The sequence below is a fragment of the Ascaphus truei genome, chromosome 4 (assembly GCF_040206685.1).
Source record: "Ascaphus truei isolate aAscTru1 chromosome 4, aAscTru1.hap1, whole genome shotgun sequence".
Classification (NCBI taxonomy): Eukaryota; Metazoa; Chordata; class Amphibia; order Anura; family Ascaphidae; genus Ascaphus; species Ascaphus truei.
In genome coordinates, this window is record NC_134486.1 from 153493149 (window position 1) to 153637327 (window position 144179).

Below are 144179 nucleotides of genomic sequence, written 5' to 3' on the forward strand. Positions count from 1 at the left end.
CCGGTACTTGTGGTTCGGACTGTCTCCAACCAGCCATAATGTTGTGAGAGTGAAATTATGTCTATGTCCAGCGTCGGTACATTAGAAGCAACTCTGAAACTTAACCTAAGCGTTTTTCGAAGCTACTTTTTGGCTAACTTCTTATAGGAAGGTCTAGGAGTTCTGAAAATGAACGTGCGCGTCTTTCACTCTTCCCGAGGGACTTAGAAGAATTTTGTGATATTTTTTATTAAAATGGTGTATAAGGGTATATATATAAATATATTTTATGCACTGTATATGAGCTGGCGATTTCTAAGTCTGTTGTTCCGAGAGGGGGTAACCAGGCTCACTAATAAAGGTCAAGCCACTTGGATGCCAGAATGCCCTGCTTCAGCACAGACCAGAAAGGCATTGTGATAAGCGTATCCCCGGTATAGTCAGGGGTTAATGGGAGTCGTCCCCGTCCCCCCAGTATACGCCCAGAACCATGGACCCGGTACTTGTGGTTCGGACTGTCTCCAACCAGCCATAATGTTGTGAGAGTGAAATTATGTCTAAGTCCAGCTTTGGTACATTAGAAGCAACTCTGAAACTTCACCTAAGCGTTTTTCGAAGCTACTTTTTGGCTAACTTCTTATTAGAAGGTCTAGGAGCTCTGAAAATGAACGTGCGCGTCTTTCACTCTTCCCGAGGTACTTAGAAGAATTTTGTGATATTTTTTATTAAAATGGTGTATAAGGGTATATATATAAATATATTTTATGCACTGTATATGAGCTGGCGATTTCTAAGTCTGTGGTTCCGAGAGGGGGTAATCAGGCTCACTAATAAAGGTCAAGCCACTTGGCTGCCAGAATGCCCTGCTTCAGCACAGACCAGAAATGCATTGTGATAAGCGTATCCCCGGTATAGTCAGGGGTTAATGGGAGTCGTCCCCGTCCCCCCAGTATACGCCCAGAACCATGGACCCGGTACTTGTGGTTCGGACTGTCTCCAACCAGCCATAATGTTGTGAGAGTGAAATTATGTCTAAGTCCAGCTTCGGTACATTAGAAGCAACTCTGAAACTTAACCTAAGCGTTTTTCGAAGCTACTTTTTGGCTAACTTCTTATAGGAAGGTCTAGGAGCTCTGAAAATGAACGTGCGCGTCTTTCACTCTTCGCGAGGGACTTAGAAGAATTTTGTGATATTTTTTATTAAAATGGTGTATAAGGGTATATATATAAATATATTTTATGCACTGTATATGAGCTGGCGATTTCTAAGTCTGTTGTTCCGAGAGGGGGTAACCAGGCTCACTAATAAAGGTCAAGCCACTTGGCTGCCAGAATGCCCTGCTTCAGCACAGACCAGAAAGGCATTGTGATAAGCGTATCCCCGGTATAGTCAGGGGTTAATGGGAGTCGTCCCCGTCCCCCCAGTATACGCCCAGAACCATGGACCCGGTACTTGTGGTTCGGACTGTCTCCAACCAGCCATAATGTTGTGAGAGTGAAATTATGTCTAAGTCCAGCTTCGGTACATTAGAAGCAACTCTGAAACTTCACCTAAGCGTTTTTCGAAGCTACTTTTTGGCTAACTTCTTATAGGAAGGTCTAGGAGCTCTGAAAATGAACGTGCGCGTCTTTCACTCTTCCGAGGGACTTAGAAGAATTTTGTGATATTTTTTATTAAAATGGTGTATAAGGGTATATATATAAATATATTTTATGCACTGTATATGAGCTGGCGATTTCTAAGTCTGTGGTTCCGAGAGGGGGTAACCAGGCTCACTAATTAAGGTCAAGCCACTTGGCTGCCAGAATGCCCTGCTTCAGCACAGACCAGAAAGGCATTGTGATAAGCGTATCCCCGGTATAGTCAGGGGTTAAGGGGAGTCGTCCCCGTCCCCCCAGTATACGCCCAGAACCATGGACCCGGTACTTGTGGTTCGGACTGTCTCCAACCAGCCATAATGTTGTGAGAGTGAAATTATGTCAAAGTCCAGCTTCGGTACATTAGAAGCAACTCTGAAACTTAACCTAAGCGTTTTTCGAAGCTACTTTTTGGCTAACTTCTTATAGGAAGGTCTAGGAGCTCTGAAAATGAACGTGCGCGTCTTTCACTCTTCCCGAGGGACTTAGAAGAATTTTGTGATATTTTTTATTAAAATGGTGTATAAGGGTATATATATAAATATATTTTATGCACTGTATATGAGCTGGCGATTTCTAAGTCTTTGGTTCCGAGAGGGGGTAACCAGGCTCACTAATTAAGGTCAAGCCACTTGGCTTCCAGAATGCCCTGCTTCAGCACAGACCAGAAAGGCATTGTGATAAGCGTATCCCCGGTATAGTCAGGGGTTAATGGGAGTCCCCCCCGTCCCCCCAGTATACGCCCAGAACCATGGACCCGGTACTTGTGGTTCGGACTGTCTCCAACCAGCCATAATGTTGTGAGAGTGAAATTATGTCTAAGTCCAGCGTCGGTACATTAGAAGCAACTCTGAAACTTAACCTAAGCGTTTTTCGAAGCTACTTTTTGGCTAACTTCTTATAGGAAGGTCTAGGAGCTCTGAAAATGAACGTGCGCGTCTTTCACTCTTCCCGAGGGACTTAGAAGAATTTTGTGATATTTTTTATTAAAATGGTGTATAAGGGTATATATATAAATATATTTTATGCACTGTATATGAGCTGGCGATTTCTAAGTCTGTGGTTCCGAGAGGGGGTAACCAGGCTCACTAATTAAGGTCAAGCCACTTGGCTGCCAGAATGCCCTGCTTCAGCACAGACCAGAAAGGCATTGTGATAAGCGTATCCCCGGTATAGTCAGGGGTTAATGGGAGTCCCCCCCGTCCCCCCAGTATACGCCCAGAACCATGGACCCGGTACTTGTGGTTCGGACTGTCTCCAACCAGCCATAATGTTGTGAGAGTGAAATTATGTCTAAGTCCAGCGTCGGTACATTAGAAGCAACTCTGAAACTTAACCTAAGCGTTTTTCGAAGCTACTTTTTGGCTAACTTCTTATAGGAAGGTCTAGGAGCTCTGAAAATGAACGTGCGCGTCTTTCACTCTTCCCGAGGGACTTAGAAGAATTTTGTGATATTTTTTATTAAAATGGTGTATAAGGGTATATATATAAATATATTTTATGCACTGTATATGAGCTGGCGATTTCTAAGTCTGTGGTTCCGAGAGGGGGTAACCAGGCTCACTAATTAAGGTCAAGCCACTTGGCTGCAAGAATGCCCTGCTTCAGCACAGACCAGAAAGGCATTGTGATAAGCGTATCCCCGGTATAGTCAGGGGTTAATGGGAGTCCCCCCCGTCCCCCCAGTATACGCCCAGAACCATGGACCCGGTACTTGTGGTTCGGACTGTCTCCAACCAGCCATAATGTTGTGAGAGTGAAATTATGTCTAAGTCCAGCTTTGGTACATTAGAAGCAACTCTGAAACTTCACCTAAGCGTTTTTCGAAGCTACTTTTTGGCTAACTTCTTATGGGAAGGTCTAGGAGCTCTGAAAATGAACGTGCGCGTCTTTCACTCTTCCCGAGGGACTTAGAAGAATGTTGTGATATTTTTTATTAAAATGGTGTATAAGGGTATATATATAAATATATTTTATGCACTGTATATGAGCTGGCGATTTCTAAGTCTGTGGTTCCGAGAGGGGGTAACCAGGCTCACTAATTAAGGTCAAGCCACTTGGCTTCCAGAATGCCCTACTTCAGCACAGACCAGAAAGGCATTGTGATAAGCGTATCCCCGGTATAGTCAGGGGTTAATGGGAGTCCCCCCCGTCCCCCCAGTATACGCCCAGAACCATGGACCCGGTACTTGTGGTTCGGACTGTCTCCAACCAGCCATAATGTTGTGAGAGTGAAATTATGTCTAAGTCCAGCGTCGGTACATTAGAAGCAACTCTGAAACTTAACCTAAGCGTTTTTCGAAGCTGCTTTTTGGCTAACTTCTTATAGGAAGGTCTAGGAGCTCTGAAAATGAACGTGCGCGTTTTTCACTCTTCCCGAGGGACTTAGAAGAATTTTGTGATATTTTTTATTAAAATGGTGTATAAGGGTATATATATAAATATATTTTATGCACTGTATATGAGCTGGCGATTTCTAAGTCTGTTGTTCCGAGAGGGGGTAACCAGGCTCACTAATTAAGGTCAAGCCACTTGGCTTCCAGAATGCCCTGCTTCAGCACAGACCAGAAAGGCATTGTGATAAGCGTATCCCCGGTATAGTCAGGGGTTAATGGGAGTCCCCCCCGTCCCCCCAGTATACGCCCAGAACCATGGACCCGGTACTTGTGGTTCGGACTGTCTCCAACCAGCCATAATGTTGTGAGAGTGAAATTATGTCTAAGTCCAGCGTCGGTACATTAGAAGCAACTCTGAAACTTAACCTAAGCGTTTTTCGAAGCTACTTTTTGGCTAACTTCTTATAGGAAGGTCTAGGAGCTCTGAAAATGAACGTGCGCGTCTTTCACTCTTCCCGAGGGACTTAGAAGAATTTTGTGATATTTTTTATTAAAATGGTGTATAAGGGTATATATATAAATATATTTTATGCACTGTATATGAGCTGGCGATTTCTAAGTCTGTTGTTCCGAGAGGGGGTAACCAGGCTCACTAATAAAGGTCAAGCCACTTGGATGCCAGAATGCCCTGCTTCAGCACAGACCAGAAAGGCATTGTGATAAGCGTATCCCCGGTATAGTCAGGGGTTAATGGGAGTCCCCCCCGTCCCCCCAGTATACGCCCAGAACCATGGACCCGGTACTTGTGGTTCGGACTGTCTCCAACCAGCCATAATGTTGTGAGAGTGAAATTATGTCTAAGTCCAGCTTTGGTACATTAGAAGCAACTCTGAAACTTCACCTAAGCGTTTTTCGAAGCTACTTTTTGGCTAACTTCTTATTAGAAGGTCTAGGAGCTCTGAAAATGAACGTGCGCGTCTTTCACTCTTCCCGAGGTACTTAGAAGAATTTTGTGATATTTTTTATTAAAATGGTGTATAAGGGTATATATATAAATATATTTTATGCACTGTATATGAGCTGGCGATTTCTAAGTCTGTGGTTCCGAGAGGGGGTAATCAGGCTCACTAATAAAGGTCAAGCCACTTGGCTGCCAGAATGCCCTGCTTCAGCACAGACCAGAAATGCATTGTGATAAGCGTATCCCCGGTATAGTCAGGGGTTAATGGTAGTCGTCCCCGTCCCCCCAGTATACGCCCAGAACCATGGACCCGGTACTTGTGGTTCGGACTGTCTCCAACCAGCCATAATGTTGTGAGAGTGAAATTATGTCTAAGTCCAGCTTCGGTACATTAGAAGCAACTCTGAAACTTAACCTAAGCGTTTTTCGAAGCTACTTTTTGGCTAACTTCTTATAGGAAGGTCTAGGAGCTCTGAAAATGAACGTGCGCGTCTTTCACTCTTCGCGAGGGACTTAGAAGAATTTTGTGATATTTTTTATTAAAATGGTGTATAAGGGTATATATATAAATATATTTTATGCACTGTATATGAGCTGGCGATTTCTAAGTCTGTTGTTCCGAGAGGGGGTAACCAGGCTCACTAATAAAGGTCAAGCCACTTGGCTGCCAGAATGCCCTGCTTCAGCACAGACCAGAAAGGCATTGTGATAAGCGTATCCCCGGTATAGTCAGGGGTTAATGGGAGTCGTCCCCGTCCCCCCAGTATACGCCCAGAACCATGGACCCGGTACTTGTGGTTCGGACTGTCTCCAACCAGCCATAATGTTGTGAGAGTGAAATTATGTCTAAGTCCAGCTTTGGTACATTAGAAGCAACTCTGAAACTTCACCTAAGCGTTTTTCGAAGCTACTTTTTGGCTAACTTCTTATAGGAAGGTCTAGGAGCTCTGAAAATGAACGTGCGCGTCTTTCACTCTTCCGAGGGACTTAGAAGAATTTTGTGATATTTTTTATTAAAATGGTGTATAAGGGTATATATATAAATATATTTTATGCACTGTATATGAGCTTGCGATTTCTAAGTCTGTGGTTCCGAGAGGGGGTAACCAGGCTCACTAATTAAGGTCAAGCCACTTGGCTGCCAGAATGCCCTGCTTCAGCACAGACCAGAAAGGCATTGTGATAAGCGTATCCCCGGTATAGTCAGGGGTTAAGGGGAGTCGTCCCCGTCCCCCCAGTATACGCCCAGAACCATGGACCCGGTACTTGTGGTTCGGACTGTCTCCAACCAGCCATAATGTTGTGAGAGTGAAATTATGTCTAAGTCCAGCTTCGGTACATTAGAAGCAACTCTGAAACTTAACCTAAGCGTTTTTCGAAGCTACTTTTTGGCTAACTTCTTATAGGAAGGTCTAGGAGCTCTGAAAATGAACGTGCGCGTCTTTCACTCTTCCCGAGGGACTTAGAAGAATTTTGTGATATTTTTTATTAAAATGGTGTATAAGGGTATATATATAAATATATTTTATGCACTGTATATGAGCTGGCGATTTCTAAGTCTGTGGTTCCGAGAGGGGGTAACCAGGCTCACTAATAAAGGTCAAGCCACTTGGCTGCCAGAATGCCCTGCTTCAGCACAGACAGGAAAGGCATTGTGATAAGCGTATCCCCGGTATAGTCAGGGGTTAATGGGAGTCGTCCCCGTCCCCCCAGTATACGCCCAGAACCATGGACCCGGTACTTGTGGTTCGGACTGTCTCCAACCAGCCATAATGTTGTGAGAGTGAAATTATGTCTAAGTCCAGCTTCGGTACATTAGAAGCAACTCTGAAACTTAACCTAAGCGTTTTTCGAAGCTACTTTTTGGCTAACTTCTTATAGGAAGGTCTAGGAGCTCTGAAAATGAACGTGCGCGTCTTTCACTCTTCCCGAGGGACTTAGAAGAATTTTGTAATATTTTTTATTAAAATGGTGTATAAGGGTATATATATAAATATATTTTATGCACTGTATATGAGCTGGCGATTTCTAAGTCTGTGGTTCCGAGAGGGGGTAACCAGGCTCACTAATTAAGGTCAAGCCACTTGGCTGCCAGAATGCCCTGCTTCAGCACAGACCAGAAAGGCATTGTGATAAGCGTATCCCCGGTATAGTCAGGGGTTAATGGGAGTCCCCCCCGTCCCCCCAGTATACGCCCAGAACCATGGATCCGGTACTTGTGGTTCGGACTGTCTCCAACCAGCCATAATGTTGTGAGAGTGAAATTATGTCTAAGTCCAGCGTCGGTACATTAGAAGCAACTCTGAAACTTAACCTAAGCGTTTTTCGAAGCTACTTTTTGGCTAACTTCTTATAGGAAGGTCTAGGAGCTCTGAAAATGAACGTGCGCGTCTTTCACTCTTCCCGAGGGACTTAGAAGAATTTTGTGATATTTTTTATTAAAATGGTGTATAAGGGTATATATATAAATATATTTTATGCACTGTATATGAGCTGGCGATTTCTAAGTCTGTTGTTCCGAGAGGGGGTAACCAGGCTCACTAATAAAGGTCAAGCCACTTGGATGACAGAATGCCCTGCTTCAGCACAGACCAGAAAGGCATTGTGATAAGCGTATCCCCGGTATAGTCAGGGGTTAATGGGAGTCGTCCCCGTCCCCCCAGTATACGCCCAGAACCATGGACCCGGTACTTGTGGTTCGGACTGTCTCCAACCAGCCATAATGTTGTGAGAGTGAAATTATGTCTAAGTCCAGCTTTGGTACATTAGAAGCAACTCTGAAACTTCACCTAAGCGTTTTTCGAAGCTACTTTTTGCCTAACTTCTTATTAGAAGGTCTAGGAGCTCTGAAAATGAACGTGCGCGTCTTTCACTCTTCCCGAGGTACTTAGAAGAATTTTGTGATATTTTTTATTAAAATGGTGTATAAGGGTATATATATAAATATATTTTATGCACTGTATATGAGCTGGCGATTTCTAAGTCTGTGGTTCCGAGAGGGGGTAATCAGGCTCACTAATAAAGGTCAAGCCACTTGGCTGCCAGAATGCCCTGCTTCAGCACAGACCAGAAATGCATTGTGATAAGCGTATCCCCGGTATAGTCAGGGGTTAATGGGAGTCGTCCCCGTCCCCCCAGTATACGCCCAGAACCATGGACCCGGTACTTGTGGTTCGGACTGTCTCCAACCAGCCATAATGTTGTGAGAGTGAAATTATGTCTAAGTCCAGCTTCGGTACATTAGAAGCAACTCTGAAACTTAACCTAAGCGTTTTTCGAAGCTACTTTTTGGCTAACTTCTTATAGGAAGGTCTAGGAGCTCTGAAAATGAACGTGCGCGTCTTTCACTCTTCCCGAGGGACTTAGAAGAATTTTGTGATATTTTTTATTAAAATGGTGTATAAGGGTATATATATAAATATATTTTATGCACTGTATATGAGCTGGCGATTTCTAAGTCTGTTGTTCCGAGAGGGGGTAACCAGGCTCACTAATAAAGGTCAAGCCACTTGGCTGCCAGAATGCCCTGCTTCAGCACAGACCAGAAAGGCATTGTGATAAGCGTATCCCCGGTATAGTCAGGGGTTAATGGGAGTCGTCCCCGTCCCCCCAGTATATGCCCAGAACCATGGACCCGGTACTTGTGGTTCGGACTGTCTCCAACCAGCCATAATGTTGTGAGAGTGAAATTATGTCTAAGTCCAGCTTTGGTACATTAGAAGCAACTCTGAAACTTCACCTACAGTAAGCGTTTTTCGAAGCTACTTTTTGGCAAACTTCTTATAGGAAGGTCTAGGAGCTCTGAAAATGAACGTGCGCGTCTTTCACTCTTCCGAGGGACTTAGAAGAATTTTGTGATATTTTTTATTAAAATGGTGTATAAGGGTATATATATAAATATATTTTATGCACTGTATATGAGCTGGCGATTTCTAAGTCTGTGGTTCCGAGAGGGGGTAACCAGGCTCACTAATTAAGGTCAAGCCACTTGGCTGCCAGAATGCCCTGCTTCAGCACAGACCAGAAAGGCATTGTGATAAGCGTATCCCCGGTATAGTCAGGGGTTAATGGGAGTCGTCCCCGTCCCCCCAGTATACGCCCAGAACCATGGACCCGGTACTTGTGGTTCGGACTGTCTCCAACCAGCCATAATGTTGTGAGAGTGAAATTATGTCTAAGTCCAGCTTCGGTACATTAGAAGCAACTCTGAAACTTAACCTAAGCGTTTTTCGAAGCTACTTTTTGGCTAACTTCTTATAGGAAGGTCTAGGAGCTCTGAAAATGAACGTGCGCGTCTTTCACTCTTCCCGAGGGACTTAGAAGAATTTTGTGATATTTTTTATTAAAATGGTGTATAAGGGTATATATATAAATATATTTTATGCACTGTATATGAGCTGGCGATTTCTAAGTCTGTGGTTCCGAGAGGGGGTAACCAGGCTCACTAATAAAGGTCAAGCCACTTGGCTGCCAGAATGCCCTGCTTCAGCACAGACAGGAAAGGCATTGTGATAAGCGTATCCCCGGTATAGTCAGGGGTTAATGGGAGTCGTCCCCGTCCCCCCAGTATACGCCCAGAACCATGGACCCGGTACTTGTGGTTCGGACTGTCTCCAACCAGCCATAATGTTGTGAGAGTGAAATTATGTCTAAGTCCAGCTTCGGTACATTAGAAGCAACTCTGAAACTTAACCTAAGCGTTTTTCGAAGCTACTTTTTGGCTAACTTCTTATAGGAAGGTCTAGGAGCTCTGAAAATGAACGTGCGCGTCTTTCACTCTTCCCGAGGGACTTAGAAGAATTTTGTGATATTTTTTATTAAAATGGTGTATAAGGGTATATATATAAATATATTTTATGCACTGTATATGAGCTGGCGATTTCTAAGTCTGTGGTTCCGAGAGGGGGTAACCAGGCTCACTAATAAAGGTCAAGCCACTTGGCTGCCAGAATGCCCTGCTTCAGCACAGACAGGAAAGGCATTGTGATAAGCGTATCCCCGGTATAGTCAGGGGTTAATGGGAGTCGTCCCCGTCCCCCCAGTATACGCCCAGAACCATGGACCCGGTACTTGTGGTTCGGACTGTCTCCAACCAGCCATAATGTTGTGAGAGTGAAATTATGTCTAAGTCCAGCTTCGGTACATTAGAAGCAACTCTGAAACTTAACCTAAGCGTTTTTCGAAGCTACTTTTTGGCTAACTTCTTATAGGAAGGTCTAGGAGCTCTGAAAATGAACGTGCGCGTCTTTCACTCTTCCCGAGGGACTTAGAAGAATTTTGTAATATTTTTTATTAAAATGGTGTATAAGGGTATATATATAAATATATTTTATGCACTGTATATGAGCTGGCGATTTCTAAGTCTGTGGTTCCGAGAGGGGGTAACCAGGCTCACTAATTAAGGTCAAGCCACTTGGCTGCCAGAATGCCCTGCTTCAGCACAGACCAGAAAGGCATTGTGATAAGCGTATCCCCGGTATAGTCAGGGGTTAATGGGAGTCCCCCCCGTCCCCCCAGTATACGCCCAGAACCATGGATCCGGTACTTGTGGTTCGGACTGTCTCCAACCAGCCATAATGTTGTGAGAGTGAAATTATGTCTAAGTCCAGCGTCGGTACATTAGAAGCAACTCTGAAACTTAACCTAAGCGTTTTTCGAAGCTACTTTTTGGCTAACTTCTTATAGGAAGGTCTAGGAGCTCTGAAAATGAACGTGCGCGTCTTTCACTCTTCCCGAGGGACTTAGAAGAATTTTGTGATATTTTTTATTAAAATGGTGTATAAGGGTATATATATAAATATATTTTATGCACTGTATATGAGCTGGCGATTTCTAAGTCTGTTGTTCCGAGAGGGGGTAACCAGGCTCACTAATAAAGGTCAAGCCACTTGGATGACAGAATGCCCTGCTTCAGCACAGACCAGAAAGGCATTGTGATAAGCGTATCCCCGGTATAGTCAGGGGTTAATGGGAGTCGTCCCCGTCCCCCCAGTATACGCCCAGAACCATGGACCCGGTACTTGTGGTTCGGACTGTCTCCAACCAGCCATAATGTTGTGAGAGTGAAATTATGTCTAAGTCCAGCTTTGGTACATTAGAAGCAACTCTGAAACTTCACCTAAGCGTTTTTCGAAGCTACTTTTTGCCTAACTTCTTATTAGAAGGTCTAGGAGCTCTGAAAATGAACGTGCGCGTCTTTCACTCTTCCCGAGGTACTTAGAAGAATTTTGTGATATTTTTTATTAAAATGGTGTATAAGGGTATATATATAAATATATTTTATGCACTGTATATGAGCTGGCGATTTCTAAGTCTGTGGTTCCGAGAGGGGGTAATCAGGCTCACTAATAAAGGTCAAGCCACTTGGCTGCCAGAATGCCCTGCTTCAGCACAGACCAGAAATGCATTGTGATAAGCGTATCCCCGGTATAGTCAGGGGTTAATGGGAGTCGTCCCCGTCCCCCCAGTATACGCCCAGAACCATGGACCCGGTACTTGTGGTTCGGACTGTCTCCAACCAGCCATAATGTTGTGAGAGTGAAATTATGTCTAAGTCCAGCTTCGGTACATTAGAAGCAACTCTGAAACTTAACCTAAGCGTTTTTCGAAGCTACTTTTTGGCTAACTTCTTATAGGAAGGTCTAGGAGCTCTGAAAATGAACGTGCGCGTCTTTCACTCTTCCCGAGGGACTTAGAAGAATTTTGTGATATTTTTTATTAAAATGGTGTATAAGGGTATATATATAAATATATTTTATGCACTGTATATGAGCTGGCGATTTCTAAGTCTGTTGTTCCGAGAGGGGGTAACCAGGCTCACTAATAAAGGTCAAGCCACTTGGCTGCCAGAATGCCCTGCTTCAGCACAGACCAGAAAGGCATTGTGATAAGCGTATCCCCGGTATAGTCAGGGGTTAATGGGAGTCGTCCCCGTCCCCCCAGTATATGCCCAGAACCATGGACCCGGTACTTGTGGTTCGGACTGTCTCCAACCAGCCATAATGTTGTGAGAGTGAAATTATGTCTAAGTCCAGCTTTGGTACATTAGAAGCAACTCTGAAACTTCACCTACAGTAAGCGTTTTTCGAAGCTACTTTTTGGCAAACTTCTTATAGGAAGGTCTAGGAGCTCTGAAAATGAACGTGCGCGTCTTTCACTCTTCCGAGGGACTTAGAAGAATTTTGTGATATTTTTTATTAAAATGGTGTATAAGGGTATATATATAAATATATTTTATGCACTGTATATGAGCTGGCGATTTCTAAGTCTGTGGTTCCGAGAGGGGGTAACCAGGCTCACTAATTAAGGTCAAGCCACTTGGCTGCCAGAATGCCCTGCTTCAGCACAGACCAGAAAGGCATTGTGATAAGCGTATCCCCGGTATAGTCAGGGGTTAATGGGAGTCGTCCCCGTCCCCCCAGTATACGCCCAGAACCATGGACCCGGTACTTGTGGTTCGGACTGTCTCCAACCAGCCATAATGTTGTGAGAGTGAAATTATGTCTAAGTCCAGCTTCGGTACATTAGAAGCAACTCTGAAACTTAACCTAAGCGTTTTTCGAAGCTACTTTTTGGCTAACTTCTTATAGGAAGGTCTAGGAGCTCTGAAAATGAACGTGCGCGTCTTTCACTCTTCCCGAGGGACTTAGAAGAATTTTGTGATATTTTTTATTAAAATGGTGTATAAGGGTATATATATAAATATATTTTATGCACTGTATATGAGCTGGCGATTTCTAAGTCTGTGGTTCCGAGAGGGGGTAACCAGGCTCACTAATAAAGGTCAAGCCACTTGGCTGCCAGAATGCCCTGCTTCAGCACAGACAGGAAAGGCATTGTAATAAGCGTATCCCCGGTATAGTCAGGGGTTAATGGGAGTCGTCCCCGTCCCCCCAGTATACGCCCAGAACCATGGACCCGGTACTTGTGGTTCGGACTGTCTCCAACCAGCCATAATGTTGAGAGTGAAATTATGTCTAAGTCCAGCTTTGGTACATTAGAAGCAACTCTGAAACTTCACCTAAGCGTTTTTCGAATCTACTTTTTGGCTAACTTCTTATAGGAAGGTCTAGGAGCTCTGAAAATGAACGTGCGCGTCTTTCACTCTTCCGAGGGACTTAGAAGAATTTTGTGATATTTTTTATTAAAATGGTGTATAAGGGTATATATATAAATATATTTTATGCACTGTATATGAACTGGCGATTTCTAAGTCTGTGGTTCCGAGAGTGGGTAACCAGGCTCACTAATTAAGGTCAAGCCACTTGGCTGCCAGAATGCCCTGCTTCAGCACAGACCAGAAAGGCATTGTGATAAGCGTATCCCCGGTATAGTCAGGGGTTAATGGGAGTCGTCCCCGTCCCCCCAGTATACGCCCAGAACCATGGACCCGGTACTTGTGGTTCGGACTGTCTCCAACCAGCCATAATGTTGTGAGAGTGAAATTATGTCTAAGTCCAGCTTCGGTACATTAGAAGCAACTCTGAAACTTAACCTAAGCGTTTTTCGAAGCTACTTTTTGGCTAACTTCTTATAGGAAGGTCTAGGAGCTCTGAAAATTAACGTGCGCGTCTTTCACTCTTCCCGAGGGACTTAGAAGAATTTTGTGATATTTTTTATTAAAATGGTGTATAAGGGTATATATATAAATATATTTTATGCACTGTATATGAGCTGGCGATTTCTAAGTCTGTGGTTCCGAGAGGGGGTAACCAGGCTCACTAATAAAGGTCAAGCCACTTGGCTGCCAGAATGCCCTGCTTCAGCACAGACAGGAAAGGCATTGTGATAAGCGTATCCCCGGTATAGTCAGGGGTTAATGGGAGTCGTCCCCGTCCCCCCAGTATACGCCCAGAACCATGGACCCGGTACTTGTGGTTCGGACTGTCTCCAACCAGCCATAATGTTGTGAGAGTGAAATTATGTCTAAGTCCAGCTTCGGTACATTAGAAGCAACTCTGAAACTTAACCTAAGCGTTTTTCGAAGCTACTTTTTGGCTAACTTCTTATAGGAAGGTCTAGGAGCTCTGAAAATGAACGTGCGCGTCTTTCACTCTTCCCGAGGGACTTAGAAGAATTTTGTAATATTTTTTATTAAAATGGTGTATAAGGGTATATATATAAATATATTTTATGCACTGTATATGAGCTGGCGATTTCTAAGTCTGTGGTTCCGAGAGGGGGTAACCAGGCTCACTAATTAAGGTCAAGCCACTTGGCTGCCAGAATGCCCTGCTTCAGCACAGACCAGAAAGGCATTGTGATAAGCGTATCCCCGGTATAGTCAGGGGTTAATGGGAGTCGTCCCCGTCCCCCCAGTATACGCCCAGAACCATGGATCCGGTACTTGTGGTTCGGACTGTCTCCAACCAGCCATAATGTTGTGAGAGTGAAATTATGTCTAAGTCCAGCGTCGGTACATTAGAAGCAACTCTGAAACTTAACCTAAGCGTTTTTCGAAGCTACTTTTTGGCTAACTTCTTATAGGAAGGTCTAGGAGCTCTGAAAATGAACGTGCGCGTCTTTCACTCTTCCCGAGGGACTTAGAAGAATTTTGTGATATTTTTTATTAAAATGGTGTATAAGGGTATATATATAAATATATTTTATGCACTGTATATGAGCTGGCGATTTCTAAGTCTGTTGTTCCGAGAGGGGGTAACCAGGCTCACTAATAAAGGTCAAGCCACTTGGATGACAGAATGCCCTGCTTCAGCACAGACCAGAAAGGCATTGTGATAAGCGTATCCCCGGTATAGTCAGGGGTTAATGGGAGTCGTCCCCGTCCCCCCAGTATACGCCCAGAACCATGGACCCGGTACTTGTGGTTCGGACTGTCTCCAACCAGCCATAATGTTGTGAGAGTGAAATTATGTCTAAGTCCAGCTTTGGTACATTAGAAGCAACTCTGAAACTTCACCTAAGCGTTTTTCGAAGCTACTTTTTGCCTAACTTCTTATTAGAAGGTCTAGGAGCTCTGAAAATGAACGTGCGCGTCTTTCACTCTTCCCGAGGTACTTAGAAGAATTTTGTGATATTTTTTATTAAAATGGTGTATAAGGGTATATATATAAATATATTTTATGCACTGTATATGAGCTGGCGATTTCTAAGTCTGTGGTTCCGAGAGGGGGTAATCAGGCTCACTAATAAAGGTCAAGCCACTTGGCTGCCAGAATGCCCTGCTTCAGCACAGACCAGAAATGCATTGTGATAAGCGTATCCCCGGTATAGTCAGGGGTTAATGGGAGTCGTCCCCGTCCCCCCAGTATACGCCCAGAACCATGGACCCGGTACTTGTGGTTCGGACTGTCTCCAACCAGCCATAATGTTGTGAGAGTGAAATTATGTCTAAGTCCAGCTTCGGTACATTAGAAGCAACTCTGAAACTTAACCTAAGCGTTTTTCGAAGCTACTTTTTGGCTAACTTCTTATAGGAAGGTCTAGGAGCTCTGAAAATGAACGTGCGCGTCTTTCACTCTTCCCGAGGGACTTAGAAGAATTTTGTGATATTTTTTATTAAAATGGTGTATAAGGGTATATATATAAATATATTTTATGCACTGTATATGAGCTGGCGATTTCTAAGTCTGTTGTTCCGAGAGGGGGTAACCAGGCTCACTAATAAAGGTCAAGCCACTTGGCTGCCAGAATGCCCTGCTTCAGCACAGACCAGAAAGGCATTGTGATAAGCGTATCCCCGGTATAGTCAGGGGTTAATGGGAGTCGTCCCCGTCCCCCCAGTATATGCCCAGAACCATGGACCCGGTACTTGTGGTTCGGACTGTCTCCAACCAGCCATAATGTTGTGAGAGTGAAATTATGTCTAAGTCCAGCTTTGGTACATTAGAAGCAACTCTGAAACTTCACCTACAGTAAGCGTTTTTCGAAGCTACTTTTTGGCAAACTTCTTATAGGAAGGTCTAGGAGCTCTGAAAATGAACGTGCGCGTCTTTCACTCTTCCGAGGGACTTAGAAGAATTTTGTGATATTTTTTATTAAAATGGTGTATAAGGGTATATATATAAATATATTTTATGCACTGTATATGAGCTGGCGATTTCTAAGTCTGTGGTTCCGAGAGGGGGTAACCAGGCTCACTAATTAAGGTCAAGCCACTTGGCTGCCAGAATGCCCTGCTTCAGCACAGACCAGAAAGGCATTGTGATAAGCGTATCCCCGGTATAGTCAGGGGTTAATGGGAGTCGTCCCCGTCCCCCCAGTATACGCCCAGAACCATGGACCCGGTACTTGTGGTTCGGACTGTCTCCAACCAGCCATAATGTTGTGAGAGTGAAATTATGTCTAAGTCCAGCTTCGGTACATTAGAAGCAACTCTGAAACTTAACCTAAGCGTTTTTCGAAGCTACTTTTTGGCTAACTTCTTATAGGAAGGTCTAGGAGCTCTGAAAATGAACGTGCGCGTCTTTCACTCTTCCCGAGGGACTTAGAAGAATTTTGTGATATTTTTTATTAAAATGGTGTATAAGGGTATATATATAAATATATTTTATGCACTGTATATGAGCTGGCGATTTCTAAGTCTGTGGTTCCGAGAGGGGGTAACCAGGCTCACTAATAAAGGTCAAGCCACTTGGCTGCCAGAATGCCCTGCTTCAGCACAGACAGGAAAGGCATTGTAATAAGCGTATCCCCGGTATAGTCAGGGGTTAATGGGAGTCGTCCCCGTCCCCCCAGTATACGCCCAGAACCATGGACCCGGTACTTGTGGTTCGGACTGTCTCCAACCAGCCATAATGTTGAGAGTGAAATTATGTCTAAGTCCAGCTTTGGTACATTAGAAGCAACTCTGAAACTTCACCTAAGCGTTTTTCGAATCTACTTTTTGGCTAACTTCTTATAGGAAGGTCTAGGAGCTCTGAAAATGAACGTGCGCGTCTTTCACTCTTCCGAGGGACTTAGAAGAATTTTGTGATATTTTTTATTAAAATGGTGTATAAGGGTATATATATAAATATATTTTATGCACTGTATATGAACTGGCGATTTCTAAGTCTGTGGTTCCGAGAGTGGGTAACCAGGCTCACTAATTAAGGTCAAGCCACTTGGCTGCCAGAATGCCCTGCTTCAGCACAGACCAGAAAGGCATTGTGATAAGCGTATCCCCGGTATAGTCAGGGGTTAATGGGAGTCGTCCCCGTCCCCCCAGTATACGCCCAGAACCATGGACCCGGTACTTGTGGTTCGGACTGTCTCCAACCAGCCATAATGTTGTGAGAGTGAAATTATGTCTAAGTCCAGCTTCGGTACATTAGAAGCAACTCTGAAACTTAACCTAAGCGTTTTTCGAAGCTACTTTTTGGCTAACTTCTTATAGGAAGGTCTAGGAGCTCTGAAAATTAACGTGCGCGTCTTTCACTCTTCCCGAGGGACTTAGAAGAATTTTGTGATATTTTTTATTAAAATGGTGTATAAGGGTATATATATAAATATATTTTATGCACTGTATATGAGCTGGCGATTTCTAAGTCTGTGGTTCCGAGAGGGGGTAACCAGGCTCACTAATAAAGGTCAAGCCACTTGGCTGCCAGAATGCCCTGCTTCAGCACAGACAGGAAAGGCATTGTGATAAGCGTATCCCCGGTATAGTCAGGGGTTAATGGGAGTCGTCCCCGTCCCCCCAGTATACGCCCAGAACCATGGACCCGGTACTTGTGGTTCGGACTGTCTCCAACCAGCCATAATGTTGTGAGAGTGAAATTATGTCTAAGTCCAGCTTCGGTACATTAGAAGCAACTCTGAAACTTAACCTAAGCGTTTTTCGAAGCTACTTTTTGGCTAACTTCTTATAGGAAGGTCTAGGAGCTCTGAAAATGAACGTGCGCGTCTTTCACTCTTCCCGAGGGACTTAGAAGAATTTTGTAATATTTTTTATTAAAATGGTGTATAAGGGTATATATATAAATATATTTTATGCACTGTATATGAGCTGGCGATTTCTAAGTCTGTTGTTCCGAGAGGGGGTAACCAGGCTCACTAATAAAGGTCAAGCCACTTGGCTGCCAGAATGCCCTGCTTCAGCACAGACCAGAAAGGCATTGTGATAAGCGTATCCCCGGTATAGTCAGGGGTTAATGGGAGTCGTCCCCGTCCCCCCAGTATACGCCCAGAACCATGGACCCGGTACTTGTGGTTCGGACTGTCTCCAACCAGCCATAATGTTGAGAGTGAAATTATGTCTAAGTCCAGCTTTGGTACATTAGAAGCAACTCTGAAACTTCACCTAAGCGTTTTTCGAAGCTACTTTTTGGCTAACTTCTTATAGGAAGGTCTAGGAGCTCTGAAAATGAACGTGCGCGTCTTTCACTCTTCCGAGGGACTTAGAAGAATTTTGTGATATTTTTTATTAAAATGGTGTATAAGGGTATATATATAAATATATTTTATGCACTGTATATGAACTGGCGATTTCTAAGTCTGTGGTTCCGAGAGTGGGTAACCAGGCTCACTAATTAAGGTCAAGCCACTTGGCTGCCAGAATGCCCTGCTTCAGCACAGACCAGAAAGGCATTGTGATAAGCGTATCCCCGGTATAGTCAGGGGTTAATGGGAGTCGTCCCCGTCCCCCCAGTATACGCCCAGAACCATGGACCCGGTACTTGTGGTTCGGACTGTCTCCAACCAGCCATAATGTTGTGAGAGTGAAATTATGTCTAAGTCCAGCTTCGGTACATTAGAAGCAACTCTGAAACTTAACCTAAGCGTTTTTCGAAGCTACTTTTTGGCTAACTTCTTATAGGAAGGTCTAGGAGCTCTGAAAATTAACGTGCGCGTCTTTCACTCTTCCCGAGGGACTTAGAAGAATTTTGTGATATTTTTTATTAAAATGGTGTATAAGGGTATATATATAAATATATTTTATGCACTGTATATGAGCTGGCGATTTCTAAGTCTGTGGTTCCGAGAGGGGGTAACCAGGCTCACTAATAAAGGTCAAGCCACTTGGCTGCCAGAATGCCCTGCTTCAGCACAGACAGGAAAGGCATTGTGATAAGCGTATCCCCGGTATAGTCAGGGGTTAATGGGAGTCGTCCCCGTCCCCCCAGTATACGCCCAGAACCATGGACCCGGTACTTGTGGTTCGGACTGTCTCCAACCAGCCATAATGTTGTGAGAGTGAAATTATGTCTAAGTCCAGCTTCGGTACATTAGAAGCAACTCTGAAACTTAACCTAAGCGTTTTTCGAAGATACTTTTTGGCTAACTTCTTATAGGAAGGTCTAGGAGCTCTGAAAATGAACGTGCGTGTCTTTCACTCTTCCCGAGGGACTTAGAAGAATTTTGTAATATTTTTTATTAAAATGGTGTATAAGGGTATATATATAAATATATTTTATGCACTGTATATGAGCTGGCGATTTCTAAGTCTGTTGTTCCGAGAGGGGGTAACCAGGCTCACTAATAAAGGTCAAGCCACTTGGCTGCCAGAATGCCCTGCTTCAGCACAGACCAGAAAGGCATTGTGATAAGCGTATCCCCGGTATAGTCAGGGGTTAATGGGAGTCGTCCCCGTCCCCCCAGTATACGCCCAGAACCATGGACCCGGTACTTGTGGTTCGGACTGTCTCCAACCAGCCATAATGTTGTGAGAGTGAAATTATGTCTAAGTCCAGCTTTGGTACATTAGAAGCAACTCTGAAACTTCACCTAAGCGTTTTTCGAAGCTACTTTTTGGCTAACTTCTTATATGAAGGTCTAGGAGCTCTGAAAATGAACGTGCGCGTCTTTCACTCTTCCGAGGGACTTAGAAGAATTTTGTGATATTTTTTATTAAAATGGTGTATAAGGGTATATATATAAATATATTTTATGCACTGTATATGAGCTGGCGATTTCTAAGTCTGTGGTTCCGAGAGGGGGTAACCAGGCTCACTAATTAAGGTCAAGCCACTTGGCTGCCAGAATGCCCTGCTTCAGCACAGACCAGAAAGGCATTGTGATAAGCGTATCCCCGGTATAGTCAGGGGTTAATGGGAGTCGTCCCCGTCCCCCCAGTATACGCCCAGAACCATGGACCCGGTACTTGTGGTTCGGACTGTCTCCAACCAGCCATAATGTTGTGAGAGTGAAATTATGTCTAAGTCCAGCTTCGGTACATTAGAAGCAACTCTGAAACTTAACCTAAGCGTTTTTCGAAGCTACTTTTTGGCTAACTTCTTATAGGAAGGTCTAGGAGCTCTGAAAATGAACGTGCGCGTCTTTCACTCTTCGCGAGGGACTTAGAAGAATTTTGTGATATTTTTTATTAAAATGGTGTATAAGGGTATATATATAAATATATTTTATGCACTGTATATGAGCTGGCGATTTCTAAGTCTGTTGTTCCGAGAGGGGGTAACCAGGCTCACTAATAAAGGTCAAGCCACTTGGCTGCCAGAATGCCCTGCTTCAGCACAGACCAGAAAGGCATTGTGATAAGCGTATCCCCGGTATAGTCAGGGGTTAATGGGAGTCGTCCCCGTCCCCCCAGTATACGCCCAGAACCATGGACCCGGTACTTGTGGTTCGGACTGTCTCCAACCAGCCATAATGTTGTGAGAGTGAAATTATGTCTAAGTCCAGCTTCGGTACATTAGAAGCAACTCTGAAACTTAACCTAAGCGTTTTTCGAAGCTACGTTTTGGCTAACTTCTTATGGGAAGGTCTAGGAGCTCTGAAAATGAACGTGCGCGTCTTTCACTCTTCCCGAGGGACTTAGAAGAATTTTGTGATATTTTTTATTAAAATGGTCTATAAGGGTATATATATAAATATATTTTATGCACTGTATATGAGCTGGCGATTTCTAAGTCTGTGGTTCCGAGAGGGGGTAACCAGGCTCACTAATAAAGGTCAAGCCACTTGGCTGCCAGAATGCCCTGCTTCAGCACAGTCCAGAAAGGCATTGTGATAAGCGTATCACCGGTATAGTCAGGGGTTAATGGGAGTCGTCCCGGTCCCCCCAGTTTACGCCCAGAACCATGGACCCGGTACTTGTGGTTCGAACTGTCTCCAACCAGCCATAATGTTGTGAGAGTGAAATTATGTCTAAGTCCAGCTTTGGTACATTAGAAGCAACTCTGAAACTTCACCTAAACGTTTTTCGAAGCTACTTTTTGGCTAACTTCTTATAGGAAGGTCTAGGAGCTCTGAAAATGAACGTGCGCGTCTTTCACTCTTCCCGAGGGACTTAGAAGAATTTTGTGATATTTTTTATTAAAATGGTGTATAAGGGTATATATATAAATATATTTTATGCACTGTATATGAGCTGGCGATTTCTAAGTCTGTGGTTCCGAGAGGGGGTAACCAGGCTCACTAATTAAGGTCAAGCCACTTGGCTGCCAGAATGCCCTGCTTCAGCACAGACCAGAAAGGCATTGTGATAAGCGTATCCCCGGTATAGTCAGGGGTTAATGGGAGTCGTCCCCGTCCCCCCAGTATACGCCCAGAACCATGGACCCGGTACTTGTGGTTCGGACTGTCTCCAACCAGCCATAATGTTGTGAGAGTGAAATTATGTCTAAGTCCAGCTTCGGTACATTAGAAGCAACTCTGAAACTTAACCTAAGCGTTTTTCGAAGCTACTTTTTGGCTAACTTCTTATAGGAAGGTCTAGGAGCTCTGAAAATGAACGTGCGCGTCTTTCACTCTTCCCGAGGGACTTAGAAGAATTTTGTGATATTTTTTATTAAAATGGTGTATAAGGGTATATATATAAATATATTTTATGCACTGTATATGAGCTGGCGATTTCTAAGTCTGTTGTTCCGAGAGGGGGTAACCAGGCTCACTAATAAAGGTCAAGCCACTTGGCTGCCAGAATGCCCTGCTTCAGCACAGACCAGAAAGGCATTGTGATAAGCGTATCCCCGGTATAGTCAGGGGTTAATGGGAGTCGTCCCCGTCCCCCCAGTATACGCCCAGAACCATGGACCCGGTACTTGTGGTTCGGACTGTCTCCAACCAGCCATAATGTTGTGAGAGTGAAATTATGTCTAAGTCCAGCTTTGGTACATTAGAAGCAACTCTGAAACTTCACCTAAGCGTTTTTCGAAGATACTTTTTGGCTAACTTCTTATAGGAAGGTCTAGGAGCTCTGAAAATGAACGTGCGCGTCTTTCACTCTTCCCGAGGGACTTAGAAGAATTTTGTGATATTTTTTATTAAAATGGTGTATAAGGGTATATATATAAATATATTTTATGCACTGTATATGAGCTGGCGATTTCTAAGTCTGTGGTTCCGAGAGGGGGTAACCAGGCTCACTAATTAAGGTCAAGCCACTTGGCTGCCAGAATGCCCTGCTTCAGCACAGACCAGAAAGGCATTGTGATAAGCGTATCCCCGGTATAGTCAGGGGTTAATGGGAGTCGTCCCCGTCCCCCCAGTATACGCCCAGAACCATGGACCCGGTACTTGTGGTTCGGACTGTCTCCAACCAGCCATAATGTTGTGAGAGTGAAATTATGTCTAAGTCCAGCTTTGGTACATTAGAAGCAACTCTGAAACTTAACCTAAGCGTTTTTCGAAGCTACTTTTTGGCTAACTTCTTATAGGAAGGTCTAGGAGCTCTGAAAATGAACGTGCGCGTCTTTCACTCTTCCCGAGGGACTTAGAAGAATTTTGTGATATTTTTTATTAAAATGGTGTATAAGGGTATATATATAAATATATTTTATGCACTGTATATGAGCTGGCGATTTCTAAGTCTGTTGTTCCGAGAGGGGGTAACCAGGGTCAATAATAAAGGTCAAGCCACTTGGCTGCCAGAATGCCCTGCTTCAGCACAGACCGGAAAGGCATTGTAATAAGCGTATCCCCGGTATAGTCAGGGGTTAATGGGAGTCGTCCCCGTCCCCCCAGTATACGCCCAGAACCTTGGACCCGGTACTTGTGGTTCGGACTGTCTCCAACCAGCCATAATGTTGTGAGAGTGAAATTATGTCTAAGTCCAGTTCGGTACATTAGAAGCAACTCTGAAACTTAAACTAAGCGTTTTTCGAAGCTACTTTTTGGCTAACTTCTTATAGGAAGGTCTAGGAGCTCTTAAAATGAACGTGCGCGTCTTTCACTCTTCCCGAGGGACTTAGAAGAATTTTGTGATATTTTTTATTAAAATGGTGTATAAGGGTATATATATAAATATATTTTATGCACTGTATATGAGCTGGCGATTTCTAAGTCTGTGGTTCCGAGAGGGGGTAACCAGGCTCACTAATTAAGGTCAAGCCACTTGGCTGCCAGAATGCCCTGCTTCAGCACAGACCAGAAAGGCATTGTGATAAGCGTATCCCCGGTATAGTCAGGGGTTAATGGGAGTCGTCCCCGTCCCCCCAGTATACGCCCAGAACCATGGACCCGGTACTTGTGGTTCGGACTGTCTCCAACCAGCCATAATGTTGTGAGAGTGAAATTATGTCTAAGTCCAGCTTTGGTACATTAGAAGCAACTCTGAAACTTCACCTAAGCGTTTTTCGAAGATACTTTTTGGCTAACTTCTTATAGGAAGGTCTAGGAGCTCTGAAAATGAACGTGCGCGTCTTTCACTCTTCCCGAGGGACTTAGAAGAATTTTGTGATATTTTTTATTAAAATGGTGTATAAGGGTATATATATAAATATATTTTATGCACTGTATATGAGCTGGCGATTTCTAAGTCTGTGGTTCCGAGAGGGGGTAACAAGGCTCACTAATTAAGGTCAAGCCACTTGGCTGCCAGAATGCCCTGCTTCAGCACAGACCAGAAAGGCATTGTGATAAGCGTATCCCCGGTATAGTCAGGGGTTAATGGGAGTCGTCCCCGTCCCCCCAGTATACGCCCAGAACCATGGACCCGGTACTTGTGGTTCGGACTGTCTCCAACCAGCCATAATGTTGTGAGAGTGAAATTATGTCTACAGTAAGTCCAGCTTCGGTACATTAGAAGCAACTCTGAAACTTAACCTAAGCGTTTTTCGAAGCTACTTTTTGGCTAACTTCTTATAGGAAGGTCTAGGAGCTCTGAAAATGAACGTGCGCGTCTTTCACTCTTCCCGAGGGACTTAGAAGAATTTTGTGATATTTTTTATTAAAATGGTGTATAAGGGTATATATATAAATATATTTTATGCACTGTATATGAGCTGGCGATTTCTAAGTCTGTGGTTCCGAGAGGGGGTAACCAGGCTCACTAATTAAGGTCAAGCCACTTGGCTGCCAGAATGCCCTGCTTCAGCACAGACCAGAAAGGCATTGTGATAAGCGTATCCCCGGTATAGTCAGGGGTTAATGGGAGTCCCCCCCGTCCCCCCAGTATACGCCCAGAACCATGGACCCGGTACTTGTGGTTCGGACTGTCTCCAACCAGCCATAATGTTGTGAGAGTGAAATTATGTCTAAGTCCAGCTTCGGTACATTAGAAGCAACTCTGAAACTTAACCTAAGCGTTTTTCGAAGCTACTTTTTGGCTAACTTCTTATAGGAAGGTCTAGGAGCTCTGAAAATGAACGTGCGCGTCTTTCACTCTTCCCGAGGGACTTAGAAGAATTTTGTGATATTTTTTATTAAAATGGTGTATAAGGGTATATATATAAATATATTTTATGCACTGTATACTGTATGAGCTGGCGATTTCTAAGTCTGTTGTTCCGAGAGGGGGTAACCAGGCTCACTAATAAAGGTCAAGCCACTTGGCTGCCAGAATGCCCTGCTTCAGCACAGACCAGAAAGGCATTGTGATAAGCGTATCCCCGGTATAGTCAGGGGTTAATGGGAGTCGTCCCCGTCCCCCCAGTATACGCCCAGAACCATGGACCCGGTACTTGTGGTTCGGACAGTCTCCAACCAGCCATAATGTTGTGAGAGTGAAATTATGTCTAAGTCCAGCTTTGGTACATTAGAAGCAACTCTGAAACTTCACCTAAGCGTTTTTCGAAGATACTTTTTGGCTAACTTCTTATAGGAAGGTCTAGGAGCTCTGAAAATGAACGTGCGCGTCTTTCACTCTTCCCGAGGGACTTAGAAGAATTTTGTGATATTTTTTATTAAAATGGTGTATAAGGGTATATATATAAATATATTTTATGCACTGTATATGAGCTGGCGATTTCTAAGTCTGTGGTTCCGAGAGGGGGTAACCAGGCTCACTAATTAAGGTCAAGCCACTTGGCTGCCAGAATGCCCTGCTTCAGCACAGACCAGAAAGGCATTGTGATAAGCGTATCCCCGGTATAGTCAGGGGTTAATGGGAGTCGTCCCCGTCCCCCCAGTATACGCCCAGAACCATGGACCCGGTACTTGTGGTTCGGACTGTCTCCAACCAGCCATAATGTTGTGAGAGTGAAATTATGTCTAAGTCCAGCTTTGGTACATTAGAAGCAACTCTGAAACTTAACCTAAGCGTTTTTCGAAGCTACTTTTTGGCTAACTTCTTATAGGAAGGTCTAGGAGCTCTGAAAATGAATGTGCGCGTCTTTCACTCTTCCCGAGGGACTTAGAAGAATTTTGTGATATTTTTTATTAAAATGGTGTATAAGGGTATATATATAAATATATTTTATGCACTGTATATGAGCTGGCGATTTCTAAGTCTGTTGTTCCGAGAGGGGGTAACCAGGCTCAATAATAAAGGTCAAGCCACTTGGCTGCCAGAATGCCCTGCTTCAGCACAGACCGGAAAGGCATTGTAATAAGCGTATCCCCGGTATAGTCAGGGGTTAATGGGAGTCGTCCCCGTCCCCCCAGTATACGCCCAGAACCTTGGACCCGGTACTTGTGGTTCGGACTGTCTCCAACCAGCCATAATGTTGTGAGAGTGAAATTATGTCTAAGTCCAGCTTCGGTACATTAGAAGCAACTCTGAAACTTCACCTAAGCGTTTTTCGAAGATACTTTTTGGCTAACTTCTTATAGGAAGGTCTAGGAGCTCTGAAAATGAACGTGCGCGTCTTTCACTCTTCCCGAGGGACTTAGAAGAATTTTGTGATATTTTTTATTAAAATGGTGTATAAGGGTATATATATAAATATATTTTATGCACTGTATATGAGCTGGCGATTTCTAAGTCTGTGGTTCCGAGAGGGGGTAACAAGGCTCACTAATTAAGGTCAAGCCACTTGGCTGCCAGAATGCCCTGCTTCAGCACAGACCAGAAAGGCATTGTGATAAGCGTATCCCCGGTATAGTCAGGGGTTAATGGGAGTCGTCCCCGTCCCCCCAGTATACGCCCAGAACCATGGACCCGGTACTTGTGGTTCGGACTGTCTCCAACCAGCCATAATGTTGTGAGAGTGAAATTATGTCTACAGTAAGTCCAGCTTCGGTACATTAGAAGCAACTCTGAAACTTAACCTAAGCGTTTTTCGAAGCTACTTTTTGGCTAACTTCTTATAGGAAGGTCTAGGAGCTCTGAAAATGAACGTGCGCGTCTTTCACTCTTCCCGAGGGACTTAGAAGAATTTTGTGATATTTTTTATTAAAATGGTGTATAAGGGTATATATATAAATATATTTTATGCACTGTATATGAGCTGGCGATTTCTAAGTCTGTTGTTCCGAGAGGGGGTAACCAGGCTCACTAATAAAGGTCAAGCCACTTGGCTGCCAGAATGCCCTGCTTCAGCACAGACCAGAAAGGCATTGTGATAAGCGTATCCCCGGTATAGTCAGGGGTTAATGGGAGTCGTCCCCGTCCCCCCAGTATACGCCCAGAACCATGGACCCGGTACTTGTGGTTCGGACTGTCTCCAACCAGCCATAATGTTGTGAGAGTGAAATTATGTCTAAGTCCAGCTTTGGTACATTAGAAGCAACTCTGAAACTTCACCTAAGCGTTTTTCGAAGATACTTTTTGGCTAACTTCTTATAGGAAGGTCTAGGAGCTCTGAAAATGAACGTGCGCGTCTTTCACTCTTCCCGAGGGACTTAGAAGAATTTTGTGATATTTTTTATTAAAATGGTGTATAAGGGTATATATATAAATATATTTTATGCACTGTATATGAGCTGGCGATTTCTAAGTCTGTGGTTCCGAGAGGGGGTAACCAGGCTCACTAATTAAGGTCAAGCCACTTGGCTGCCAGAATGCCCTGCTTCAGCACAGACCAGAAAGGCATTGTGATAAGCGTATCCCCGGTATAGTCAGGGGTTAATGGGAGTCGTCCCCGTCCCCCCAGTATACGCCCAGAACCATGGACCCGGTACTTGTGGTTCGGACTGTCTCCAACCAGCCATAATGTTGTGAGAGTGAAATTATGTCTAAGTCCAGCTTTGGTACATTAGAAGCAACTCTGAAACTTAACCTAAGCGTTTTTCGAAGCTACTTTTTGGCTAACTTCTTATAGGAAGGTCTAGGAGCTCTGAAAATGAACGTGCGCGTCTTTCACTCTTCCCGAGGGACTTAGAAGAATTTTGTGATATTTTTTATTAAAATGGTGTATAAGGGTATATATATAAATATATTTTATGCACTGTATATGAGCTGGCGATTTCTAAGTCTGTTGTTCCGAGAGGGGGTAACCAGGGTCAATAATAAAGGTCAAGCCACTTGGCTGCCAGAATGCCCTGCTTCAGCACAGACCGGAAAGGCATTGTAATAAGCGTATCCCCGGTATAGTCAGGGGTTAATGGGAGTCGTCCCCGTCCCCCCAGTATACGCCCAGAACCTTGGACCCGGTACTTGTGGTTCGGACTGTCTCCAACCAGCCATAATGTTGTGAGAGTGAAATTATGTCTAAGTCCAGCTTCGGTACATTAGAAGCAACTCTGAAACTTAAACTAAGCGTTTTTCGAAGCTACTTTTTGGCTAACTTCTTATAGGAAGGTCTAGGAGCTCTTAAAATGAACGTGCGCGTCTTTCACTCTTCCCGAGGGACTTAGAAGAATTTTGTGATATTTTTTATTAAAATGGTGTATAAGGGTATATATATAAATATATTTTATGCACTGTATATGAGCTGGCGATTTCTAAGTCTGTGGTTCCGAGAGGGGGTAACCAGGCTCACTAATTAAGGTCAAGCCACTTGGCTGCCAGAATGCCCTGCTTCAGCACAGACCAGAAAGGCATTGTGATAAGCGTATCCCCGGTATAGTCAGGGGTTAATGGGAGTCGTCCCCGTCCCCCCAGTATACGCCCAGAACCATGGACCCGGTACTTGTGGTTCGGACTGTCTCCAACCAGCCATAATGTTGTGAGAGTGAAATTATGTCTAAGTCCAGCTTTGGTACATTAGAAGCAACTCTGAAACTTCACCTAAGCGTTTTTCGAAGATACTTTTTGGCTAACTTCTTATAGGAAGGTCTAGGAGCTCTGAAAATGAACGTGCGCGTCTTTCACTCTTCCCGAGGGACTTAGAAGAATTTTGTGATATTTTTTATTAAAATGGTGTATAAGGGTATATATATAAATATATTTTATGCACTGTATATGAGCTGGCGATTTCTAAGTCTGTGGTTCCGAGAGGGGGTAACAAGGCTCACTAATTAAGGTCAAGCCACTTGGCTGCCAGAATGCCCTGCTTCAGCACAGACCAGAAAGGCATTGTGATAAGCGTATCCCCGGTATAGTCAGGGGTTAATGGGAGTCGTCCCCGTCCCCCCAGTATACGCCCAGAACCATGGACCCGGTACTTGTGGTTCGGACTGTCTCCAACCAGCCATAATGTTGTGAGAGTGAAATTATGTCTACAGTAAGTCCAGCTTCGGTACATTAGAAGCAACTCTGAAACTTAACCTAAGCGTTTTTCGAAGCTACTTTTTGGCTAACTTCTTATAGGAAGGTCTAGGAGCTCTGAAAATGAACGTGCGCGTCTTTCACTCTTCCCGAGGGACTTAGAAGAATTTTGTGATATTTTTTATTAAAATGGTGTATAAGGGTATATATATAAATATATTTTATGCACTGTATATGAGCTGGCGATTTCTAAGTCTGTTGTTCCGAGAGGGGGTAACCAGGCTCACTAATAAAGGTCAAGCCACTTGGCTGCCAGAATGCCCTGCTTCAGCACAGACCAGAAAGGCATTGTGATAAGCGTATCCCCGGTATAGTCAGGGGTTAATGGGAGTCGTCCCCGTCCCCCCAGTATACGCCCAGAACCATGGACCCGGTACTTGTGGTTCGGACTGTCTCCAACCAGCCATAATGTTGTGAGAGTGAAATTATGTCTAAGTCCAGCTTTGGTACATTAGAAGCAACTCTGAAACTTCACCTAAGCGTTTTTCGAAGATACTTTTTGGCTAACTTCTTATAGGAAGGTCTAGGAGCTCTGAAAATGAACGTGCGCGTCTTTCACTCTTCCCGAGGGACTTAGAAGAATTTTGTGATATTTTTTATTAAAATGGTGTATAAGGGTATATATATAAATATATTTTATGCACTGTATATGAGCTGGCGATTTCTAAGTCTGTGGTTCCGAGAGGGGGTAACCAGGCTCACTAATTAAGGTCAAGCCACTTGGCTGCCAGAATGCCCTGCTTCAGCACAGACCAGAAAGGCATTGTGATAAGCGTATCCCCGGTATAGTCAGGGGTTAATGGGAGTCGTCCCCGTCCCCCCAGTATACGCCCAGAACCATGGACCCGGTACTTGTGGTTCGGACTGTCTCCAACCAGCCATAATGTTGTGAGAGTGAAATTATGTCTAAGTCCAGCTTTGGTACATTAGAAGCAACTCTGAAACTTAACCTAAGCGTTTTTCGAAGCTACTTTTTGGCTAACTTCTTATAGGAAGGTCTAGGAGCTCTGAAAATGAACGTGCGCGTCTTTCACTCTTCCCGAGGGACTTAGAAGAATTTTGTGATATTTTTTATTAAAATGGTGTATAAGGGTATATATATAAATATATTTTATGCACTGTATATGAGCTGGCGATTTCTAAGTCTGTGGTTCCGAGAGGGGGTAACAAGGCTCACTAATTAAGGTCAAGCCACTTGGCTGCCAGAATGCCCTGCTTCAGCACAGACCAGAAAGGCATTGTGATAAGCGTATCCCCGGTATAGTCAGGGGTTAATGGGAGTCGTCCCCGTCCCCCCAGTATACGCCCAGAACCATGGACCCGGTACTTGTGGTTCGGACTGTCTCCAACCAGCCATAATGTTGTGAGAGTGAAATTATGTCTACAGTAAGTCCAGCTTCGGTACATTAGAAGCAACTCTGAAACTTAACCTAAGCGTTTTTCGAAGCTACTTTTTGGCTAACTTCTTATAGGAAGGTCTAGGAGCTCTGAAAATGAACGTGCGCGTCTTTCACTCTTCCCGAGGGACTTAGAAGAATTTTGTGATATTTTTTATTAAAATGGTGTATAAGGGTATATATATAAATATATTTTATGCACTGTATATGAGCTGGCGATTTCTAAGTCTGTTGTTCCGAGAGGGGGTAACCAGGCTCACTAATAAAGGTCAAGCCACTTGGCTGCCAGAATGCCCTGCTTCAGCACAGACCAGAAAGGCATTGTGATAAGCGTATCCCCGGTATAGTCAGGGGTTAATGGGAGTCGTCCCCGTCCCCCCAGTATACGCCCAGAACCATGGACCCGGTACTTGTGGTTCGGACTGTCTCCAACCAGCCATAATGTTGTGAGAGTGAAATTATGTCTAAGTCCAGCTTTGGTACATTAGAAGCAACTCTGAAACTTCACCTAAGCGTTTTTCGAAGATACTTTTTGGCTAACTTCTTATAGGAAGGTCTAGGAGCTCTGAAAATGAACGTGCGCGTCTTTCACTCTTCCCGAGGGACTTAGAAGAATTTTGTGATATTTTTTATTAAAATGGTGTATAAGGGTATATATATAAATATATTTTATGCACTGTATATGAGCTGGCGATTTCTAAGTCTGTGGTTCCGAGAGGGGGTAACCAGGCTCACTAATTAAGGTCAAGCCACTTGGCTGCCAGAATGCCCTGCTTCAGCACAGACCAGAAAGGCATTGTGATAAGCGTATCCCCGGTATAGTCAGGGGTTAATGGGAGTCGTCCCCGTCCCCCCAGTATACGCCCAGAACCATGGACCCGGTACTTGTGGTTCGGACTGTCTCCAACCAGCCATAATGTTGTGAGAGTGAAATTATGTCTAAGTCCAGCTTTGGTACATTAGAAGCAACTCTGAAACTTAACCTAAGCGTTTTTCGAAGCTACTTTTTGGCTAACTTCTTATAGGAAGGTCTAGGAGCTCTGAAAATGAACGTGCGCGTCTTTCACTCTTCCCGAGGGACTTAGAAGAATTTTGTGATATTTTTTATTAAAATGGTGTATAAGGGTATATATATAAATATATTTTATGCACTGTATATGAGCTGGCGATTTCTAAGTCTGTTGTTCCGAGAGGGGGTAACCAGGGTCAATAATAAAGGTCAAGCCACTTGGCTGCCAGAATGCCCTGCTTCAGCACAGACCGGAAAGGCATTGTAATAAGCGTATCCCCGGTATAGTCAGGGGTTAATGGGAGTCGTCCCCGTCCCCCCAGTATACGCCCAGAACCTTGGACCCGGTACTTGTGGTTCGGACTGTCTCCAACCAGCCATAATGTTGTGAGAGTGAAATTATGTCTAAGTCCAGCTTCGGTACATTAGAAGCAACTCTGAAACTTAAACTAAGCGTTTTTCGAAGCTACTTTTTGGCTAACTTCTTATAGGAAGGTCTAGGAGCTCTTAAAATGAACGTGCGCGTCTTTCACTCTTCCCGAGGGACTTAGAAGAATTTTGTGATATTTTTTATTAAAATGGTGTATAAGGGTATATATATAAATATATTTTATGCACTGTATATGAGCTGGCGATTTCTAAGTCTGTGGTTCCGAGAGGGGGTAACCAGGCTCACTAATTAAGGTCAAGCCACTTGGCTGCCAGAATGCCCTGCTTCAGCACAGACCAGAAAGGCATTGTGATAAGCGTATCCCCGGTATAGTCAGGGGTTAATGGGAGTCGTCCCCGTCCCCCCAGTATACGCCCAGAACCATGGACCCGGTACTTGTGGTTCGGACTGTCTCCAACCAGCCATAATGTTGTGAGAGTGAAATTATGTCTAAGTCCAGCTTTGGTACATTAGAAGCAACTCTGAAACTTCACCTAAGCGTTTTTCGAAGATACTTTTTGGCTAACTTCTTATAGGAAGGTCTAGGAGCTCTGAAAATGAACGTGCGCGTCTTTCACTCTTCCCGAGGGACTTAGAAGAATTTTGTGATATTTTTTATTAAAATGGTGTATAAGGGTATATATATAAATATATTTTATGCACTGTATATGAGCTGGCGATTTCTAAGTCTGTGGTTCCGAGAGGGGGTAACAAGGCTCACTAATTAAGGTCAAGCCACTTGGCTGCCAGAATGCCCTGCTTCAGCACAGACCAGAAAGGCATTGTGATAAGCGTATCCCCGGTATAGTCAGGGGTTAATGGGAGTCCCCCCCGTCCCCCCAGTATACGCCCAGAACCATGGACCCGGTACTTGTGGTTCGGACTGTCTCCAACCAGCCATAATGTTGTGAGAGTGAAATTATGTCTACAGTAAGTCCAGCTTCGGTACATTAGAAGCAACTCTGAAACTTAACCTAAGCGTTTTTCGAAGCTACTTTTTGGCTAACTTCTTATAGGAAGGTCTAGGAGCTCTGAAAATGAACGTGCGCGTCTTTCACTCTTCCCGAGGGACTTAGAAGAATTTTGTGATATTTTTTATTAAAATGGTGTATAAGGGTATATATATAAATATATTTTATGCACTGTATATGAGCTGGCGATTTCTAAGTCTGTGGTTCCGAGAGGGGGTAACCAGGCTCACTAATTAAGGTCAAGCCACTTGGCTGCCAGAATGCCCTGCTTCAGCACAGACCAGAAAGGCATTGTGATAAGCGTATCCCCGGTATAGTCAGGGGTTAATGGGAGTCCCCCCCGTCCCCCCAGTATACGCCCAGAACCATGGACCCGGTACTTGTGGTTCGGACTGTCTCCAACCAGCCATAATGTTGTGAGAGTGAAATTATGTCTAAGTCCAGCTTCGGTACATTAGAAGCAACTCTGAAACTTAACCTAAGCGTTTTTCGAAGCTACTTTTTGGCTAACTTCTTATAGGAAGGTCTAGGAGCTCTGAAAATGAACGTGGGCGTCTTTCACTCTTCCCGAGGGACTTAGAAGAATTTTGTGATATTTTTTATTAAAATGGTGTATAAGGGTATATATATAAAATATTTTATGCACTGTATACTGTATGAGCTGGCGATTTCTAAGTCTGTTGTTCCGAGAGGGGGTAACCAGGCTCACTAATAAAGGTCAAGCCACTTGGCTGCCAGAATGCCCTGCTTCAGCACAGACCAGAAAGGCATTGTGATAAGCGTATCCCCGGTATAGTCAGGGGTTAATGGGAGTCGTCCCCGTCCCCCCAGTATACGCCCAGAACCATGGACCCGGTACTTGTGGTTCGGACAGTCTCCAACCAGCCATAATGTTGTGAGAGTGAAATTATGTCTAAGTCCAGCTTTGGTACATTAGAAGCAACTCTGAAACTTCACCTAAGCGTTTTTCGAAGATACTTTTTGGCTAACTTCTTATAGGAAGGTCTAGGAGCTCTGAAAATGTACGTGCGCGTCTTTCACTCTTCCCGAGGGACTTAGAAGAATTTTGTGATATTTTTTATTAAAATGGTGTATAAGGGTATATATATAAATATATTTTATGCACTGTATATGAGCTGGCGATTTCTAAGTCTGTGGTTCCGAGAGGGGGTAACCAGGCTCACTAATTAAGGTCAAGCCACTTGGCTGCCAGAATGCCCTGCTTCAGCACAGACCAGAAAGGCATTGTGATAAGCGTATCCCCGGTATAGTCAGGGGTTAATGGGAGTCGTCCCCGTCCCCCCAGTATACGCCCAGAACCATGGACCCGGTACTTGTGGTTCGGACTGTCTCCAACCAGCCATAATGTTGTGAGAGTGAAATTATGTCTAAGTCCAGCTTTGGTACATTAGAAGCAACTCTGAAACTTAACCTAAGCGTTTTTCGAAGCTACTTTTTGGCTAACTTCTTATAGGAAGGTCTAGGAGCTCTGAAAATGAATGTGCGCGTCTTTCACTCTTCCCGAGGGACTTAGAAGAATTTTGTGATATTTTTTATTAAAATGGTGTATAATTGTATATATATAAATATATTTTATGCACTGTATATGAGCTGGCGATTTCTAAGTCTGTTGTTCCGAGAGGGGGTAACCAGGCTCAATAATAAAGGTCAAGCCACTTGGCTGCCAGAATGCCCTGCTTCAGCACAGACCGGAAAGGCATTGTAATAAGCGTATCCCCGGTATAGTCAGGGGTTAATGGGAGTCGTCCCCGTCCCCCCAGTATACGCCCAGAACCTTGGACCCGGTACTTGTGGTTCGGACTGTCTCCAACCAGCCATAATGTTGTGAGAGTGAAATTATGTCTAAGTCCAGCTTCGGTACATTAGAAGCAACTCTGAAACTTAAACTAAGCGTTTTTCGAAGCTACTTTTTGGCTAACTTCTTATAGGAAGGTCTAGGAGCTCTGAAAATGAACGTGCGCGTCTTTCACTCTTCCCGAGGGACTTAGAAGAATTTTGTGATATTTTTTATTAAAATGGTGTATAAGGGTATATATATAAATATATTTTATGCACTGTATATGAGCTGGCGATTTCTAAGTCTGTGGTTCCGAGAGGGGGTAACCAGGCTCACTAATTAAGGTCAAGCCACTTGGCTGCCAGAATGCCCTGCTTCAGCACAGACCAGAAAGGCATTGTGATAAGCGTATCCCCGGTATAGTCAGGGGTTAATGGGAGTCGTCCCCGTCCCCCCAGTATACGCCCAGAACCATGGACCCGGTACTTGTGGTTCGGACTGTCTCCAACCAGCCATAATGTTGTGAGAGTGAAATTATGTCTAAGTCCAGCTTCGGTACATTAGAAGCAACTCTGAAACTTAACCTAAGCGTTTTTCGAAGCTACTTTTTGGCTAACTTCTTATAGGAAGGTCTAGGAGCTCTGAAAATGAACGTGCGCGTCTTTCACTCTTCCCGAGGGACTTAGAAGAATTTTGTGATATTTTTTATTAAAATGGTGTATAAGGGTATATATATAAATATATTTTATGCACTGTATATGAGCTGGCGATTTCTAAGTCTGTGGTTCCGAGAGGGGGTAACCAGGCTCACTAATTAAGGTCAAGCCACTTGGCTGCCAGAATGCCCTGCTTCAGCACAGACCAGAAAGGCATTGTGATAAGCGTATCCCCGGTATAGTCAGGGGTTAATGGGAGTCCCCCCCGTCCCCCCAGTATACGCCCAGAACCATGGACCCGGTACTTGTGGTTCGGACTGTCTCCAACCAGCCATAATGTTGTGAGAGTGAAATTATGTCTAAGTCCAGCTTCGGTACATTAGAAGCAACTCTGAAACTTAACCTAAGCGTTTTTCGAAGCTACTTTTTGGCTAACTTCTTATAGGAAGGTCTAGGAGCTCTGAAAATGAACGTGCGCGTCTTTCACTCTTCCCGAGGGACTTAGAAGAATTTTGTGATATTTTTTATTAAAATGGTGTATAAGGGTATATATATAAATATATTTTATGCACTGTATACTGTATGAGCTGGCGATTTCTAAGTCTGTTGTTCCGAGAGGGGGTAACCAGGCTCACTAATAAAGGTCAAGCCACTTGGCTGCCAGAATGCCCTGCTTCAGCACAGACCAGAAAGGCATTGTGATAAGCGTATCCCCGGTATAGTCAGGGGTTAATGGGAGTCGTCCCCGTCCCCCCAGTATACGCCCAGAACCATGGACCCGGTACTTGTGGTTCGGACTGTCTCCAACCAGCCATAATGTTGTGAGAGTGAAATTATGTCTAAGTCCAGCTTTGGTACATTAGAAGCAACTCTGAAACTTCACCTAAGCGTTTTTCGAAGATACTTTTTGGCTAACTTCTTATAGGAAGGTCTAGGAGCTCTGAAAATGAACGTGCGCGTCTTTCACTCTTCCCGAGGGACTTAGAAGAATTTTGTGATATTTTTTATTAAAATGGTGTATAAGGGTATATATATAAATATATTTTATGCACTGTATATGAGCTGGCGATTTCTAAGTCTGTGGTTCCGAGAGGGGGTAACCAGGCTCACTAATTAAGGTCAAGCCACTTGGCTGCCAGAATGCCCTGCTTCAGCACAGACCAGAAAGGCATTGTGATAAGCGTATCCCCGGTATAGTCAGGGGTTAATGGGAGTCGTCCCCGTCCCCCCAGTATACGCCCAGAACCATGGACCCGGTACTTGTGGTTCGGACTGTCTCCAACCAGCCATAATGTTGTGAGAGTGAAATTATGTCTAAGTCCAGCTTCGGTACATTAGAAGCAACTCTGAAACTTAACCTAAGCGTTTTTCGAAGCTACTTTTTGGCTAACTTCTTATAGGAAGGTCTAGGAGCTCTGAAAATGAACGTGCGCGTCTTTCACTCTTCCCGAGGGACTTAGAAGAATTTTGTGATATTTTTTATTAAAATGGTGTATAAGGGTATATATATAAATATATTTTATGCACTGTATATGAGCTGGCGATTTCTAAGTCTGTGGTTCCGAGAGGGGGTAACCAGGCTCACTAATTAAGGTCAAGCCACTTGGCTGCCAGAATGCCCTGCTTCAGCACAGACCAGAAAGGCATTGTGATAAGCGTATCCCCGGTATAGTCAGGGGTTAATGGGAGTCGTCCCCGTCCCCCCAGTATACGCCCAGAACCATGGACCCGGTACTTGTGGTTCGGACAGTCTCCAACCAGCCATAATGTTGTGAGAGTGAAATTATGTCTAAGTCCAGCTTTGGTACATTAGAAGCAACTCTGAAACTTCACCTAAGCGTTTTTCGAAGATACTTTTTGGCTAACTTCTTATAGGAAGGTCTAGGAGCTCTGAAAATGAACGTGCGCGTCTTTCACTCTTCCCGAGGGACTTAGAAGAATTTTGTGATATTTTTTATTAAATTGGTGTATAAGGGTATATATATAAATATATTTTATGCACTGTATATGAGCTGGCGATTTCTAAGTCTGTGGTTCCGAGAGGGGGTAACCAGGCTCACTAATTAAGGTCAAGCCACTTGGCTGCCAGAATGCCCTGCTTCAGCACAGACCAGAAAGGCATTGTGATAAGCGTATCCCCGGTATAGTCAGGGGTTAATGGGAGTCGTCCCCGTCCCCCCAGTATACGCCCAGAACCATGGACCCGGTACTTGTGGTTCGGACTGTCTCCAACCAGCCATAATGTTGTGAGAGTGAAATTATGTCTAAGTCCAGCTTTGGTACATTAGAAGCAACTCTGAAACTTAACCTAAGCGTTTTTCGAAGCTACTTTTTGGCTAACTTCTTATAGGAAGGTCTAGGAGCTCTGAAAATGAATGTGCGCGTCTTTCACTCTTCCCGAGGGACTTAGAAGAATTTTGTGATATTTTTTATTAAAATGGTGTATAAGGGTATATATATAAATATATTTTATGCACTGTATATGAGCTGGCGATTTCTAAGTCTGTTGTTCCGAGAGGGGGTAACCAGGCTCAATAATAAAGGTCAAGCCACTTGGCTGCCAGAATGCCCTGCTTCAGCACAGACCGGAAAGGCATTGTAATAAGCGTATCCCCGGTATAGTCAGGGGTTAATGGGAGTCGTCCCCGTCCCCCCAGTATACGCCCAGAACCTTGGACCCGGTACTTGTGGTTCGGACTGTCTCCAACCAGCCATAATGTTGTGAGAGTGAAATTATGTCTAAGTCCAGCTTCGGTACATTAGAAGCAACTCTGAAACTTAAACTAAGCGTTTTTCGAAGCTACTTTTTGGCTAACTTCTTATAGGAAGGTCTAGGAGCTCTGAAAATGAACGTGCGCGTCTTTCACTCTTCCCGAGGGACTTAGAAGAATTTTGTGATATTTTTTATTAAAATGGTGTATAAGGGTATATATATAAATATATTTTATGCACTGTATATGAGCTGGCGATTTCTAAGTCTGTGGTTCCGAGAGGGGGTAACCAGGCTCACTAATTAAGGTCAAGCCACTTGGCTGCCAGAATGCCCTGCTTCAGCACAGACCAGAAAGGCATTGTGATAAGCGTATCCCCGGTATAGTCAGGGGTTAATGGGAGTCCCCCCCGTCCCCCCAGTATACGCCCAGAACCATGGACCCGGTACTTGTGGTTCGGACTGTCTCCAACCAGCCATAATGTTGTGAGAGTGAAATTATGTCTAAGTCCAGCTTCGGTACATTAGAAGCAACTCTGAAACTTAACCTAAGCGTTTTTCGAAGCTACTTTTTGGCTAACTTCTTATAGGAAGGTCTAGGAGCTCTGAAAATGAACGTGCGCGTCTTTCACTCTTCCCGAGGGACTTAGAAGAATTTTGTGATATTTTTTATTAAAATGGTGTATAAGGGTATATATATAAATATATTTTATGCACTGTATATGAGCTGGCGATTTCTAAGTCTGTTGTTCCGAGAGGGGGTAACCAGGCTCACTAATAAAGGTCAAGCCACTTGGCTGCCAGAATGCCCTGCTTCAGCACAGACCAGAAAGGCATTGTGATAAGCGTATCCCCGGTATAGTCAGGGGTTAATGGGAGTCGTCCCCGTCCCCCCAGTATACGCCCAGAACCATGGACCCGGTACTTGTGGTTCGGACTGTCTCCAACCAGCCATAATGTTGTGAGAGTGAAATTATGTCTAAGTCCAGCTTTGGTACATTAGAAGCAACTCTGAAACTTCACCTAAGCGTTTTTCGAAGATACTTTTTGGCTAACTTCTTATAGGAAGGTCTAGGAGCTCTGAAAATGAACGTGCGCGTCTTTCACTCTTCCCGAGGGACTTAGAAGAATTTTGTGATATTTTTTATTAAAATGGTGTATAAGGGTATATATATAAATATATTTTATGCACTGTATATGAGCTGGCGATTTCTAAGTCTGTGGTTCCGAGAGGGGGTAACCAGGCTCACTAATTAAGGTCAAGCCACTTGGCTGCCAGAATGCCCTGCTTCAGCACAGACCAGAAAGGCATTGTGATAAGCGTATCCCCGGTATAGTCAGGGGTTAATGGGAGTCGTCCCCGTCCCCCCAGTATACGCCCAGAACCATGGACCCGGTACTTGTGGTTCGGACTGTCTCCAACCAGCCATAATGTTGTGAGAGTGAAATTATGTCTAAGTCCAGCTTCGGTACATTAGAAGCAACTCTGAAACTTAACCTAAGCGTTTTTCGAAGCTACTTTTTGGCTAACTTCTTATAGGAAGGTCTAGGAGCTCTGAAAATGAACGTGCGCGTCTTTCACTCTTCCCGAGGGACTTAGAAGAATTTTGTGATATTTTTTATTAAAATGGTGTATAAGGGTATATATATAAATATATTTTATGCACTGTATATGAGCTGGCGATTTCTAAGTCTGTGGTTCCGAGAGGGGGTAACCAGGCTCACTAATTAAGGTCAAGCCACTTGGCTGCCAGAATGCCCTGCTTCAGCACAGACCAGAAAGGCATTGTGATAAGCGTATCCCCGGTATAGTCAGGGGTTAATGGGAGTCCCCCCCGTCCCCCCAGTATACGCCCAGAACCATGGACCCGGTACTTGTGGTTCGGACTGTCTCCAACCAGCCATAATGTTGTGAGAGTGAAATTATGTCTAAGTCCAGCTTCGGTACATTAGAAGCAACTCTGAAACTTAACCTAAGCGTTTTTCGAAGCTACTTTTTGGCTAACTTCTTATAGGAAGGTCTAGGAGCTCTGAAAATGAACGTGCGCGTCTTTCACTCTTCCCGAGGGACTTAGAAGAATTTTGTGATATTTTTTATTAAAATGGTGTATAAGGGTATATATATAAATATATTTTATGCACTGTATATGAGCTGGCGATTTCTAAGTCTGTTGTTCCGAGAGGGGGTAACCAGGCTCACTAATAAAGGTCAAGCCACTTGGCTGCCAGAATGCCCTGCTTCAGCACAGACCAGAAAGGCATTGTGATAAGCGTATCCCCGGTATAGTCAGGGGTTAATGGGAGTCGTCCCCGTCCCCCCAGTATACGCCCAGAACCATGGACCCGGTACTTGTGGTTCGGACTGTCTCCAACCAGCCATAATGTTGTGAGAGTGAAATTATGTCTAAGTCCAGCTTTGGTACATTAGAAGCAACTCTGAAACTTCACCTAAGCGTTTTTCGAAGATACTTTTTGGCTAACTTCTTATAGGAAGGTCTAGGAGCTCTGAAAATGAACGTGCGCGTCTTTCACTCTTCCCGAGGGACTTAGAAGAATTTTGTGATATTTTTTATTAAAATGGTGTATAAGGGTATATATATAAATATATTTTATGCACTGTATATGAGCTGGCGATTTCTAAGTCTGTGGTTCCGAGAGGGGGTAACCAGGCTCACTAATTAAGGTCAAGCCACTTGGCTGCCAGAATGCCCTGCTTCAGCACAGACCAGAAAGGCATTGTGATAAGCGTATCCCCGGTATAGTCAGGGGTTAATGGGAGTCCCCCCCGTCCCCCCAGTATACGCCCAGAACCATGGACCCGGTACTTGTGGTTCGGACTGTCTCCAACCAGCCATAATGTTGTGAGAGTGAAATTATGTCTAAGTCCAGCTTCGGTACATTAGAAGCAACTCTGAAACTTAACCTAAGCGTTTTTCGAAGCTACTTTTTGGCTAACTTCTTATAGGAAGGTCTAGGAGCTCTGAAAATGAACGTGCGCGTCTTTCACTCTTCCCGAGGGACTTAGAAGAATTTTGTGATATTTTTTATTAAAATGGTGTATAAGGGTATATATATAAATATATTTTATGCACTGTATACTGTATGAGCTGGCGATTTCTAAGTCTGTTGTTCCGAGAGGGGGTAACCAGGCTCACTAATAAAGGTCAAGCCACTTGGCTGCCAGAATGCCCTGCTTCAGCACAGACCAGAAAGGCATTGTGATAAGCATATCCCCGGTATAGTCAGGGGTTAATGGGAGTCGTCCCCGTCCCCCCAGTATACGCCCAGAACCATGGACCCGGTACTTGTGGTTCGGACTGTCTCCAACCAGCCATAATGTTGTGAGAGTGAAATTATGTCTAAGTCCAGCTTTGGTACATTAGAAGCAACTCTGAAACTTCACCTAAGCGTTTTTCGAAGATACTTTTTGGCTAACTTCTTATAGGAAGGTCTAGGAGCTCTGAAAATGAACGTGCGCGTCTTTCACTCTTCCCGAGGGACTTAGAAGAATTTTGTGATATTTTTTATTAAAATGGTGTATAAGGGTATATATATAAATATATTTTATGCACTGTATATGAGCTGGCGATTTCTAAGTCTGTGGTTCCGAGAGGGGGTAACCAGGCTCACTAATTAAGGTCAAGCCACTTGGCTGCCAGAATGCCCTGCTTCAGCACAGACCAGAAAGGCATTGTGATAAGCGTATCCCCGGTATAGTCAGGGGTTAATGGGAGTCCCCCCCGTCCCCCCAGTATACGCCCAGAACCATGGACCCGGTACTTGTGGTTCGGACTGTCTCCAACCAGCCATAATGTTGTGAGAGTGAAATTATGTCTAAGTCCAGCTTCGGTACATTAGAAGCAACTCTGAAACTTAACCTAAGCGTTTTTCGAAGCTACTTTTTGGCTAACTTCTTATAGGAAGGTCTAGGAGCTCTGAAAATGAACGTGCGCGTCTTTCACTCTTCCCGAGGGACTTAGAAGAATTTTGTGATATTTTTTATTAAAATGGTGTATAAGGGTATATATATAAATATATTTTATGCACTGTATACTGTATGAGCTGGCGATTTCTAAGTCTGTTGTTCCGAGAGGGGGTAACCAGGCTCACTAATAAAGGTCAAGCCACTTGGCTGCCAGAATGCCCTGCTTCAGCACAGACCAGAAAGGCATTGTGATAAGCGTATCCCCGGTATAGTCAGGGGTTAATGGGAGTCGTCCCCGTCCCCCCAGTATACGCCCAGAACCATGGACCCGGTACTTGTGGTTCGGACTGTCTCCAACCAGCCATAATGTTGTGAGAGTGAAATTATGTCTACTGTAAGTCCAGCTTTGGTACATTAGAAGCAACTCTGAAACTTCACCTAAGCGTTTTTCGAAGATACTTTTTGGCTAACTTCTTATAGGAAGGTCTAGGAGCTCTGAAAATGAACGTGCGCGTCTTTCACTCTTCCCGAGGGACTTAGAAGAATTTTGTGATATTTTTTATTAAAATGGTGTATAAGGGTATATATATAAATATATTTTATGCACTGTATATGAGCTGGCGATTTCTAAGTCTGTGGTTCCGAGAGGGGGTAACCAGGCTCACTAATTAAGGTCAAGCCACTTGGCTGCCAGAATGCCCTGCTTCAGCACAGACCAGAAAGGCATTGTGATAAGCGTATCCCCGGTATAGTCAGGGGTTAATGGGAGTCGTCCCCGTCCCCCCAGTATACGCCCAGAACCATGGACCCGGTACTTGTGGTTCGGACTGTCTCCAACCAGCCATAATGTTGTGAGAGTGAAATTATGTCTAAGTCCAGCTTTGGTACATTAGAAGCAACTCTGAAACTTAACCTAAGCGTTTTTCGAAGCTACTTTTTGGCTAACTTCTTATAGGAAGGTCTAGGAGCTCTGAAAATGAATGTGCGCGTCTTTCACTCTTCCCGAGGGACTTAGAAGAATTTTGTGATATTTTTTATTAAAATGGTGTATAAGGGTATATATATAAATATATTTTATGCACTGTATATGAGCTGGCGATTTCTAAGTCTGTTGTTCCGAGAGGGGGTAACCAGGCTCAATAATAAAGGTCAAGCCACTTGGCTGCCAGAATGCCCTGCTTCAGCACAGACCGGAAAGGCATTGTAATAAGCGTATCCCCGGTATAGTCAGGGGTTAATGGGAGTCGTCCCCGTCCCCCCAGTATACGCCCAGAACCTTGGACCCGGTACTTGTGGTTCGGACTGTCTCCAACCAGCCATAATGTTGTGAGAGTGAAATTATGTCTAAGTCCAGCTTCGGTACATTAGAAGCAACTCTGAAACTTAAACTAAGCGTTTTTCGAAGCTACTTTTTGGCTAACTTCTTAAAGGAAGGTCTAGGAGCTCTGAAAATGAACGTGCGCGTCTTTCACTCTTCCCGAGGGACTTAGAAGAATTTTGTGATATTTTTTATTAAAATGGTGTATAAGGGTATATATATAAATATATTTTATGCACTGTATATGAGCTGGCGATTTCTAAGTCTGTGGTTCCGAGAGGGGGTAACCAGGCTCACTAATTAAGGTCAAGCCACTTGGCTGCCAGAATGCCCTGCTTCAGCACAGACCAGAAAGGCATTGTGATAAGCGTATCCCCGGTATAGTCAGGGGTTAATGGGAGTCCCCCCCGTCCCCCCAGTATACGCCCAGAACCATGGACCCGGTACTTGTGGTTCGGACTGTCTCCAACCAGCCATAATGTTGTGAGAGTGAAATTATGTCTAAGTCCAGCTTCGGTACATTAGAAGCAACTCTGAAACTTAACCTAAGCGTTTTTCGAAGCTACTTTTTGGCTAACTTCTTATAGGAAGGTCTAGGAGCTCTGAAAATTAACGTGCGCGTCTTTCACTCTTCCCGAGGGACTTAGAAGAATTTTGTGATATTTTTTATTAAAATGGTGTATAAGGGTATATATATAAATATATTTTATGCACTGTATATGAGCTGGCGATTTCTAAGTCTGTTGTTCCGAGAGGGGGTAACCAGGCTCACTAATAAAGGTCAAGCCACTTGGCTGCCAGAATGCCCTGCTTCAGCACAGACCAGAAAGGCATTGTGATAAGCGTATCCCCGGTATAGTCAGGGGTTAATGGGAGTCGTCCCCGTCCCCCCAGTATACGCCCAGAACCATGGACCCGGTACTTGTGGTTCGGACTGTCTCCAACCAGCCATAATGTTGTGAGAGTGAAATTATGTCTAAGTCCAGCTTTGGTACATTAGAAGCAACTCTGAAACTTCACCTAAGCGTTTTTCGAAGATACTTTTTGGCTAACTTCTTATAGGAAGGTCTAGGAGGTCTGAAAATGAACGTGCGCGTCTTTCACTCTTCCCGAGGGACTTAGAAGAATTTTGTGATATTTTTTATTAAAATGGTGTATAAGGGTATATATATAAATATATTTTATGCACTGTATATGAGCTGGCGATTTCTAAGTCTGTGGTTCCGAGAGGGGGTAACCAGGCTCACTAATTAAGGTCAAGCCACTTGGCTGCCAGAATGCCCTGCTTCAGCACAGACCAGAAAGGCATTGTGATAAGCGTATCCCCGGTATAGTCAGGGGTTAATGGGAGTCGTCCCCGTCCCCCCAGTATACGCCCAGAACCATGGACCCGGTACTTGTGGTTCGGACTGTCTCCAACCAGCCATAATGTTGTGAGAGTGAAATTATGTCTAAGTCCAGCTTCGGTACATTAGAAGCAACTCTGAAACTTAACCTAAGCGTTTTTCGAAGCTACTTTTTGGCTAACTTCTTATAGGAAGGTCTAGGAGCTCTGAAAATGAACGTGCGCGTCTTTCACTCTTCCCGAGGGACTTAGAAGAATTTTGTGATATTTTTTATTAAAATGGTGTATAAGGGTATATATATAAATATATTTTATGCACTGTATACTGTATGAGCTGGCGATTTCTAAGTCTGTTGTTCCGAGAGTGGGTAACCAGGCTCACTAATAAAGGTCAAGCCACTTGGCTGCCAGAATGCCCTGCTTCAGCACAGACCAGAAAGGCATTGTGATAAGCGTATCCCCGGTATAGTCAGGGGTTAATGGGAGTCGTCCCCGTCCCCCCAGTATACGCCCAGAACCATGGACCCGGTACTTGTGGTTCGGACTGTCTCCAACCAGCCATAATGTTGTGAGAGTGAAATTATGTCTAAGTCCAGCTTTGGTACATTAGAAGCAACTCTGAAACTTCACCTAAGCGTTTTTCGAAGATACTTTTTGGCTAACTTCTTATAGGAAGGTCTAGGAGCTCTGAAAATGAACGTGCGCGTCTTTCACTCTTCCCGAGGGACTTAGAAGAATTTTGTGATATTTTTTATTAAAATGGTGTATAAGGGTATATATATAAATATATTTTATGCACTGTATATGAGCTGGCGATTTCTAAGTCTGTGGTTCCGAGAGGGGGTAACCAGGCTCACTAATTAAGGTCAAGCCACTTGGCTGCCAGAATGCCCTGCTTCAGCACAGACCAGAAAGGCATTGTGATAAGCGTATCCCCGGTATAGTCAGGGGTTAATGGGAGTCGTCCCCGTCCCCCCAGTATACGCCCAGAACCATGGACCCGGTACTTGTGGTTCGGACTGTCTCCAACCAGCCATAATGTTGTGTGAGTGAAATTATGTCTAAGTCCAGCTTCGGTACATTAGAAGCAACTCTGAAACTTAACCTAAGCGTTTTTCGAAGCTACTTTTTGGCTAACTTCTTATAGGAAGGTCTAGGAGCTCTGAAAATGAACGTGCGCGTCTTTCACTCTTCCCGAGGGACTTAGAAGAATTTTGTGATATTTTTTATTAAAATGGTGTATAAGGGTATATATATAAATATATTTTATGCACTGTATATGAGCTGGCGATTTCTAAGTCTGTGGTTCCGAGAGGGGGTAACCAGGCTCACTAATAAAGGTCAAGCCACTTGGCTGCCAGAATGCCCTGCTTCAGCACAGACAGGAAAGGCATTGTGATAAGCGTATCCCCGGTATAGTCAGGGGTTAATGGGAGTCGTCCCCGTCCCCCCAGTATACGCCCAGAACCATGGACCCGGTACTTGTGGTTCGGACTGTCTCCAACCAGCCATAATGTTGTGAGAGTGAAATTATGTCTAAGTCCAGCTTCGGTACATTAGAAGCAACTCTGAAACTTAACCTAAGCGTTTTTCGAAGCTACTTTTTGGCTAACTTCTTATAGGAAGGTCTAGGAGCTCTGAAAATGAACGTGCGCGTCTTTCACTCTTCCCGAGGGACTTAGAAGAATTTTGTAATATTTTTTATTAAAATGGTGTATAAGGGTATATATATAAATATATTTTATGCACTGTATATGAGCTGGCGATTTCTAAGTCTGTTGTTCCGAGAGGGGGTAACCAGGCTCACTAATAAAGGTCAAGCCACTTGGCTGCCAGAATGCCCTGCTTCAGCACAGACCAGAAAGGCATTGTGATAAGCGTATCCCCGGTATAGTCAGGGGTTAATGGGAGTCGTCCCCGTCCCCCCAGTATACGCCCAGAACCATGGACCCGGTACTTGTGGTTCGGACTGTCTCCAACCAGCCATAATGTTGTGAGAGTGAAATTATGTCTAAGTCCAGCTTTGGTACATTAGAAGCAACTCTGAAACTTCACCTAAGCGTTTTTCGAAGCTACTTTTTGGCTAACTTCTTATAGGAAGGTCTAGGAGCTCTGAAAATGAACGTGCGCGTCTTTCACTCTTCCCGAGGGACTTAGAAGAATTTTGTGATATTTTTTATTAAAATGGTGTATAAGGGTATATATATAAATATATTTTATGCACTGTATACTGTATGAGCTGGCGATTTCTAAGTCTGTGGTTCCGAGAGGGGGTAACCAGGCTCACTAATAAAGGTCAAGCCACTTGGCTGCCAGAATGCCCTGCTTCAGCACAGACCAGAAAGGCATTGTGATAAGCGTATCCCCGGTATAGTCAGGGGTTAATGGGAGTCGTCCCCGTCCCCCCAGTATACGCCCAGAACCATGGACCCGGTACTTGTGGTTCGGACTGTCTCCAACCAGCCATAATGTTGTGAGAGTGAAATTATGTCTAAGTCCAGCTTTGGTACATTAGAAGCAACTCTGAAACTTCACCTAAGCGTTTTTCGAAGATACTTTTTGGCTAACTTCTTATAGGAAGGTCTAGGAGCTCTGAAAATGAACGTGCGCGTCTTTCACTCTTCCCGAGGGACTTAGAAGAATTTTGTGATATTTTTTATTAAAATGGTGTATAAGGGTATATATATAAATATATTTTATGCACTGTATATGAGCTGGCGATTTCTAAGTCTGTGGTTCCGAGAGGGGGTAACCAGGCTCACTAATTAAGGTCAAGCCACTTGGCTGCCAGAATGCCCTGCTTCAGCACAGACCAGAAAGGCATTGTGATAAGCGTATCCCCGGTATAGTCAGGGGTTAATGGGAGTCGTCCCCGTCCCCCCAGTATACGCCCAGAACCATGGACCCGGTACTTGTTGTTCGGACTGTCTCCAACCAGCCATAATGTTGTGAGAGTGAAATTATGTCTAAGTCCAGCTTCGGTACATTAGAAGCAACTCTGAAACTTAACCTAAGCGTTTTTCGAAGCTACTTTTTGGCTAACTTCTTATAGGAAGGTCTAGGAGCTCTGAAAATGAACGTGCGCGTCTTTCACTCTTCCCGAGGGACTTAGAAGAATTTTGTGATATTTTTTATTAAAATGGTGTATAAGGGTATATATATAAATATATTTTATGCACTGTATATGAGCTGGCGATTTCTAAGTCTGTTGTTCCGAGAGGGGGTAACCAGGCTCACTAATAAAGGTCAAGCCACTTGGCTGCCAGAATGCCCTGCTTCAGCACAGACCAGAAAGGCATTGTGATAAGCGTATCCCCGGTATAGTCAGGGGTTAATGGGAGTCGTCCCCGTCCCCCCAGTATACGCCCAGAACCATGGACCCGGTACTTGTGGTTCGGACTGTCTCCAACCAGCCATAATGTTGTGAGAGTGAAATTATGTCTAAGTCCAGCTTTGGTACATTAGAAGCAACTCTGAAACTTCACCTAAGCGTTTTTCGAAGATACTTTTTGGCTAACTTCTTATAGGAAGGTCTAGGAGCTCTGAAAATGAACGTGCGCGTCTTTCACTCTTCCCGAGGGACTTAGAAGAATTTTGTGATATTTTTTATTAAAATGGTGTATAAGGGTATATATATAAATATATTTTATGCACTGTATATGAGCTGGCGATTTCTAAGTCTGTGGTTCCGAGAGGGGGTAACCAGGCTCACTAATTAAGGTCAAGCCACTTGGCTGCCAGAATGCCCTGCTTCAGCACAGACCAGAAAGGCATTGTGATAAGCGTATCCCCGGTATAGTCAGGGGTTAATGGGAGTCGTCCCCGTCCCCCCAGTATACGCCCAGAACCATGGACCCGGTACTTGTGGTTCGGACTGTCTCCAACCAGCCATAATGTTGTGAGAGTGAAATTATGTCTAAGTCCAGCTTCGGTACATTAGAAGCAACTCTGAAACTTAACCTAAGCGTTTTTCGAAGCTACTTTTTGGCTAACTTCTTATAGGAAGGTCTAGGAGCTCTGAAAATGAACGTGCGCGTCTTTCACTCTTCCCGAGGGACTTAGAAGAATTTTGTGATATTTTTTATTAAAATGGTGTATAAGGGTATATATATAAATATATTTTATGCACTGTATACTGTATGAGCTGGCGATTTCTAAGTCTGTTGTTCCGAGAGGGGGTAACCAGGCTCACTAATTAAGGTCAAGCCACTTGGCTGCCAGAATGCCCTGCTTCAGCACAGACCAGAAAGGCATTGTGATAAGCGTATCCCCGGTATAGTCAGGGGTTAATGGGAGTCGTCCCCGTCCCCCCAGTATACGCCCAGAACCATGGACCCGGTACTTGTGGTTCGGACTGTCTCCAACCAGCCATAATGTTGTGAGAGTGAAATTATGTCTAAGTCCAGCTTTGGTACATTAGAAGCAACTCTGAAACTTCACCTAAGCGTTTTTCGAAGATACTTTTTGGCTAACTTCTTATAGGAAGGTCTAGGAGCTCTGAAAATGAACGTGCGCGTCTTTCACTCTTCCCGAGGGACTTAGAAGAATTTTGTGATATTTTTTATTAAAATGGTGTATAAGGGTATATATATAAATATATTTTATGCACTGTATATGAGCTGGCGATTTCTAAGTCTGTGGTTCCGAGAGGGGGTAACCAGGCTCACTAATTAAGGTCAAGCCACTTGGCTGCCAGAATGCCCTGCTTCAGCACAGACCAGAAAGGCATTGTGATAAGCGTATCCCCGGTATAGTCAGGGGTTAATGGGAGTCGTCCCCGTCCCCCCAGTATACGCCCAGAACCATGGACCCGGTACTTGTGGTTCGGACTGTCTCCAACCAGCCATAATGTTGTGAGAGTGAAATTATGTCTAAGTCCAGCTTCGGTACATTAGAAGCAACTCTGAAACTTAACCTAAGCGTTTTTCGAAGCTACTTTTTGGCTAACTTCTTATAGGAAGGTCTAGGAGCTCTGAAAATGAACGTGCGCGTCTTTCACTCTTCCCGAGGGACTTAGAAGAATTTTGTGATATTTTTTATTAAAATGGTGTATAAGGGTATATATATAAATATATTTTATGCACTGTATATGAGCTGGCGATTTCTAAGTCTGTGGTTCCGAGAGGGGGTAACCAGGCTCACTAATAAAGGTCAAGCCACTTGGCTGCCAGAATGCCCTGCTTCAGCACAGACAGGAAAGGCATTGTGATAAGCGTATCCCCGGTATAGTCAGGGGTTAATGGGAGTCGTCCCCGTCCCCCCAGTATACGCCCAGAACCATGGACCCGGTACTTGTGGTTCGGACTGTCTCCAACCAGCCATAATGTTGTGAGAGTGAAATTATGTCTAAGTCCAGCTTCGGTACATTAGAAGCAACTCTGAAACTTAACCTAAGCGTTTTTCGAAGCTACTTTTTGGCTAACTTCTTATAGGAAGGTCTAGGAGCTCTGAAAATGAACGTGCGCGTCTTTCACTCTTCCCGAGGGACTTAGAAGAATTTTGTAATATTTTTTATTAAAATGGTGTATAAGGGTATATATATAAATATATTTTATGCACTGTATATGAGCTGGCGATTTCTAAGTCTGTTGTTCCGAGAGGGGGTAACCAGGCTCACTAATAAAGGTCAAGCCACTTGGCTGCCAGAATGCCCTGCTTCAGCACAGACCAGAAAGGCATTGTGATAAGCGTATCCCCGGTATAGTCAGGGGTTAATGGGAGTCGTCCCCGTCCCCCCAGTATACGCCCAGAACCATGGACCCGGTACTTGTGGTTCGGACTGTCTCCAACCAGCCATAATGTTGTGAGAGTGAAATTATGTCTAAGTCCAGCTTTGGTACATTAGAAGCAACTCTGAAACTTCACCTAAGCGTTTTTCGAAGCTACTTTTTGGCTAACTTCTTATAGGAAGGTCTAGGAGCTCTGAAAATGAACGTGCGCGTCTTTCACTCTTCCCGAGGGACTTAGAAGAATTTTGTGATATTTTTTATTAAAATGGTGTATAAGGGTATATATATAAATATATTTTATGCACTGTATATGAGCTGGCGATTTCTAAGTCTGTGGTTCCGAGAGGGGGTAACCAGGCTCACTAATAAAGGTCAAGCCACTTGGCTGCCAGAATGCCCTGCTTCAGCACAGACAGGAAAGGCATTGTGATAAGCGTATCCCCGGTATAGTCAGGGGTTAATGGGAGTCGTCCCCGTCCCCCCAGTATACGCCCAGAACCATGGACCCGGTACTTGTGGTTCGGACTGTCTCCAACCAGCCATAATGTTGTGAGAGTGAAATTATGTCTAAGTCCAGCTTCGGTACATTAGAAGCAACTCTGAAACTTAACCTAAGCGTTTTTCGAAGCTACTTTTTGGCTAACTTCTTATAGGAAGGTCTAGGAGCTCTGAAAATGAACGTGCGCGTCTTTCACTCTTCCCGAGGGACTTAGAAGAATTTTGTGATATTTTTTATTAAAATGGTGTATAAGGGTATATATATAAATATATTTTATGCACTGTATACTGTATGAGCTGGCGATTTCTAAGTCTGTTGTTCCGAGAGGGGGTAACCAGGCTCACTAATAAAGGTCAAGCCACTTGGCTGCCAGAATGCCCTGCTTCAGCACAGACCAGAAAGGCATTGTGATAAGCGTATCCCCGGTATAGTCAGGGGTTAATGGGAGTCGTCCCCGTCCCCCCAGTATACGCCCAGAACCATGGACCCGGTACTTGTGGTTCGGACTGTCTCCAACCAGCCATAATGTTGTGAGAGTGAAATTATGTCTAAGTCCAGCTTTGGTACATTAGAAGCAACTCTGAAACTTCACCTAAGCGTTTTTCGAAGATACTTTTTGGCTAACTTCTTATAGGAAGGTCTAGGAGCTCTGAAAATGAACGTGCGCGTCTTTCACTCTTCCCGAGGGACTTAGAAGAATTTTGTGATATTTTTTATTAAAATGGTGTATAAGGGTATATATATAAATATATTTTATGCACTGTATATGAGCTGGCGATTTCTAAGTCTGTGGTTCCGAGAGGGGGTAACCAGGCTCACTAATTAAGGTCAAGCCACTTGGCTGCCAGAATGCCCTGCTTCAGCACAGACCAGAAAGGCATTGTGATAAGCGTATCCCCGGTATAGTCAGGGGTTAATGGGAGTCGTCCCCGTCCCCCCAGTATACGCCCAGAACCATGGACCCGGTACTTGTGGTTCGGACTGTCTCCAACCAGCCATAATGTTGTGAGAGTGAAATTATGTCTAAGTCCAGCTTCGGTACATTAGAAGCAACTCTGAAACTTAACCTAAGCGTTTTTCGAAGCTACTTTTTGGCTAACTTCTTATAGGAAGGTCTAGGAGCTCTGAAAATGAACGTGCGCGTCTTTCACTCTTCCCGAGGGACTTAGAAGAATTTTGTGATATTTTTTATTAAAATGGTGTATAAGGGTATATATATAAATATATTTTATGCACTGTATATGAGCTGGCGATTTCTAAGTCTGTGGTTCCGAGAGGGGGTAACCAGGCTCACTAATAAAGGTCAAGCCACTTGGCTGCCAGAATGCCCTGCTTCAGCACAGACAGGAAAGGCATTGTGATAAGCGTATCCCCGGTATAGTCAGGGGTTAATGGGATTCGTCCCCGTCCCCCCAGTATACGCCCAGAACCATGGACCCGGTACTTGTGGTTCGGACTGTCTCCAACCAGCCATAATGTTGTGAGAGTGAAATTATGTCTAAGTCCAGCTTCGGTACATTAGAAGCAACTCTGAAACTTAACCTAAGCGTTTTTCGAAGCTACTTTTTGGCTAACTTCTTATAGGAAGGTCTAGGAGCTCTGAAAATGAACGTGCGCGTCTTTCACTCTTCCCGAGGGACTTAGAAGAATTTTGTAATATTTTTTATTAAAATGGTGTATAAGGGTATATATATAAATATATTTTATGCACTGTATATGAGCTGGCGATTTCTAAGTCTGTTGTTCCGAGAGGGGGTAACCAGGCTCACTAATAAAGGTCAAGCCACTTGGCTGCCAGAATGCCCTGCTTCAGCACAGACCAGAAAGGCATTGTGATAAGCGTATCCCCGGTATAGTCAGGGGTTAATGGGAGTCGTCCCCGTCCCCCCAGTATACGCCCAGAACCATGGACCCGGTACTTGTGGTTCGGACTGTCTCCAACCAGCCATAATGTTGTGAGAGTGAAATTATGTCTAAGTCCAGCTTTGGTACATTAGAAGCAACTCTGAAACTTAACCTAAGCGTTTTTCGAAGCTACTTTTTGGCTAACTTCTTATAGGAAGGTCTAGGAGCTCTGAAAATGAACGTGCGCGTCTTTCACTCTTCCCGAGGGACTTAGAAGAATTTTGTGATATTTTTTATTAAAATGGTGTATAAGGGTATATATATAAATATATTTTATGCACTGTATATGAGCTGGCGATTTCTAAGTCTGTGGTTCCGAGAGGGGGTAACCAGGCTCACTAATAAAGGTCAAGCCACTTGGCTGCCAGAATGCCCTGCTTCAGCACAGACAGGAAAGGCATTGTGATAAGCGTATCCCCGGTATAGTCAGGGGTTAATGGGAGTCGTCCCCGTCCCCCCAGTATACGCCCAGAACCATGGACCCGGTACTTGTGGTTCGGACTGTCTCCAACCAGCCATAATGTTGTGAGAGTGAAATTATGTCTAAGTCCAGCTTCGGTACATTAGAAGCAACTCTGAAACTTAACCTAAGCGTTTTTCGAAGCTACTTTTTGGCTAACTTCTTATAGGAAGATCTAGGAGCTCTGAAAATGAACGTGCGCGTCTTTCACTCTTCCCGAGGGACTTAGAAGAATTTTGTAATATTTTTTATTAAAATGGTGTATAAGGGTATATATATAAATATATTTTATGCACTGTATATGAGCTGGCGATTTCTAAGTCTGTGGTTCCGAGAGGGGGTAACCAGGCTCACTAATAAAGGTCAAGCCACTTGGCTGCCAGAATGCCCTGCTTCAGCACAGACAGGAAAGGCATTGTGATAAGCGTATCCCCGGTATAGTCAGGGGTTAATGGGAGTCGTCCCCGTCCCCCCAGTATACGCCCAGAACCATGGACCCGGTACTTGTGGTTCGGACTGTCTCCAACCAGCCATAATGTTGTGAGAGTGAAATTATGTCTAAGTCCAGCTTCGGTACATTAGAAGCAACTCTGAAACTTAACCTAAGCGTTTTTCGAAGCTACTTTTTGGCTAACTTCTTATAGGAAGGTCTAGGAGCTCTGAAAATGAACGTGCGCGTCTTTCACTCTTCCCGAGGGACTTAGAAGAATTTTGTAATATTTTTTATTAAAATGGTGTATAAGGGTATATATATAAATATATTTTATGCACTGTATATGAGCTGGCGATTTCTAAGTCTGTTGTTCCGAGAGGGGGTAACCAGGCTCACTAATAAAGGTCAAGCCACTTGGCTGCCAGAATGCCCTGCTTCAGCACAGACCAGAAAGGCATTGTGATAAGCGTATCCCCGGTATAGTCAGGGGTTAATGGGAGTCGTCCCCGTCCCCCCAGTATACGCCCAGAACCATGGACCCGGTACTTGTGGTTCGGACTGTCTCCAACCAGCCATAATGTTGTGAGAGTGAAATTATGTCTAAGTCCAGCTTTGGTACATTAGAAGCAACTCTGAAACTTAACCTAAGCGTTTTTCGAAGCTACTTTTTGGCTAACTTCTTATAGGAAGGTCTAGGAGCTCTGAAAATGAACGTGCGCGTCTTTCACTCTTCCCGAGGGACTTAGAAGAATTTTGTGATATTTTTTATTAAAATGGTGTATAAGGGTATATATATAAATATATTTTATGCACTGTATATGAGCTGGCGATTTCTAAGTCTGTGGTTCCGAGAGGGGGTAACCAGGCTCACTAATAAAGGTCAAGCCACTTGGCTGCCAGAATGCCCTGCTTCAGCACAGACAGGAAAGGCATTGTGATAAGCGTATCCCCGGTATAGTCAGGGGTTAATGGGAGTCGTCCCCGTCCCCCCAGTATACGCCCAGAACCATGGACCCGGTACTTGTGGTTCGGACTGTCTCCAACCAGCCATAATGTTGTGAGAGTGAAATTATGTCTAAGTCCAGCTTCGGTACATTAGAAGCAACTCTGAAACTTAACCTAAGCGTTTTTCGAAGCTACTTTTTGGCTAACTTCTTATAGGAAGGTCTAGGAGCTCTGAAAATGAACGTGCGCGTCTTTCACTCTTCCCGAGGGACTTAGAAGAATTTTGTAATATTTTTTATTAAAATGGTGTATAAGGGTATATATATAAATATATTTTATGCACTGTATATGAGCTGGCGATTTCTAAGTCTGTTGTTCCGAGAGGGGGTAACCAGGCTCACTAATAAAGGTCAAGCCACTTGGCTGCCAGAATGCCCTGCTTCAGCACAGACCAGAAAGGCATTGTGATAAGCGTATCCCCGGTATAGTCAGGGGTTAATGGGAGTCGTCCCCGTCCCCCCAGTATACGCCCAGAACCATGGACCCGGTACTTGTGGTTCGGACTGTCTCCAACCAGCCATAATGTTGTGAGAGTGAAATTATGTCTAAGTCCAGCTTTGGTACATTAGAAGCAACTCTGAAACTTCACCTAAGCGTTTTTCGAAGCTACTTTTTGGCTAACTTCTTATAGGAAGGTCTAGGAGCTCTGAAAATGAACGTGCGCGTCTTTCACTCTTCCCGAGGGACTTAGAAGAATTTTGTGATATTTTTTATTAAAATGGTGTATAAGGGTATATATATAAATATATTTTATGCACTGTATATGAGCTGGCGATTTCTAAGTCTGTGGTTCCGAGAGGGGGTAACCAGGCTCACTAATAAAGGTCAAGCCACTTGGCTGCCAGAATGCCCTGCTTCAGCACAGACAGGAAAGGCATTGTGATAAGCGTATCCCCGGTATAGTCAGGGGTTAATGGGAGTCGTCCCCGTCCCCCCAGTATACGCCCAGAACCATGGACCCGGTACTTGTGGTTCGGACTGTCTCCAACCAGCCATAATGTTGTGAGAGTGAAATTATGTCTAAGTCCAGCTTCGGTACATTAGAAGCAACTCTGAAACTTAACCTAAGCGTTTTTCGAAGCTACTTTTTGGCTAACTTCTTATAGGAAGGTCTAGGAGCTCTGAAAATGAACGTGCGCGTCTTTCACTCTTCCCGAGGGACTTAGAAGAATTTTGTAATATTTTTTATTAAAATGGTGTATAAGGGTATATATATAAATATATTTTATGCACTGTATATGAGCTGGCGATTTCTAAGTCTGTTGTTCCGAGAGGGGGTAACCAGGCTCACTAATAAAGGTCAAGCCACTTGGCTGCCAGAATGCCCTGCTTCTGCACAGACCAGAAAGGCATTGTGATAAGCGTATCCCCGGTATAGTCAGGGGTTAATGGGAGTCGTCCCCGTCCCCCCAGTATACGCCCAGAACCATGGACCCGGTACTTGTGGTTCGGACTGTCTCCAACCAGCCATAATGTTGTGAGAGTGAAATTATGTCTAAGTCCAGCTTTGGTACATTAGAAGCAACTCTGAAACTTCACCTAAGCGTTTTTCGAAGCTACTTTTTGGCTAACTTCTTATAGGAAGGTCTAGGAGCTCTGAAAATGAACGTGCGCGTCTTTCACTCTTCCGAGGGACTTAGAAGAATTTTGTGATATTTTTTATTAAAATGGTGTATAAGGGTATATATATAAATATATTTTATGCACTGTATATGAGCTGGCGATTTCTAAGTCTGTGGTTCCGAGAGGGGGTAACCAGGCTCACTAATTAAGGTCAAGCCACTTGGCTGCCAGAATGCCCTGCTTCAGCACAGACCAGAAAGGCATTGTGATAAGCGTATCCCCGGTATAGTCAGGGGTTAATGGGAGTCGTCCCCGTCCCCCCAGTATACGCCCAGAACCATGGACCCGGTACTTGTGGTTCGGACTGTCTCCAACCAGCCATAATGTTGTGAGAGTGAAATTATGTCTAAGTCCAGCTTCGGTACATTAGAAGCAACTCTGAAACTTAACCTAAGCGTTTTTCGAAGCTACTTTTTGGCTAACTTCTTATAGGAAGGTCTAGGAGCTCTGAAAATGAACGTGCGCGTCTTTCACTCTTCCCGAGGGACTTAGAAGAATTTTGTAATATTTTTTATTAAAATGGTGTATAAGGGTATATATATAAATATATTTTATGCACTGTATATGAGCTGGCGATTTCTAAGTCTGTTGTTCCGAGAGGGGGTAACCAGGCTCACTAATAAAGGTCAAGCCACTTGGCTGCCAGAATGCCCTGCTTCAGCACAGACCAGAAAGGCATTGTGATAAGCGTATCCCCGGTATAGTCAGGGGTTAATGGGAGTCGTCCCCGTCCCCCCAGTATACGCCCAGAACCATGGACCCGGTACTTGTGGTTCGGACTGTCTCCAACCAGCCATAATGTTGTGAGAGTGAAATTATGTCTAAGTCCAGCTTTGGTACATTAGAAGCAACTCTGAAACTTCACCTAAGCGTTTTTCGGAGCTACTTTTTGGCTAACTTCTTATAGGAAGGTCTAGGAGCTCTGAAAATGAACGTGCGCGTCTTTCACTCTTCCGAGGGACTTAGAAGAATTTTGTGATATTTTTTATTAAAATGGTGTATAAGGGTATATATATATAAATATATTTTATGCACTGTATATGAGCTGGCGATTTCTAAGTCTGTGGTTCCGAGAGGGGGTAACCAGGCTCACTAATTAAGGTCAAGCCACTTGGCTGCCAGAATGCCCTGCTTCAGCACAGACCAGAAAGGCATTGTGATAAGCGTATCCCCGGTATAGTCAGGGGTTAATGGGAGTCGTCCCCGTCCCCCCAGTATACGCCCAGAACCATGGACCCGGTACTTGTGGTTCGGACTGTCTCCAACCAGCCATAATGTTGTGAGAGTGAAATTATGTCTAAGTCCAGCTTCGGTACATTAGAAGCAACTCTGAAACTTAACCTAAGCGTTTTTCGAAGCTACTTTTTGGCTAACTTCTTATAGGAAGGTCTAGGAGCTCTGAAAATGAACGTGCGCGTCTTTCACTCTTCCCGAGGGACTTAGAAGAATTTTGTGATATTTTTTATTAAAATGGTGTATAAGGGTATATATATAAATATATTTTATGCACTGTATATGAGCTGGCGATTTCTAAGTCTGTGGTTCCGAGAGGGGGTAACCAGGCTCACTAATTAAGGTCAAGCCACTTGGCTGCCAGAATGCCCTGCTTCAGCACAGACCAGAAAGGCATTGTGATAAGCGTATCCCCGGTATAGTCAGGGGTTAATGGGAGTCCCCCCCGTCCCCCCAGTATACGCCCAGAACCATGGACCCGGTACTTGTGGTTCGGACTGTCTCCAACCAGCCATAATGTTGTGAGAGTGAAATTATGTCTAAGTCCAGCTTCGGTACATTAGAAGCAACTCTGAAACTTAACCTAAGCGTTTTTCGAAGCTACTTTTTGGCTAACTTCTTATAGGAAGGTCTAGGAGCTCTGAAAATGAACGTGCGCGTCTTTCACTCTTCCCGAGGGACTTAGAAGAATTTTGTGATATTTTTTATTAAAATGGTGTATAAGGGTATATATATATAAATATATTTTATGCACTGTATACTGTATGAGCTGGCGATTTCTAAGTCTGTTGTTCCGAGAGGGGGTAACCAGGCTCACTAATAAAGGTCAAGCCACTTGGCTGCCAGAATGCCCTGCTTCAGCACAGACCAGAAAGGCATTGTGATAAGCGTATCCCCGGTATAGTCAGGGGTTAATGGGAGTCGTCCCCGTCCCCCCAGTATACGCCCAGAACCATGGACCCGGTACTTGTGGTTCGGACTGTCTCCAACCAGCCATAATGTTGTGAGAGTGAAATTATGTCTAAGTCCAGCTTTGGTACATTAGAAGCAACTCTGAAACTTCACCTAAGCGTTTTTCGAAGATACTTTTTGGCTAACTTCTTATAGGAAGGTCTAGGAGCTCTGAAAATGAACGTGCGCGTCTTTCACTCTTCCCGAGGGACTTAGAAGAATTTTGTGATATTTTTTATTAAAATGGTGTATAAGGGTATATAGATAAATATATTTTATGCACTGTATATGAGCTGGCGATTTCTAAGTCTGTGGTTCCGAGAGGGGGTAACCAGGCTCACTAATAAAGGTCAAGCCACTTGGATGCCAGAATGCCCTGCTTCAGCACAGACAGGAAAGGCATTGTGATAAGCGTATCCCCGGTATAGTCAGGGGTTAATGGGAGTCGTCCCCGTCCCCCCAGTATACGCCCAGAACCATGGACCCGGTACTTGTGGTTCGGACTGTCTCCAACCAGCCATAATGTTGTGAGAGTGAAATTATGTCTAAGTCCAGCTTCGGTACATTAGAAGCAACTCTGAAACTTAACCTAAGCGTTTTTCGAAGCTACTTTTTGGCTAACTTCTTATAGGAAGGTCTAGGAGCTCTGAAAATGAACGTGCGCGTCTTTCACTCTTCCCGAGGGACTTAGAAGAATTTTGTGATATTTTTTATTAAAATGGTGTATAAGGGTATATATATAAATATATTTTATGCACTGTATATGAGCTGGCGATTTCTAAGTCTGTGGTTCCGAGAGGGGGTAACCAGGCTCACTAATTAAGGTCAAGCCACTTGGCTGCCAGAATGCCCTGCTTCAGCACAGACCAGAAAGGCATTGTGATAAGCGTATCCCCGGTATAGTCAGGGGTTAATGGGAGTCGTCCCCGTCCCCCCAGTATACGCCCAGAACCATGGACCCGGTACTTGTGGTTCGGACTGTCTCCAACCAGCCATAATGTTGTGAGAGTGAAATTATGTCTAAGTCCAGCTTCGGTACATTAGAAGCAACTCTGAAACTTAACCTAAGCGTTTTTCGAAGCTACTTTTTGGCTAACTTCTTATAGGAAGGTCTAGGAGCTCTGAAAATGAACGTGCGCGTCTTTCACTCTTCCCGAGGGACTTAGAAGAATTTTGTGATATTTTTTATTAAAATGGTGTATAAGGGTATATATATAAATATATTTTATGCACTGTATATGAGCTGGCGATTTCTAAGTCTGTGGTTCCGAGAGGGGGTAACCAGGCTCACTAATTAAGGTCAAGCCACTTGGCTGCCAGAATGCCCTGCTTCAGCACAGACCAGAAAGGCATTGTGATAAGCGTATACCCGGTATAGTCAGGGGTTAATGGGAGTCGTCCCCGTCCCCCCAGTATACGCCCAGAACCATGGACCCGGTACTTGTGGTTCGGACTGTCTCCAACCAGCCATAATGTTGTGAGAGTGAAATTATGTCTAAGTCCAGCTTCGGTACATTAGAAGCAACTCTGAAACTTAACCTAAGCGTTTTTCGAAGCTACTTTTTGGCTAACTTCTTATAGGAAGGTCTAGGAGCTCTGAAAATGAACGTGCGCGTCTTTCACTCTTCCCGAGGGACTTAGAAGAATTTTGTGATATTTTTTATTAAAATGGTGTATAAGGGTATATATATAAATATATTTTATGCACTCTATACTGTATGAGCTGGCGATTTCTAAGTCTGTTGTTCCGAGAGGGGGTAACCAGGCTCACTAATAAAGGTCAAGCCACTTGGCTGCCAGAATGCCCTGCTTCAGCACAGACCAGAAAGGCATTGTGATAAGCGTATCCCCGGTATAGTCAGGGGTTAATGGGAGTCGTCCCCGTCCCCCCAGTATACGCCCAGAACCATGGACCCGGTACTTGTGGTTCGGACTGTCTCCAACCAGCCATAATGTTGTGAGAGTGAAATTATGTCTAAGTCCAGCTTTGGTACATTAGAAGCAACTCTGAAACTTCACCTAAGCGTTTTTCGAAGATACTTTTTGGCTAACTTCTTATAGGAAGGTCTAGGAGCTCTGAAAATGAACGTGCGCGTCTTTCACTCTTCCCGAGGGACTTAGAAGAATTTTGTGATATTTTTTATTAAAATGGTGTATAAGGGTATATAGATAAATATATTTTATGCACTGTATATGAGCTGGCGATTTCTAAGTCTGTGGTTCCGAGAGGGGGTAACCAGGCTCACTAATAAAGGTCAAGCCACTTGGCTGCCAGAATGCCCTGCTTCAGCACAGACAGGAAAGGCATTGTGATAAGCGTATCCCCGGTATAGTCAGGGGTTAATGGGAGTCGTCCCCGTCCCCCCAGTATACGCCCAGAACCATGGACCCGGTACTTGTGGTTCGGACTGTCTCCAACCAGCCATAATGTTGTGAGAGTGAAATTATGTCTAAGTCCAGCTTCGGTACATTAGAAGCAACTCTGAAACTTAACCTAAGCGTTTTTCGAAGCTACTTTTTGGCTAACTTCTTATAGGAAGGTCTAGGAGCTCTGAAAATGAACGTGCGCGTCTTTCACTCTTCCCGAGGGACTTAGAAGAATTTTGTAATATTTTTTATTAAAATGGTGTATAAGGGTATATATATAAATATATTTTATGCACTGTATATGAGCTGGCGATTTCTAAGTCTGTTGTTCCGAGAGGGGGTAACCAGGCTCACTAATAAAGGTCAAGCCACTTGGCTGCCAGAATGCCCTGCTTCAGCACAGACCAGAAAGGCATTGTGATAAGCGTATCCCCGGTATAGTCAGGGGTTAATGGGAGTCGTCCCCGTCCCCCCAGTATACGCCCAGAACCATGGACCCGGTACTTGTGGTTCGGACTGTCTCCAACCAGCCATAATGTTGTGAGAGTGAAATTATGTCTAAGTCCAGCTTTGGTACATTAGAAGCAACTCTGAAACTTCACCTAAGCGTTTTTCGAAGCTACTTTTTGGCTAACTTCTTATAGGAAGGTCTAGAAGCTCTGAAAATGAACGTGCGCGTCTTTCACTCTTCCGAGGGACTTAGAAGAATTTTGTGATATTTTTTATTAAAATGGTGTATAAGGGTATATATATAAATATATTTTATGCACTGTATATGAGCTGGCGATTTCTAAGTCTGTGGTTCCGAGAGGGGGTAACCAGGCTCACTAATAAAGGTCAAGCCACTTGGCTGCCAGAATGCCCTGCTTCAGCACAGACAGGAAAGGCATTGTGATAAGCGTATCCCCGGTATAGTCAGGGGTTAATGGGAGTCGTCCCCGTCCCCCCAGTATACGCCCAGAACCATGGACCCGGTACTTGTGGTTCGGACTGTCTCCAACCAGCCATAATGTTGTGAGAGTGAAATTATGTCTAAGTCCAGCTTCGGTACATTAGAAGCAACTCTGAAACTTAACCTAAGCGTTTTTCGAAGCTACTTTTTGGCTAACTTCTTATAGGAAGGTCTAGGAGCTCTGAAAATGAACGTGCGCGTCTTTCACTCTTCGCGAGGGACTTAGAAGAATTTTGTGATATTTTTTATTAAAATGGTGTATAAGGGTATATATATAAATATATTTTATGCACTGTATATGAGCTGGCGATTTCTAAGTCTGTTGTTCCGAGAGGGGGTAACCAGGCTCACTAATAAAGGTCAAGCCACTTGGCTGCCAGAATGCCCTGCTTCAGCACAGACCAGAAAGGCATTGTGATAAGCGTATCCCCGGTATAGTCAGGGGTTAATGGGAGTCGTCCCCGTCCCCCCAGTATACGCCCAGAACCATGGACCCGGTACTTGTGGTTCGGACTGTCTCCAACCAGCCATAATGTTGTGAGAGTGAAATTATGTCTAAGTCCAGCTTTGGTACATTAGAAGCAACTCTGAAACTTCACCTAAGCGTTTTTCGAAGATACTTTTTGGCTAACTTTTTATAGGAAGGTCTAGGAGCTCTGAAAATGAACGTGCGCGTCTTTCACTCTTCCCGAGGGACTTAGAAGAATTTTGTGATATTTTTTTATTAAAATGGTGTATAAGGGTATATATATAAATATATTTTATGCACTGTATATGAGCTGGTTATTTCTAAGTCTGTGGTTCCGAGAGGGGGTAACCAGGCTCACTAATAAAGGTCAAGCCACTTGGCTGCCAGAATGCCCTGCTTCAGCACAGACCAGAAAGGCATTGTGATAAGCGTATCACCGGTATAGTCAGGGGTTAATGGGAGTCGTCCCGGTCCCCCCAGTTTACGCCCAGAACCATGGACCCGGTACTTGTGGTTCGAACTGTCTCCAACCAGCCATAATGTTGTGAGAGTGAAATTATGTCTAAGTCCAGCTTTGGTACATTAGAAGCAACTCTGAAACTTCACCTAAACGTTTTTCGAAGCTACTTTTTGGCTAACTTCTTATAGGAAGGTCTAGGAGCTCTGAAAATGAACGTGCGCGTCTTTCACTCTTCGCGAGGGACTTAGAAGAATTTTGTGATATTTTTTATTAAAATGGTGTATAAGGGTATATATATAAATATATTTTATGCACTGTATATGAGCTGGCGATTTCTAAGTCTGTTGTTCCGAGAGGGGGTAACCAGGCTCACTAATAAAGGTCAAGCCACTTGGCTGCCAGAATGCCCTGCTTCAGCACAGACCGGAAAGGCATTGTAATAAGCGTATCCCCGGTATAGTCAGGGGTTAATGGGAGTCGTCCCCGTCCCCCCAGTATACGCCCAGAACCTTGGACCCGGTACTTGTGGTTCGGACTGTCTCCAACCAGCCATAATGTTGTGAGAGTGAAATTATGTCTAAGTCCAGCTTCGGTACATTAGAAGCAACTCTGAAACTTAAACTAAGCGTTTTTCGAAGCTACTTTTTGGCTAACTTCTTATAGGAAGGTCTAGGAGCTCTGAAAATGAACGTGCGCGTCTTTCACTCTTCCCGAGGGACTTAGAAGAATTTTGTGATATTTTTTATTAAAATGGTGTATAAGGGTATATATATAAATATATTTTATGCACTGTATATGAGCTGGCGATTTCTAAGTCTGTGGTTCCGAGAGGGGGTAACCAGGCTCACTAATTAAGGTCAAGCCACTTGGCTGCCAGAATGCCCTGCTTCAGCACAGACCAGAAAGGCATTGTGATAAGCGTATCCCCGGTATAGTCAGGGGTTAATGGGAGTCCCCCCCGTCCCCCCAGTATACGCCCAGAACCATGGACCCGGTACTTGTGGTTCGGACTGTCTCCAACCAGCCATAATGTTGTGAGAGTGAAATTATGTCTAAGTCCAGCTTCGGTACATTAGAAGCAACTCTGAAACTTAACCTAAGCGTTTTTCGAAGCTACTTTTTGGCTAACTTCTTATAGGAAGGTCTAGGAGCTCTGAAAATGAACGTGCGCGTCTTTCACTCTTCCCGAGGGACTTAGAAGAATTTTGTGATATTTTTTATTAAAATGGTGTATAAGGGTATATATATATAAATATATTTTATGCACTGTATATGAGCTGGCGATTTCTAAGTCTGTTGTTCCGAGAGGGGGTAACCAGGCTCACTAATAAAGGTCAAGCCACTTGGCTGCCAGAATGCCCTGCTTCAGCACAGACCAGAAAGGCATTGTGATAAGCGTATCCCCGGTATAGTCAGGGGTTAATGGGAGTCGTCCCCGTCCCCCCAGTATACGCCCAGAACCATGGACCCGGTAGTTGTGGTTCGGACTGTCTCCAACCAGCCATAATGTTGTGAGAGTGAAATTATGTCTAAGTCCAGCTTTGGTACATTAGAAGCAACTCTGAAACTTCACCTAAGCGTTTTTCGAAGATACTTTTTGGCTAACTTCTTATAGGAAGGTCTAGGAGCTCTGAAAATGAACGTGCGCGTCTTTCACTCTTCCCGAGGGACTTAGAAGAATTTTGTGATATTTTTTATTAAAATGGTGTATAAGGGTATATATATAAATATATTTTATGCACTGTATATGAGCTGGCGATTTCTAAGTCTGTGGTTCCGAGAGGGGGTAGCCAGGCTCACTAATTAAGGTCAAGCCACTTGGCTGCCAGAATGCCCTGCTTCAGCACAGACAAGAAAGGCATTGTGATAAGCGTATCCCCGGTATAGTCAGGGGTTAATGGGAGTCGTCCCCGTCCCCCCAGTATACGCCCAGAACCATGGACCCGGTACTTGTGGTTCGGACTGTCTCCAACCAGCCATAATGTTGTGAGAGTGAAATTATGTCTAAGTCCAGCTTCGGTACATTAGAAGCAACTCTGAAACTTAACCTAAGCGTTTTTCGAAGCTACTTTTTGGCTAACTTCTTATAGGAAGGTCTAGGAGCTCTGAAAATGAACGTGCGCGTCTTTCACTCTTCCCGAGGGACTTAGAAGAATTTTGTGATATTTTTTATTAAAATGGTGTATAAGGGTATATATATAAATATATTTTATGCACTGTATATGAGCTGGCGATTTCTAAGTCTGTGGTTCCGAGAGGGGGTAACCAGGCTCACTAATAAAGGTCAAGCCACTTGGCTGCCAGAATGCCCTGCTTCAGCACAGACCAGAAAGGCATTGTGATAAGCGTATCCCCGGTATAGTCAGGGGTTAATGGGAGTCGTCCCCGTCCCCCCAGTATACGCCCAGAACCATGGACCCGGTACTTGTGGTTCGGACTGTCTCCAACCAGCCATAATGTTGTGAGAGTGAAATTATGTCTAAGTCCAGCTTTGGTACATTAGAAGCAACTCTGAAACTTCACCTAAGCGTTTTTCGAAGCTACTTTTTGGCTAACTTCTTATAGGAAGGTCTAGGAGCTCTGAAAATGAACGTGCGCGTCTTTCACTCTTCCCGAGGGACTTAGAAGAATTTTGTGATATTTTTTATTAAAATGGTGTATAAGGGTATATATATAAATATATTTTATGCACTGTATATGAGCTGGCGATTTCTAAGTCTGTGGTTCCGAGAGGGGGTAACCAGGCTCACTAATTAAGGTCAAGCCACTTGGCTGCCAGAATGCCCTGCTTCAGCACAGACCAGAAAGGCATTGTGATAAGCGTATCCCCGGTATAGTCAGGGGTTAATGGGAGTCCCCCCCGTCCCCCCAGTATACGCCCAGAACCATGGACCCGGTACTTGTGGTTCGGACTGTCTCCAACCAGCCATAATGTTGTGAGAGTGAAATTATGTCTAAGTCCAGCTTCGGTACATTAGAAGCAACTCTGAAACTTAACCTAAGCGTTTTTCGAAGCTACTTTTTGGCTAACTTCTTATAGGAAGGTCTAGGAGCTCTGAAAATGAACGTGCGCGTCTTTCACTCTTCCCGAGGGACTTAGAAGAATTTTGTGATATTTTTTATTAAAATGGTGTATAAGGGTATATATATAAATATATTTTATGCACTGTATATGAGCTGGCGATTTCTAAGTCTGTGGTTCCGAGAGGGGGTAACCAGGCTCACTAATTAAGGTCAAGCCACTTGGCTGCCAGAATGCCCTGCTTCAGCACAGACCAGAAAGGCATTGTGATAAGCGTATCCCCGGTATAGTCAGGGGTTAATGGGAGTCGTCCCCGTCCCCCCAGTATACGCCCAGAACCATGGACCCGGTACTTGTGGTTCGGACTGTCTCCAACCAGCCATAATGTTGTGAGAGTGAAATTATGTCTAAGTCCAGCTTCGGTACATTAGAAGCAACTCTGAAACTTAACCTAAGCGTTTTTCGAAGCTACTTTTTGGCTAACTTCTTATAGGAAGGTCTAGGAGCTCTGAAAATGAACGTGCGCGTCTTTCACTCTTCCCGAGGGACTTAGAAGAATTTTGTGATATTTTTTATTAAAATGGTGTATAAGGGTATATATATAAATATATTTTATGCACTGTATATGAGCTGGCGATTTCTAAGTCTGTGGTTCCGAGAGGGGGTAATCAGGCTCACTAATAAAGGTCAAGCCACTTGGCTGCCAGAATGCCCTGCTTCAGCACAGACCAGAAAGGCATTGTGATAAGCGTATCCCCGGTATAGTCAGGGGTTAATGGGAGTCGTCCCCGTCCCCCCAGTATACGCCCAGAACCATGGACCCGGTACTTGTGGTTCGGACTGTCTCCAACCAGCCATAATGTTGTGAGAGTGAAATTATGTCTAAGTCCAGCTTTGGTACATTAGAAGCAACTCTGAAACTTCACCTAAGCGTTTTTCGAAGATACTTTTTGGCTAACTTCTTATAGGAAGGTCTAGGAGCTCTGAAAATGAACGTGCGCGTCTTTCACTCTTCCCGAGGGACTTAGAAGAATTTTGTGATATTTTTTATTAAAATGGTGTATAAGGGTATATATATAAATATATTTTATGCACTGTATATGAGCTGGCGATTTCTATGTCTGTGGTTCCGAGAGGGGGTAACCAGGCTCACTAATAAAGGTCAAGCCACTTGGCTGCCAGAATGCCCTGCTTCAGCACAGACAGGAAAGGCATTGTGATAAGCGTATCCCCGGTATAGTCAGTGGTTAATGGGAGTCGTCCCCGTCCCCCCAGTATACGCCCAGAACCATGGACCCGGTACTTGTGGTTCGGACTGTCTCCAACCAGCCATAATGTTGTGAGAGTGAAATTATGTCTAAGTCCAGCTTCGGTACATTAGAAGCAACTCTGAAACTTAACCTAAGCGTTTTTCGAAGCTACTTTTTGGCTAACTTCTTATAGGAAGGTCTAGGAGCTCTGAAAATGAACGTGCGCGTCTTTCACTCTTCCCGAGGGACTTAGAAGAATTTTGTGATATTTTTTATTAAAATGGTGTATAAGGGTATATATATAAATATATTTTATGCACTGTATATGAGCTGGCGATTTCTAAGTCTGTGGTTCCGAGAGGGGGTAACCAGGCTCACTAATAAAGGTCAAGCCACTTGGCTGCCAGAATGCCCTGCTTCAGCACAGACCAGAAAGGCATTGTGATAAGCGTATCCCCGGTATAGTCAGGGGTTAATGGGAGTCGTCCCCGTCCCCCCAGTATACGCCCAGAACCATGGACCCGGTACTTGTGGTTCGGACTGTCTCCAACCAGCCATAATGTTGTGAGAGTGAAATTATGTCTAAGTCCAGCTTTGGTACATTAGAAGCAACTCTGAAACTTCACCTAAGCGTTTTTCGAAGATACTTTTTGGCTAACTTCTTATAGGAAGGTCTAGGAGCTCTGAAAATGAACGTGCGCGTCTTTCACTCTTCCCGAGGGACTTAGAAGAATTTTGTGATATTTTTTATTAAAATGGTGTATAAGGGTATATATATAAATATATTTTATGCACTGTATATGAGCTGGCGATTTCTATGTCTGTGGTTCCGAGAGGGGGTAACCAGGCTCACTAATAAAGGTCAAGCCACTTGGCTGCCAGAATGCCCTGCTTCAGCACAGACAGGAAAGGCATTGTGGTAAGCGTATCCCCGGTATAGTCAGTGGTTAATGGGAGTCGTCCCCGTCCCCCCAGTATACGCCCAGAACCATGGACCCGGTACTTGTGGTTCGGACTGTCTCCAACCAGCCATAATGTTGTGAGAGTGAAATTATGTCTAAGTCCAGCTTTGGTACATTAGAAGCAACTCTGAAACTTCACCTAAGCGTTTTTCGAAGATACTTTTTGGCTAACTTCTTATAGGAAGGTCTAGGAGCTCTGAAAATGAACGTGCGCGTCTTTCACTCTTCCCGAGGGACTTAGAAGAATTTTGTGATATTTTTTTATTAAAATGGTGTATAAGGGTATATATATAAATATATTTTATGCACTGTATATGAGCTGGCGATTTCTAAGTCTGTGGTTCCGAGAGGGGGTAACCAGGCTCACTAATAAAGGTCAAGCCACTTGGCTGCCAGAATGCCCTGCTTCAGCACAGACCAGAAAGGCATTGTGATAAGCGTATCACCGGTATAGTCAGGGGTTAATGGGAGTCGTCCCGGTCCCCCCAGTTTACGCCCAGAACCATGGACCCGGTACTTGTGGTTCGAACTGTCTCCAACCAGCCATAATGTTGTGAGAGTGAAATTATGTCTAAGTCCAGCTTTGGTACATTAGAAGCAACTCTGAAACTTCACCTAAACGTTTTTCGAAGCTACTTTTTGGCTAACTTCTTATAGGAAGGTCTAGGAGCTCTGAAAATGAACGTGCGCGTCTTTCACTCTTCCCGAGGGACTTAGAAGAATTTTGTGATATTTTTTATTAAAATGGTGTATAAGGGTATATATATAAATATATTTTATGCACTGTATATGAGCTGGCGATTTCTAAGTCTGTTGTTCCGAGAGGGGGTAACCAGGCTCACTAATAAAGGTCAAGCCACTTGGCTGCCAGAATGCCCTGCTTCAGCACAGACCGGAAAGGCATTGTAATAAGCGTATCCCCGGTATAGTCAGGGGTTAATGGGAGTCGTCCCCGTCCCCCCAGTATACGCCCAGAACCTTGGACCCGGTACTTGTGGTTCGGACTGTCTCCAACCAGCCATAATGTTGTGAGAGTGAAATTATGTCTAAGTCCAGCTTCGGTACATTAGAAGCAACTCTGAAACTTAAACTAAGCGTTTTTCGAAGCTACTTTTTGGCTAACTTCTTATAGGAAGGTCTAGGAGCTCTGAAAATGAAAGTGCGCGTCTTTCACTCTTCCCGAGGGACTTAGAAGAATTTTGTGATATTTTTTATTAAAATGGTGTATAAGGGTATATATATAAATATATTTTATGCACTGTATATGAGCTGGCGATTTCTAAGTCTGTGGTTCCGAGAGGGGGTAACCAGGCTCACTAATTAAGGTCAAGCCACTTGGCTGCCAGAATGCCCTGCTTCAGCACAGACCAGAAAGGCATTGTGATAAGCGTATCCCCGGTATAGTCAGGGGTTAATGGGAGTCGTCCCCGTCCCCCCAGTATACGCCCAGAACCATGGACCCGGTACTTGTGGTTCGGACTGTCTCCAACCAGCCATAATGTTGTGAGAGTGAAATTATGTCTAAGTCCAGCTTTGGTACATTAGAAGCAACTCTGAAACTTCACCTAAGCGTTTTTCGAAGATACTTTTTGGCTAACTTCTTATAGGAAGGTCTAGGAGCTCTGAAAATGAACGTGCGCGTCTTTCACTCTTCCCGAGGGACTTAGAAGAATTTTGTGATATTTTTTATTAAAATGGTGTATAAGGGTATATATATAAATATATTTTATGCACTGTATATGAGCTGGCGATTTCTAAGTCTGTGGTTCCGAGAGGGGGTAGCCAGGCTCACTAATTAAGGTCAAGCCACTTGGCTGCCAGAATGCCCTGCTTCAGCACAGACAAGAAAGGCATTGTGATAAGCGTATCCCCGGTATAGTCAGGGGTTAATGGGAGTCGTCCCCGTCCCCCCAGTATACGCCCAGAACCATGGACCCGGTACTTGTGGTTCGGACTGTCTCCAACCAGCCATAATGTTGTGAGAGTGAAATTATGTCTAAGTCCAGCTTCGGTACATTAGAAGCAACTCTGAAACTTAACCTAAGCGTTTTTCGAAGCTACTTTTTGGCTAACTTCTTATAGGAAGGTCTAGGAACTCTGAAAATGAACGTGCGCGTCTTTCACTCTTCCCGAGGGACTTAGAAGAATTTTGTGATATTTTTTATTAAAATGGTGTATAAGGGTATATATATAAATATATTTTATGCACTGTATATGAGCTGGCGATTTCTAAGTCTGTGGTTCCGAGAGGGGGTAACCAGGCTCACTAATAAAGGTCAAGCCACTTGGCTGCCAGAATGCCCTGCTTCAGCACAGACAGGAAAGGCATTGTGATAAGCGTATCCCCGGTATAGTCAGGGGTTAATGGGAGTCGTACCTGTCCCCCCAGTATACGCCCAGAACCATGGACCCGGTACTTGTGGTTCGGACTGTCTCCAACCAGCCATAATGTTGTGAGAGTGAAATTATGTCTAAGTCCAGCTTCGGTACATTAGAAGCAACTCTGAAACTTAACCTAAGCGTTTTTCGAAGCTACTTTTTGGCTAACTTCTTATAGGAAGGTCTAGGAGCTCTGAAAATGAACGTGCGCGTCTTTCACTCTTCCCGAGGGACTTAGAAGAATTTTGTAATATTTTTTATTAAAATGGTGTATAAGGGTATATATATAAATATATTTTATGCACTGTATATGAGCTGGCGATTTCTAAGTCTGTTGTTCCGAGAGGGGGTAACCAGGCTCACTAATAAAGGTCAAGCCACTTGGCTGCCAGAATGCCCTGCTTCAGCACAGACCAGAAAGGCATTGTGATAAGCGTATCCCCGGTATAGTCAGGGGTTAATGGGAGTCGTCCCCGTCCCCCCAGTATACGCCCAGAACCATGGACCCGGTACTTGTGGTTCGGACTGTCTCCAACCAGCCATAATGTTGTGAGAGTGAAATTATGTCTAAGTCCAGCTTTGGTACATTAGAAGCAACTCTGAAACTTCACCTAAGCGTTTTTCGAAGCTACTTTTTGGCTAACTTCTTATAGGAAGGTCTAGGAGCTCTGAAAATGAACGTGCGCGTCTTTCACTTTTCCGAGGGACTTAGAAGAATTTTGTGATATTTTTTATTAAAATGGTGTATAAGGGTATATATATAAATATATTTTATGCACTGTATATGAGCTGGCGATTTCTAAGTCTGTGGTTCCGAGAGGGGGTAACCAGGCTCACTAATTAAGGTCAAGCCACTTGGCTGCCAGAATGCCCTGCTTCAGCACAGACCAGAAAGGCATTGTGATAAGCGTATCCCCGGTATAGTCAGGGGTTAATGGGAGTCGTCCCCGTCCCCCCAGTATACGCCCAGAACCATGGACCCGGTACTTGTGGTTCGGACTGTCTCCAACCAGCCATAATGTTGTGAGAGTGAAATTATGTCTAAGTCCAGCTTCGGTACATTAGAAGCAACTCTGAAACTTAACCTAAGCGTTTTTCGAAGCTACTTTTTGGCTAACTTCTTATAGGAAGGTCTAGGAGCTCTGAAAATGAACGTGCGCGTCTTTCACTCTTCCCGAGGGACTTAGAAGAATTTTGTGATATTTTTTATTAAAATGGTGTATAAGGGTATATATATAAATATATTTTATGCACTGTATATGAGCTGGCGATTTCTAAGTCTGTGGTTCCGAGAGGGGGTAACCAGGCTCACTAATAAAGGTCAAGCCACTTGGCTGCCAGAATGCCCTGCTTCAGCACAGACCAGAAAGGCATTGTGATAAGCGTATCCCCGGTATAGTCAGGGGTTAATGGGAGTCGTCCCCGTCCCCCCAGTATACGCCCAGAACCATGGACCCGGTAGTTGTGGTTCGAACTGTCTCCAACCAGCCATAATGTTGTGAGAGTGAAATTATGTCTAAGTCCAGCTTTGGTACATTAGAAGCAACTCTGAAACTTCACCTAAGCGTTTTTCGAAGATACTTTTTGGCTAACTTCTTATAGGAAGGTCTAGGAGCTCTGAAAATGAACGTGCGCGTCTTTCACTCTTCCCGAGGGACTTAGAAGAATTTTGTGATATTTTTTATTAAAATGGTGTATAAGGGTATATATATAAATATATTTTATGCACTGTATATGAGCTGGCGATTTCTAAGTCTGTGGTTCCGAGAGGGGGTAACCAGGCTCACTAATAAAGGTCAAGCCACTTGGCTGCCAGAATGCCCTGCTTCAGCACAGACAGGAAAGGCATTGTGATAAGCGTATCCCCGGTATAGTCAGGGGTTAATGGGAGTCGTCCCCGTCCCCCCAGTATACGCCCAGAACCATGGACCCGGTACTTGTGGTTCGGACTGTCTCCAACCAGCCATAATGTTGTGAGAGTGAAATTATGTCTAAGTCCAGCTTCGGTACATTAGAAGCAACTCTGAAACTTAACCTAAGCGTTTTTCGAAGCTACTTTTTGGCTAACTTCTTATAGGAAGGTCTAGGAGCTCTGAAAATGAACGTGCGCGTCTTTCACTCTTCCCGAGGGACTTAGAAGAATTTTGTAATATTTTTTATTAAAATGGTGTATAAGGGTATATATATAAATATATTTTATGCACTGTATATGAGCTGGCGATTTCTAAGTCTGTTGTTCCGAGAGGGGGTAACCAGGCTCACTAATAAAGGTCAAGCCACTTGGCTGCCAGAATGCCCTGCTTCAGCACAGACCAGAAAGGCATTGTGATAAGCGTATCCCCGGTATAGTCAGGGGTTAATGGGAGTCGTCCCCGTCCCCCCAGTATACGCCCAGAACCATGGACCCGGTACTTGTGGTTCGGACTGTCTCCAACCAGCCATAATGTTGTGAGAGTGAAATTATGTCTAAGTCCAGCTTTGGTACATTAGAAGCAACTCTGAAACTTCACCTAAGCGTTTTTCGAAGCTACTTTTTGGCTAACTTCTTATAGGAAGGTCTAGGAGCTCTGAAAATGAACGTGCGCGTCTTTCACTCTTCCGAGGGACTTAGAAGAATTTTGTGATATTTTTTATTAAAATGGTGTATAAGGGTATATATATAAATATATTTTATGCACTGTATATGAGCTGGCGATTTCTAAGTCTGTGGTTCCGAGAGGGGGTAACCAGGCTCACTAATTAAGGTCAAGCCACTTGGCTGCCAGAATGCCCTGCTTCAGCACAGACCAGAAAGGCATTGTGATAAGCGTATCCCCGGTATAGTCAGGGGTTAATGGGAGTCGTCCCCGTCCCCCCAGTATACGCCCAGAACCATGGACCCGGTACTTGTGGTTCGGACTGTCTCCAACCAGCCATAATGTTGTGAGAGTGAAATTATGTCTAAGTCCAGCTTCGGTACATTAGAAGCAACTCTGAAACTTAACCTAAGCGTTTTTCGAAGCTACTTTTTGGCTAACTTCTTATAGGAAGGTCTAGGAGCTCTGAAAATGAACGTGCGCGTCTTTCACTCTTCCCGAGGGACTTACTGTAGAAGAATTTTGTGATATTTTTTATTAAAATGGTGTATAAGGGTATATATATAAATATATTTTATGCACTGTATATGAGCTGGAGATTTCTAAGTCTGTGGTTCCGAGAGGGGGTAACCAGGCTCACTAATAAAGGTCAAGCCACTTGGCTGCCAGAATGCCCTGCTTCAGCACAGACAGGAAAGGCATTGTGATAAGCGTATCCCCGGTATAGTCAGGGGTTAATGGGAGTCGTCCCCGTCCCCCCAGTATACGCCCAGAACCATGGACCCGGTACTTGTGGTTCGGACTGTCTCCAACCAGCCATAATGTTGTGAGAGTGAAATTATGTCTAAGTCCAGCTTCGGTACATTAGAAGCAACTCTGAAACTTAACCTAAGCGTTTTTCGAAGCTACTTTTTGGCTAACTTCTTATAGGAAGGTCTAGGAGCTCTGAAAATGAACGTGCGCGTCTTTCACTCTTCCCGAGGGACTTAGAAGAATTTTGTGATATTTTTTATTAAAATGGTGTATAAGGGTATATATATAAATATATTTTATGCACTGTATATGAGCTGGAGATTTCTAAGTCTGTGGTTCCGAGAGGGGGTAACCAGGCTCACTAATAAAGGTCAAGCCACTAGGCTGCCAGAATGCCCTGCTTCAGCACAGACAGGAAAGGCATTGTGATAAGCGTATCCCCGGTATAGTCAGGGGTTAATGGGAGTCGTCCCCGTCCCCCCAGTATACGCCCAGAACCATGGACCCGGTACTTGTGGTTCGGACTGTCTCCAACCAGCCATAATGTTGTGAGAGTGAAATTATGTCTAAGTCCAGCTTCGGTACATTAGAAGCAACTCTGAAACTTAACCTAAGCGTTTTTCGAAGCTACTTTTTGGCTAACTTCTTATAGGAAGGTCTAGGAGATCTGAAAATGAACGTGCGCGTCTTTCACTCTTCCCGAGGGACTTAGAAGAATTTTGTAATATTTTTTATTAAAATGGTGTATAAGGGTATATATATAAATATATTTTATGCACTGTATATGAGCTGGCGATTTCTAAGTCTGTGGTTCCGAGAGGGGGTAACCAGGCTCACTAATTAAGGTCAAGCCACTTGGCTGCCAGAATGCCCTGCTTCAGCACAGACCAGAAAGGCATTGTGATAAGCGTATCCCCGGTATAGTCAGGGGTTAATGGGAGTCGTCCCCGTCCCCCCAGTATACGCCCAGAACCATGGACCCGGTACTTGTGGTTCGGACTGTCTCCAACCAGCCATAATGTTGTGAGAGTGAAATTATGTCTAAGTCCAGCTTCGGTACATTAGAAGCAACTCTGAAACTTAACCTAAGCGTTTTTCGAAGCTACTTTTTGGCTAACTTCTTATAGGAAGGTCTAGGAGCTCTGAAAATGAACGTGCGCGTCTTTCACTCTTCGCGAGGGACTTAGAAGAATTTTGTGATATTTTTTATTAAAATGGTGTATAAGGGTATATATATAAATATATTTTATGCACTGTATATGAGCTGGCGATTTCTAAGTCTGTTGTTCCGAGAGGGGGTAACCAGGCTCACTAATAAAGGTCAAGCCACTTGGCTGCCAGAATGCCCTGCTTCAGCACAGACCAGAAAGGCATTGTGATAAGCGTATCCCCGGTATAGTCAGGGGTTAATGGGAGTCGTCCCCGTCCCCCCAGTATACGCCCAGAACCATGGACCCGGTACTTGTGGTTCGGACTGTCTCCAACCAGCCATAATGTTGTGAGAGTGAAATTATGTCTAATTCCAGCTTTGGTACATTAGAAGCAACTCTGAAACTTCACCTAAGCGTTTTTCGAAGATACTTTTTGGCTAACTTCTTATAGGAAGGTCTAGGAGCTCTGAAAATGAACGTGCGCGTCTTTCACTCTTCCCGAGGGACTTAGAAGAATTTTGTGATATTTTTTTATTAAAATGGTGTATAAGGGTATATATATAAATATATTTTATGCACTGTATATGAGCTGGCGATTTCTAAGTCTGTGGTTCCGAGAGGGGGTAACCAGGCTCACTAATAAAGGTCAAGCCACTTGGCTGCCAGAATGCCCTGCTTCAGCACAGACCAGAAAGGCATTGTGATAAGCGTATCACCGGTATAGTCAGGGGTTAATGGGAGTCGTCCCGGTCAACCCAGTTTACGCCCAGAACCATGGACCCGGTACTTGTATTTCGAACTGTCTCCAACCAGCCATAATGTTGTGAGAGTGAAATTATGTCTAAGTCCAGCTTTGGTACATTAGAAGCAACTCTGAAACTTCACCTAAACGTTTTTCGAAGCTACTTTTTGGCTAACTTCTTATAGGAAGGTCTAGGAGCTCTGAAAATGAACGTGCGCGTCTTTCACTCTTCCCGAGGGACTTAGAAGAATTTTGTGATATTTTTTATTAAAATGGTGTATAAGGGTATATATATAAATATATTTTATGCACTGTATATGAGCTGGCGATTTCTAAGTCTGTTGTTCCGAGAGGGGGTAACCAGGCTCACTAATAAAGGTCAAGCCACTTGGCTGCCAGAATGCCCTGCTTCAGCACAGACCGGAAAGGCATTGTAATAAGCGTATCCCCGGTATAGTCAGGGGTTAATGGGAGTCGTCCCCGTCCCCCCAGTATACGCCCAGAACCTTGGACCCGGTACTTGTGGTTCGGACTGTCTCCAACCAGCCATAATGTTGTGAGAGTGAAATTATGTCTAAGTCCAGCTTCGGTACATTAGAAGCAACTCTGAAACTTAAACTAAGCGTTTTTCGAAGCTACTTTTTGGCTAACTTCTTATAGGAAGGTCTAGGAGCTCTGAAAATGAACGTGCGCGTCTTTCACTCTTCCCGAGGGACTTAGAAGAATTTTGTGATATTTTTTATTAAAATGGTGTATAAGGGTATATATATAAATATATTTTATGCACTGTATATGAGCTGGCGATTTCTAAGTCTGTGGTTCCGAGAGGGGGTAACCAGGCTCACTAATTAAGGTCAAGCCACTTGGCTGCCAGAATGCCCTGCTTCAGCACAGACCAGAAAGGCATTGTGATAAGCGTATCCCCGGTATAGTCAGGGGTTAATGGGAGTTGTCCCCGTCCCCCCAGTATACGCCCAGAACCATGGACCCGGTACTTGTGGTTCGGACTGTCTCCAACCAGCCATAATGTTGTGAGAGTGAAATTATGTCTAAGTCCAGCTTCGGTACATTAGAAGCAACTCTGAAACTTAACCTAAGCGTTTTTCGAAGCTACTTTTTGGCTAACTTCTTATAGGAAGGTCTAGGAGCTCTGAAAATGAACGTGCGCGTCTTTCACTCTTCGCGAGGGACTTAGAAGAATTTTGTGATATTTTTTATTAAAATGGTGTATAAGGGTATATATATAAATATATTTTATGCACTGTATATGAGCTGGCGATTTCTAAGTCTGTTGTTCCGAGAGGGGGTAACCAGGCTCACTAATAAAGGTCAAGCCACTTGGCTGCCAGAATGCCCTGCTTCAGCACAGACCAGAAAGGCATTGTGATAAGCGTATCCCCGGTATAGTCAGGGGTTAATGGGAGTCGTCCCCGTCCCCCCAGTATACGCCCAGAACCATGGACCCGGTACTTGTGGTTCGGACTGTCTCCAACCAGCCATAATGTTGTGAGAGTGAAATTATGTCTAAGTCCAGCTTTGGTACATTAGAAGCAACTCTGAAACTTCACCTAAGCGTTTTTCGAAGATACTTTTTGGCTAACTTCTTATAGGAAGGTCTAGGAGCTCTGAAAATGAACGTGCGCGTCTTTCACTCTTCCCGAGGGACTTAGAAGAATTTTGTGATATTTTTTTATTAAAATGGTGTATAAGGGTATATATATAAATATATTTTATGCACTGTATATGAGCTGGCGATTTCTAAGTCTGTGGTTCCGAGAGGGGGTAACCAGGCTCACTAATAAAGGTCAAGCCACTTGGCTGCCAGAATGCCCTGCTTCAGCACAGACCGGAAAGGCATTGTAATAAGCGTATCCCCGGTATAGTCAGGGGTTAATGGGAGTCGTCCCCGTCCCCCCAGTATACGCCCAGAACCATGGACCCGGTACTTGTGGTTCGGACTGTCTCCAACCAGCCATAATGTTGTGAGAGTGAAATTATGTCTAAGTCCAGCTTCGGTACATTAGAAGCAACTCTGAAACTTAAACTAAGCGTTTTTCGAAGCTACTTTTTGGCTAACTTCTTATAGGAAGGTCTAGGAGCTCTGAAAATGAACGTGCGCGTCTTTCACTCTTCCCGAGGGACTTAGAAGAATTTTGTGATATTTTTTATTAAAATGGTGTATAAGGGTATATATATAAATATATTTTATGCACTGTATATGAGCTGGCGATTTCTAAGTCTGTGGTTCCGAGAGGGGGTAACCAGGCTCACTAATTAAGGTCAAGCCACTTGGCTGCCAGAATGCCCTGCTTCAGCACAGACCAGAAAGGCATTGTGATAAGCGTATCCCCGGTATAGTCAGGGGTTAATGGGAGTCCCCCCCGTCCCCCCAGTATACGCCCAGAACCATGGACCCGGTACTTGTGGTTCGGACTGTCTCCAACCAGCCATAATGTTGTGAGAGTGAAATTATGTCTAAGTCCAGCTTCGGTACATTAGAAGCAACTCTGAAACTTAACCTAAGCGTTTTTCGAAGCTACTTTTTGGCTAACTTCTTATAGGAAGGTCTAGGTGCTCTGAAAATGAACGTGCGCGTCTTTCACTCTTCCCGAGGGACTTAGAAGAATTTTGTGATATTTTTTATTAAAATGGTGTATAAGGGTATATATATAAATATATTTTATGCACTGTATATGAGCTGGCGATTTCTAAGTCTGTTGTTCCGAGAGGGGGTAACCAGGCTTACTAATAAAGGTCAAGCCACTTGGCTGCCAGAATGCCCTGCTTCAGCACAGACCAGAAAGGCATTGTGATAAGCGTATCCCCGGTATAGTCAGGGGTTAATGGGAGTCGTCCCCGTCCCCCCAGTATACGCCCAGAACCATGGACCCGGTACTTGTGGTTCGGACTGTCTCCAACCAGCCATAATGTTGTGAGAGTGAAATTATGTCTAAGTCCAGCTTTGGTACATTAGAAGCAACTCTGAAACTTCACCTAAGCGTTTTTCGAAGATACTTTTTGGCTAACTTCTTATAGGAAGGTCTAGGAGCTCTGAAAATGAACGTGCGCGTCTTTCACTCTTCCCGAGGGACTTAGAAGAATTTTGTGATATTTTTTATTAAAATGGTGTATAAGGGTATATATATAAATATATTTTATGCACTGTATATGAGCTGGCGATTTCTAAGTCTGTGGTTCCGAGAGGGGGTAGCCAGGCTCACTAATTAAGGTCAAGCCACTTGGCTGCCAGAATGCCCTGCTTCAGCACAGACAAGAAAGGCATTGTAATAATCGTATCCCCGGTATAGTCAGGGGTTAATGGGAGTCGTCCCCGTCCCCCCAGTATACGCCCAGAACCATGGACCCGGTACTTGTGGTTCGGACTGTCTCCAACCAGCCATAATGTTGTGAGAGTGAAATTATGTCTAAGTCCAGCTTCGGTACATTAGAAGCAACTCTGAAACTTAACCTAAGCGTTTTTCGAAGCTACTTTTTGGCTAACTTCTTATAGGAAGGTCTAGGAGCTCTGAAAATGAACGTGCGCGTCTTTCACTCTTCCCGAGGGACTTAGAAGAATTTTGTGATATTTTTTATTAAAATGGTGTATAAGGGTATATATATAAATATATTTTATGCACTGTATATGAGCTGGCGATTTCTAAGTCTGTGGTTCCGAGAGGGGGTAACCAGGCTCACTAATAAAGGTCAAGCCACTTGGCTGCCAGAATGCCCTGCTTCAGCACAGACAGGAAAGGCATTGTGATAAGCGTATCCCCGGTATAGTCAGGGGTTAATGGGAGTCGTACCTGTCCCCCCAGTATACGCCCAGAACCATGGACCCGGTACTTGTGGTTCGGACTGTCTCCAACCAGCCATAATGTTGTGAGAGTGAAATTATGTCTAAGTCCAGCTTTGGTACATTAGAAGCAACTCTGAAACTTCACCTAAGCGTTTTTCGAAGCTACTTTTTGGCTAACTTCTTATGGGAAGGTCTAGGAGCTCTGAAAATGAACGTGCTCGTCTTTCACTCTTCCCGAGGGACTTAGAAGAATTTTGTGATATTTTTTATTAAAATGGTGTATAAGGGTATATATATAAATATATTTTATGCACTGTATATGAGCTGGCGATTTCTAAGTCTGTGGTTCCGAGAGGGGGTAACCAGGCTCACTAATTAAGGTCAAGCCACTTGGCTTCCAGAATGCCCTGCTTCAGCACAGACCAGAAAGGCATTGTGATAAGCGTATCCCCGGTATACAGTAGTCAGGGGTTAATGGGAGTCCCCCCCGTCCCCCCAGTATACGCCCAGAACCATGGACCCGGTACTTGTGGTTCGGACTGTCTCCAACCAGCCATAATGTTGTGAGAGTGAAATTATGTCTAAGTCCAGCTTCGGTACATTAGAAGCAACTCTGAAACTTAACCTAAGCGTTTTTCGAAGCTACTTTTTGGCTAACTTCTTATAGGAAGGTCTAGGAGCTCTGAAAATGAACGTGCGCGTCTTTCACTCTTCCCGAGGGACTTAGAAGAATTTTGTGATATTTTTTATTAAAATGGTGTATAAGGGTATATATATAAATATATTTTATGCACTGTATATGAGCTGGCGATTTCTAAGTCTGTTGTTCCGAGAGGGGGTAACCAGGCTCACTAATAAAGGTCAAGCCACTTGGATGCCAGAATGCCCTGCTTCAGCACAGACCAGAAAGGCATTGTGATAAGCGTATCCCCGGTATAGTCAGGGGTTAATGGCAGTCGTCCCCGTCCCCCCAGTATACGCCCAGAACCATGGACCCGGTACTTGTGGTTCGGACTGTCTCCAACCAGCCATAATGTTGTGAGAGTGAAATTATGTCTAAGTCCAGCTTTGGTACATTAGAAGCAACTCTGAAACTTCACCTAAGCGTTTTCCGAAGCTACTTTTTGGCTAACTTCTTATTAGAAGGTCTAGGAGCTCTGAAAATGAACGTGCGCGTCTTTCACTCTTCCCGAGGTACTTAGAAGAATTTTGTGATATTTTTTATTAAAATGGTGTATAAGGGTATATATATAAATATATTTTATGCACTGTATATGAGCTGGCGATTTCTAAGTCTGTGGTTCCGAGAGGGGGTAATCAGGCTCACTAATTAAGGTCAAGCCACTTGGCTGCCAGAATGCCCTGCTTTAGCACAGACCAGAAATGCATTGTGATAAGCGTATCCCCGGTATAGTCAGGGGTTAATGGGAGTCGTCCCCGTCCCCCCAGTATACGCCCAGAACCATGGACCCGGTACTTGTGGTTCGGACTGTCTCCAAACAGCCATAATGTTGTGAGAGTGAAATTATGTCTAAGTCCAGCTTCGGTACATTAGAAGCAACTCTGAAACTTAACCTAAGCGTTTTTCGAAGCTACTTTTTGGCTAACTTCTTATAGGAAGGTCTAGGAGCTCTGAAAATGAACGTGCGCGTCTTTCACTCTTCCCGAGGGACTTAGAAGAATTTTGTGATATTTTTTATTAAAATGGTGTATAAGGGTATATATATAAATATATTTTATGCACTGTATATGAGCTGGCGATTTCTAAGTCTGTTGTTCCGAGAGGGGGTAACCAGGCTCACTAATAAAGGTCAAGCCACTTGGATGCCAGAATGCCCTGCTTCAGCACAGACCAGAAAGGCATTGTGATAAGCGTATCCCCGGTATAGTCAGGGGTTAATGGCAGTCGTCCCCGTCCCCCCAGTATACGCCCAGAACCATGGACCCGGTACTTGTGGTTCGGACTGTCTCCAACCAGCCATAATGTTGTGAGAGTGAAATTACGTCTAAGTCCAGCTTTGTTACATTAGAAGCAACTCTGAAACTTCACCTAAGCGTTTTCCGAAGCTACTTTTTGGCTAACTTCTTATTAGAAGGTCTAGGAGCTCTGAAAATGAACGTGCGCGTCTTTCACTCTTCCCGAGGTACTTAGAAGAATTTTGTGATATTTTTTATTAAAATGGTGTATAAGGGTATATATATAAATATATTTTATGCACTGTATATGAGCTGGCGATTTCTAAGTCTGTGGTTCCGAGAGGGGGTAATCAGGCTCACTAATTAAGGTCAAGCCACTTGGCTGCCAGAATGCCCTGCTTCAGCACAGACCAGAAATGCATTGTGATAAGCGTATCCCCGGTATAGTCAGGGGTTAATGGGAGTCGTCCCCGTCCCCCCAGTATACGCCCAGAACCATGGACCCGGTACTTGTGGTTCGGACTGTCTCCAACCAGCCATAATGTTGTGAGAGTGAAATTATGTCTAAGTCCAGCTTCGGTACATTAGAAGCAACTCTGAAACTTAACCTAAGCGTTTTTCGAAGCTACTTTTTGGCTAACTTCTTATAGGAAGGTCTAGGAGCTCTGAAAATGAACGTGCGCGTCTTTCACTCTTCCCGAGGGACTTAGAAGAATTTTGTGATATTTTTTATTAAAATGGTGTATAAGGGTATATATATAAATATATTTTATGCACTGTATATGAGCTGGCGATTTCTAAGTCTGTTGTTCCGAGAGGGGGTAACCAGGCTCACTAATAAAGGTCAAGCCACTTGGATGCCAGAATGCCCTGCTTCAGCACAGACCAGAAAGGCATTGTGATAAGCGTATCCCCGGTATAGTCAGGGGTTAATGGCAGTCGTCCCCGTCCCCCCAGTATACGCCCAGAACCATGGACCCGGTACTTGTGGTTCGGACTGTCTCCAACCAGCCATAATGTTGTGAGAGTGAAATTATGTCTAAGTCCAGCTTTGGTACATTAGAAGCAACTCTGAAACTTCACCTAAGCGTTTTCCGAAGCTACTTTTTGGCTAACTTCTTATTAGAAGGTCTAGGAGCTCTGAAAATGAACGTGCGCGTCTTTCACTCTTCCCGAGGTACTTAGAAGAATTTTGTGATATTTTTTATTAAAATGGTGTATAAGGGTATATATATAAATATATTTTATGCACTGTATATGAGCTGGCGATTTCTAAGTCTGTGGTTCCGAGAGGGGGTAATCAGGCTCACTAATTAAGGTCAAGCCACTTGGCTGCCAGAATGCCCTGCTTTAGCACAGACCAGAAATGCATTGTGATAAGCGTATCCCCGGTATAGTCAGGGGTTAATGGGAGTCGTCCCCGTCCCCCCAGTATACGCCCAGAACCATGGACCCGGTACTTGTGGTTCGGACTGTCTCCAACCAGCCATAATGTTGTGAGAGTGAAATTATGTCTAAGTCCAGCTTCGGTACATTAGAAGCAACTCTGAAACTTAACCTAAGCGTTTTTCGAAGCTACTTTTTGGCTAACTTCTTATAGGAAGGTCTAGGAGCTCTGAAAATGAACGTGCGCGTCTTTCACTCTTCCCGAGGGACTTAGAAGAATTTTGTGATATTTTTTATTAAAATGGTGTATAAGGGTATATATATAAATATATTTTATGCACTGTATATGAGCTGGCGATTTCTAAGTCTGTTGTTCCGAGAGGGGGTAACCAGGCTCACTAATAAAGGTCAAGCCACTTGGATGCCAGAATGCCCTGCTTCAGCACAGACCAGAAAGGCATTGTGATAAGCGTATCCCCGGTATAGTCAGGGGTTAATGGCAGTCGTCCCCGTCCCCCCAGTATACGCCCAGAACCATGGACCCGGTACTTGTGGTTCGGACTGTCTCCAACCAGCCATAATGTTGTGAGAGTGAAATTATGTCTAAGTCCAGCTTTGTTACATTAGAAGCAACTCTGAAACTTCACCTAAGCGTTTTCCGAAGCTACTTTTTGGCTAACTTCTTATTAGAAGGTCTAGGAGCTCTGAAAATGAACGTGCGCGTCTTTCACTCTTCCCGAGGTACTTAGAAGAATTTTGTGATATTTTTTATTAAAATGGTGTATAAGGGTATATATATAAATATATTTTATGCACTGTATATGAGCTGGCGATTTCTAAGTCTGTGGTTCCGAGAGGGGGTAACCAGGCTCACTAATAAAGGTCAAGCCACTTGGCTGCCAGAATGCCCTGCTTCAGCACAGACCAGAAAGGCATTGTGATAAGCGTATCACCGGTATAGTCAGGGGTTAATGGGAGTCGTCCCCGTCCCCCCAGTATACGCCCAGAACCTTGGACCCGGTACTTGTGGTTCGGACTGTCTCCAACCAGCCATAATGTTGTGAGAGTGAAATTATGTCTAAGTCCAGCTTCGGTACATTAGAAGCAACTCTGAAACTTAAACTAAGCGTTTTTCGAAGCTACTTTTTGGCTAACTTCTTATAGGAAGGTATAGGAGCTCTGAAAATGAACGTGCGCGTCTTTCACTCTTCCCGAGGGACTTACTGTAGAAGAATTTTGTGATATTTTTTATTAAAATGGTGTATAAGGGTATATATATAAATATATTTTATGCACTGTATATGAGCTGGCGATTTCTAAGTCTGTGGTTCCGAGAGGGGGTAACCAGGCTCACTAATTAAGGTCAAGCCACTTGGCTGCCAGAATGCCCTGCTTCAGCACAGACCAGAAAGGCATTGTGATAAGCGTATCCCCGGTATAGTCAGGGGTTAATGGGAGTCCCCCCCGTCCCCCCAGTATACGCCCAGAACCATGGACCCGGTACTTGTGGTTCGGACTGTCTCCAACCAGCCATAATGTTGTGAGAGTGAAATTACAGTATGTTAAGTCCAGCTTCGGTACATTAGAAGCAACTCTGAAACTTAACCTAAGCGTTTTTCGAAGCTACTTTTTGGCTAACTTCTTATGGGAAGGTCTAGAAGCTCTGAAAATGAACGTGCGCATCTTTCACTCTTCCCGAGGGACTTAGAAGAATTTTGTGATATTTTTTATTAAAATGGTGTATAAGGGTATATATATAAATATATTTTATGCACTGTATATGAGCAGGAAATTTCTAAGTCTGTGGTTCCGAGAGGGGGTAACCAGGCTCACTAATAAAGGTCAAGCCACTTGGCTGCCAGAATGCCCTGCTTCAGCACAGACCAGAAAGGCATTGTGATAAGCGTATCCCCGGTATAGTCAGGGGTTAATGGGAGTCCCCCCCGTCCCCCCAGTATACGCCCAGAACCATGGACCCGGTACTTGTGGTTCGGACTGTCTCCAACCAGCCATAATGTTGTGAGAGTGAAATTATGTCTACGTCCAGCTTTGGTACATTAGAAGCAACTCTGAAACTTAACCTAAGCGTTTTTCGAAGCTACTTTTTGGCTAACTTCTTATAGGAAGGTCTAGGAGCTCTGAAAATGAACGTGCGCGTCTTTCACTCTTCCCGAGGGACTTAGAAGAATTTTGTGATATTTTTTATTAAAATGGTGTATAAGGGTATATATATAAATATATTTTATGCACTGTATATGAGCTGGCGATTTCTAAGTCTGTTGTTCCGAGAGGGGGTAACCAGGCTCACTAATAAAGGTCAAGCCACTTGGCTGCCAGAATGCCCTGCTTCAGCACAGACCAGAAAGGCATTGTGATAAGCGTATCCCCGGTATAGTCAGGGGTTAATGGGAGTCGTCCCCGTCCCCCCAGTATACGCCCAGAACCATGGACCCGGTACTTGTGGTTCGGACTGTCTCCAACCAGCCATAATGTTGTGAGAGTGAAATTACAGTATGTTAAGTCCAGCTTCGGTACATTAGAAGCAACTCTGAAACTTAACCTAAGCGTTTTTCGAAGCTACTTTTTGGCTAACTTCTTATGGGAAGGTCTAGAAGCTCTGAAAATGAACGTGCGCATCTTTCACTCTTCCCGAGGGACTTAGAAGAATTTTGTGATATTTTTTATTAAAATGGTGTATAAGGGTATATATATAAATATATTTTATGCACTGTATATGAGCAGGAAATTTCTAAGTCTGTGGTTCCGAGAGGGGGTAACCAGGCTCACTAATAAAGGTCAAGCCACTTGGCTGCCAGAATGCCCTGCTTCAGCACAGACCAGAAAGGCATTGTGATAAGCGTATCCCCGGTATAGTCAGGGGTTAATGGGAGTCCCCCCCGTCCCCCCAGTATACGCCCAGAACCATGGACCCGGTACTTGTGGTTCGGACTGTCTCCAACCAGCCATAATGTTGTGAGAGTGAAATTACAGTATGTTAAGTCCAGCTTCGGTACATTAGAAGCAACTCTGAAACTTAACCTAAGCGTTTTTCAAAGCTACTTTTTGGCTAACTTCTTATGGGTAGGTCTAGAAGCTCTGAAAATGAACGTGCGCATCTTTCACTCTTCCCGAGGGACTTAGAAGAATTTTGTGATATTTTTTATTAAAATGGTGTATAAGGGTATATATATAAATATATTTTATGCACTGTATATGAGCAGGAAATTTCTAAGTCTGTGGTTCCGAGAGGGGGTAACCAGGCTCACTAATAAAGGTCAAGCCACTTGGCTGCCAGAATGCCCTGCTTCAGCACAGACCAGAAAGGCATTGTGATAAGCGTATCCCCGGTATAGTCAGGGGTTAATGGGAGTCCCCCCCGTCCCCCCAGTATACGACCAGAACCATGGACCCGGTACTTGTGGTTCGGACTGTCTCCAACCAGCCATAATGTTGTGAGAGTGAAATTATGTCTAAGTCCAGCTTTGGTACATTAGAAGCAACTCTGAAACTTCACCTAAGCGTTTTTCGAAGCTACTTTTTGGCTAACTTCTTATGGGAAGGTCTAGGAGCTCTGAAAATGAACGTGCGCATCTTTCACTCTTCCCGAGGGACTTAGAAGAATTTTGTGATATTTTTTATTAAAATGGTGTATAAGGGTATATATATAAATATATTTTATGCACTGTATATGAGCTGGCGATTTCTAAGTCTGTGGTTCCAAGAGGGGGTAACCAGGCTCACTAATTAAGGTCAAGCCACTTGGCTGCCAGAATGCCCTGCTTCAGCACAGACCAGAAAGGCATTGTGATAAGCGTATCCCCGGTATAGTCAGGGGTTAATGGGAGTCCCCCCCGTCCCCCCAGTATACGCCCAGTACCATGGACCCGGTACTTGTGGTTCGGACTGTCTCAAACCAGCCATAATGTTGTGAGAGTGAAATTATGTCTAAGTCCAGCTTCGGTACATTAGAAGCAACTCTGAAACTTAACCTAAGCGTTTTTCGAAGCTACTTTTTGGCTAACTTCTTATAGGAAGGTTTAGGAGCTCTGAAAATTAACGTGCGCGTCTTTCACTCTTCCCGAGGGACTTAGAAGAATTTTGTGATATTTTTTATTAAAATGGTGTATAAGGGTATATATATATAAATATATTTTATGCACTGTATATGAGCTGGCGATTTCTAAGTCTGTGGTTCCGAGAGGGGGTAACCAGGCTCACTAATAAAGGTCAAGCCACTTGGCTGCCACAATGCCCTGCTTCAGCACAGACCAGAAAGGCATTGTGATAAGCGTATCCCCGGTATAGTCAGGGGTTAATGGCAGTCGTCCCCGTCCCCCCAGTATACGCCCAGAACCATGGACCCGGTACTTGTGGTTCGGACTGTCTCCAACCAGCCATAATGTTGTGAGAGTGAAATTATGTCTAAGTCCAGCTTCGGTACATTAGAAGCAACTCTGAAACTTAACCTAAGCGTTTTTCGAAGCTACTTTTTGGCTAACTTCTTATAGGAAGGTCTAGGAGCTCTGAAAATGAACGTGCGCGTCTTTCACTCTTCCCGAGGGACTTAGAAGAATTTTGTGATATTTTTTATTAAAATGGTGTATAAGGGTATATATATAAATATATTTTATGCACTGTATATGAGCTGGCGATTTCTAAGTCTGTTGTTCCGAGAGGGGGTAACCAGGCTCACTAATAAAGGTCAAGCCACTTGGCTGCCAGAATGCCCTGCTTCAGCACAGACCAGAAAGGCATTGTGATAAGCGTATCCCCGGTATAGTCAGGGGTTAATGGGAGTCGTCCCCGTCCCCCCAGTATACGCCCAGAACCATGGACCCGGTACTTGTGGTTCGGACTGTCTCCAACCAGCCATAATGTTGTGAGAGTGAAATTATGTCTAAGTCCAGCTTTGGTACATTAGAAGCAACTCTGAAACTTCACCTAAGCGTTTTTCGAAGATACTTTTTGGCTAACTTCTTATAGGAAGGTCTAGGAGCTCTGAAAATGAACGTGCTCGTCTTTCACTCTTCCCGAGGGACTTAGAAGAATTTTGTGATATTTTTTATTAAAATGGTGTATAAGGGTATATATATAAATATATTTTATGCACTGTATATGAGCTGGCGATTTCTAAGTCTGTGGTTCCGAGAGGGGGTAACCAGGCTCACTAATTAAGGTCAAGCCACTTGGCTTCCAGAATGCCCTGCTTCAGCACAGACCAGAAAGGCATTGTGATAAGCGTATCCCCGGTATAGTCAGGGGTTAATGGGAGTCGTCCCCGTCCCCCCAGTATACGCCCAGAACCATGGACCCGGTACTTGTGGTTCGGACTGTCTCCAACCAGCCATAATGTTGTGAGAGTGAAATTATGTCTAAGTCCAGCTTCGGTACATTAGAAGCAACTCTGAAACTTAACCTAAGCGTTTTTCGAAGCTACTTTTTGGCTAACTTCTTATAGGAAGGTCTAGGAGCTCTGAAAATGAACGTGCGCGTCTTTCACTCTTCCCGAGGGACTTAGAAGAATTTTGTGATATTTTTTATTAAAATGGTGTATAAGGGTATATATATAAATATATTTTATGCACTGTATATGAGCTGGCGATTTCTAAGTCTGTTGTTCCGAGAGGGGGTAACCAGGCTCACTAATAAAGGTCAAGCCACTTGGATGCCAGAATGCCCTGCTTCAGCACAGACCAGAAAGGCATTGTGATAAGCGTATCCCCGGTATAGTCAGGGGTTAATGGCAGTCGTCCCCGTCCCCCCAGTATACGCCCAGAACCATGGACCCGGTACTTGTGGTTCGGACTGTCTCCAACCAGCCATAATGTTGTGAGAGTGAAATTATGTCTAAGTCCAGCTTTGGTACATTAGAAGCAACTCTGAAACTTCACCTAAGCGTTTTTCGAAGATACTTTTTGGCTAACTTCTTATTAGAAGGTCTAGGAGCTCTGAAAATGAACGTGCGCGTCTTTCACTCTTCCCGAGGGACTTAGAAGAATTTTGTGATATTTTTTATTAAAATGGTGTATAAGGGTATATATATAAATATATTTTATGCACTGTATATGAGCTGGCGATTTCTAAGTCTGTGGTTCCGAGAGGGGGTAGCCAGGCTCACTAATTAAGGTCAAGCCACTTGGCTGCCAGAATGCCCTGCTTCAGCACAGACAAGAAAGGCATTGTAATAAGCGTATCCCCGGTATAGTCAGGGGTTAATGGGAGTCGTCCCCGTCCCCCCAGTATACGCCCAGAACCATGGACCCGGTACTTGTGGTTCGGACTGTCTCCAACCAGCCATAATGTTGTGAGAGTGAAATTATGTCTAAGTCCAGCTTTGGTACATTAGAAGCAACTCTCAAACTTACTGTAACCTAAGCGTTTTTCGAAGCTACTATTTGGCTAACTTCTTATAGGAATGTCTAGGAGCTCTGAAAATGAACGTGAGCTTCTTTCACTCTTCCTGAGGGACTTAGAAGAATTTTGTGATATTTTTTATTAAAATGGTGTATAAGGGTACTGCACCGACACACTTTATTCGAGCAAATGCCTGGTTTGTACCTGGCAGAAACCTGGAATCCGCCGCTGCTCACCTCTTGCATGCTTCGTTGCGTTTGCCTTCCCAGCCACGGTTCATGCCTGGCTGACGGGGGCCTGATCTGTTAAATGATAATGAGAATGATTTACTAGGCTGCGATGTTTCGATTGTCCACCAGATGGCATAAACTCATGACTTAAGTAATGTGTGGCCTTTGCAAGTTGTTTCGTTTCCAAAAAAAGATACTTTATCCCAGTACAGTATGCTACAGTATTGTAACTTGTCCTTGAGACTGAAGGGAGAGTTGCAAAAAATGTATCAATTTAGGCTTTACATACAGTAATGTATTAAATAAAGACAAAGATCATTTTCACTTACACTATTCTACAGAGACATGAGTGTTCAAGTGGAGTCCGTGTTCCAAAAACCTGACAGAAGTTATGCTTATTTGATATGGGCCGCTATTAATGCAACAGAGGATAAGATGGCAACAGTTGTTCAAATTTATCAGTATTTTATCGAAAATTATGACTTTTACAGATTTTCGCCAACTCCTCATTTGTGGAAGCATGCAATAAGGAAAAGGTTATGTAGTGACCCCTGTTTTCACCGTATTGAGCCCCAATTTGTTGGAGGGTATTGGTGTGTGTCACAGGGTTTTTCCCGTATCTATGATAATGGAGGCGGCAAAAGGCGAAGGGTCGTGTTAAAACGAAATAAGAAGTGACAGTCCCTGCCAAGCAATGCGCCAGAACCAGAACCAGAACCAGCAGCAGCACCAGCTTATCATCATGGTCCCGCCGTCGGTGACAACTCTGAGATGGATTTCGCAGCCAGTTTTGATGAAGCTTGCATGTACCTAAGCGATTTCCCGCTGACTACAGGTGGGCTAGTCCCTCTGCAAAATGATGAAAGCTGGACTGGAAGTTGGCCGGCGCCAGCGCAAGCTGAATGGGAAATTTAGTAATACTGTACAGTATGGTGAGTACTGTATTTTTGCCGTATTATTTTGGTGGGGCTGGCTGGGAACTTCTTTAGGGGGCTGACCATTACTGTACATTAAAACTTTTCATTTTGTTTTTCCTCAGAAAAGAAAACGGCTAATGGGGGGATTTCGATGGATTATATTGTACTGTATGCTGATGTTTTCCGGCCATACAGTATACTGTGTAATAAACCCGAATAAATAAAACTATGCATTTATTCTACAGTACATGTTCAGTAAATTACTGCACATACTGGGGGCGAGATGTGTTTGCAGCAGAGAGAGATTTAATAATATTGTACAGTGAGCAGGGGGTTCCCTGAGCCAGAAATTAATGCTCAGGGACCCCCCCCCCCCCTGCTCCTGATCAGTATTATTAAAAATACGGAAAATGCTGCGTCATTACCATAGCGGATAGCCGCTAAGGCAATGAAGGGGTTAACCCATCGTGCCCGCTTTATTGTGTGTAGTGGGGATGGGTGAGGGGGGTATTTGGCCCTTGGTGTGAGTTTAGGACTTGCGGGAGGGGGGGGGGGGTTGCGGGTGCACTTAACCCCTTCACGATCGTAGCAGTTAATACCGCTACGGTCATGAAGGGGTTAAGCCCTCCCGCTACCCCCCCCCCCCGCAAGCCCTCCCCAACCATCGTTGGGGCGAATACCCCATTCACCCACCCTCCCGCAACCCACAACAATAAAATACTGTACACACAGCAGCCGCCAAAAAATAAATAAATAAATGACAATAAATACATTTGAAATACATTTTTATTGATAGTGTAGATGTGCAGGGGGTCTCCGGAGCTGAACCGCGTTGGTTTTAGGTCTGGGGACCCCGTGCCCCCCGAGATACAGGCCCCTTTAGGGGCTGCCGGTAGCCCTCTGCTTGGTTTAAAGGTCCGATCACGTGATCGCGGCCTGTAAACCAAGCAGAGCAGAGGGATACCGGCACCCCCTAAAGGGGCCTGTATCTCGGGGGGCACGGGGTCCCCAGACCTGAAACCTGTGCGCTTCTGCTCCGGAGACCCTCTGCACATGTACACTATCAATAAAAATGTATTTCAAATGTATTTATTTTTCATTTATTTATTTATTTATTTATATTTATTTATTAATTGTGCTGCTGCTGCAAGTCGTAAACTCACACCAAGGGCCAAACACCCCCCTCACCCCCAATAAAAAAAATTCACGCACAGCAGCCCCACAATTAATAAATAAATCTAAATAAATAAATAAAATCTATGTAAAACCCCCTCCCCTATTCTCGCTTTTAAAACGCCCTGCCTTCTCTCTAATCTATGTAAAAAACCCTCCCCCTATCCCCCTATTGTGTGTGTGCGTTAAGCTTCCCTGCAAGCTATGTAAAAAAACCTCCCCCTATTGTGTGTGTGTTTAAATCTGTCTGGCCTGTGTTTCTGAGTGCTGAGTGCTCTGCGTTTAAAGGTCCCGATCACATGATCGCGGCCTGTAAACCAAGCAGAGCAGAGGGATACCGGCACCCCCTAAAGGGGCCTGTATCTCGGGGGGCACGGGGTCCCCAGACCTGAAACCTGTGCGCTTCTGCTCCGGAGACCCTCTGCACATGTACACTATCAATAAAAATGTATTTCAAATGTATTTATTTTTCATTTATTTTTTTATTTATTTATATTTATTTATTAATTGTGCTGCTGCTGCAAGTCGTAAACTCACACCAAGGTCCAAACACCCCCCTCACCCCCAATAAAAAAAATTCACGCACAGCAGCCCCACAATTAATAAATAAATCTAAATAAATAAATAAAATCTATGTAAAACCCCCTCCCCTATTCTCGCTTTTAAAACGCCCTGCCTTCTCTCTAATCTATGTAAAAAACCCTCCCCCTATCCCCCTATTGTGTGTGTGCGTTAAGCTTCCCTGCAAGCTATGTAAAAAAACCTCCCCCTATTGTGTGTGTGTTTAAATCTGTCTGGCCTGTGTTTCTGAGTGCTGAGTGCTCTGCGTTTAAAGGTCCCGATCACATGATCGCGGCCTGTAAACCAAGCAGAGCAGAGGGATACCGGCACCCCCTAAAGGGGCCTGTATCTCGGGGGGCACGGGGTCCCCAGACCTGAAACCTGTGCGCTTCTGCTCCGGAGACCCTCTGCACATGTACACTATCAATAAAAATGTATTTCAAATGTATTTATTTTTCATTTATTTATTTATATTTATTTATTAATTGTGCTGCTGCTGCAAGTCGTAAACTCACACCAAGGGCCAAACACCCCCCTCACCCCCAATAAAAAAATTCACGCACAGCAGCCCCACAATTAATAAATAAATCTAAATAAATAAATAAAATCTATGTAAAACCCCCTCCCCTATTCTCGCTTTTAAAACGCCCTGCCTTCTCTCTAATCTATGTAAAAAACCCTCCCCCTATCCCCCTATTGTGTGTGTGCGTTAAGCTTCCCTGCAAGCTATGTAAAAAAACCTCCCCCTATTGTGTGTGTGTTTAAATCTGTCTGGCCTGTGTTTCTGAGTGCTGAGTGCTCTGCGTTTAAAGGTCCCGATCACATGATCGCGGCCTGTAAACCAAGCAGAGCAGAGGGATACCGGCACCCCCTAAAGGGGCCTGTATCTCGGGGGGCACGGGGTCCCCAGACCTGAAACCTGTGCGCTTCTGCTCCGGAGACCCTCTGCACATGTACACTATCAATAAAAATGTATTTCAAATGTATTTATTTTTCATTTATTTATTTATTTATTTATATTTATTTATTAATTGTGCTGCTGCTGCAAGTCGTAAACTCACACCAAGGGCCAAACACCCCCCTCACCCCCAATAAAAAAAATTCACGCACAGCAGCCCCACAATTAATAAATTAATCTAAATAAATAAATAAAATCTATGTAAAACCCCCTCCCCTATTCTCGCTTTTAAAACGCCCTGCCTTCTCTCTAATCTATGTAAAAAACCCTCCCCCTATCCCCCTATTGTGTGTGTGCGTTAAGCTTCCCTGCAAGCTATGTAAAAAAACCTCCCCCTATTGTGTGTGTGTTTAAATCTGTCTGGCCTGTGTTTCTGAGTGCTGAGTGCTCTGCGTTTAAAGGTCCCGATCACATGATCGCGGCCTGTAAACCAAGCAGAGCAGAGGGATACCGGCACCCCCTAAAGGGGCCTGTATCTCGGGGGGCACGGGGTCCCCAGACCTGAAACCTGTGCGCTTCTGCTCCGGAGACCCTCTGCACATGTACACTATCAATAAAAATGTATTTCAAATGTATTTATTTTTCATTTATTTATTTATATTTATTTATTAATTGTGCTGCTGCTGCAAGTCGTAAACTCACACCAAGGGCCAAACACCCCCCTCACCCCCAATAAAAAAAATTCACGCACAGCAGCCCCACAATTAATAAATAAATCTAAATAAATAAATAAAGACATGAAGAGAAATAAATATATACTGTACAGTATATACTTTGTATATATATATACACTGTATATATATATATATATATATATATATATATATATATATATATATATATATATATATATATATATATATATATATATATACAGTATACATATATACACTGTGTATATATATATATCATACAGCTATATATATATATATATATATATATATATATATATATATATATACATACTGTATGTGAGTGAAAAGAGAAAAAAGTAACCCGTATGGGAGCACTCAGGTATGCAATTGATATATTTGTTTATTTATTTGACACAGTGCAAAAAGGGATGAATAAACAGTACAGTACATGATTTAAAAACACTTAAAAAAGAGGCATGGACCCTTAAACACTAATGAACAGCACTAGGGAACGACACACACTGTCAACCCTAAACATGAAAAGGATAGTGACTCAAAAAACACTAGGGAGAATCAAAGTGAATCACAATAGGTTACTGGGTTTAAAGGCACCTACAGTATACAACGCTAAGGATAATGCACACTACACACCAAAAGGTAGACTTGTCAAAGTATAAATGACAGTCTCAAAGCATCACACATCTGCATTAGCATACAGTAATACAGTATAACCAATGCCTAAAGCACAAATCATGTGTAGGAAAGGTGGTAAGGTGGAATGAAATCCCTAGATGTGTAGAGCAATGAAGTTAATGAATAGCATACAGTATACAGTAAAACATAACATTACAATCCACACAGTACATTGCATTTACAGTACATTGTATACTGTAAATGATGCATAGCATTAAATCTATGCACCATATACAGTACTGTACATTCTGCAAATGAATGTTAACAATATAATTGCAAGCTACTCTACCAGTAAATACTGTACAAACACTTCCAAACAAGTCAACTTAACTACAGTATTTTAACCAAGCAAGTAAACCAAAATCAATATACTGTATACTGTAAGTAACAACCAGAAAAGACAATTTAAAACCAAACTAACCCTTACAATACCAAGGATTACATCTATCTAATTGTAAAAAACCTTATACATTATACACAGCATTGTTTAAAAACCCCTTCCCCCCTAATGTTTGTGTTAAGCAGATTACACTGAAGGGAGAGAGATATAAAGGCCTAAAGCCCCTTCCCCCCTAATGTTTCTGTTAAGCAGATTACACTGAAGGGAGAGAGATATAAAGGCCTAAAGCCCCTTCCCCCCTAATGTTTCTGTTAAGCAGATTACACTGAAGGGAGAGAGATATAAAGGCCTAAAGCCTTACCTGCATTGGTAAACCCTCCCTGCATTGGTAAACCCTCCCTGCATTGATGTCGTGTAGTGTACAGTATGTAAATGTGGGGAGGAGGGGGGCCCAATGTGCATAATGTACTGTGAGGTCTAACCACCCTCACCCCCTACCCACATACTGTACCGTTACCCCCCCCCCCATCCTGGCCATGGCCCCTCACGCACAGCAGCTCCACAATTAATAAATAAATATAAATAAATACATGAAGAGAAATAAATATATACTTTATATATAAATGTGAGTTTATAAATAAAATAAAGAATATTATTTCTAGGGGCCCTAGAACAGAAGTTCCCACGCCAATTTCGCGCTCATTGCTCTTTTTTTGCTCTTTTTTTACAATGTTGCTGGTCTTGCGGCTTTGCAGTATGCAAGCAAAAAGCGCAGTGTATGAAGTCTGGGTGAGCGCTTTCCACATTTGATGCCTACGGCACCTTCCCATTTCTACACACTTCAATACCTGCACAGTTGGTAGCGCTTTCCATCCCAGCTACCATTCTGGATATTCACCTCTCACAGGCCATTCTTGCCCGAGTCTGTCCTATCAGACAGGGGCATTAACCTGTATCCACACCACCTGGACAATTTCTCTCTGTCAGAGACTTGTGCTATTTATTTTATATATTTTTGTGTAATTATTCATGCAAATTTATGCTCATTTCATATGTGGTTTTCAACATAAAGTGGCTGCTGGGCCTGATCCTAACTCATACAGTATACAGTAGCGCTTCCCTGTTTGTTTGTTTATTGCAAGCAAAAAGCAGTTTGTAGTACTGAGTGTGAGATAAATTACTGTATTTATCAGTGTTGATCAAAGAGAGTTGATCAGAAGGATTCCCCTTATATACAGTACGTAGAATTAATAAAATTGTATTATTTTCCGATATCCGCAGTGATTCTGGTCAACCTGACAGATTTTTAGTAATACAGTATACTGTACTGCAAGACCATGTGTTGTCTACCTTTTACTACAGTATACTGTACTGTATGAATGACAATAGAGTGCTGTATACTTTATAAGGGGAATCCTTCTGATCAACTCTCTTTGATCAATACTGATAAATACAGTATCATATTTATACCCCTTTAGCACCTGTCGTTCCATCCTATGCACCCATTTACTGTACAATGGTGATTGCGGTCGTATTCACGTACTTTATGTGAGATAAATTAACCAGTTCTTTTATTGCTGAAGTCGCCACAAAATACTTTTATTTACAAATACAGTACAATACAATGGTGAAACTTTTCAAGTTAACAGCAATTCAAAACATCAACACACAATAATACATACTTTACAGTACTGTACAGTATACTGTACTAGTATATTTGGGCCTTGTCTTTGGGGGTTTATTCATGCAATTATTAGGGTGACCTGGCGTTGGAAATACTGACACAGTACAATCCTACAGCTACACCACCCACCCCCTCCCTTAGAGTTTTTAATCCCTCCCTGGCCAAGCATCAATCGTCTGGCTAATCCAAACCAAGCCATTGTTTTGTTAATCTGGCCCTGGGCTGTTCAGAACAGCCACTGCTTCTAAATTACTGAAAATATACAGGATAAATATACAGTGATGTGAAATAATCCTTTCTGTGTGTCTGAGAGTGTTGAAAGTCACCAGGTCCTCATCTAGTAGAGTACATTCTCGAATACCTTTAGAATAAAAATACAGTATATATAAATATACAGTATAAATATTGCACAGTATACTGTAATGTTAAATAACCCATCCTGTTCTTTTTCCCTTCATACTGTAACAGTATCCTCATTGTGTCTGCGGTACAGTAGTTCATTGAGAGAGGAGAGGTTTTGTGTACATCATTACTGCTGTTTATATACTGTACATTTGACTGCACAAGCAGATTTGACGAACACAAGGCCCCCCCTCCCCTCTGGTGCACCCTTTTTCCTGGAACGACAAGAAAACAAAAACTTTGTTCAGTTACTGTACTGTACTGTATGTGCGTACTGTATTATGGTAGACCTACTGTACAGTAGGTGGCTGGTGCAGCTTTCTCTGGAAAGAAAAAATGGAGCAGTTAGTAGGCAGTTACTGTAGTATGTCAAACTAGTCTACTGTACTGTATACTGGAACTACTGTAAACTCTGACTATTGGGAAAGCTAAAATCTGTGCCATACTTACCTGTATCATAGTGTACCTACTGTACAATACTACAGCACTGTACTACTTTCCTGATGCTTGTCCATTGCGCGCGATGACAATGGGCAACACAGTGGCAATATGGTCTATATATTTATTGCATCGTTCCTCGGTGAGTACATCGTTCCAAAAACTCATTATGGCTGTATACAACTCGTCCTTCTTGGAGGGTTTCGCCACTTTACGGATGTGGTCCTTCAGCTGATGCCAGACCATTTCGATCGGATTGAAGTCTGGTGATCTGTGATTGGAAAGAAAGGACAATTAGTTTAAGAGATAGAGTACACAGTAAAAACAGTGGGGAACATATAAATGGGACACGGTCTACTACACTTACTCCGCTGGCGTCTTCACCCAGTTGATGCCGCGCTCAAGGATATGCGCCGTCGACGCGGTGTGCTTGGGATCATTGTCCTGGTAAAAGCGATGACCATTGGGAAAGTCTTGTGTGATGTATCGCACTATCACGGGCACAATGTTGTCTTGGAAGAAATCTTTATTCATGATTCCTATAGCAAGAAAAGAAAAGTGCTCAATAGTACAGTACAGTGCATACGGTAAGGCAACACTAGTCAAGTACAGTGCATTAGGCGGCATTATATTTGAGAAATTGTACCTTCAAAGACGACAATGCATCCCGGTCCACGCCTAGAGATGGCACCCCACACATGCAGCTTCACAGGGTGTTTTGGCCGTGGCTTCAAAGTTATGCGGCCTTTTTTGTGGAACGCAAATCTTGCAAATCTCTCCAGCGACACAGTAGACTCATCAGTGAAGATGCAATCCTGGAAAGTCTCACCGCTGTCGATCCATGCCTGGGCCTGGAGCACTCTTTTGATTTTGTTTGCGTCCCGTATCATGGGGTACGCTCTGTAATGACAATGAATAAAAAATGTTAGCGTCACAGCGCAGTACAGTTTGCAAAACAACATTTTTACTTTACAGTACAGTACCTCCTGTACTGTCCACTACTAACCTCACACGTCCATATTTCCATCCAATTCTGCGTCTCATCTTCTTTATGCTGCTCTCGGATACAGTCAGATTGTGGTTTTCCTGAAGAGTGTTTTTAACCCTTAATGCGCTCCTCTCATCATTCTCCTCACTTATTCTGTCCACCAGAAGAGTAGTCTCCCTACAATGCAAAGAAATTATATTGTGTTATTAATATGCAGCAATATAAAATGTATATTGTATACTGTACATGTAATGTTGTAATATACAGTAAATATAAATATACAAAAAATGTATACTGCTGTACTATAAATATAAATAGACAAAATATACAGTATACAGTACTGTTGTAATATAATAAATATACTATATAAATACGGTATACTGTTGTTATATCATAATAAATACACATCATATACTGTATATTTCGTTGTAAGATGAATTGCAATATACCAAAAGTGTATACTGCTGCACAAAAAATATAAATTGACCACACATACAGTACACTACAGTATATACTGTTGTAATATAATAAATATACTATATAAATACGGTATACTGTTGTTATATCATAATAAATACACATCATATACACTGGCGACACACTTTATTCGAGCTCGGCTTGTCCCACGAATTCGGGTATACCCGGGTGTATTGAGGTTTGTGACTGTTTTCTGCCCGAGTGCATTGAGTTATTTTCCGGCAGGGATTGAAGCATTTTATTCCCGTTGGCTGCAATACTGCACAGTAAATATATATATACTGCATTACAATTCATGAATTTATGCCATCTGGTAGACACGCAAAGCATTGCAGCCTATTAAATCCTAATCATTATCATTTAACAGATCAGCCGCCCATCAGCCAGGCATGAACCCAGGCTGGGAAGGCAAATGCAACGGGGCTTGTCAGAGGTGAGGAGCGGCACATTCCAGGTATCTGCCAGGTACATACTGGGTATTTGCTCGAATAAAGTGTGTCGGTGCAGTACTGTATATTCCGTTGTAAGATGAATTGCAATATACCAAAAGTGTATACTGCTGCACAAAAAATATAAATTGACCACACATACAGTACACTACAGTATATACTGTTGTAATATAATAAATATACTATATAAATACGGTATACTGTTGTTATATCATAATAAATACACATCATATACTGTATATTCCGTTGTAAGATGAATTGCAATATACCAAAAGTGTATACTGCTGCACAAAAAATATAAATTGACCACACATACAGTACACTACAGTATATACTGTTGTAATATAATAAATATACTATATAAATACGGTATACTGTTGTTATATCATAATAAATACACATCATATACTGTATATTCCGTTGTAAGATGAATTGCAATATACCAAAAGTGTATACTGCTGCACAAAAAATATAAATTGACCACACATACAGTACACTACAGTATATACTGTTGTAATATAATAAATATACTATATAAATACGGTATACTGTAGATGTACACTACAGTTTTCTATATTTTTTTTGGTTAAGTTTTATAAATACAGTATACAGTACTTACGCATTTGTTACCCTTGGTGCCTTTTTGCGGTCTCTGTTTTTTCCTTGTGCATGATAGCACACAGTGCTTGATGGCACAACGAGGCCAGAAGCAGTTAACCAGCGCTGGATATCTGCAATTCGTTGTCCGCTCGTGTACATCTCCTTCATTCTCATGCTGAGATCCTTTGAAATCTTCTTAACAGGCATTGCTGCGAGTAGAAAGAAATACAAACACAAGAATGTGTATTCGATGTTTAGTCGATGTGTATTCAATGTGCAGTGAATCCACAAAATGGATGGTGTATTTATATGTTAATGACTCACATAACAGACCACCCACTTTCAACACCTGTACCTGGCCACCATGCATAAAAGGTTGTACACGTTGCATAGCCCACCACTTGCTGATCTTTATCTGAGCCATTGTCCAGATACTGCATTGTGTCTCCCGCTTACATGGAGCAGCCCCGGTTCTATGGACGAAAGAATCATCTCACCTCTGCTGTGCCTGCCACACTGAAAAAGAGAAAGGCAGTTACCGTTCCCAAGCCAAAGGCAAAGCGACAGGCTAAGGCCAACAAAGAAAACCTTCTGCTGACCCCAAAGGCTAAGGCTTTTAAAACACGTCAGCCTTATTATGTGAAGAAGAAATACGGTACTGTGCTCGGTACGCAAGACGCATGGCAGCCAACTCACCGAATCCGCAGACCACTTGCTCCCATATGCTTCGACGACTCTGCTTTAGCTGTCCCGGAAATCTTCAGCCCGGCTTCTCCACCCCCATCTTCTCCGGTTCCATCTGAAGATGCTGCTGCCTCTGAAATCAACGGGTCACTGTCTCCTTTGCTCTTGGACGACTCTGCTTCTCTCCCGGAAATCCAGCGGTCACCTTCTCCATCCCTCTTCCACCACGCTGCAGCTTCTCCTGTACCGGGCATCCCCAGGTCACCTCTTCCACTCTCCATCGATGCCGCTTCTCTCCAGGGAACCCCCATCTCATCCTCCGTTGCACCCATCCCCCCAGATCTCCAGATGCCATGCACAAGCAGCTCGTTGGACCGGATCCTGAATGGGCTAAGTGTGGATCTCCCCGGGAATTCTAGTGTGCTGGCAAAGCTAGATCTGCTTCTGGAGTCGGTGCTACATATGGAGCAACGGCTGGATCAACGGATGCTACATATGGAGCAACGTATGGATCAACGGATGGACAAGATAGAGGCAGACATAGCGGGCATACATTATTTGCTCGGTGTTAATGCCCCTGTTTCCCCGACGCTGGAGCAGGGGGGTGACATGGATGTGATGCATGGTACCTTCGACCCCCTTCCATCACCAAGCACACCCCCTCCACCAGAAGATACAGTGTACTATGCTATTGAGGAGGACATGACAACCCCATCTAGACCACGCCAGGAGACAACCCGGCGACCACTACCGGAGGAAAGCTTCCTCCCAGACACCCTACCATTGCCCATCGCCTCAAGTACACCCGCTCCCAAAAGACTTCCTACACCCGCTCGCATACCTTGTGCATGCCCGACATCTCCCTGTGCGATCTGACACCGGCACTGAGGGAGAAGTATAGGGTGAGGAGTGCTGGTATACCACACAAGTATGCCTTGATCATATTTAAACACCATGTTCCCTACACATTGTACTGCGAGTGGGTGTTCAAAGTGAACTATGATGGGAATCGCCAAAAAAATGCCCTTCCTGCCAATTTAAGGAAAAAGATTGTGGAAGAAATGCAGCGCTATTACCCTGTTACAGATCCTGTAATGAGAGGCGTTAGAGACTGCATTAATGGCGTTTTGCGCCATGCAAGGCATCGGCCAAGGCTGGAAAATGGGGAGGACTTTCAGTGAGACCATACTGTAATGTTGTGCTGTACTGTACAGTACATGTTTTACCCTATAGTACCTGCTGTACTTAAACAAAGGATACTGTATGTTGTTGTGTGTTGCACGGTTTTTGTACTGTATTTGTAAATAAAAGTTTTTAGTGGCGACTTCAGCAATAAAAGAACTGGTTACTTTATCTCACACACAGTACTACAAACTGCTTTTTGCTGCCAGACTGCAAACCCGCAAGACCAGCAACATTGTAACAAAAGAGCAATGAGCGCGCAATTGGCGTGGGAACTTCTGTTCTAAGGCCCCTATAAATAATATTCTTTATTTTATTTATAAACTCACATTTATAAACCCCGTCACCCACCCCCGCTAAACACAATAAAAAATAATCACACACAGCATCCCCGCAATAAATAAATAAATAAATACAAATAAATACATTTGAAATACATTTTTATTGATAGTGTAGATGTGCAGGGGGTCTCTGGAGCTGAACCGCACAGGTTTTAGGTCTGGGGACCCCGTGCCCCCCGAGATACAGGCCCCTTTAGGGGGTGCCGGTATCCAGCTCTGCGTTAAAAGCCCCGATCACGTGACCGCGGCCTGTAAACCAAGCAGAGCAGAGGGATACCGGCACCCCCTAAAGGGGCCTGTATCTCGGGGGGCACGGGGTCCCCAGACCTGAAACCTGTGCGCTTCAGCTCCGGAGAACATCTACACTGTGAATAAAACACACACATCATTAAAGAATCATTCTTTAGCTTAGCGGCTATGCGCTATGGTAAAGAAGCAGCATTTCTGTCTTTTTAATAATATTGTAGAGTGAGCAGGGGGTTCCCTGAGACAGAAATCTAATCTCAGGGGACCCCCTGCTCCTGCACAATATTATTAAAAGTTCAGAAACGAGGCTTCATTAGCATAGCGTATAGCCGCTAAGGTAATGAAGGGGTTAACGCATAATAACCAATAAATACATTCAATACACTACCCACTACCCATGGCAACCTCCGCTGCTGTACAGTAAAACAGAGAAAAAAAATAACACTTTCAAAGTAATGTCCCCTAACCCCTTAATCACCATAGCGGTTATTAACCGCTACAGTCATGAAGGGGTTAACCCGCCCTCACCCACCACTTGGGACGCCTACTGTACATACCCTCCCACTCTAACCCCCCACCCCGTGAGGCCTAACCACCCTCAACCCTCACCCACTAACTACCCACAAGGGAGGCCTACCCACATACCGTTGGGGAAACACCCCACCCCCACCCCAGTACCCACAATAAAAACAGTACAATCACCCACAATAAACAGCATTCTATTTATTAAATACATTACCCACCCCCTGTGCCCCCCCCCCCCATAAATACAAGATTTATTCTTTTACATTCAGGGTCCATAACGTAGCCCCACGCTAGTCCCCGGTGGGCTGGCAGGGCACCTGGACAGACCTACAGTTTACCAGCAGCATTCCACAGGTTCTGGAGGCCTGCTGGTGGATCCTGCCAGCACCATGGCGCCCAGGTGGTCTCCTTGGGTCACCGTGAGCCTCAATTGGGTCCACACGGTAGGCCCAAGGATGTCTGGGAGCCCCGGGTCAAACCCACAGGTGTCTGCGGGGCCTCGGGTGGTTCCCATGGGGGTCTGGGGAACTCACGGGTGCTCACTACGGGTCCGCGGTGCCCCCACAGAAGTGGGACCACACATCATCATCCCCGCACCTACGGCTCGGAGGTGCCCCCACAGAAGTGGGACCACACATCGTCATGCCCGCAGACTACGGGTCCGCGGTGCCCCCACAGAAGTGGGACCACACATCATCATCCCCGCATGTGTCACCCGTGGAACCACCAGCCTGCTACCCTTTAGGATACCCGAGGATTCCCCGCGGGTGGTCTCCAGAGGTCCCACGCAAAACCACGGAAGTAACCCTGAATGTAAAAAAAATAAACCTGGCCAATACATTCAATACATACACCCTCCCCCCCAACACCTACAGTACAATAATGTGCAAAATAACTATTATCCAGATATGGATAATAGATTAATTGCCCATTATTAAAAACATTAACTAGCATATACAAATAAATAAAGTACTACTGACCTCATCAATACGAAGTGTCCGTTGCCAGCAAAATCCTTGTCTTGTCCACAACATACATAGCAAATACAAAGCCAATACATTGCAATTACATTCAGATATCAATTAACCCCTTAAACACCTTATCGGATAATAACCGCAAAGGTAATTAAGGGGTTAAGCCAAACAGGCACGATACCCACCCTTCACCCATGAATTTGTACTGTGGCTTCATCATGCAACTATATATATATACTGTATATATATACATACAGAGAGACAGAGAGAAAGAGAGAGAGAGAGATATATACAGTATATATATATACACACGTTATATACACACCCATGATAAACCAAATATACAGTACAAATAAATGTAGAAGGGTTATCAAAACCATACTGTTCTACAACCAAACACTTCTCCATACAGACACTACATTAAAAATCAATTTCCTTTAAAAATCCTAACTGATCTCACAATCTACTGTACTGTATATGATCACAAACCAATGAAAAAAGTCACATTCCAAAATGCATAAAATCTATGCACCATACTGTATACATTCTGCAAATTAATCAACGTAAACAAAAATCAATTAGCAATCATTATTTACATCCCTAAACATTTCACACTCAATCATGAACAATGAAACCATTAACAGATTCACGCCTAGAGCAGAACAATTAAGCCTTTGAAAAAAATATAAGTACCGACAAAAATACAACCTTTACAGTACAACCAAGGCTATCTATCCCTGACCTTCCTCAAACACACAATACAATACCAAGGAATAATACATCTATCTAATTTTAAAATACTTTAAACTCACAAAATAATTAAAAACACATCTAATCCAGCTTTTAAAACATCATCATTTCTTACCCTGAATGTATACTGTACAGTATATCTCTCTAGACATACAGTATATATTGTACATACATACATACACTGGCGACACACTTTATCGCAGTGCGGCCAGATCCGCAAGCCGGGAGATTTCCCGGCTTGCTAGTGGCCGCCCCTCGGCGTGCCGCGCGTCATAGACGCGCGGTCACGCGTCTTCGGGAGCCTGCGCCCCCTGCACGCGCGTCCAGGGCTCCCCGAGGGAGCCCTGGTGTCCCGCGATCTGCGGGACGGCGGCAGGGGGTTCCGGGGGACCCGGCGGACCCGGCAGCGGGAGGGAGAGCGCCCCGATCGGAGGGCGCTCTTCCACTGCTTCGGCGCGCGCCCGTCACACTCGGGCGCGCGCCAGGCTACTGCTGCGGCACAGAACGGGCAAATGCTCGAATAAACTGTGCCGCAGCAGTACAGTGGCAAGAAATGATATACCACAAACAAAAAAAAAATACACATGTTAAAAAACCTTTTGAAATAATGAACAAGTTAAATAAAATACATTTCTTTACTGTAGTTCACTTACCATTACTTGCCCCCACCGACTCCCGTTGCCCAGCTTACTCACGAACCAATCCACGATCAGGAACCCATAAAATAATAAACCATTGAAAATAATAAACATTAAACTAAAAATCCAAACCAATCCACGGGTCTTCTACTTGTAATACACCTTCATCTGTATTCTTCTTTCTTCTATCTCCTTCCGGGCGGGGCAGGGCGTGGTCTTCTTTCCATCATCGGCCACGCCCTTGTCTTTTTTCTTCTCCGGAGGTCCTTCCTCCGCGGCGTCTGGCTGCAAAATGAGACGACATAGGCTTTTAAAGACCTATGACGTCACATTTTGCGTCATGGTTCCCACGGTCCTGATTGGACCGTGAAAACCATGTGTTTTGGCCGATAATAAAAAAATGATGACGTCACTTAAAGGGAATGAAAGCACAGCCAATCAGAATGGCTTTGCTTCAATTGCCTTTAAGATGACGTCATGAAAAGGCACATGGCCGTGCACACATGGTACTAGAGCCAATCAGAGCGTGGGAACTTTATCCCTACTCTGATTGGCTCTGGTATACCATGTGTCAGGGGCTTGGGGGAGAAAGGATGTGACGTCAATAAGGATAAAGTTCCCACGCTCTGATTGGCTACCGTACCACGTGACAGGTTTTCATTGACGTCACATCCTTTCTCCCCCAAGCCCCTGACACATGGTATACCAGAGCCAATCAGAGTAGGGATAAAGTTCCCACGCTCTGATTGGCTCTAGTACCATGTGTGCACGGCCATGTGCCTTTTCATGACGTCATCTTAAAGGCAATTGAAGCAAAGCCATTCTGATTGGCTGTGCTTTCATTCCCTTTAAGTGACGTCATCATTTTTTTATTATCGGCCAAAACACATGGTTTTCACGGTCCAATCAGGACCGTGGGAACCATGACGCAAAATGTGACGTCATAGGTCTTTAAAAGCCTATGTCGTCTCATTTTGCAGCCAGACGCCGCGGAGGAAGGACCTCCGGAGAAGAAAAAAGACAAGGGCGTGGCCGATGATGGAAAGAAGACCACGCCCTGCCCCGCCCGGAAGGAGATAGAAGAAAGAAGAATACAGATGAAGGTGTATTACAAGTAGAAGACCCGTGGATTGGTTTGGATTTTTAGTTTAATGTTTATTATTTTCAATGGTTTATTATTTTATGGGTTCCTGATCGTGGATTGGTTCGTGAGTAAGCTGGGCAACGGGAGTCGGTGGGGGCAAGTAATGGTAAGTGAACTACAGTAAAGAAATGTATTTTATTTAACTTGTTCATTATTTCAAAAGGTTTTTTAACATGTGTATTTTTTTTTTGTTTGTGGTATATCATTTCTTGCCACTGTATGTATGTATGTACAATATATACTGTATGTCTAGAGAGATATACTGTACAGTATACATTCAGGGTAAGAAATGATGATGTTTTAAAAGCTGGATTAGATGTGTTTTTAATTATTTTGTGAGTTTAAAGTATTTTAAAATTAGATAGATGTATTATTCCTTGGTATTGTATTGTGTGTTTGAGGAAGGTCAGGGATAGATAGCCTTGGTTGTACTGTAAAGGTTGTATTTTTGTCGGTACTTATATTTTTTTCAAAGGCTTAATTGTTCTGCTCTAGGCGTGAATCTGTTAATGGTTTCATTGTTCATGATTGAGTGTGAAATGTTTAGGGATGTAAATAATGATTGCTAATTGATTTTTGTTTACGTTGATTAATTTGCAGAATGTATACAGTATGGTGCATAGATTTTATGCATTTTGGAATGTGACTTTTTTCATTGGTTTGTGATCATATACAGTACAGTAGATTGTGAGATCAGTTAGGATTTTTAAAGGAAATTGATTTTTAATGTAGTGTCTGTATGGAGAAGTGTTTGGTTGTAGAACAGTATGGTTTTGATAACCCTTCTACATTTATTTGTACTGTATATTTGGTTTATCATGGGTGTGTATATAACGTGTGTATATATATATACTGTATATATCTCTCTCTCTCTCTTTCTCTCTGTCTCTCTGTATGTATATATATACAGTATATATATACAGTTGCATGATGAAGCCGCAGTACAAATTCATGGGTGAAGGGTGGGTATCGTGCCTGTGTGGCTTAACCCCTTAATTACCTTTGCGGTTATTATCCGATAAGGTGTTTAAGGGGTTAATTGATATCTGAATGTAATTGCAATGTATTGGCTTTGTATTTGCTATGTATGTTGTGGACAAGACAAGGATTTTGCTGGCAACGGACACTTCGTATTGATGAGGTCAGTAGTACTTTATTTATTTGTATATGCTAGTTAATGTTTTTAATAATGGGCAATTAATCTATTATCCATATCTGGATAATAGTTATTTTGCACATTATTGTACTGTAGGTGTTGGGGGGGAGGGTGTATGTATTGAATGTATTGGCCAGGTTTATTTTTTTTACATTCAGGGTTACTTCCGTGGTTTTGCGTGGGACCTCTGGAGACCACCCGCGGGGAATTCTCGGGTATCCTAAAGGGTAGCAGGCTGGTGGTTCCACGGGTGACACATGCGGGGATGATGATGTGTGGTCCCACTTCTGTGGGGGCACCGCGGACCCGTAGTCTGCGGGCATGACGATGTGTGGTCCCACTTCTGTGGGGGCACCTCCGAGCCGTAGGTGCGGGGATGATGATGTGTGGTCCCACTTCTGTGGGGGCACCGCGGACCCGTAGTGAGCACCCGTGAGTTCCCCAGACCCCCATGGGAACCACCCGAGGCCCCGCAGACACCTGTGGGTTTGACCCAGGGCTCCCAGACATCCTTGGGCCTACCGTGTGGACCCAATTGAGGCTCACGGTGACCCAAGGAGACCACCTGGGCGCCATGGTGCTGGCAGGATCCACCAGCAGGCCTCCAGAACCTGTGGAATGCTGCTGGTAAACTGTAGGTCTGTCCAGGTGCCCTGCCAGCCCACCGGGGACTAGCGTGGGGCTACGTTATGGACCCTGAATGTAAAAGAATAAATCTTGTATTTATGGGGGGGGGGGCACAGGGGGTGGGTAATGTATTTAATAAATAGAATGCTGTTTATTGTGGGTGATTGTACTGTTTTTATTGTGGGTACTGGGGTGGGGGTGGGGTGTTTCCCCAACGGTATGTGGGTAGGCCTCCCTTGTGGGTACTGACTGGGTGGTTAGGCCTCACGGGTGGGGGGGGGGGTTAGTGTGGGAGGGTATGTAGGCATCCCGAGTGGTGGGTGGGTGAGGGTGGGTTAACCCCTTCATGACTGTAGCGGTTAATAACCGCTATGGTGATTAAGGGGTTAGGGGATATTACTTTGTACTGTATGTTTTAATTTTTGTGTCTGTTTTGCAGAAGCGGAGGGGCCATGGCCAGGATGGGGGGGGGGGGGTTAACGGTATGTGGGTAGGGGGTGAGGGTGGTTAGCAATGCAGGGAGGGAGATTTACTGGTAACAGAAACATCTCTCTCCCTTCAATGTACTGTAATCTGTTTAAAGCCCCCTCCCCCCTAATGTGTGTTTCTGTAAAATCTCTCTCCCTTCAATGTACTGTAATCTGTTTAACAGAAACATTAGGGGGGAAGGGGCTTTAGGCCTTTATATCTCTCTCCCTTCAGTGTAATCTGCTTAACAGAAACATTAGGGGGGAAGGGGCTTTAGGCCTTTATATCTCTCTCCCTTCAGTGTAATCTGCTTAACAGAAACATTAGGGGGGATGGGGCTTTAGGCCTTTATATCTCTCTCCCTTCAGTGTAATCTGCTTAACACAAACATTAGGGGGGAAGGGGTTTTTAAACAATGCTGTGTATAATGTATAAGGTTTTTTACAATTAGATAGATGTAATCCTTGGTATTGTAAGGGTTAGTTTGGTTTTAAATTGTCTTTTCTGGTTGTTACTTACAGTATACAGTATATTGATTTTGGTTTACTTGCTTGGTTAAAATACTGTAGTTAAGTTGACTTGTTTGGAAGTGTTTGTACAGTATTTACTGGTAGAGTAGCTTGCAATTATATTGTTAACATTCATTTGCAGAATGTACAGTACTGTATATGGTGCATAGATTTAATGCTATGCATCATTTACAGTATACAATGTACTGTAAATGCAATGTACTGTGTGGATTGTAATGTTATGTTTTACTGTATACTGTATGCTATTCATTAACTTCATTGCTCTACACATCTAGGGATTTCATTCCACCTTACCACCTTTCCTACACATGATTTGTGCTTTAGGCATTGGTTATACTGTATTACTGTATGCTAATGCAGATGTGTGATGCTTTGAGACTGTCATTTATACTTTGACAAGTCTACCTTTTGGTGTGTAGTGTGCATTATCCTTAGCGTTGTATACTGTAGGTGCCTTTAAACCCAGTAACCTATTGTGATTCACTTTGATTCTCCCTAGTGTTTTTTGAGTCACTATCCTTTTCATGTTTAGGGTTGACAGTGTGTGTCGTTCCCTAGTGCTGTTCATTAGTGTTTAAGGGTCCATGCCTCTTTTTTAAGTGTTTTTAAATCATGTACTGTACTGTTTATTCATCCCTTTTTGCACTGTGTCAAATAAATAAACAAATATATCAATTGCATACCTCAGTGCTCCCATACGGGTTACTTTTTTCTCTTTTCACTCACATACAGTATGTATACACTACCGACACACTTTATTGAAGAGTGGTCGGTACCGCAAGCCGGGAAATCTCCCGGCTTGCTAGTGGCCGCCCCTCGGCGTGCCGCGCGTCATAGACGCGCGGTCACGCGTCATCGGGAGCGTGCGCCCCCTGCACGCGTGTCCAGGGGCTCCCGGAGGGAGCCCTGGTGTCCCGCGATCGCGGGACAGCGGCAGGGGGTTCCGGGGGACCCGGCGGACCCGGCAGCGGTAGGGAGAGCGCCCCGATCGGAGGGCGCTCTTCCGCTGCTTCGGCGTGCGCCCGTCACACTCGGGCGCGCGCCAGGCTACTGCTGCGGCACAGAACGGGCAAATGCTCGAATAAACTGTGCCGCAGCAGTATATATATATATATATATATATATATATATATATATATATATATATATATATATATATATATATATAGCTGTATGATATATATATATATACACAGTGTATATATGTATACTGTATATATATATATATATATATATATATATATATATATATATATATATATATATATATATACAGTGTATATATATATACAAAGTATATACTGTACAGTATATATTTATTTCTCTTCATGTCTTTATTTATTTATTTAGATTTATTTATTAATTGAGGGGCTGCTGTGCGTGAATTTTTTTTATTGGGGGTGAGGGGGGTGTTTGGCCCTTGGTGTGAGTTTACGACTTGCAGCAGCAGCACAATTAATAAATAAATATAAATAAATAAATAAATAAATGAAAAATAAATACATTTGAAATACATTTTTATTGATAGTGTACATGTGCAGAGGGTCTCCGGAGCAGAAGCGCACAGGTTTCAGGTCTGGGGACCCCGTGCCCCCCGAGATACAGGCCCCTTTAGGGGGTGCCGGTATCCCTCTGCTCTGCTTGGTTTACAGGCCGCGATCACGTGATCGGACCTTTAAACCAAGCAGAGGGCTACCGGCAGCCCCTAAAGGGGCCTGTATCTCGGGGGGCACGGGGTCCCCAGACCTAAAACCAACGCGGTTCAGCTCCGGAGACCCCCTGCACATCTACACTATCAATAAAAATGTATTTCAAATGTATTTATTGTCATTTATTTATTTATTTTTTGGCGGCTGCTGTGTGTACAGTATTTTATTGTTGTGGGTTGCGGGAGGGTGGGTGAATGGGGTATTCGCCCCAACGATGGTTGGGGAGGGCTTGCGGGGGGGGGGGGTGGGGTAGCGGGAGGGCTTAACCCCTTCATGACCGTAGCGGTATTAACTGCTACGATCGTGAAGGGGTTAAGTGCACCCGCAACCCCCCCCCCCCCCTCCCGCAAGTCCTAAACTCACACCAAGGGCCAAATACCCCCCTCACCCATCCCCACTACACACAATAAAGCGGGCACGGTGGGTTAACCCCTTCATTGCCTTAGCGGCTATCCGCTATGGTAATGACGCAGCATTTCTGTATTTTTAATAATATTGAGCAGGAGCAGGGGGGGTCCCTGAGCATTAATTTCTGGCTCAGGGAACCCCCTGCTCACTTTACAATATTATTAAAATAATGCTTCTTTACCATAGCGCATAGACGCTAAGGTAAAGAACGAGAGTTTATTTATACTGTATATTGTATGTGTTTTATTGATACTGTACATGTGCAGAGGGTCTCCAGAGCAGAAGCGCACAGGTTTCAGGTCTGGGGACCCCGTGCCCCCCGAGATACAGGCCCCTTTAGGGGGTGCCGGTATCCCTCTGCTCTGCTTGGTTTACAGGCCGCGGTCACGTGATCGGGGCTTTTAACGCAGAGCTGGATACCGGCACCCCCTAAAGGGGCCTGTATCTCGGGGGGCACGGGGTCCCCAGACCTAAAACCAATGCGGTTCAGCTCCGGAGACCCCCTGCACATCTACACTATCAATAAAAATGTATTTCAAATAATTTTTAATGTGCGGATGTTTGCGCAGAGAGAGAGCAGCGGATCTCTCTCTGCTGCAAACACATCTCGCCCCCGCCGCCCATACAGTAGTATCATTTATGTATGTGCATATACAGTACAGTACAGTACAGTACTGTACAGTACTGTATGTTAGGGCTTACAGGGGTTGTTGTTATACAGTATATATATATATATATATACTGCATTACAATTCATTATAGGGGACGGCTTCACAGAGAATAGCTCGCAAGCGCCACCATGTGTATTTTGACGGCATTGCAGTATTGTAACCAGCCGGAATAAAAAGCTTAAATTCCTGCCGGAAAATAACGCAATGCACTCTGGCTGAAAAATATCAGAAACCTGAATACACCCGAGTATACCCGAATTCGCGGGACTAGCCGTGCTCGAATAAAGTGTGTCGCCAGTGTATATATATAAATATATTTTATGCACTGTATATGAGCTGGCGATTTCTAAGTCTGTTGTTCCGAGAGGGGGTAACCAGGCTCACTAATAAAGTCAAGCCACTTGGCTGCCAGAATGCCCTGCTTCAGCACAGACCAGAAAGGCATTGTGATAAGCGTATCCCCGGTATAGTCAGGGGTTAATGGGAGTCGTCCCCGTCCCCCCAGTATACGCCCAGAACCATGGACCCGGTACTTGTGGTTCGGACTGTCTCCAACCAGCCATAATGTTGTGAGAGTGAAATTATGTCTAAGTCCAGCTTTGGTACATTAGAAGCAACTCTGAAACTTCACCTAAGCGTTTTTCGAAGCTACTTTTTGGCTAACTTCTTATAGGAAGGTCTAGGAGCTCTGAAAATGAACGTGCGCGTCTTTCACTCTTCCCGAGGGACTTAGAAGAATTTTGTGATATTTTTTATTAAAATGGTGTATAAGGGTATATATATAAATATATTTTATGCACTGTATATGAGCTGGCGATTTCTAAGTCTGTGGTTCCGAGAGGGGGTAACCAGGCTCACTAATTAAGGTCAAGCCACTTGGCTGCCAGAATGCCCTGCTTCAGCACAGACCAGAAAGGCATTGTGATAAGCGTATCCCCGGTATAGTCAGGGGTTAATGGGAGTCGTCCCTGTCCCCCCAGTATACGCCCAGAACCATGGACCCGGTACTTGTGGTTCGGACTGTCTCCAACCAGCCATAATGTTGTGAGAGTGAAATTATGTCTAAGTCCAGCTTTGGTACATTAGAAGCAACTCTGAAACTTCACCTAAGCGTTTTTCGAAGCTACTTTTTGGCTAACTTCTTATGGGAAGGTCTAGGAGCTCTGAAAATGAACGTGCTCGTCTTTCACTCTTCCCGAGGGACTTAGAAGAATTTTGTGATATTTTTTATTAAAATGGTGTATAAGGGTATATATATAAATATATTTTATGCACTGTATATGAGCTGGCGATTTCTAAGTCTGTGGTTCCGAGAGGGGGTAACCAGGCTCACTAATTAAGGTCAAGCCACTTGGCTTCCAGAATGCCCTGCTTCAGCACAGACCAGAAAGGCATTGTGATAAGCGTATCCCCGGTATAGTCAGGGGTTAATGGGAGTCCCCCCCGTCCCCCCAGTATACGCCCAGAACCATGGACCCGGTACTTGTGGTTCGGACTGTCTCCAACCAGCCATAATGTTGTGAGAGTGAAATTATGTCTAAGTCCAGCTTCGGTACATTAGAAGCAACTCTGAAACTTAACCTAAGCGTTTTTCGAAGCTACTTTTTGGCTAACTTCTTATAGGAAGGTCTAGGAGCTCTGAAAATGAACGTGCGCGTCTTTCACTCTTCCCGAGGGACTTACTGTAGAAGAATTTTGTGATATTTTTTATTAAAATGGTGTATAAGGGTATATATATAAATATATTTTATGCACTGTATATGAGCTGGCGATTTCTAAGTCTGTTGTTCCGAGAGGGGGTAACCAGGCTCACTAATAAAGGTCAAGCCACTTGGATGCCAGAATGCCCTGCTTCAGCACAGACCAGAAAGGCATTGTGATAAGCGTATCCCCGGTATAGTCAGGGGTTAATGGGAGTCGTCCCCGTCCCCCCAGTATACGCCCAGAACCATGGACCCGGTACTTGTGGTTCGGACTGTCTCCAACCAGCCATAATGTTGTGAGAGTGAAATTATGTCTAAGTCCAGCTTTGGTACATTAGAAGCAACTCTGAAACTTCACCTTAGCGTTTTTCGAAGCTACTTTTTGGCTAACTTCTTATTAGAAGGTCTAGGAGCTCTGAAAATGAACGTGCGCGTCTTTCACTCTTCCCGAGGTACTTAGAAGAATTTTGTGATATTTTTTATTAAAATGGTGTATAAGGGTATATATATAAATATATTTTATGCACTGTATATGAGCTGGCGATTTCTAAGTCTGTGGTTCCGAGAGGGGGTAATCAGGCTCACTAATTAAGGTCAAGCCACTTGGCTGCCAGAATGCCCTGCTTCAGCACAGACCAGAAATGCATTGTGATAAGCGTATCCCCGGTATAGTCAGGGGTTAATGGGAGTCGTCCCCGTCCCCCCAGTATACGCCCAGAACCATGGACCCGGTACTTGTGGTTCGGACTGTCTCCAACCAGCCATAATGTTGTGAGAGTGAAATTATGTCTAAGTCCAGCTTTGGTACATTAGAAGCAACTCTGAAACTTAACCTAAGCGTTTTTCGAAGCTACATTTTGGCTAACTTCTTATAGGAAGGTCTAGGAGCTCTGAAAATGAACGTGCGCGTCTTTCACTCTTCGCGAGGGACTTAGAAGAATTTTGTGATATTTTTTATTAAGATGGTGTATAAGGGTATATATATAAATATATTTTATGCACTGTATATGAGCTGGCGATTTCTAAGTCTGTGGTTCCGAGAGGGGGTAACCAGGCTCACTAATAAAGGTCAAGCCACTTGGCTGCCAGAATGCCCTGCTTCAGCACAGACCAGAAAGGCATTGTGATAAGCGTATCACCGGTATAGTCAGGGGTTAATGGGAGTCGTCCCGGTCCCCCCCGTTTACGCCCAGAACCATGGACCCGGTACTTGTGGTTCGAACTGTCTCCAACCAGCCATAATGTTGTGAGAGTGAAATTATGTCTAAGTCCAGCTTTGGTACATTAGAATCAACTCTGAAACTTCACCTAAGCGTTTTTCGAAGCTACTTTTTGGCTAACTTCTTATAGGAAGGTCTAGGAGCTCTGAAAATGAACGTGCGCGTCTTTCACTCTTCCCGAGGGACTTACTGTAGAAGAATTTTGTGATATTTTTTATTAAAATGGTGTATAAGGGTATATATATAAATATATTTTATGCACTGTATATGAGCTGGCGATTTCTAAGTCTGTTGTTCCGAGAGGGGGTAACCAGGCTCACTAATAAAGGTCAAGCCACTTGGCTGCCAGAATGCCCTGCTTCAGCACAGACCGGAAAGGCATTGTAATAAGCGTATCCCCGGTATAGTCAGGGGTTAATGGGAGTCGTCCCCGTCCCCCCAGTATACGCCCAGAACCTTGGACCCGGTACTTGTGGTTCGGACTGTCTCCAACCAGCCATAATGTTGTGAGAGTGAAATTATGTCTAAGTCCAGCTTCGGTTCATTAGAAGCAACTCTGAAACTTAAACTAAGCGTTTTTCGAAGCTACTTTTTGGCTAACTTCTTATAGGAAGGTCTAGGAGCTCTGAAAATGAACGTGCGCGTCTTTCACTCTTCCCGAGGGACTTAGAAGAATTTTGTGATATTTTTTATTAAAATGGTGTATAAGGGTATATATATAAATATATTTTATGCACTGTATATGAGCTGGCGATTTCTAAGTCTGTGGTTCCGAGAGGGGTAACCAGGCTCACTAATTAAGGTCAAGCCACTTGGCTGCCAGAATGCCCTGCTTCAGCACAGACCAGAAAGGCATTGTGATAAGCGTATCCCCGGTATAGTCAGGGGTTAATGGGAGTCGTCCCCGTCCCCCCAGTATACGCCCAGAACCATGGACCCGGTACTTGTGGTTCGGACTGTCTCCAACCAGCCATAATGTTGTGAGAGTGAAATTATGTCTAAGTCCAGCTTCGGTACATTAGAAGCAACTCTGAAACTTAAACTAAGCGTTTTTCGAAGCTACTTTTTGGCTAACTTCTTATAGGAAGGTCTAGGAGCTCTGAAAATGAACGTGCGCGTCTTTCACTCTTCCCGAGGGACTTAGAAGAATTTTGTGATATTTTTTATTAAAATGGTGTATAAGGGTATATATATAAATATATTTTATGCACTGTATATGAGCTGGCGATTTCTAAGTCTGTTGTTCCGAGAGGGGGTAACCAGGCTCACTAATAAAGGTCAAGCCACTTGGCTGCCAGAATGCCCTGCTTCAGCACAGACCAGAAAGGCATTGTGATAAGCGTATCCCCGGTATAGTCAGGGGTTAATGGGAGTCGTCCCCGTCCCCCCAGTATACGCCCAGAACCATGGACCCGGTACTTGTGGTTCGGACTGTCTCCAACCAGCCATAATGTTGTGAGAGTGAAATTATGTCTAAGTCCAGCTTCGGTACATTAGAAGCAACTCTGAAACTTAACCTAAGCGTTTTTCGAAGCTACTTTTTGGCTAACTTCTTATAGGAAGGTCTAGGAGCTCTGAAAATGAACGTGCGCGTCTTTCACTCTTCCCGAGGGACTTAGAAGAATTTTGTGATATTTTTTATTAAAATGGTGTATAAGGGTATATATATAAATATATTTTATGCACTGTATATGAGCTGGCGATTTCTAAGTCTGTGGTTCCGAGAGGGGGTAACCAGGCTCACTAATAAGGGTCAAGCCACTTGGCTGCCAGAATGCCCTGCTTCAGCACAGACAGGAAAGGCATTGTGATAAGCGTATCCCCGGTATAGTCAGGGGTTAATGGGAGTCCCCCCCGTCCCCCCAGTATACGCCCAGAACCATGGACCCGGTACTTGTGGTTCGGACTGTCTCCAACCAGCCATAATGTTGTGAGAGTGAAATTATGTCTAAGTCCAGCTTTGGTACATTAGAAGCAACTCTGAAACTTCACCTAAGCGTTTTTCGAAGATACTTTTTGGCTAACTTCTTATTAGAAGGTCTAGGAGCTCTGAAAATGAACGTGCGCGTCTTTCACTCTTCCCGAGGTACTTAGAAGAATTTTGTGATATTTTTTATTAAAATGGTGTATAAGGGTATATATATAAATATATTTTATGCACTGTATATGAGCTGGCGATTTCTAAGTCTGTGGTTCCGAGAGGGGGTAATCAGGCTCACTAATTAAGGTCAAGCCACTTGGCTGCCAGAATGCCCTGCTTCAGCACAGACCAGAAATGCATTGTGATAAGCGTATCCCCGGTATAGTCAGGGGTTAATGGGAGTCGTCCCCGTCCCCCCAGTATACGCCCAGAACCATGGACCCGGTACTTGTGGTTCGGACTGTCTCCAACCAGCCATAATGTTGTGAGAGTGAAATTATGTCTAAGTCCAGCTTCGGTACATTAGAAGCAACTCTGAAACTTAACCTAAGCGTTTTTCGAAGCTACTTTTTGGCTAACTTCTTATAGGAAGGTCTAGGAGCTCTGAAAATGAACGTGCGCGTCTTTCACTCTTCCCGAGGGACTTAGAAGAATTTTGTGATATTTTTTTTTAAAATTGTGTATAAGGGTATATATATAAATATATTTTATGCACTGTATATGAGCTGGCGATTTCTAAGTCTGTTGTTCCGAGAGGGGGTAACCAGGCTCACTAATAAAGGTCAAGCCACTTGGCTGCCAGAATGCCCTGCTTCAGCACAGACCGGAAAGGCATTGTAATAAGCGTATCCCCGGTATAGTCAGGGGTTAATGGGAGTCGTCCCCGTCCCCCCAGTATACGCCCAGAACCTTGGACCCGGTACTTGTGGTTCGGACTGTCTCCAACCAGCCATAATGTTGTGAGAGTGAAATTATGTCTAAGTCCAGCTTCGGTACATTAGAAGCAACTCTGAAACTTAACCTAAGCGTTTTTCGAAGCTACTTTTTGGCTAACTTCTTATAGGAAGGTCTAGGAGCTCTGAAAATGAACGTGCGCGTCTTTCACTCTTCCCGAGGGACTTAGAAGAATTTTGTGATATTTTTTATTAAAATGGTGTATAAGGGTATATATATAAATATATTTTATGCACTGTATATGAGCTGGCGATTTCTAAGTCTGTGGTTCCGAGAGGGGGTAATCAGGCTCACTAATTAAGGTCAAGCCACTTGGCTGCCAGAATGCCCTGCTTCAGCACAGACCAGAAATGCATTGTGATAAGCGTATCCCCGGTATAGTCAGGGGTTAATGGGAGTCGTCCCCGTCCCCCCAGTATACGCCCAGAACCATGGACCCGGTACTTGTGGTTCGGACTGTCTCCAACCAGCCATAATGTTGTGAGAGTGAAATTATGTCTAAGTCCAGCTTCGGTACATTAGAAGCAACTCTGAAACTTAACCTAAGCGTTTTTCGAAGCTACTTTTTGGCTAACTTCTTATAGGAAGGTCTAGGAGCTCTGAAAATGAACGTGCGCGTCTTTCACTCTTCCCGAGGGACTTAGAAGAATTTTGTGATATTTTTTATTAAAATGGTGTATAAGGGTATATATATAAATATATTTTATGCACTGTATATGAGCTGGCGATTTCTAAGTCTGTGGTTCCGAGAGGGGGTAACCAGGCTCACTAATAAGGGTCAAGCCACTTGGCTGCCAGAATGCCCTGCTTCAGCACAGACAGGAAAGGCATTGTGATAAGCGTATCCCCGGTATAGTCAGGGGTTAATGGGAGTCCCCCCCGTCCCCCCAGTATACGCCCAGAACCATGGACCCGGTACTTGTGGTTCGGACTGTCTCCAACCAGCCATAATGTTGTGAGAGTGAAATTATGTCTAAGTCCAGCTTTGGTACATTAGAAGCAACTCTGAAACTTCACCTAAGCGTTTTTCGAAGATACTTTTTGGCTAACTTCTTATTAGAAGGTCTAGGAGCTCTGAAAATGAACGTGCGCGTCTTTCACTCTTCCCGAGGTACTTAGAAGAATTTTGTGATATTTTTTATTAAAATGGTGTATAAGGGTATATATATAAATATATTTTATGCACTGTATATGAGCTGGCGATTTCTAAGTCTGTGGTTCCGAGAGCGGGTAATCAGGCTCACTAATTAAGGTCAAGCCACTTGGCTGCCAGAATGCCCTGCTTCAGCACAGACCAGAAATGCATTGTGATAAGCGTATCCCCGGTATAGTCAGGGGTTAATGGGAGTCGTCCCCGTCCCCCCAGTATACGCCCAGAACCATGGACCCGGTACTTGTGGTTCGGACTGTCTCCAACCAGCCATAATGTTGTGAGAGTGAAATTATGTCTAAGTCCAGCTTCGGTACATTAGAAGCAACTCTGAAACTTAACCTAAGCGTTTTTCGAAGCTACTTTTTGGCTAACTTCTTATAGGAAGGTCTAGGAGTTCTGAAAATGAACGTGCGCGTCTTTCACTCTTCCCGAGGGACTTAGAAGAATTTTGTGATATTTTTTTTTAAAATTGTGTATAAGGGTATATATATAAATATATTTTATGCACTGTATATGAGCTGGCGATTTCTAAGTCTGTTGTTCCGAGAGGGGGTAACCAGGCTCACTAATAAAGGTCAAGCCACTTGGCTGCCAGAATGCCCTGCTTCAGCACAGACCGGAAAGGCATTGTAATAAGCGTATCCCCGGTATAGTCAGGGGTTAATGGGAGTCGTCCCCGTCCCCCCAGTATACGCCCAGAACCTTGGACCCGGTACTTGTGGTTCGGACTGTCTCCAACCAGCCATAATGTTGTGAGAGTGAAATTATGTCTAAGTCCAGCTTCGGTACATTAGAAGCAACTCTGAAACTTAACCTAAGCGTTTTTCGAAGCTACTTTTTGGCTAACTTCTTATAGGAAGGTCTAGGAGCTCTGAAAATGAACGTGCGCGTCTTTCACTCTTCCCGAGGGACTTAGAAGAATTTTGTGATATTTTTTATTAAAATGGTGTATAAGGGTATATATATAAATATATTTTATGCACTGTATATGAGCTGGCGATTTCTAAGTCTGTGGTTCCGAGAGGGGGTAATCAGGCTCACTAATTAAGGTCAAGCCACTTGGCTGCCAGAATGCCCTGCTTCAGCACAGACCAGAAAGGCATTGTGATAAGCGTATCCCCGGTATAGTCAGGGGTTAATGGGAGTCGTCCCCGTCCCCCCAGTATACGCCCAGAACCATGGACCCGGTACTTGTGGTTCGGACTGTCTCCAACCAGCCATAATGTTGTGAGAGTGAAATTATGTCTAAGTCCAGCTTCGGTACATTAGAAGCAACTCTGAAACTTAACCTAAGCGTTTTTCGAAGCTACTTTTTGGCTAACTTCTTATAGGAAGGTCTAGGAGCTCTGAAAATGAACGTGCGCGTCTTTCACTCTTCCCGAGGGACTTAGAAGAATTTTGTGATATTTTTTTTTAAAATTGTGTATAAGGGTATATATATAAATTTATTTTATGCACTGTATATGAGCTGGCGATTTCTAAGTCTGTTGTTCCGAGAGGGGGTAACCAGGCTCACTAATAAAGGTCAAGCCACTTGGCTGCCAGAATGCCCTGCTTCAGCACAGACCGGAAAGGCATTGTAATAAGCGTATCCCCGGTATAGTCAGGGGTTAATGGGAGTCGTCCCCGTCCCCCCAGTATACGCCCAGAACCTTGGACCCGGTACTTGTGGTTCGGACTGTCTCCAACCAGCCATAATGTTGTGAGAGTGAAATTATGTCTAAGTCCAGCTTCGGTACATTAGAAGCAACTCTGAAACTTCACCTAAGCGTTTTTCGAAGCTACTTTTTGGCTAACTTCTTATAGGAAGGTCTAGGAGCTCTGAAAATGAACGTGCGCGTCTTTCACTCTTCCCGAGGGACTTAGAAGAATTTTGTGATATTTTTTATTAAAATGGTGTATAAGGGTATATATATAAATATATTTTATGCACTGTATATGAGCTGGCGATTTCTAAGTCTGTGGTTCCGAGAGGGGGTAACCAGGCTCACTAATTAAGGTCAAGCCACTTGGCTGCCAGAATGCCCTGCTTCAGCACAGACCAGAAAGGCATTGTGATAAGCGTATCCCCGGTATAGTCAGGGGTTAATGGGAGTCGTCCCCGTCCCCCCAGTATACGCCCAGAACCATGGACCCGGTACTTGTGGTTCGGACTGTCTCCAACCAGCCATAATGTTGTGAGAGTGAAATTATGTCTAAGTCCAGCTTCGGTACATTAGAAGCAACTCTAAAACTTAACCTAAGCGTTTTTCGAAGCTACTTTTTGGCTAACTTCTTATAGGAAGGTCTAGGAGCTCTGAAAATGAACGTGCGCGTCTTTCACTCTTCCCGAGGGACTTAGAAGAATTTTGTGATATTTTTTATTAAAATGGTGTATAAGGGTATATATATAAATATATTTTATGCACTGTATATGAGCTGGCGATTTCTAAGTCTGTGGTTCCGAGAGGGGGTAACCAGGCTCACTAATAAAGGTCAAGCCACTTGGCTGCCAGAATGCCCTGCTTCAGCACAGACAGGAAAGGCATTGTGATAAGCGTATCCCCGGTATAGTCAGGGGTTAATGGGAGTCGTCCCCGTCCCCCCAGTATACGCCCAGAACCATGGACCCGGTACTTGTGGTTCGGACTGTCTCCAACCAGCCATAATGTTGTGAGAGTGAAATTATGTCTAAGTCCAGCTTCGGTACATTAGAAGCAACTCTGAAACTTCACCTAAGCGTTTTTCGAAGCTACTTTTTGGCTAACTTCTTATGGGAAGGTCTAGGAGCTCTGAAAATGAACGTGCTCGTCTTTCACTCTTCCCGAGGGACTTAGAAGAATTTTGTGATATTTTTTATTAAAATGGTGTATAAGGGTATATATATAAATATATTTTATGCACTGTATATGAGCTGGCGATTTCTAAGTCTGTGGTTCCGAGAGGGGGTAACCAGGCTCACTAATTAAGGTCAAGCCACTTGGCTTCCAGAATGCCCTGCTTCAGCACAGACCAGAAAGGCATTGTGATAAGCGTATCCCAAGTATAGTCAGGGGTTAATGGGAGTCCCCCCCGTCCCCCCAGTATACGCCCAGAACCATGGACCCGGTACTTGTGGTTCGGACTGTCTCCAACCAGCCATAATGTTGTGAGAGTGAAATTATGTCTAAGTCCAGCTTCGGTACATTAGAAGCAACTCTGAAACTTAACCTAAGCGTTTTTCGAAGCTACTTTTTGGCTAACTTCTTATAGGAAGGTCTAGGAGCTCTGAAAATGAACGTGCGCGTCTTTCACTCTTCCCGAGGGACTTAGAAGAATTTTGTGATATTTTTAATTAAAATGGTGTATAAGGGTATATATATAAATATATTTTATGCACTGTATATGAGCTGGCGATTTCTAAGTCTGTTGTTGCGAGAGGGGGTAACCAGGCTCACTAATAAAGGTCAAGCCACTTGGCTGCCAGAATGCCCTGCTTCAGCACAGACCGGAAAGGCATTGTAATAAGCGTATCCCCGGTATAGTCAGGGGTTAATGGGAGTCGTCCCCGTCCCCCCAGTATACGCCCAGAACCTTGGACCCGGTACTTGTGGTTCGGACTGTCTCCAACCAGCCATAATGTTGTGAGAGTGAAATTATGTCTAAGTCCAGCTTCGGTACATTAGAAGCAACTCTGAAACTTAACCTAAGCGTTTTTCGAAGCTACTTTTTGGCTAACTTCTTATAGGAAGGTCTAGGAGCTCTGAAAATGAACGTGCGCGTCTTTCACTCTTCCCGAGGGACTTAGAAGAATTTTGTGATATTTTTTATTAAAATGGTGTATAAGGGTATATATATAAATATATTTTATGCACTGTATATGAGCTGGCGATTTCTAAGTCTGTGGTTCCGAGAGGGGGTAATCAGGCTCACTAATTAAGGTCAAGCCACTTGGCTGCCAGAATGCCCTGCTTCAGCACAGACCAGAAAGGCATTGTGATAAGCGTATCCCCGGTATAGTCAGGGGTTAATGGGAGTCGTCCCCGTCCCCCCAGTATACGCCCAGAACCATGGACCCGGTACTTGTGGTTCGGACTGTCTCCAACCAGCCATAATGTTGTGAGAGTGAAATTATGTCTAAGTCCAGCTTCGGTACATTAGAAGCAACTCTGAAACTTAACCTAAGCGTTTTTCGAAGCTACTTTTTGGCTAACTTCTTATAGGAAGGTCTAGGAGCTCTGAAAATGAACGTGCGCGTCTTTCACTCTTCCCGAGGGACTTAGAAGAATTTTGTGATATTTTTTTTTAAAATTGTGTATAAGGGTATATATATAAATTTATTTTATGCACTGTATATGAGCTGGCGATTTCTAAGTCTGTTGTTCCGAGAGGGGGTAACCAGGCTCACTAATAAAGGTCAAGCCACTTGGCTGCCAGAATGCCCTGCTTCAGCACAGACCGGAAAGGCATTGTAATAAGCGTATCCCCGGTATAGTCAGGGGTTAATGGGAGTCGTCCCCGTCCCCCCAGTATACGCCCAGAACCTTGGACCCGGTACTTGTGGTTCGGACTGTCTCCAACCAGCCATAATGTTGTGAGAGTGAAATTATGTCTAAGTCCAGCTTCGGTACATTAGAAGCAACTCTGAAACTTCACCTAAGCGTTTTTCGAAGCTACTTTTTGGCTAACTTCTTATAGGAAGGTCTAGGAGCTCTGAAAATGAACGTGCGCGTCTTTCACTCTTCCCGAGGGACTTAGAAGAATTTTGTGATATTTTTTATTAAAATGGTGTATAAGGGTATATATATAAATATATTTTATGCACTGTATATGAGCTGGCGATTTCTAAGTCTGTGGTTCCGAGAGGGGGTAACCAGGCTCACTAATTAAGGTCAAGCCACTTGGCTGCCAGAATGCCCTGCTTCAGCACAGACCAGAAAGGCATTGTGATAAGCGTATCCCCGGTATAGTCAGGGGTTAATGGGAGTCGTCCCCGTCCCCCCAGTATACGCCCAGAACCATGGACCCGGTACTTGTGGTTCGGACTGTCTCCAACCAGCCATAATGTTGTGAGAGTGAAATTATGTCTAAGTCCAGCTTCGGTACATTAGAAGCAACTCTGAAACTTAACCTAAGCGTTTTTCGAAGCTACTTTTTGGCTAACTTCTTATAGGAAGGTCTAGGAGCTCTGAAAATGAACGTGCGCGTCTTTCACTCTTCCCGAGGGACTTAGAAGAATTTTGTGATATTTTTTATTAAAATGGTGTATAAGGGTATATATATAAATATATTTTATGCACTGTATATGAGCTGGCGATTTCTAAGTCTGTGGTTCCGAGAGGGGGTAACCAGGCTCACTAATAAAGGTCAAGCCACTTGGCTGCCAGAATGCCCTGCTTCAGCACAGACAGGAAAGGCATTGTGATAAGCGTATCCCCGGTATAGTCAGGGGTTAATGGGAGTCGTCCCCGTCCCCCCAGTATACGCCCAGAACCATGGACCCGGTACTTGTGGTTCGGACTGTCTCCAACCAGCCATAATGTTGTGAGAGTGAAATTATGTCTAAGTCCAGCTTCGGTACATTAGAAGCAACTCTGAAACTTCACCTAAGCGTTTTTCGAAGCTACTTTTTGGCTAACTTCTTATGGGAAGGTCTAGGAGCTCTGAAAATGAACGTGCTCGTCTTTCACTCTTCCCGAGGGACTTAGAAGAATTTTGTGATATTTTTTATTAAAATGGTGTATAAGGGTATATATATAAATATATTTTATGCACTGTATATGAGCTGGCGATTTCTAAGTCTGTGGTTCCGAGAGGGGGTAACCAGGCTCACTAATTAAGGTCAAGCCACTTGGCTTCCAGAATGCCCTGCTTCAGCACAGACCAGAAAGGCATTGTGATAAGCGTATCCCAAGTATAGTCAGGGGTTAATGGGAGTCCCCCCCGTCCCCCCAGTATACGCCCAGAACCATGGACCCGGTACTTGTGGTTCGGACTGTCTCCAACCAGCCATAATGTTGTGAGAGTGAAATTATGTCTAAGTCCAGCTTCGGTACATTAGAAGCAACTCTGAAACTTAACCTAAGCGTTTTTCGAAGCTACTTTTTGGCTAACTTCTTATAGGAAGGTCTAGGAGCTCTGAAAATGAACGTGCGCGTCTTTCACTCTTCCCGAGGGACTTAGAAGAATTTTGTGATATTTTTAATTAAAATGGTGTATAAGGGTATATATATAAATATATTTTATGCACTGTATATGAGCTGGCGATTTCTAAGTCTGTTGTTGCGAGAGGGGGTAACCAGGCTCACTAATAAAGGTCAAGCCACTTGGATGCCAGAATGCCCTGCTTCAGCACAGACCAGAAAGGCATTGTGATAAGCGTATCCCCGGTATAGTCAGGGGTTAATGGGAGTCGTCCCCGTCCCCCCAGTATACGCCCAGAACCATGGACCCGGTACTTGTGGTTCGGACTGTCTCCAACCAGCCATAATGTTGTGAGAGTGAAATTATGTCTAAGTCCAGCTTTGGTACATTAGAAGCAACTCTGAAACTTCACCTAAGCGTTTTTCGAAGCTACTTTTTGGCTAACTTCTTATTAGAAGGTCTAGGAGCTCTGAAAATGAACGTGCGCATCTTTCACTCTTCCCGAGGTACTTAGAAGAATTTTGTGATATTTTTTATTAAAATGGTGTATAAGGGTATATATATAAATATATTTTATGCACTGTATATGAGCTGGCGATTTCTAAGTCTGTGGTTCCGAGAGGGGGTAATCAGGCTCACTAATTAAGGTCAAGCCACTTGGCTGCCAGAATGCCCTGCTTCAGCACAGACCAGAAATGCATTGTGATAAGCGTATCCCCGGTATAGTCAGGGGTTAATGGGAGTCCCCCCCGTCCCCCCAGTATACGCCCAGAACCATGGACCCGGTACTTGTGGTTCGGACTGTCTCCAACCAGCCATAATGTTGTGAGAGTGAAATTATGTCTAAGTCCAGCTTTGGTACATTAGAAGCAACTCTGAAACTTAACCTAAGCGTTTTTCGAAGCTACTTTTTGGCTAACTTCTTATAGGAAGGTTTAGGAGCTCTGAAAATGAACGTGCGCGTCTTTCACTCTTCGCGAGGGACTTAGAAGAATTTTGTGATATTTTTTATTAAAATGGTGTATAAGGGTATATATATAAATATATTTTATGCACTGTATATGAGCTGGCGATTTCTAAGTCTGTGGTTCCGAGAGGGGGTAATCAGGCTCACTAATTAAGGTCAAGCCACTTGGCTGCCAGAATGCCCTGCTTCAGCACAGACCAGAAAGGCATTGTGATAAGCGTATCCCCGGTATAGTCAGGGGTTAATGGGAGTCGTCCCCGTCCCCCCAGTATACGCCCAGAACCATGGACCCGGTACTTGTGGTTCGGACTGTCTCCAACCAGCCATAATGTTGTGAGAGTGAAATTATGTCTAAGTCCAGCTTCGGTACATTAGAAGCAACTCTGAAACTTAACCTAAGCGTTTTTCGAAGCTACTTTTTGGCTAACTTCTTATAGGAAGGTCTAGGAGCTCTGAAAATGAACGTGCGCGTCTTTCACTCTTCCCGAGGGACTTAGAAGAATTTTGTGATATTTTTTTTTAAAATTGTGTATAAGGGTATATATATAAATTTATTTTATGCACTGTATATGAGCTGGCGATTTCTAAGTCTGTTGTTCCGAGAGGGGGTAACCAGGCTCACTAATAAAGGTCAAGCCACTTGGCTGCCAGAATGCCCTGCTTCAGCACAGACCGGAAAGGCATTGTAATAAGCGTATCCCCGGTATAGTCAGGGGTTAATGGGAGTCGTCCCCGTCCCCCCAGTATACGCCCAGAACCTTGGACCCGGTACTTGTGGTTCGGACTGTCTCCAACCAGCCATAATGTTGTGAGAGTGAAATTATGTCTAAGTCCAGCTTCGGTACATTAGAAGCAACTCTGAAACTTCACCTAAGCGTTTTTCGAAGCTACTTTTTGGCTAACTTCTTATAGGAAGGTCTAGGAGCTCTGAAAATGAACGTGCGCGTCTTTCACTCTTCCCGAGGGACTTAGAAGAATTTTGTGATATTTTTTATTAAAATGGTGTATAAGGGTATATATATAAATATATTTTATGCACTGTATATGAGCTGGCGATTTCTAAGTCTGTGGTTCCGAGAGGGGGTAACCAGGCTCACTAATTAAGGTCAAGCCACTTGGCTGCCAGAATGCCCTGCTTCAGCACAGACCAGAAAGGCATTGTGATAAGCGTATCCCCGGTATAGTCAGGGGTTAATGGGAGTCGTCCCCGTCCCCCCAGTATACGCCCAGAACCATGGACCCGGTACTTGTGGTTCGGACTGTCTCCAACCAGCCATAATGTTGTGAGAGTGAAATTATGTCTAAGTCCAGCTTCGGTACATTAGAAGCAACTCTGAAACTTAACCTAAGCGTTTTTCGAAGCTACTTTTTGGCTAACTTCTTATAGGAAGGTCTAGGAGCTCTGAAAATGAACGTGCGCGTCTTTCACTCTTCCCGAGGGACTTAGAAGAATTTTGTGATATTTTTTATTAAAATGGTGTATAAGGGTATATATATAAATATATTTTATGCACTGTATATGAGCTGGCGATTTCTAAGTCTGTGGTTCCGAGAGGGGGTAACCAGGCTCACTAATAAAGGTCAAGCCACTTGGCTGCCAGAATGCCCTGCTTCAGCACAGACAGGAAAGGCATTGTGATAAGCGTATCCCCGGTATAGTCAGGGGTTAATGGGAGTCGTCCCCGTCCCCCCAGTATACGCCCAGAACCATGGACCCGGTACTTGTGGTTCGGACTGTCTCCAACCAGCCATAATGTTGTGAGAGTGAAATTATGTCTAAGTCCAGCTTCGGTACATTAGAAGCAACTCTGAAACTTCACCTAAGCGTTTTTCGAAGCTACTTTTTGGCTAACTTCTTATGGGAAGGTCTAGGAGCTCTGAAAATGAACGTGCTCGTCTTTCACTCTTCCCGAGGGACTTAGAAGAATTTTGTGATATTTTTTATTAAAATGGTGTATAAGGGTATATATATAAATATATTTTATGCACTGTATATGAGCTGGCGATTTCTAAGTCTGTTGTTGCGAGAGGGGGTAACCAGGCTCACTAATAAAGGTCAAGCCACTTGGATGCCAGAATGCCCTGCTTCAGCACAGACCAGAAAGGCATTGTGATAAGCGTATCCCCGGTATAGTCAGGGGTTAATGGGAGTCGTCCCCGTCCCCCCAGTATACGCCCAGAACCATGGACCCGGTACTTGTGGTTCGGACTGTCTCCAACCAGCCATAATGTTGTGAGAGTGAAATTATGTCTAAGTCCAGCTTTGGTACATTAGAAGCAACTCTGAAACTTCACCTAAGCGTTTTTCGAAGCTACTTTTTGGCTAACTTCTTATTAGAAGGTCTAGGAGCTCTGAAAATGAACGTGCGCATCTTTCACTCTTCCCGAGGTACTTAGAAGAATTTTGTGATATTTTTTATTAAAATGGTGTATAAGGGTATATATATAAATATATTTTATGCACTGTATATGAGCTGGCGATTTCTAAGTCTGTGGTTCCGAGAGGGGGTAATCAGGCTCACTAATTAAGGTCAAGCCACTTGGCTGCCAGAATGCCCTGCTTCAGCACAGACCAGAAATGCATTGTGATAAGCGTATCCCCGGTATAGTCAGGGGTTAATGGGAGTCCCCCCCGTCCCCCCAGTATACGCCCAGAACCATGGACCCGGTACTTGTGGTTCGGACTGTCTCCAACCAGCCATAATGTTGTGAGAGTGAAATTATGTCTAAGTCCAGCTTCGGTACATTAGAAGCAACTCTGAAACTTAACCTAAGCGTTTTTCGAAGCTACTTTTTGGCTAACTTCTTATAGGAAGGTCTAGGAGCTCTGAAAATGAACGTGCGCGTCTTTCACTCTTCCCGAGGGACTTAGAAGAATTTTGTGATATTTTTAATTAAAATGGTGTATAAGGGTATATATATAAATATATTTTATGCACTGTATATGAGCTGGCGATTTCTAAGTCTGTTGTTGCGAGAGGGGGTAACCAGGCTCACTAATAAAGGTCAAGCCACTTGGATGCCAGAATGCCCTGCTTCAGCACAGACCAGAAAGGCATTGTGATAAGCGTATCCCCGGTATAGTCAGGGGTTAATGGGAGTCGTCCCCGTCCCCCCAGTATACGCCCAGAACCATGGACCCGGTACTTGTGGTTCGGACTGTCTCCAACCAGCCATAATGTTGTGAGAGTGAAATTATGTCTAAGTCCAGCTTTGGTACATTAGAAGCAACTCTGAAACTTCACCTAAGCGTTTTTCGAAGCTACTTTTTGGCTAACTTCTTATTAGAAGGTCTAGGAGCTCTGAAAATGAACGTGCGCATCTTTCACTCTTCCCGAGGTACTTAGAAGAATTTTGTGATATTTTTTATTAAAATGGTGTATAAGGGTATATATATAAATATATTTTATGCACTGTATATGAGCTGGCGATTTCTAAGTCTGTGGTTCCGAGAGGGGGTAATCAGGCTCACTAATTAAGGTCAAGCCACTTGGCTGCCAGAATGCCCTGCTTCAGCACAGACCAGAAATGCATTGTGATAAGCGTATCCCCGGTATAGTCAGGGGTTAATGGGAGTCCCCCCCGTCCCCCCAGTATACGCCCAGAACCATGGACCCGGTACTTGTGGTTCGGACTGTCTCCAACCAGCCATAATGTTGTGAGAGTGAAATTATGTCTAAGTCCAGCTTTGGTACATTAGAAGCAACTCTGAAACTTAACCTAAGCGTTTTTCGAAGCTACTTTTTGGCTAACTTCTTATAGGAAGGTTTAGGAGCTCTGAAAATGAACGTGCGCGTCTTTCACTCTTCGCGAGGGACTTAGAAGAATTTTGTGATATTTTTTATTAAAATGGTGTATAAGGGTATATATATAAATATATTTTATGCACTGTATATGAGCTGGCGATTTCTAAGTCTGTTGTTCCGAGAGGGGGTAACCAGGCTCACTAATAAAGGTCAAGCCACTTGGCTGCCAGAATGCCCTGCTTCAGCACAGACCAGAAAGGCATTGTGATAAGCGTATCCCCGGTATAGTCAGGGGTTAATGGGAGTCGTCCCCGTCCCCCCAGTATACGCCCAGAACCATGGACCCGGTACTTGTGGTTCGGACTGTCTCCAACCAGCCATAATGTTGTGAGAGTGAAATTATGTCTAAGTCCAGCTTCGGTACATTAGAAGCAACTCTGAAACTTAACCTAAGCGTTTTTCGAAGCTACTTTTTGGCTAACTTCTTATGGGAAGGTCTAGGAGCTCTGAAAATGAACGTGCGCGTCTTTCACTCTTCCCGAGGGACTTAGAAGAATTTTGTGATATTTTTTATTAAAATGGTGTATAAGGGTATATATATAAATATATTTTATGCACTGTATATGAGCTGGCGATTTCTAAGTCTGTGGTTCCGAGAGGGGGTAACCAGGCTCACTAATAAAGGTCAAGCCACTTGGCTGCCAGAATGCCCTGCTTCAGCACAGACCAGAAAGGCATTGTGATAAGCGTATCACCGGTATAGTCAGGGGTTAATGGGAGTCGTCCCGGTCCCCCCAGTTTACGCCCAGAACCATGGACCCGGTACTTGTGGTTCGAACTGTCTCCAACCAGCCATAATGTTGTGAGAGTGAAATTATGTCTAAGTCCAGCTTTGGTACATTAGAAGCAACTCTGAAACTTCACCTAAGCGTTTTTCGAAGCTACTTTTTGGCTAACTTCTTATAGGAAGGTCTAGGAGCTCTGAAAATGAACGTGCGCGTCTTTCACTCTTCCCGAGGGACATAGAAGAATTTTGTGATATTTTTTATTAAAATGGTGTATAAGGGTATATATATAAATATATTTTATGCACTGTATATGAGCTGGCGATTTCTAAGTCTGTTGTTCCGAGAGGGGGTAACCAGGCTCACTAATAAAGGTCAAGCCACTTGGCTGCCAGAATGCCCTGCTTCAGCACAGACCGGAAAGGCATTGTAATAAGCGTATCCCCGGTATAGTCAGGGGTTAATGGGAGTCCCCCCCGTCCCCCCAGTATACGCCCAGAACCATGGACCCGGTACTTGTGGTTCGGACTGTCTCCAACCAGCCATAATGTTGTGAGAGTGAAATTATGTCTAAGTCCAGCTTTGGTACATTAGAAGCAACTCTGAAACTTCACCTAAGCGTTTTTCGAAGCTACTTTTTGGCTAACTTCTTATTAGAAGGTCTAAGAGCTCTGAAAATGAACGTGCGCGTCTTTCACTCTTCCCGAGGGACTTAGAAGAATTTTGTGATATTTTTTATTAAAATGGTGTATAAGGGTATATATATAAATATATTTTATGCACTGTATATGAGCTGGCGATTTCTAAGTCTGTGGTTCCGAGAGGGGGTAACCAGGCTCACTAATAAAGGTCAAGCCACTTGGCTGCCAGAATGCCCTGCTTCAGCACAGACCAGAAAGGCATTGTGATAAGCGTATCCCCGGTATAGTCAGGGGTTAATGGGAGTCGTCCCCGTCCCCCCAGTATACGCCCAGAACCATGGACCCGGTACTTGTGGTTCGGACTGTCTCCAACCAGCCATAATGTTGTGAGAGTGAAATTATGTCTAAGTCCAGCTTTGGTACATTAGAAGCAACTCTGAAACTTAACCTAAGCGTTTTTCGAAGCTACTTTTTGGCTAACTTCTTATAGGAAGGTCTAGGAGCTCTGAAAATGAACGTGCGCGTCTTTCACTCTTCCCGAGGGACTTAGAAGAATTTTGTGATATTTTTTATTAAAATGGTGTATAAGGGTATATATATAAATATATTTTATGCACTGTATATGAGCTGGCGATTTCTAAGTCTGTGGTTCCGAGAGGGGGTAACCAGGCTCACTAATAAAGGTCAAGCCACTTGGCTGCCAGAATGCCCTGCTTCAGCACAGACCAGAAAGGCATTGTGATAAGCGTATCCCCGGTATAGTCAGGGGTTAATGGGAGTCCCCCCCGTCCCCCCAGTATACGCCCAGAACCATGGACCCGGTACTTGTGGTTCGGACTGTCTCCAACCAGCCATAATGTTGTGAGAGTGAAATTATGTCTAAGTCCAGCTTTGGTACATTAGAAGCAACTCTGAAACTTCACCTAAGCGTTTTTCGAAGCTACTTTTTGGCTAACTTCTTATGGGAAGGTCTAGGAGCTCTGAAAATGAACGTGCGCGTCTTTCACTCTTCCCGAGGGACTTAGAAGAATTTTGTGATATTTTTTATTAAAATGGTGTATAAGGGTATATATATAAATATATTTTATGCACTGTATATGAGCTGGCGATTTCTAAGTCTGTGGTTCCAAGAGGGGGTAACCAGGCTCACTAATTAAGGTCAAGCCACTTGGCTGCCAGAATGCCCTGCTTCAGCACAGACCAGAAAGGCATTGTGATAAGCGTATCCCCGGTATAGTCAGGGGTTAATGGGAGTCCCCCCCGTCCCCCCAGTATACGCCCAGAACCATGGACCCGGTACTTGTGGTTCGGACTGTCTCCAACCAGCCATAATGTTGTGAGAGTGAAATTATGTCTAAGTCCAGCTTTGGTACATTAGAAGCAACTCTGAAACTTCACCTAAGCGTTTTTCGAAGCTACTTTTTGGCTAACTTCTTATAGGAAGGTCTAGGAGCTCTGAAAATGAACGTGCGCGTCTTTCACTCTTCCCGAGGGACTTAGAAGAATTTTGTGATATTTTTTATTAAAATGGTGTATAAGGGTATATATATATAAATATATTTTATGCACTGTATATGAGCTGGCGATTTCTAAGTCTGTGGTTCCGAGAGGGGGTAACCAGGCTCACTAATAAAGGTCAAGCCACTTGGCTGCCAGAATGCCCTGCTTCAGCACAGACCAGAAAGGCATTGTGATAAGCGTATCCCCGGTATAGTCAGGGGTTAATGGGAGTCCCCCCCGTCCCCCTAGTATACGCCCAGAACCATGGACCCGGTACTTGTGGTTCGGACTGTCTCCAACCAGCCATAATGTTGTGAGAGTGAAATTATGTCTAAGTCCAGCTTTGGTACATTAGAAGCAACTCTGAAACTTCACCTAAGCGTTTTTCGAAGCTACTTTTTGGCTAACTTCTTATGGGAAGGTCTAGGAGCTCTGAAAATGAACGTGCGCATCTTTCACTCTTCCCGAGGGACTTAGAAGAATTTTGTGATATTTTTTATTAAAATGGTGTATAAGGGTATATATATAAATATATTTTATGCACTGTATATGAGCTGGCGATTTCTAAGTCTGTGGTTCCGAGAGGGGGTAACCAGGCTCACTAATAAAGGTCAAGCCACTTGGCTGCCAGAATGCCCTGCTTCAGCACAGACCAGAAAGGCATTGTGATAAGCGTATCCCCGGTATAGTCAGGGGTTAATGGGAGTCGTCCCCGTCCCCCCAGTATACGCCCAGAACCATGGACCCGGTACTTGTGGTTCGGACTGTCTCCAACCAGCCATAATGTTGTGAGAGTGAAATTATGTCTAAGTCCAGCTTTGGTACATTAGAAGCAACTCTGAAACTTCACCTAAGCGTTTTTCGAAGCTACTTTTTGGCTAACTTCTTATGGGAAGGTCTAGGAGCTCTGAAAATGAACGTGCGCATCTTTCACTCTTCCCGAGGGAATTAGAAGAATTTTGTGATATTTTTTATTAAAATGGTGTATAAGGGTATATATATAAATATATTTTATGCACTGTATACAGTATGAGCTGGCGATTTCTAAGTCTGTGGTTCCGAGAGGGGGTAACCAGGCTCACTAATTAAGGTCAAGCCACTTGGCTGCCAGAATGCCCTGCTTCAGCACAGACCAGAAAGGCATTGTGATAAGCGTATCCCCGGTATAGTCAGGGGTTAATGGGAGTCCCCCCCGTCCCCCCAGTATACGCCCAGAACCATGGACCCGGTACTTGTGGTTCGGACTGTCTCCAACCAGCCATAATGTTGTGAGAGTGAAATTATGTCTAAGTCCAGCTTTGGTACATTAGAAGCAACTCTGAAACTTCACCTAAGCGTTTTTCGAAGCTACTTTTTGGCTAACTTCTTATGGGAAGGTCTAGGAGCTTTGAAAATGAACGTGCGCGTCTTTCACTCTTCCCGAGGGACTTAGAAGAATTTTGTGATATTTTTTATTAAAATGGTGTATAAGGGTATATATATAAATATATTTTATGCACTGTATATGAGCTGGCGATTTCTAAGTCTGTGGTTCCAAGAGGGGGTAACCAGGCTCACTAATTAAGGTCAAGCCACTTGGCTGCCAGAATGCCCTGCTTCAGCACAGACCAGAAAGGCATTGTGATAAGCGTATCCCCGGTATAGTCAGGGGTTAATGGGAGTCCCCCCCGTCCCCCCAGTATACGCCCAGAACCATGGACCCGGTACTTGTGGTTCGGACTGTCTCCAACCAGCCATAATGTTGTGAGAGTGAAATTATGTCTAAGTCCAGCTTTGGTACATTAGAAGCAACTCTGAAACTTAACCTAAGCGTTTTTCGAAGCTACTTTTTGGCTAACTTCTTATAGGAAGGTCTAGGAGCTCTGAAAATTAACGTGCGCGTCTTTCACTCTTCCCGAGGGACTTAGAAGAATTTTGTGATATTTTTTATTAAAATGGTGTATAAGGGTATATATATATAAATATATTTTATGCACTGTATATGAGCTGGCGATTTCTAAGTCTGTGGTTCCGAGAGGGGGTAACCAGGCTCACTAATAAAGGTCAAGCCACTTGGCTGCCAGAATGCCCTGCTTCAGCACAGACCAGAAAGGCATTGTGATAAGCGTATCCCCGGTATAGTCAGGGGTTAATGGAAGTCGTCCCCGTCCCCCCAGTATACGCCCAGAACCATGGACCCGGTACTTGTGGTTCGGACTGTCTCCAACCAGCCATAATGTTGTGAGAGTGAAATTATGTCTAAGTCCAGCTTTGGTACATTAGAAGCAACTCTGAAACTTCACCTAAGCGTTTTTCGAAGCTACTTTTTGGCTAACTTCTTATGGGAAGGTCTAGGAGCTCTGAAAATGAACGTGCGCATCTTTCACTCTTCCCGAGGGAATTAGAAGAATTTTGTGATATTTTTAATTAAAATGGTGTATAAGGGTATATATATAAATATATTTTATGCACTGTATATGAGCTGGCGATTTCTAAGTCTGTTGTTCCGAGAGGGGGTAACCAGGCTCACTAATAAAGGTCAAGCCACTTGGCTGCCAGAATGCCCTGCTTCAGCACAGACCAGAAAGGCATTGTGATAAGCGTATCCCCGGTATAGTCAGGGGTTAATGGGAGTCGTCCCCGTCCCCCCAGTATACGCCCAGAACCATGGACCCGGTACTTGTGGTTCGGACTGTCTCCAACCAGCCATAATGTTGTGAGAGTGAAATTATGTCTAAGTCCAGCTTTGGTACATTAGAAGCAACTCTGAAACTTCACCTAAGCGTTTTTCGAAGCTACTTTTTGGCTAACTTCTTATTAGAAGGTCTAGGAGCTCTGAAAATGAACGTGCGCGTCTTTCACTCTTCCCGAGGTACTTAGAAGAATTTTGTGATATTTTTTATTAAAATGGTGTATAAGGGTATATATATAAATATATTTTATGCACTGTATATGAGCTGGCGATTTCTAAGTCTGTGGTTCCGAGAGGGAGTAACCAGGCTCACTAATTAAGGTCAAGCCACTTGGCTGCCAGAATGCCCTGCTTCAGCACAGACCAGAAAGGCATTGTGATAAGCGTATCCACGGTATAGTCAGGGGTTAATGGGAGTCCCCCCCGTCCCCCCAGTATACGCCCAGAACCATGGACCCGGTACTTGTGGTTCGGACTGTCTCCAACCAGCCATAATGTTGTGAGAGTGAAATTATGTCTAAGTCCAGCTTTGGTACATTAGAAGCAACTCTGAAACTTCACCTAAGCGTTTTTCGAAGCTACTTTTTGGCTAACTTCTTATGGGAAGGTCTAGGAGCTCTGAAAATGAACGTGCGCGTCTTTCACTCTTCCCGAGGGACTTAGAAGAATTTTGTGATATTTTTTATTAAAATGGTGTATAAGGGTATATATATAAATATATTTTATGCACTGTATATGAGCTGGCGATTTCTAAGTCTGTGGTTCCGAGAGGGGGTAACCAGGCTCACTAATTAAGGTCAAGCCACTTGGCTGCCAGAATGCCCTGCTTCAGCACAGACCAGAAAGGCATTGTGATAAGCGTATCCCGGTATAGTCAGGGGTTAATGGGAGTCCCCCCCGTCCCCCCAGTATACGCCCAGAACCATGGACCCGGTACTTGTGGTTCGGACTGTCTCCAACCAGCCATAATGTTGTGAGAGTGAAATTATGTCTAAGTCCAGCTTCGGTACATTAGAAGCAACCCTGAAACTTAACCTAAGCGTTTTTCGAAGCTACTTTTTGGCTAACTTCTTATAGGAAGGTCTAGGAGCTCTGAAAATGAACGTGCGCGTCTTTCACTCTTCCCGAGGGACTTAGAAGAATTTTGTGATATTTTTTATTAAAATGGTGTATAAGGGTATATATATAAATATATTTTATGCACTGTATATGAGCTGGCGATTTCTAAGTCTGTGGTTCCGAGAGGGAGTAACCAGGCTCACTAATTAAGGTCAAGCCACTTGGCTGCCAGAATGCCCTGCTTCAGCACAGACCAGAAAGGCATTGTGATAAGCGTATCCACGGTATAGTCAGGGGTTAATGGGAGTCCCCCCCGTCCCCCCAGTATACGCCCAGAACCATGGACCCGGTACTTGTGGTTCGGACTGTCTCCAACCAGCCATAATGTTGTGAGAGTGAAATTATGTCTAAGTCCAGCTTTGGTACATTAGAAGCAACTCTGAAACTTCACCTAAGCGTTTTTCGAAGCTACTTTTTGGCTAACTTCTTATGGGAAGGTCTAGGAGCTCTGAAAATGAACGTGCGCGTCTTTCACTCTTCCCGAGGGACTTAGAAGAATTTTGTGATATTTTTTATTAAAATGGTGTATAAGGGTATATATATAAATATATTTTATGCACTGTATATGAGCTGGCGATTTCTAAGTCTGTGGTTCCGAGAGGGGGTAACCAGGCTCACTAATTAAGGTCAAGCCACTTGGCTGCCAGAATGCCCTGCTTCAGCACAGACCAGAAAGGCATTGTGATAAGCGTATCCCGGTATAGTCAGGGGTTAATGGGAGTCCCCCCCGTCCCCCCAGTATACGCCCAGAACCATGGACCCGGTACTTGTGGTTCGGACTGTCTCCAACCAGCCATAATGTTGTGAGAGTGAAATTATGTCTAAGTCCAGCTTCGGTACATTAGAAGCAACCCTGAAACTTAACCTAAGCGTTTTTCGAAGCTACTTTTTGGCTAACTTCTTATAGGAAGGTCTAGGAGCTCTGAAAATGAACGTGCGCGTCTTTCACTCTTCCCGAGGGACTTAGAAGAATTTTGTGATATTTTTTATTAAAATGGTGTATAAGGGTATATATATAAATATATTTTATGCACTGTATATGAGCTGGCGATTTCTAAGTCTGTTGTTCCGAGAGGGGGTAACCAGGCTCACAAATTAAGGTCAAGCCACTTGGCTGCCAGAATGCCCTGCTTCAGCACAGACCAGAAAGGCATTGTGATAAGCGTATCCCCGGTATAGTCAGGGGTTAATGGGAGTCGTCCCCGTCCCCCCAGTATACGCCCAGAACCATGGACCCGGTACTTGTGGTTCGGACTGTCTCCAACCAGCCATAATGTTGTGAGAGTGAAATTATGTCTAAGTCCAGCTTTGGTACATTAGAAGCAACTCTGAAACTTCACCTAAGCGTTTTTCGAAGCTACTTTTTGGCTAACTTCTTATGGGAAGGTCTAGGAGCTCTGAAAATGAACGTGCGCATCTTTCACTCTTCCCGAGGGACTTAGAAGAATTTTGTGATATTTTTTATTAAAATGGTGTATAAGGGTATATATATAAATATATTTTATGCACTGTATACAGTATGAGCTGGCGATTTCTAAGTCTGTGGTTCCGAGAGGGGGTAACCAGGCTCACTAATTAAGGTCAAGCCACTTGGCTGCCAGAATGCCCTGCTTCAGCACAGACCAGAAAGGCATTGTGATAAGCGTATCCCCGGTATAGTCAGGGGTTAATGGGAGTCCCCCCCGTCCCCCCAGTATACGCCCAGAACCATGGACCCGGTACTTGTGGTTCGGACTGTCTCCAACCAGCCATAATGTTGTGAGAGTGAAATTATGTCTAAGTCCAGCTTTGGTACATTAGAAGCAACTCTGAAACTTCACCTAAGCGTTTTTCGAAGCTACTTTTTGGCTAACTTCTTATGGGAAGGTCTAGGAGCTTTGAAAATGAACGTGCGCGTCTTTCACTCTTCCCGAGGGACTTAGAAGAATTTTGTGATATTTTTTATTAAAATGGTGTATAAGGGTATATATATAAATATATTTTATGCACTGTATATGAGCTGGCGATTTCTAAGTCTGTGGTTCCAAGAGGGGGTAACCAGGCTCACTAATTAAGGTCAAGCCACTTGGCTGCCAGAATGCCCTGCTTCAGCACAGACCAGAAAGGCATTGTGATAAGCGTATCCCCGGTATAGTCAGGGGTTAATGGGAGTCCCCCCCGTCCCCCCAGTATACGCCCAGAACCATGGACCCGGTACTTGTGGTTCGGACTGTCTCCAACCAGCCATAATGTTGTGAGAGTGAAATTATGTCTAAGTCCAGCTTTGGTACATTAGAAGCAACTCTGAAACTTAACCTAAGCGTTTTTCGAAGCTACTTTTTGGCTAACTTCTTATAGGAAGGTCTAGGAGCTCTGAAAATTAACGTGCGCGTCTTTCACTCTTCCCGAGGGACTTAGAAGAATTTTGTGATATTTTTTATTAAAATGGTGTATAAGGGTATATATATATAAATATATTTTATGCACTGTATATGAGCTGGCGATTTCTAAGTCTGTGGTTCCGAGAGGGGGTAACCAGGCTCACTAATAAAGGTCAAGCCACTTGGCTGCCAGAATGCCCTGCTTCAGCACAGACCAGAAAGGCATTGTGATAAGCGTATCCCCGGTATAGTCAGGGGTTAATGGAAGTCGTCCCCGTCCCCCCAGTATACGCCCAGAACCATGGACCCGGTACTTGTGGTTCGGACTGTCTCCAACCAGCCATAATGTTGTGAGAGTGAAATTATGTCTAAGTCCAGCTTTGGTACATTAGAAGCAACTCTGAAACTTCACCTAAGCGTTTTTCGAAGCTACTTTTTGGCTAACTTCTTATGGGAAGGTCTAGGAGCTCTGAAAATGAACGTGCGCATCTTTCACTCTTCCCGAGGGAATTAGAAGAATTTTGTGATATTTTTAATTAAAATGGTGTATAAGGGTATATATATAAATATATTTTATGCACTGTATATGAGCTGGCGATTTCTAAGTCTGTTGTTCCGAGAGGGGGTAACCAGGCTCACTAATAAAGGTCAAGCCACTTGGCTGCCAGAATGCCCTGCTTCAGCACAGACCAGAAAGGCATTGTGATAAGCGTATCCCCGGTATAGTCAGGGGTTAATGGGAGTCGTCCCCGTCCCCCCAGTATACGCCCAGAACCATGGACCCGGTACTTGTGGTTCGGACTGTCTCCAACCAGCCATAATGTTGTGAGAGTGAAATTATGTCTAAGTCCAGCTTTGGTACATTAGAAGCAACTCTGAAACTTCACCTAAGCGTTTTTCGAAGCTACTTTTTGGCTAACTTCTTATTAGAAGGTCTAGGAGCTCTGAAAATGAACGTGCGCGTCTTTCACTCTTCCCGAGGTACTTAGAAGAATTTTGTGATATTTTTTATTAAAATGGTGTATAAGGGTATATATATAAATATATTTTATGCACTGTATATGAGCTGGCGATTTCTAAGTCTGTGGTTCCGAGAGGGAGTAACCAGGCTCACTAATTAAGGTCAAGCCACTTGGCTGCCAGAATGCCCTGCTTCAGCACAGACCAGAAAGGCATTGTGATAAGCGTATCCACGGTATAGTCAGGGGTTAATGGGAGTCCCCCCCGTCCCCCCAGTATACGCCCAGAACCATGGACCCGGTACTTGTGGTTCGGACTGTCTCCAACCAGCCATAATGTTGTGAGAGTGAAATTATGTCTAAGTCCAGCTTTGGTACATTAGAAGCAACTCTGAAACTTCACCTAAGCGTTTTTCGAAGCTACTTTTTGGCTAACTTCTTATGGGAAGGTCTAGGAGCTCTGAAAATGAACGTGCGCGTCTTTCACTCTTCCCGAGGGACTTAGAAGAATTTTGTGATATTTTTTATTAAAATGGTGTATAAGGGTATATATATAAATATATTTTATGCACTGTATATGAGCTGGCGATTTCTAAGTCTGTGGTTCCGAGAGGGGGTAACCAGGCTCACTAATTAAGGTCAAGCCACTTGGCTGCCAGAATGCCCTGCTTCAGCACAGACCAGAAAGGCATTGTGATAAGCGTATCCCGGTATAGTCAGGGGTTAATGGGAGTCCCCCCCGTCCCCCCAGTATACGCCCAGAACCATGGACCCGGTACTTGTGGTTCGGACTGTCTCCAACCAGCCATAATGTTGTGAGAGTGAAATTATGTCTAAGTCCAGCTTCGGTACATTAGAAGCAACCCTGAAACTTAACCTAAGCGTTTTTCGAAGCTACTTTTTGGCTAACTTCTTATAGGAAGGTCTAGGAGCTCTGAAAATGAACGTGCGCGTCTTTCACTCTTCCCGAGGGACTTAGAAGAATTTTGTGATATTTTTTATTAAAATGGTGTATAAGGGTATATATATAAATATATTTTATGCACTGTATATGAGCTGGCGATTTCTAAGTCTGTGGTTCCGAGAGGGAGTAACCAGGCTCACTAATTAAGGTCAAGCCACTTGGCTGCCAGAATGCCCTGCTTCAGCACAGACCAGAAAGGCATTGTGATAAGCGTATCCACGGTATAGTCAGGGGTTAATGGGAGTCCCCCCCGTCCCCCCAGTATACGCCCAGAACCATGGACCCGGTACTTGTGGTTCGGACTGTCTCCAACCAGCCATAATGTTGTGAGAGTGAAATTATGTCTAAGTCCAGCTTTGGTACATTAGAAGCAACTCTGAAACTTCACCTAAGCGTTTTTCGAAGCTACTTTTTGGCTAACTTCTTATGGGAAGGTCTAGGAGCTCTGAAAATGAACGTGCGCGTCTTTCACTCTTCCCGAGGGACTTAGAAGAATTTTGTGATATTTTTTATTAAAATGGTGTATAAGGGTATATATATAAATATATTTTATGCACTGTATATGAGCTGGCGATTTCTAAGTCTGTGGTTCCGAGAGGGGGTAACCAGGCTCACTAATTAAGGTCAAGCCACTTGGCTGCCAGAATGCCCTGCTTCAGCACAGACCAGAAAGGCATTGTGATAAGCGTATCCCGGTATAGTCAGGGGTTAATGGGAGTCCCCCCCGTCCCCCCAGTATACGCCCAGAACCATGGACCCGGTACTTGTGGTTCGGACTGTCTCCAACCAGCCATAATGTTGTGAGAGTGAAATTATGTCTAAGTCCAGCTTCGGTACATTAGAAGCAACCCTGAAACTTAACCTAAGCGTTTTTCGAAGCTACTTTTTGGCTAACTTCTTATAGGAAGGTCTAGGAGCTCTGAAAATGAACGTGCGCGTCTTTCACTCTTCCCGAGGGACTTAGAAGAATTTTGTGATATTTTTTATTAAAATGGTGTATAAGGGTATATATATAAATATATTTTATGCACTGTATATGAGCTGGCGATTTCTAAGTCTGTTGTTCCGAGAGGGGGTAACCAGGCTCACAAATTAAGGTCAAGCCACTTGGCTGCCAGAATGCCCTGCTTCAGCACAGACCAGAAAGGCATTGTGATAAGCGTATCCCCGGTATAGTCAGGGGTTAATGGGAGTCCCCCCCGTCCCCCCAATATACGCCCAGAACCATGGACCCGGTACTTGTGGTTCGGACTGTCTCCAACCAGCCATAATGTTGTGAGAGTGAAATTATGTCTAAGTCCAGCTTTGGTACATTAGAAGCAACTCTGAAACTTAACCTAAGCGTTTTTCGAAGCTACTTTTTGGCTACATTCTTATAGGAAGGTCTAGGAGCTCTGAAAATGAATGTGCGCGTCTTTCACTCTTCCCGAGGGACTTAGAAGAATTTTGTGATATTTTTTATTAAAATGGTGTATAAGGGTATATATATAAATATATTTTATGCACTGTATATGAGCTGGCGATTTCTAAGTCTGTTGTTCCGAGAGGGGGTAACCAGGCTCACTAATAAAGGTCAAGCCACTTGGCTGCCAGAATGCCCTGCTTCAGCACAGACCAGAAAGGCATTGTGATAAGCGTATCCCCGGTATAGTCAGGGGTTAATGGGAGTCGTCCCCGTCCCCCCAGTATACGCCCAGAACCATGGACCCGGTACTTGTGGTTCGGACTGTCTCCAACCAGCCATAATGTTGTGAGAGTGAAATTATGTCTAAGTCCAGCTTTGGTACATTAGAAGCAACTCTGAAACTTCACCTAAGCGTTTTTCGAAGCTACTTTTTGGCTAACTTCTTATTAGAAGGTCTAGGAGCTCTGAAAATGAACGTGCGCGTCTTTCACTCTTCCCGAGGTACTTAGAAGAATTTTGTGATATTTTTTATTAAAATGGTGTATAAGGGTATATATATAAATATATTTTATGCACTGTATATGAGCTGGCGATTTCTAAGTCTGTGGTTCCGAGAGGGGGTAACCAGGCTCACTAATTAAGGTCAAGCCACTTGGCTGCCAGACTGCCCTGCTTCAGCACAGACCAGAAAGGCATTGTGATAAGCGTATCCCCGGTATAGTCAGGGGTTAATGGGAGTCCCCCCCGTCCCCCCAGTATACGCCCAGAACCATGGACCCGGTACTTGTGGTTCGGACTGTCTCCAACCAGCCATAATGTTGTGAGAGTGAAATTATGTCTAAGTCCAGCTTCGGTACATTAGAAGCAACCCTGAAACTTAACCTAAGCGTTTTTCGAAGCTACTTTTTGGCTAACTTCTTATAGGAAGGTCTAGGAGCTCTGAAAATGAACGTGCGCGTCTTTCACTCTTCCCGAGGGACTTAGAAGAATTTTGTGATATTTTTTATTAAAATGGTGTATAAGGGTATATATATAAATATATTTTATGCACTGTATATGAGCTGGCGATTTCTAAGTCTGTTGTTCCGAGAGGGGGTAACCAGGCTCACTAATAAAGGTCAAGCCACTTGGCTGCCAGAATGCCCTGCTTCAGCACAGACCAGAAAGGCATTGTGATAAGCGTATCCCCGGTATAGTAAGGGGTTAATGGGAGTCGTCCCCGTCCCCCCAGTATACGCCCAGAACCATGGACCCGGTACTTGTGGTTCGGACTGTCTCCAACCAGCCATAATGTTGTGAGAGTGAAATTATGTCTAAGTCCAGCTTTGGTACATTAGAAGCAACTCTGAAACTTCACCTAAGCGTTTTTCGAAGCTACTTTTTGGCTAACTTCTTATGGGAAGGTCTAGGAGCTCTGAAAATGAACGTGCGCATCTTTCACTCTTCCCGAGGGACTTAGAAGAATTTTGTGATATTTTTTATTAAAATGGTGTATAAGGGTATATATATAAATATATTTTATGCACTGTATATGAGCTTGCGATTTCTAAGTCTGTTGTTCCGAGAGGGGGTAACCAGGCTCACTAATTAAGGTCAAGCCACTTGGCTGCCAGAATGCCCTGCTTCAGCACAGACCAGAAAGGCATTGTGATAAGCGTATCCCCGGTATAGTCAGGGGTTAATGGGAGTCCCCCCCGTCCCCCCAGTATACGCCCAGAACCATGGACCCGGTACTTGTGGTTCGGACTGTCTCCAACCAGCCATAATGTTGTGAGAGTGAAATTATGTCTAAGTCCAGCTTTGGTACATTAGAAGCAACTCTGAAACTTCACCTAAGCGTTTTTCGAAGCTACTTTTTGGCTAACTTCTTATTAGAAGGTCTAGGAGCTCTGAAAATGAACGTGCGCGTCTTTCACTCTTCCCGAGGTACTTAGAAGAATTTTGTGATATTTTTTATTAAAATGGTGTATAAGGGTATATATATAAATATATTTTATGCACTGTATATGAGCTGGCGATTTCTAAGTCTGTGGTTCCGAGAGGGGGTAACCAGGCTCACTAATTAAGGTCAAGCCACTTGGCTGCCAGAATGCCCTGCTTCAGCACAGACCAGAAAGGCATTGTGATAAGCGTATCCACGGTATAGTCAGGGGTTAATGGGAGTCCCCCCCGTCCCCCCAGTATACGCCCAGAACCATGGACCCGGTACTTGTGGTTCGGACTGTCTCCAACCAGCCATAATGTTGTGAGAGTGAAATTATGTCTAAGTCCAGCTTTGGTACATTAGAAGCAACTCTGAAACTTCACCTAAGCGTTTTTCGAAGCTACTTTTTGGCTAACTTCTTATGGGAAGGTCTAGGAGCTCTGAAAATGAACGTGCGCATCTTTCACTCTTCCCGAGGGACTTAGAAGAATTTTGTGATATTTTTTATTAAAATGCTGTATAAGGGTATATATATAAATATATTTTATGCACTGTATATGAGCTGGCGATTTCTAAGTCTGTTGTTCCGAGAGGGGGTAACCAGGCTCACTAATAAAGGTCAAGCCACTTGGCTGCCAGAATGCCCTGCTTCAGCACAGACCAGAAAGGCATTGTGATAAGCGTATCCCCGGTATAGTCAGGGGTTAATGGGAGTCGTCCCCGTCCCCCCAGTATACGCCCAGAACCATGGACCCGGTACTTGTGGTTCGGACTGTCTCCAACCAGCCATAATGTTGTGAGAGTGAAATTATGTCTAAGTCCAGCTTTGGTACATTAGAAGCAACTCTGAAACTTAACCTAAGCGTTTTTCGAAGCTACTTTTTGGCTAACTTCTTATAGGAAGGTCTAGGAGCTCTGAAAATGAAC